The following is a 108,872-nucleotide window of genomic DNA, read 5'->3' as shown; positions in this document are numbered from 1 at the left end:
ACGAAGCGTTGGCCATGTGGAGCGAATCACACATGGCGAATCCTCTCTGCTATACCCCAGCATGGATTTGAATTTACTGAAAGAGGGAGGGGTCTCCCACACCAATGTGCCCCTAGCGTACTATGTAAAGCAAAGCCCAGTTCAATCACGTGTGGAATACGTGTCTTAAAACATTACACAACTGTCTGTAAGATTTTGTAAACCATAGGCAGAGGTCGACAGTTTACGAACGGGTCGCTCCACGGGTCATTTCTGCATGCACAGGACTAATTGGCAGATTAATCCATGCCTGGCGATGTCAATAGGATGATATATTGTCAGGGCACAAAGTTTCAAAACACTAATGATCCCCCAAAGCGTAAATTTATAAGCACATGTACAGTCAAGTACCACAATAAATTCTGCCTTTGTGCAGGGTATAGTTTGCAGTGTTGCTGAACGTTACTGCAATATACGGAGAGCATAATTCAGCCGCAGTGTCTGCCAAAATGACTATAAAATTGAATCCGTGCCCCTTTAAAGCAGTTTGAGAGAAGAGCTAAGTAGAAAACTTTTATGAAGGTAGCATTCATTTTATAGCATTAGTTTCAGATTTATGCACCAAACAAGCTGGCACCCAAATGCATCTCTCTCTGCATTATAATATTAAAGTTCAGCTTTAAACCCAGCACCTTTAAAGCGAGGCTTAAACTTCATCACGTGTTCAGGAGACGCGACACAGTATACTTTAGATATGTGCTGCATGGATCTATTTTCTTTTCAGGATCGTGTGTGGGGATACAGGAGGGCACGCTTTCATTCATAAAATTGTGTTAGATGAATCGGCGTGACGGGTTAGTTAGAAGTAGCCAGAGAGCAACAATGTCAACTACAAAAAAAAGTTACACAATAGCAGTAACTTTCATCTCATTCTCCTTTAAATGCATGGTGTTTTTTTATTATTATTATTATTATTATTATTATTTTATTTTAACTCATTGTAAGCCCGTGTTTGACTTGTGGTCGTCTTATTTTGAAAAGTATTTTAAGAAAGAGTTAGAAACGTGAGTGCAGGTGGGTGTAGTCGTCTCTGCAGCCCTGCAAGTGGCATTACAAAAAAAGAGAAGGGAACAAAAGCTTTTCTCTGGAGCTGAGGTGATGGCACCGCGTCTCTGCAGCGTCTGCTAATGAACAGGCCAAGGTGTGCGTGTCCATGTAAAGCAGGTTACAAAGGGAGTGTTGGCCCTTCAGCAACTGGCTCACAGACCGGGGCCATGGCTGACTCGGTGGGTCTACTTCTCTGCTGCTGCTGAACAAACACACCGAGCTGTCTGATTGGTCGAGAAGGCTGTCCAATCGGAGGGCCGCAAACCTGCTCCGCACTACTCCTGCTGGCTCGGCCTCAACGCGCTCATTCATTGGTTCCCCGGCTCGACTATTCTATATGAATCAGCGCGCCAATCACGCATTTCTCCCCATGTTTGCCCAGTTTGGCTTTTGTCATGGGTTGAAGCATGAAGATGTAACGAAACACGCCAGTGATTCAATCCGAGGCGCTTTGCATAAAAAAAAATACCCTCTTTAAAACTTTCCGAGAACTTTATGTTGTATTTGGATTTATAGGGCAACCCTTAAATAGGTTAAACGATAAAGGCGTGAAATAGGGTTTAAAATTCAACTTTAGGGCAACTTTCTATCGACTTTTAATCGTTTCATAATTTGTTACAAGACCTGCTCCCCGAAAAGTTTCTTATTAACTTATTAGTGAGTGCTTAGATCTCTGTAGTCTTTCTCCTGTATGGATCTATATGAGGGTTATTTAAAACCAGGGAGCTTTCCGTCGGCCTAGTTAAACTCATACAATTTTTTAAAACCCCGTTTATTAGTCGTTAACCATTTCCACTCCTCATGAAATAACGAAACGCACACGGATGGGGGTCGGTGTGAATGCCAGCTCTGCCAGCTGGGCAGTGTCTCAGAGCTGGTAGTCTCACAGGCTGAATGTATAGAGACAGCAGTCATGTTAAGTTGCTCTCCAGTCTCTGTCGGTTTAAATGAGCCAATGCATGGCTGCAGTCCGCGCGCGCGCGTGTGTGCGTGTGTGTGTGTGGCTGCAGGCTCTGCAAGAGGAGTAGTGAATGTATCGCTGAGGAATGTACAGAAAGTCTCCCCGCCCCCAGCTTCAGGGCTCCTCGCTATGGACAAATTCCATAGGGGGCAAAACTGACATAAAGTTTCAGACTAGACTGCATCCTATGTGGGAAGATTTTCTGCGGTTAATGTCGGTGTAGGAAAAGAACTGACAAAATCGATCTGTTTAATCACAGTGTAGGACATTTCTAGAGGGAAAGTCAAGGAGGGAAAGAAGGGAGGGAGATTGTTTAGGTTAAAAAAACAGAGAGAGCTTATAGCCCAACTTTGAGCTGGCCTCGCTCCAAGATATAGTCTACGTCGCCAAGCGCAAGGCTCTTTCACAATCCTATTTAGGCTACAGAGAATCAAGGATTCTGTTTTCCGGTGAGATTGCTTTATTATGTTTTTATTTATTTATTTGTTGCGAGGCGATTCGCATCTTTGACAACATTGTCGTTCCACGTGAGTTTTAACCATTTAATCCAGTTGCTGACCGCTTCGGACAAGAGTCAGGGAAGACTGTGGTGAACGCCATGTTGAGAAGAATCTAGAGCCTTACAGTATCATTAACTAAAAGCAAACAATGTCCTTAACGATGTTAATGCAACTGCGTTTTTCTTTTTTTCCTTTTTCTGCTCCATACATGTGTTTTCTATTGTCATCAAGTGCTTTCATGTAGGCTCCAAAAACCCTTAAAAAGGGCATGTTTATTCCACAGATTCTGCTTTGAGATGACACCCTTCATCTCATTAGAAAATGGCGGTTTGTGCCCCCTAAAGCACATGCCAAGGAATATTTCTTGCAGCAGTTAAATGGGGATAGCCATAGTCTGCTGGCAAATTAGCAAATATTCCAGAAAATATCTCTGTTATGTTCTTTTAAAAAGACGAATAATCCCAGAAAATAATCTGCTCTCTTTTTTTCTCGCTTTCTTGTCTTACACACCCCCCAATACACAACTTAAATCTTGGGAATTTGTGTGGAAAAGTTTCTTCTTCCTATGCCATCAGTAGATGATAGTACTGCTTATATATGCTGTTGTTTTAAATGAAATAATCATTCATTTGTTTTTTGCTGGAAGAGGAGGGGAGGTTTAAAAAGCGGCCAAACGTAGCTGCCGTCACACGATTGTTTTGTTTCAGTTGGCAGCAACTGTTCCTTTATTAATTGATCTATTTTTGTAATTAAAATATTTACCAAGTAGCTGATCATTTGGTTATATTTTGAGCTTAGTGCACACCCTTCAAAGCATGGCGTTTGTAGCAGCTGTAATTAGGAATACTTATCTCTTCTTCTTTTTTCTCTCTTTTTAAAAATTGAACATCAAATGGACAAAAATGCACTTTGACGTCATAAACATTTGTTGATTTTTGTGTGTTTCATGTGAACTGAAGATCACTGCATTTTTTTAGTCTATTGTTGTGGAGCCTTTGTGTAGGTTAGCAGCACATGTTGATGCAGCAGGAAAAGTTTTCACGCAGAGTCACATGAACATTTGCAGACTTTGGTATATATTGCAGCTATACTGAACATGCTTTGGCATGTGGCTTTGTCTCTCTTATAGGAAACCTTCCCCTCTGGCAGCTGTTGTTTACTGGTTTCAGCACCTTGATTGATTAGTTACAGTGTGCTACGTGTTAAGAACAATTCCTTCCTTAACGCCAACCCCCCCTCCAAAAAGCAATGACTTGTTTTCTGAAAGAAGATGGAAACATGATTTGCTGTTATTTGGAGTTTTAACACTTTGCAATTTTGCAATGGGCTTGTGTTTGTTGTGCGAGAAAGTACGTGACTTGATGAATCTTAAGCAGAGTAAGTTGTCCGTTTCCTCTGATTAGAAATGCAGGTGTGACTTGAAAGCTTGAAAGTGATGTGATGAGCATCTGTGACTTTGAATATTTTTGTTCATTAATTTAAGTGTTTAAAAAACAAATCGTTTATGGGCATTTTCTTCAACCATCTAGCTTTTAAATATTATAGATAATAATTAACTTTTTAATTAGTGTGTGGATTCCCATTTGGGTTTAGCAGTCAGGTATAGATGCATGCAAAACATTAAAATGTTTTAAAATGGCTATTTAATTATTTTAACATGTTAATACAAATTAGACTAGTGTTTGTAAAGCAATAAAATACACTCCTAGTGTAATAAAATGTTGTTTATCTGCTGAATTTGTGGAAATCTCTTTAAAGTATGAATAGAAAAATGAATTTAACTTTCAGAAATGTAATTTTTGAAAGCATCTGCTGACTAAGATTAAGAATTTGAGATAATGGTCCAAATGAAAACAATTAAAAGAGGCCGGCGGTATTTATGTAAGACCCCAATTTCCTTAAGAACAGAGCTCACAGAAAAATAGAAATTTTTAGGTAATCAACCACTGTTAATGTATGTTATTCCAAGTAGAAGCCCAAGCTTATTGGTTAAATGCGAAGAATTCAGAAGTACCCCCATCAGTGTTCCTGCTGCCTCTTAACCTTCAGACGGTGTCCTGTACGCTGCAAGCGTCTCCTCCCAGTTTTAATCTAATCACAAAGGCATGTTAAAGCTACAGGTTGCACCTGGTGTAAACCTTGGTCTCGTTTGGTTCAGTTTTATAAAAATGAAACAGTTAAAGTATGCGTGAAGGTTCATGGAAAATTCAGAAAGTTCTACATTTTATGTAGAATCAGTGTGCTGCAATGATTTTGTTATCTTTCTCTCAAAAAAATCTGTGTAGTGTATGTGTTTAATTCTTCGTCTAAACACACACTATGTTACTCTGAAGCTAGGTATATAGGTGTAATTTATGGAATCCCAATAATATCTCGCTAACCCTTAAACATATTTCCTTCTGGTTCTCGACCCCTGCCATGACACCTGGGTCATAGGACAATTTCAGTGACTAAAAAAAAAACCCCACAACTGCACATGTAACTATACAATCTAGAAAATGTCCTGGGTTCTCTCATTTCCCTGCACCTGCTCTCTACGCTGAACGCTAATTTGGCTACCACAGGAGTCCGATCAGGAAACAACTTTGTAATTTGCTTCATCAATCAAATGTTTATAGGAACAAGTGTACGTACAAGTGCAAGTTCACTCATGAAAATGTGAAAGTGAATGCTCAGGCACACTTAGAGATGATATAGACAACGATAAAGTGTTGAGTTTTTGACCCTTGTGTCCTTCGAGCTAGTAGTTACCTTGAAATCATAAGAATTATGTGAATGACTAGGAATGAATGCATAACTCTGAGGGGCCCCATGACATGTCAGCAGTGATTATTAACCCCATTTGAATGAAGTGCCTTGTTATTGGTCCCATGGTCTACAGATAAAGGACCCTTCATTCCTTCAGGTTTACTTTTGTGATTATCCGCTGTGTCAAAATCCCATTTCCTCTCAATCTGTTCAAATTTTAGCTGTCTTTGTGGGGGACAGAGTGAGTGATCATGGTGGTTTCATGCATTCTGCAGGGTTGTTGTACCTGTGGCTGGTAACACCATTGTATGCAAAACAAATCTAATCATGTTGTCTCCTTTTCATTATGTAATATCCACTGTCACAACGGTGAAGAAGTTAGTGCATTTTAATGTATTACCCCTCCATGTGAACTTTGTATTTTATTAACTCAGTCGAATAAAAGTCTTGCTAAAAGCCGTTGTGTTTATTTTCCTTGGTGTCATCTTAATGAAAGTAAACTGAATGTATATTGAGGATACACTGTATTTTCAACACAAGAATACAGCAGGCGACTTTAAGTTTGTGTCGATATCTTATCGTGCACACCACCTTGGAATTCATCTTGTGTGAATCTCTTGCTTTCCCACCTCACCCACTCAACTTACAGCATTCACTCCCACCTGTACAACTAAATCCCAACTTCAATTTCATGAACATTAAGTCAGAAAAACACCTTAAACTTTCCGCGGTTTTCATAAATTTGTATTTTCCATACAAAGAAACAACAATAAAAATAAAACAAATTGCAAAACATGATATTAAAACTCTCTGAAAACTTAAACAATGACTTCTTGACTGGGGGAAAAAAAAAAATTTAACTTCTGATGTTGGTAGCACTTCATTTTAACCACCTGATTTAGTTACCATTAAAGTTATTTAGTGTCAAAATTAACACTCGCATTAATTTGTTATCTTTATACACACAGAGTGCATCATTAACACAGGCTGCAAAATCCAGTGTCATTTTTCTTTCCCCATTTTTTATACAAAGTTAACAGTGATGAGTACAAGAAATCTGATCAACCATAAGTGAGCAAAACACGTGATCCGAGCTCCAGAAAATGGAGGAAGGAAAGATGGAGGTCTAATAATGAGGCAAGAGTAAGCCACAGGTGCTGATTTCTGTGCTCAAACTCAACACGGATGCATCCAAAGGTCTAAAAATTAAGACATTTCATGTAAACAAGAACTACTTTAAAACTCAAGAGTTCTGCAGATATAGACATGCTTAATCAAAATGTTTCCCTCTGAAACACTTTGATGTACCACACGCAAACACACACACACACACATCAGTTATTGGAGGGATGCTGAATGTTGAAAGAAGCAACTCAGTAACGGCCTGCAAAAGACAAGAAACAACAAACATTTGTGTTAATAAATGGCTGAAGTCTGAAGTGCAAAAAGACTGATCATCATTTGACCAGAGAGTTAAGCACAAGAGATGTGTTCGAACAAGTGCAATAACCAGCTTTTTGTGCGCCACTTCTCTTCACACTTACGTGGGCTGTAGGAGCGAGACCGTGAGCGAGACCTGTATCGACTGTAGTACGGTGATGGAGAGCGCCTGCGACTGCAAAAAGACAAAAGGAACTTGAAATGCGTCTTCTGCCATATAATACTACAACACTTTGTACTCAGAAAAATTAGCGCTCACCTATATCTGTAGTCGTACTCATCATATCTGTCGTAGCGATCATAGCCGCGGTCATAATATGACTCTCTTCCCCTTCTGCTGCTGCTGCCGCCACCACCGCCGCCGCCGCCGCCGCCGCCACCACCATTGCTGTAAAAATGTAAAAAAGTTAATTAATTAAAAAAATAAATACATAAAAAAAAAAAAAAAAGTAAAATGACTTCTGAGAAACTTGAGGGGGAAAAAAGCACCATGTTAAGCACAGACAATACTGCATTTAATCAGTATGACTCAGAGGTGCATTTAAGCTTCATGGAGCTTTTAAATGGAGCTCCAGTGTCATGCAGTACGTTAAGGAAACGGGTATCTAAGATTTGACACAAATGCTGATCTTACTGTGTAGGTCGGCCCATGTAGATTCCTGGTGTAGGGGTATGGGGACGTTTAGTAATGGAATAATCCACTCTGATGCGCCTCCCATCCAGCTCCATGCCATTGGCTCGCTCCATTGCCTGGGAACACAAAAGGGAGGAGAATACAAAGATATTGTCAGACCACTGTAAGCTCTTTGGTAAAAATGTATTTAAATAATGAAGGCCCACCAATATTGCACACTGAAACCATCTATATTAGACCCCATGATTGGGTGGTGAGAGAATGTAAAGAAAGGCTGACACCTAGTGGCATATTCAAGTAATCACACCCAATTTTTAAGAGAGAAAAAAAAAACAAAAAAAAAAAACAAAACTCTCTGAAGAAGCAAATCTAAACAACTGGTAACAAAAATGGAGAACTGCCTCTTTTTGGACTTTTTGTTTTATTGGGGTAACTGTGAAATAGTCCAGAAACATTAGGAACTGTAGCCAAAACTATTTTCATTTTATGGGGTAAACATTTTTTCTTCTGGCAATTTTGATAATGTTTGTTGATATAACGAGCCTATTTCTGCCAACAATGTTTTTGTTTTAATCATTTCCATTCTTAACTCAAAATTGAGAGATTTCAAAAATTTTCAGTCAGATATCTAAATAACATTTTTAAAGATTTAAAATAGTAAATAAAATAAAAAAAACGAGATAACCTGAAAATACAATATTACAATAAAAATAAGTTGCTTGCATCAAGTCTGAAGACCACTGGGCATCTGATCCATAAATAACACCCTAAATATTTTTCATACCTCTTTAGAGTCTTCAAGCCTCTCAAAGTAAACAAAGGCAAATCCACGGGAGCGACCTGTGCGCTGGTCATACACCACGTTGACTCCAGCCAAAGGACCGTAGCGTGAAAACACCTCTCTCAGGTCACGCTCAGTCGTGTACAGGCTCAAACCAAACACCCCCAAACACGTGCTCGGATCAGGGTTCGCCTGGAAAGATCAGCGATAGGGGTAAGAGTTGATGACGTAGCTTACCACATCGACCCTTGTAATGGTTTGCATACAGAATATATTTAATGAATTTATGATGCCCCCCCTCACCCTCCACCACATACACACAGGATCACTTTACATACTTTATGCACAGATGCTAGAAAAAGGTCTTTCCCTAAAACCCAGCACAGAAAATAATCACTAATAAAATACACTAAATCAATTAATTTATAACTGATGCAGCTGATGCTTAATAGTTGCTTTGGACCAGTTTTGCAGCTTATGGACAAAATACTGTTTCACCTACACTGGATACATGCTCTCACATTGTGACTTTTGACTTATAACTGAGGCAGTTATTGAGTTGCTTTGAAGGATATAATCCATATAATTTATGTTTGTATAATGGGGTAACAAAAGATGATGAAACAGTAGCACAATAAATTCTCAGTGGGTAAACTATGACAGCTTTAATAACCCCTTAAACTGCTTTCAAAAATATGTCACAGGGAGAGCTATGTATACACACGTGCTATAAAACCTTTTCACTTGCCTCATGCTTGCTCTGTTTTGTATTATTATATGGCCCACATAAAGCAGCTGTGCCCTACAAATATTGAGCTTAAGAAAGCTAGTCAAACTAGTTAAACATGGTGCTGCAAGCACATGTCGGCAGATGAGGAACCACTGAAACACATTACTTTTAGTGCATATGGCATAAATATATACAATATCTTTTTACTTTACCAGGATTTTACATTTGAATCTTTAAAGTCACTTTAAAAAAAAAAAAAAAAAAAAAAGGCAGGGCACTTAGTATATCATTTGATCTGCTCAAAAATTATTGTCAAACACATATAGCACATTGTACTTTATATGCATTAAAACTGCACACACATCAGAAATCATCAATTACTGGAGCAACAAAATAAACATACAGTAAAGAAATAGTGACAGCATTTTTTTAAGTACTTAAATGTTAGTTGAGGCCTCTTTTCCACTGGAGTTTCAAAATATAACTTGATTTATTAGGTGACCTAATACTTATTGTAGATAATAAAGGTGACGCTGGTTGCAAACCAGCCACAATGTCCACATACATCAAGTTATTTGTATTTTTAAAAATTTCCCTATGATTATTTATGCATTTATACCTCATGCAGCACTGCAATGAGAGTGGTAACTTTGACCCACACACAACATTACTTCACCCCCCCAAAATATGTCAGAAGGTCCACATACCCTAACATCAGCACCACCGCCATGACTGTATGCTTCTTTTGTGAAGTCATGGCTCTGTTGATATAATGAAAGGGAGGGAAGGTTTATCAAAGGGATTATTAAATGTCATGTCAAAGCGGATTCCCACCGCATTTACCACAATCAACTGATAACATAAAACATATTTTACACAACAATATATTTTTATAACATAACGCAATGAGAACACTTCTCTGGACTGTAAAGACTTTTAATTAAACACTTCCTGTTAAAACAGTTGTAATTCCTAATAACAATTTAAAACAAACAAACAAACAAACAAACATACATAATATACATACTGAAAAAATAAACCAAAATGACAAAACTGTTTTGTTGAGATTAGCCTGAAGCCTCTGGAAACATGTAGGTGCGCTAAATAAAAATGTGTCATGTGTTGAGTGAAATGTGGTGTGAAATTCACTTACAGGCAAAATAACCCCCCCAAGCATTTTGAGCGTATAAATTTTCACTTTAAGTATATCGTGCAGTATATATTCAATGTCCTCACTACTTACTAGCTATGACACACAATAACCCAGTCTTTACAAGTCTGATTGTGAATGTATACGTTCTTTACCTTTCCTTCCACAACATCTTGAGTTACACTTACCCTACTGCCAGTGTGACGGCGCCGGTTTGACATGGGGGACGTGCTCTGGCTCTTCTTGCGCCGGTATTCAGGGCTGTAGGAACGAGAACGGGACTTCCTCCGGTGGGAATAGGACCGAGAGCGTGAACGGCTGTACCGGCGGTTTGAGTGCCGTCTAGAACGAGATCTAAAAATGAAGAAGTAGTAGTGAATTCAACACAAGAGAAGATGGCAACATTTAGGATAATCAGAGTGTGTGTATGTGTGTGTGTGTGTGTTTTGGGAAGGGTGGGGGCCAAGCTTACCTGGATTTTGACCGAGACCGTGATCTGGACTCGGAGTGTTTGGAGACCCGGGATGGGCTCGGAGAGCGAGACCTGCTCTCCGACTTGACCCGAGCTGGACTCCCACGATCCGATTTAGATGGGGAGCGTGACCCCTATTGCCATAGCAGTATGTTAACAACCTTTACTCATTCAAAATTTATTTATTTATACAAATCACAATAAGCAGTCAAATAAAATGGAAGTATCACACAGAGTACACTTATCTAAAATGTGCAGCCTATATACTGCGGGAAAAAGGGTTAGTAATCATGTAATTTCAATAAATGAACCTCTGTGTGGCATATTATTAAAATATCAATATTTTAAAAAATGTACATGTTCACCTGGACTATTAACACGGGAAAAAAAAAAAAAACATGCATTTTCTTATGTTACAGAAACGGAGCATGATAAAGAAAAGACATTTTGACACAAACAATATATTTACTTAACCTAGGGACACATTCATTCTTCCAGATTCTTTACACGCTACTCCCTTCTCTGAGGATTTCTATCCTTCTTCATTCTTCTTTTTTCAGTTTTCTCATTTTCTGATTCCAGGTCTGTTTCATTTTAGCCATTACACTGCAAGCGCGTCTATCTGACACCATTCTTCCGGTACACTTCCTCCCTTTCCAGCTCTATGTTCTGTTCTGTATATGTTTTCATTAGCCTTCTTTTATCTTGAAAATTTTCTTCATCATTCTTGGATAAAACTCTTCAAATCCTTCAGGTTCAATAACCTTAATGAAAAAAGAACATTCAATGAAATTAAGATCAGAGTGTTTTAGCAAAGGAGAATATCGTGAATGAAATGAAAAGGAAAACTGAATGCATCATTACATTTACAGTGCTGCTTCATTAGGTTTGAATAACCCAGAATTTATGCAAATGAGCAGAACAATGTAACATATGTGGGAATAAAAAGAGCTTAAATGAATTTTCTAGCAATGTTTCAACCTGATAAACCAGAGAATGAACGCTGAGAACGAAGAGTGGCTTAGGACTAACCCTCATACACTGACACAAAGCAGTACTACAGACAAAAAAACCCCAAAAAAACCCGTAAGTGTGCAGAGCTATCCGCACAAAAGGACGCTAGCATAACGTAAGAGATAACTTGTGATTCCTTTCATTAACGAATGAGTCAGGTGCACTCAATTAAACTCACACTGCATGAAGCCAATTTGCACACACCAGTGTTTTAACACTGGTTATTATTTTAAGCCAACTAGCTTGCTAGCTAGCGCCTGTTAGAAGCAGCCTTGCTAGCAGAGCATTAACCTTTCACATTAAAACAGGTATTAGCATAGTTTTCTTCCGTTAACTTGAGGCATTTCTCTGCCTCTGTCTGAAAACTGTAACGCAAGCCGATGAAGCGTTGCAGGTTATTTAGAGTTAGCACACATTACCATTGGCTAGTAGTTAGTGTATCCTAACAATGTTCTTTACTGAAAGCCACACGGAAGAGAAAGGGAAGAAAGGAAGATGTCACCGATATCATTCGACGGGAACTACTTACCCGCCCTTCATAGTTTCCTTCCTCGAGGTCACTCATTGCTCGGTATAGCTAATAAAAGCAGTTATTTGGACAAAAAATAAGCAAGTGGGCTTATATGCTACGTATATTTTCTGGTCAGTAGCTAGAAGATGGCGCGTAACGTAGGTTGCTGATATGCTTATGAGCCGCAGGATCTGACGTCATCTCCCACGCCCCCCCCCCTTTCGACATAAAAAAAAACATGGCGAACACACGGAGAAGTTGTAATGTTCTTTCACGGACCATTAGTGTCGCGGAGAAACATTAAGATGTTGTAGTACAAAGCAACGCTGGCACACAGGATAAAGTAATTTATTGTCAAGGAGAGCAAAATTTCTCATTGTAGAGAGTGAGAGTTAAGATCGTTGGAGGCAGAGTAGAGGCTACAGTCACGTGAAGAAACATGATTTTAAAAAAAACATTTAAATGTTCAAGAAGGACCTGCTTTGTATTTCAGTGCTGTGCTTCTCTTTATGTCAGAGGACAGGACACAAACTTACTGGTGATCTTTTTTTTAAATCATGATGTTAATTTGCAGGTGAATTACACTTCCGCGTCAGATGTACACCATAATCGGAACCCCATTTTAACCTTACGCCGGAACCTTCTGTATAACCTGACGTACTCCTCACGACAAACGTAACTACAGGTCAACGACTTGAATGGCGACAAAGGTTGCGGTGTAGGTATTAGGAGCTCCCGGTTGCAAAGTCAGTTGTGCCAGATTTTCCGCAGAAGTCTAAATCACACTTTACAACCCCATTTCCTAAAAAAGAAAAAAAAAAGCTCCACCAAATACAAGTTACAAAAAAGACAAACGTCCAGCTGCAGTTAAATATTAAGCAACTTTATTCCTGCAGTGTGACACTTTAGCTTGAGGTCATAAAATAAAGTCCACGGGTTAGCAACAAAGTTGTTTTCTACATTATGCTCCTGGAGTTGTCTTCTTTCCTTCTTCATACACATTGGAAGATGGTGAAGTTTTTATTCTACTTCTCAATAAAAACATGAACAAATAGTAGTGCTCTTTTTGTTGTATTTAAATAAAGATTCCCAGACATGCATTATACCTAGTACTGGACTAAACTGCATTTTTCTTTTAGTGTTGGACTAGGCTTTCTGGGAAGCATGCTGCTACTGCTTAAATTTTTTTTTTTTTTTTAAATCAGTTATTTTACAGTTTGGGTTTTTTTTGGTTTTTTTGGAAAATAGGGTTGTGTGAGTAAAGACATCTCCCATCAGGTCACCACCTTATCATTTTTACTTCATTGCATCATGTAGCAAATTAAGGCCGCGCCACTACTCGATTATTTAGTCCTGTGATCGCCACATACTGTTAAGCTGAAACAAAGCTGCTTTAACTGCCTTATTTTTCCTCACTTTTATTCTGCCACTCATGCTGTGTTTTGTATAATCCCCCTCCTGCCAAAAAAAAAGAAGAAATGTTGATAAAAATGTTGCAAATCCAATATACCGACCAACAAGTTTTTCTTTCTTGGTGGACAAACCAGTGTTAACTATGCTAAGAGCACAGGTCCAATGCAGATGATTTAATTTTAAAAGGTTTCTATAATCACAGTGCACCATGAATATGTGTAAGCAGTGAGTCACTTATCCTAACAGCATTAGTGGGCTAAAAACTCACTGCATATACATTCAGTCTCTTTGAGCTACTGGATTTGAAGTGACACAGAGCAAGCACACACACTCGCACGCATTTACAGCGGCAAATAGGCATCATCCCATGATATTCTCCATACGTCTCACAGCAACAGCACATACACATTTATATTGCCTTCACATGGAGTGCAAATAATATTCTTTGGATTTTTTGTTACAAGAAAACTACCTAGTTAATTTTGCCTTAAAACCTCATTAGCTGTAAGCTAAAGGAAGAATCTTCAAGTTCTTTAGTTCTTAGCAATCGTGGCAGCAAAAAACTAAAACTGTATTCTAAGCTATCATACATGTACAGCATTTTGATATGTTGAAGTAGTACTGTAACTTGTTGGCGATGGGAGCATTTTAAGCTGGTTTTATGATTAAGCATTTAGAATTCAGGAACAGTTTCAAGCATCTGCTTTTGGCATATACTTAAATAGTCACCTTACATTTGAAAAAATAGGCATAATAGTTTCAGCAATGGAAATACAAAACAAGAAAAAGATGTGCTGGAAGTATTGGTACAAAAAAATGAAATAAATATCAGCATTGAGAGACTAAAGAGGTCCTCTTTCTTCTGAGTTGGATGAATATTTCTGAGACACATTCCATAACTTAAGCTTCTGGGCATCCATAAGAATCCCTGCAGCTCTTTATTTATCTGATGTTGCTTCATTAGCAATGAAAGATGTAAAACTTGGTGTGCTTATTTAACAAAAAGATATAATATTTGGCCTTCTTAATGTGGTCGGGCCCTATTAGGTATGTGTGGATGAAGGCGATATGTCCCTGGGTGACTTCCAGGTTTCTCCTGCTGCTTCACAGGTTTCTGCAGGGCTACAGGAGCAGATGCAAGCAGGCCCCCTGCTGTGTGGGAGCTGTTTGTAGAGGAGGAATTGACCACCAGTTCAATTTTCCCCTCCAGTTTTACAAGCCGTGTCAGAATGTCATCCAGTAACACAGCTATAGTCCTCTTCAGGTCAGCTATTTGAGTAAAGTACAGAGAAAAAGACAGAAGGGGGAAAAAAATCAGTCCTTGAGGCTGCTTTTCTTGCAACTATGAGACACACTTGTCATGTAGGTATTAGTAAAATATGGTGCAATATCATCATACTTTCCATTTAAAAAGTATGGTAATATTGCACCACTTCTGAATTTTTCTAAATTCTTACCATATCCTGCCATGGAGGTTCCTTGTGGCCCACCTGGTGCATTCTGGTTCTCTTCTGTCAGCACTTTGACATATCGCCGGCTTAGCTCCAGTATCTTCTCACGCAACTCTGCACTGCTCTGATGGCGAGGCTGCTGCACAGTGTACCTCAGCAGCATAAGTCCCCATGCCAGGCCAAATGCCAGGAGTAGCATACTCAGCTTCTGAGACATGTTCCTACGCAGTAGTGCAGCCAGCATGGTACTGTGGTGAAGGGGAAAGGTGGCTATGAATGCCCGGTCTGAGGCTGAAGGTCTTGAGTTCTTTGAATTTTTAAACAATCAGCTTGACAACGTAGCAGTTCCTGCAGGAAACAAATCCTGCTGTCCTTAGTCAAACAGAGGTCAAAGCTGTCAAAGTCTGCTGCACATCCTGCTCATCGTGAGGGGATATGAAGAAGTCTGGAGTAACAGCAGAAGCCAAGAAGTGTAGCCACAGACATCGGCACTCAGGGGTGTTTGGAAAGGTGCTTGGGTTGCAAGATGTGTGAGACCAAATCACCAATGCAGACTGGGTTTTTAGGCAGGGGATCAGCAGACATGGCTGAAAATGCTTTAAAAACAAACAAGAACAAGAAAAAGAAGACAACAGACAGAAATAACAACATTAATATAGAAGGAAAAACATGCTTACATTAGGGATGCAATGAAAAATCTGACAAAACAATTACTTTAAACACTGCAGCAAAACTCCCTCCCACAATCCAAAGACATGCAGTTAGTGAGATAAGGTTAACTTGTGATTCTAAATTATACACAGGTGTTAATGTGAGTGTGACTGATTCTCTCTCTCTCTGTGTGTTAGCCTTGCTTCGGACTGGCGACCTCCCCAGGGTGTACACCATCTCATGCCCTATGGTAGCTGGAATAGCCTCCAGCCCCCCACGACCCTAATAAGGATGAGCAGAAGAAAATGGATGAGATGGATTTTTTTTTTTTTTTGCAGTGCTGCAATGTCATGATTAAAAGAAAAAAAGCTTAAACCCATTGCAGTCTCATTTTTGTTCATCCTCTAAATTTGTAAGGGCTCACAATGTTTTTAAACACAGAATGAGTATTTCTGGGTGAGTTAATGAAAGCACAACCTCATGTGAATTATCACATCTATCTTATCATTAATAGCAAGGTTTCCTGAAATACCTTGTTGTTACTAGTGACATTTTCCCCCTTTTACTGCTTTTGGTTACAAACACTAAGCTACAAATCTCTTTCAGCCCTCTTAGCCCAGAAACCTGATTACTAGTTTAGATTTCACCGTACCTACTTTGCAGCTCCAAATAGGGGAGAGAGAAACAGACAGAGGGCATTCATACCCCAATCCCACAATGGGCACAATAGTGACAAATAATCTGCAAGCGCACTGTGCACAGTCAAAGCACATTAGACAATTTCTCAGCTTTCACAACTTTGTCACCAGGTTCATTTTCTGAAAAATCTCTTGGGTGAGGGAGTGTCACTTCTTTTTGTGAGGCTGGAGAGGAGATGGTGATTGAGCAGATAAATTATGAAAAGATGAGTAACACAATCTGTTAAGTGATGCTTCTCATACACGCAAACATGTCCTTTCTGTGACCTGGGCAAAACCAGTTATCAGCAAATACAAACTCAACTAGGAAGAAATTCTTAAAGTAACGGTATAAGTAAGTCAGGAAGTGAGACTCTTGTCATGACCGGACCATAATTTCATGGAAACACAAACGTTTCAGACAAATAATCTTCCACCTGGTTAGAGGACTGTTTAACACAGCGTGCCTAATCGGGCGCATGGCTTATCGGACTCCTTACCAGCCATTCACATCTATCCCAGAAGTTAAATATTGACCACAACAGCTGTCGCATGTCATCTGCACAGGCAAACAACTGGCAGGGTCAGCGAATGGTTCAATTGGGCGACAGGTGCGCAATACCGAACTGTCAACAGTGCTTGGGTTTTACAAAAAAAACAAAATACAGAACTTACTGAACCTGTTTATCACCTAGCAGAATATAAAATAAACATGTTTAAAGTAGATTATCCAACCCAGCACTGAAAACGAATCCAAACCACACGTGTGCTTCGTTTCTGATAGGCATTTCGGGACATTTGTTTTTAACTACTTAACAGTCACTGAAGCGGTTTCCAACTCTGTCGATATTTCACGTTAGCTCGACATTTCTGCTCGCCAGCACTGAAACCATACAGTCAACAGCGAAAAGGGAAGGTAAACATTTTTCGTGTCCCAAAACCTTTCAAAAAACACACATTTCAACCCACCGTGTTATCTGGGAAACTAACTTGAACTGAAGCGGAAATTTGCAGGCTGCAGATAGGCAGTGACGAGGCGACTGTGAGCTCCAGCGGCTACCGGTGGCTGACACTGAATGATGCTTGTTGTTTGGCAACCCAGGGGTGTTGTTGCTGTGTTGTGAACGGCACCCTCCCTTTGTTTCCGTTAACGAAAAGTTAGCTACCGAACTTCGAGTGAAGGTGTCTTTTCCGGCTCAAAGTCATTCCGCCGCCTTCCGACACAGCCTCGAAAAACCGACGGGGTCTCTGTATGCAAAAGTCGGCAGCTAAATTCCAAGCATGCAACTGCGCTGAATGTCATGGTTCCACTGGACGTCTCGTGCATGCGTCAGTGCTATTGAATTATGGGAAATGTATTCATACCCTACTTATCGTGGTGTATCGCCTCTAACCAAATATTTTATTGAATTACTTTCGTTTATCTACGAGTATTATTTAAGGGGAAACCTTTAAGTAACAATGAGTTTATTCCGTAAAAAAGAAATCATACGGCATATTGTAACGTTCACGACGATAGCAAGCCACAAATCCGTCATTGCTTTGTGTGCGCGTGTGTGTAGTTCACCCTGCGCCCATTAGAGGGAAGTCTAAAACCATCTCCATGGCAATTTTAAAACTGGTTGTAAACACAAAGAGTAGCTACTGTGCAAGGAGCGAGCTACAGCTACAAGTTAAACCCTCTAACAACATGGAGAAAATAGATCTCGATCAATCCGCTTTAAAAGCAGTTGATGACTACTGGGAATACAGAAGGTTTGTTTGGCGAGTGTCTTTTGACTGATGGTTTTGGGTTTTCAGTCACCGTCACGTGACAGCTTTTGCCAAAGTTAACATAGCGACTATGCTATTACACTTAGATAAGCTCGTATTATAGGAAAACAAGGAATATAAATAGATTTAACTGTATGTAATATTATTCCTATTGGTGGTTCGTCTTCTGAAGGATTGTGGGTGATGATGATGGAGAAAAGCTCTTCACTCCAGAGCAATATGAGGAATACAGGAAGAAGATGTTTTCTCAGCGACTTAAAAACCGGTTATATGTGAGCTATGGAGTGCCTGGGGGTATTGACTGTAAGCTGATTGGCCCAGAAACACAGTGCTTCTGTGCACATAGGTAACACATTCCTTTATAACTCACACACTCAGACATCCTTCTCTCTTGCACATGCTCAGTAATGAAATGTAATCCAGGTACAAGCAACATAAAACAGACTGGGAAGTGGTTCCCTCTGAGCGACCCCTGGCCTTACCATGCAGAGTCAAGGGATGCTGCTGCCCTGCCTACGAGTACGTCCCTCGGCTTGGACCAAACCCTGTGCGCTGCAGGTGTAAACACTTACCTCAACATCACAGTGAAGCAGCAGGCCACTTGTGCAAGTCTTGTGAGTCTGAAATCACTACATTTTAAAACTGTATTACAGGTTTACTCCACTCAGTGTGAACTCCAGCACCTATGTGGACTCTTGTTCTGCTGACTTTTTTATCAGGCAGTTCTTGTTCTGGATTCCAGAGTCCCTACACCTGTGGGTGTGGCCAGCCCAGCTCTGAACACCAGACTCTGGTAAGACAACTCAAACATCAAACATGTTTTCTTCTTGTTAAAGAAGCAGATGCTAGATCTAGATTTCTATTACTCTGCATAATTTCAAATAAAACTTTATTGTGTTTGCTCTATCTTCTTGGCAGGTTGAGACAAAACTGGAGAGGCAGGCACGCGGTCAGCCTGTGGGCAGGGATGTCCCTTATGCTGCCATGGGTGGGCTGACAGGGTTCAGCTCCTTGATTGATGGTTACCTAGCTTTGGAAATCAGTGGCTCAGGTAAGACTATAACTGCATATAACCTTTTTGTCTTTCTTCCAAGGGAAGCAAAAGTAGAGATCCGTTTTTACACATGTATGGTTTAACACCAACACCCTATAAGCACTAAGACCATTAAAGCCCTTTTTTTTTAAATCTCAGGCTCTTTGAATTATAGAGTGAGGGATTTGGTGATCCAGCCTTTGCTAGGGTGTTTTTGGATGCATTCAACTGTATGTACTGTTAGTTCCATTAAAGCACATAGGAGGGCAGCAAAGTGCAGTGGAGTGTCAGTGTTGAAACGAAGAAACCTGCAGTGCTGCGATTTGTTCATGAAAAGTGAAAAGTGTAGAGTAAAGACTGTGTGTGGTTATCTCGATTTGGAGTACAGCTGTGTGGACACAAAAATATATGTCTTTCTTTTGATTATAGTACAGTGTGTAAAAAAGATTCAAACTTTATGCAGTGGACTGATTACTCCATAATTTTGCATATATTTTGCAATGACACCTCCTTCCATACATGATTTCCATACTCTCTGCTGTATTTTTTTTTAGATCAAGAAAGCCCTCAGCAGAGCTGCTCGGCATTAAAGACCAACCAAACATCAGCTAAAGCATCAAGGTTTGCTCTCTGTAAGAGAGGGACCAACAAACAATAAAATACAACATCGGTTTGTGTGTATCCATAGGATAATGAATATGAAATACTCAATACATACATATTTGGACAATGCTGAAATTGTTGTCATTTTTGGGAGATTTTAGATAAAAGAAAAAAGCTTTAATTCAAGGGTTTAACAAAAGTCCTGCATTGACTGATTAAGAATTACAGCTGTATAACTAAATGGGGGTGTGGCGAAATGCGGATTGTATGTGGATTGCAGGCAGTGAGTAAGCATTGTAAGAATTACAGCCATTTTTATACACTATCCCCCATTTACAGAGGCGTAATTAGATAAACCTGTTATGAAACGACTGTATGCAGGCAGGAAAAGGACCCAAAGTGCAGACTCCGGAGACAAACGTTCAGCACAGCTTTAATGCTGAACTCAAAAGTGTAACAAAACTGAGACTACAAAATACACCTACGCAGACAGCACACACAGCAAGATACGAGTAGATCATGACACTGACAAACTGAAACACAGGGCTTAAATACATAGAGGGAGCAATCAGGGAATGGGCAACAGGAGGGAAACACAGCTGGGGCAAATCAGGCCTAACGAGACAAGGGGAAGCAAAACCAGACACATTAACATGAGACATGGACTTTCAAAGTAAAACAGGAAACATAACACAGACTCACAGGCAAGCACTATAACAAAGGGAACAGAGACGTGGGACCAGGGCAGACACAGACACTGACTGGACGTGGGGATACTGCAGACAGGGGAGACAGCAACTATGGAACACAGACAGAAAACCAGAACACTAAAACTCTAACCAAACCCCACCCAGAGAACCTAAACTAAGAATAATCCTAAAACCCATAAAGCAAAGCTAGAATATAATGAAATAACAAAATCAAAGAACCAAGAACACAAAACACTGGGTCGACAACCCAGGGACCCTAACAAAACCAGCATAATTTGAAATAGGTTATTTTTAATACTTCTGTGAAAATCCTGCGCAGTCAGTGACTGCCTGAAGTCTAGAACCCATGGAGATCATCAAATGCTCTTTTTCTTGCATGAGATGCTCAGTGACCTTCTGTTGCTGCTTTTGGGTGTATGTGCTTTGAGTTTGGTCTTCAGAAACTATAAAACACACTCTGTTGGGCTCAGATTGGATGACTGGCTTAGTCATTGAAGAATATCCCATTTCTGTGCATTGTGAAACTCTTCGGTTGCTCTTGCAGTATTCTTTGGGTCATTATCCATTTGCACTTTGACATGGTGTTCCAGTTTTGCAGTATTTGGCTGCATCTGTGTACACAGTATAGTCCTGTAGAAAGCTACTTTAAGCTGCAGTCTTATTCACAAGAGGTCGCCACAGGGGTAGCTCGCATGTTTGATTCGGCAGATTTTTTACCGTAGGTTGGCCTTCCTGATGTAACCCCAAAGGGATTTGTGTCTCCCCTTGGGATCGAACCAGAGATTTCCCGCTTATTAGGTGAATGTGTAAACCGCTTACTGCTATATTTAGATTAAGGAATCCACAGGCTATGTTTGCAGCCTGCACTGTGCATACTATCTGCATACAGTCACACCCTCATTTCTCTGCATATGCTATGGCTGTAATTTACAATCAGTTGATGCACTACTTTTGTTAAACCCCCTGAATTAAAAATCTGAAACTTCGAAAATCTGCACATCACATGTTGATTGTTTGATTTAAAATCTACCATGTGTGCAGAAGCAAGACTAAGGTTAAAAAAATGTCATTGGACTGCAAAGGTATGCCTTTTTCAGAGTTGAAGAACAAGCAGCTTGGTTCAAAGTGAAATCATTTCAGCTTTCACTGAAAAGTATGTCTTTGTCAGTGTCGTGACAAAGTGATATAATCAGCTGTCAGCAAAAGCTGTGACTAAATCCCACCATGCAACTGAACAATTACTGACAATACAGTATATCGGTTCAGTCAAAGAGCTGAGTGGGGGAACCACTGGCAACATTATTACGATGATCCAGATTTTGACACACTGTTTTTGTGAACTTTTAAGAAGAGGAAACAATGCTTTATCAAGTAGATGTTGTCTGTTTTATAATGCTGTTTGTGCTGCCATGATGCATAAACCACGGTCCTCTTTATTTGGCGTCTCTGCTGAAACTCACAAGTGTGACTATGATGGTAAAAATTAAGATATGATGTATAATAATGGATTGCATTTATATAGCGCTTTTCGAGACCCTCAAAGCGCTTTACAATTCCACTATTCATTCACTCTCACACTGGTGGAGGCAAGCTACAGTTGTAGCCACAGCTCCCCTGGGGCAGACTGACAGAAGCGAGGCTGCCATATCAGCCCCTCTGGCCATCACCAGTAGACGGTAGGTGAAGTGCCTTGCACACAATGACCGAGACGGTCCGAGCCGGGGCTCGAACCGGCAACCTTCCGATTACAAGACGAACTCTTGAGCCACGATCGCCCTGAATGACTAAATTATTTATTTAGTCATCTTCAGTTGAATTATTATTAAAGTTATTTAAACTCAAATTAATCCAAAGGTCAACCTTTTTAAAGTATATAAGACTACAATTTTCCTAAAGTCTGTGTGTAATTGTATTAAACAACTGTGATCTCAGCAGTGGGCAAAATAAGTGCTATTAAGTTTTGTTTTGTTTTTTCCATAATCAAGCAGCCCTGGCAGCTTTCTCAAGAGCCACTCATCATCTACACGAGTGAGAGACTGAAGACATTTGTAACAGCAAACCAAAGATGAAAAATACAAGACTAAATTAAAACCTGCTCAGCTATCATTTTGAGTTTTACTCAATCACCATCATAACATTTTTCTAAGATTTGGAACCTGTTCACCAGCTATCTTTTTTCCTAAACTTTTCCACCCGTCTATCTTCTTCCAGTTTTCCTATTCAGGGTCATGGGGGCCTAAAACCTATGCCAGCTGTCATAAGAGGAAAGGAAGGATGCACCCTGGACAGGTCGCTGATCTATCACAGGGCCAACAAGTTGAGGGTTACGACCATTCTTGCTCACATTCACATCTATAGCCATTTTATAGTCATGTGAAAAAGAAAGTTTTCTCATGGGTGGTTCTTCTTTGTTTGAAGAATTTAAGGTCATTGTTTTCTGTGTGTCTTGATTGCTCTCTTAAATTGTGCCTTACAATGTTGCTTCAGCTCAAGGAGGTTTATGGACATTTGTATATACATAGCTCTTTCAAGGTCCAATGCATTTCACTCAGGTTCAGACCTGAACTTTTTACTGGACTACTGCAGGATCTTGACTTCCCCCCCCCCCCCCCCCATTCATTCTGTTGTAGATTTGCAGCTGTACTTGGGATCATTGTCCATTTTCTTTAGCTATGGCCTTTTTAGTATACAGAGGAGTTCATGGTCAACTCAGGGATAACAAGCTGCCAAGGTCCCGTGGCTGCAAAACAAGCCAAAGTCATCTTCCCTCCACCACCGTGCTGACAGTAGGTGTGTTTGGTTTTCTCCAAAGTGACACAAAGGCCAAAGATTATTGTCACAAATGTTAGCATCTAATTGAGAGCTGTAGAGTCTGAGCTCGAGCACTTGGATTTTCTTTTACAATTTTTCTGAGCGTTGCATGGTTGGCCCTTGGGGTGAATTTCCTGGGATGTTCAGTTCTGGGAAGATTGGAAGTTATATTGAATGTTTTCCACTTCCAGAAATATATTTTCTATGAACTAGTGGTCCTTAAAGTTTAATTCCTAAAAATCTTATGGCAATGAATAGTCACTCTAACATTTAGTTATAAAACTGGTCAGTTTACGCATGTGAGCCATTTATGACTGACGTTTTCTTGTTGCGAAGAAGCCACCCACTCAACACATCACTAAAATAACAGCAGAATCACGGCGCTACGTGCTCACTGATGAGCGCAGTTTTTAATTTGCAGATAGATGTACTGTCTCCGATTGATTAATCCCATTCCTCACGGTAGATCAGGAATGATGAGAGTTGATTTAATCCATCCAGTGAATGACGATAGAAGCGGGTCATGTATTCTTCACTGACAGCCCACTTTCAAACGTCTTCAACCTAGAAACACAATTAATGAGGCTCCAAATGAGGATTTACTCCCACACAGATGTTCCTACTCTGATGATCGCAAGTCAAACTGGATCAGCATCCACATTGGCGGTGCCCAGTGAATTTCAAGTCACCTGTGTTGTAATGTTGGCATTACCTGAGGGAACTTGGCATGTGTTTGTGCGAGTTAGTGAGCTGAGCAGGTGGTCGTGGGGGAAAGAATGTTGGTCTGTGCTCGAAGGACGACATGGATGCACCTGGGTCTCAGCGGGCGAGTGTTTAAAAAGGAACCAAGAGGAATCTGAAATCTCAAAGCTGAAACTTCAGATTCAGAGTAAACAATGCCCATGGTATCAGGCTAAATAAAGCATGCACAGCTGTTTACACACTTCAAAATATTAATCGTGTTTCTCCTTTGCTACTTAGAAGAGAATCAAGCATTCTTAGAAAAACTTTACCTATTTACAGTGTTTGCTTATCGCAGAGTGGGATGGGGTGAGGCAGAGCAAGAGGTGAAAAACCTATTAATTTAAGAGGTAAAGGCCTGACGAATTAGTCTGGCACGATTACTATTTAGTGTAATTGCCTTTCCATAGCAACCTCGTTAAGGAGGCCACAGGTAATTTAGTTCAGAAACCTGTTGAGGGGAATGACTACTACACTTGACTCATCCCCATGGAAACCACGCCCTGCTTGACTGACAGATTCGACGCAACAAATCAAGAGACAAGAACGGAAGATTAAATTGGCAATTACTGCGCAAGAAGACACTTAATTACCCGTGTGACAGTTATCGTAAACAAAGACTGAATTAACTGGAGGTAAAGAACTCTTCCTGCAATTTCCCCACAGACAGAGGGGTAAAAAATATTCATGCAGAGGCACAGAGAAACACAACAGATAGGTTCTGACACATCATTAAAAAAAAACACTTACATGCTAAGTTAGAATCTAGGGATACAATTTTGAAGAGAATTCCCAAAATGATGCTAAGAACTCAGAGAGAGTCTATTATAACCACTTTACAAAGGGTGTAAAACAGTACCGTGCAAAATATTTGGGAAAATTAATTAATGTGGCATGTTTTCAAATTATTGCAATGGATATTTCTTATTTAACTTGCTGCATAGAAAGTGCATGACCTGCACTTTTAGCAGGAAAGAAATCTCTGGCAGAACCAGGCTTAGGAAGGCCAGCCATCTGCCACAATCAGTTGAGGATGAAAGGAGGAAGACAGCCTATGTGTACTGCTATTTATTAGCTAAAATCATGGCTTTTTGACATAAACAATAAATTGAATGAATGCATGTGTATATCCAAGGTTGCGTCTTGGCTCTTCCTGTGTTGACTTTCAGAAAAACCAGAGGTGACCAGAGGTAATAAAAGAAACAAATACTGTCAAGATCTGGCTGAGAAACTGCAGGATGTAAGGGCACACCTATACATTAGCATCTTGGCAATCATACTAGTAATTAGCATGCTGGCACGAATGACCTGCTTTATTACCTGTTTTACTTTACATTTACTCAATGAATATCACATCATGTTGTGGAAGATTTTAAACTAGTGATTGGAACTATAAACTCATTATGAGATACTTACTGAACACAAATCAAATGAGCAGTAAGGTGATTTTCTCATAGACTTCCACATAACCAGGATTTTTGTAACAGAAGAGTTGCCCCCTGCTGGCCATTAGTAAAAATGCAGGTTTAAAGCTTTTTCAAAGTGGCTTCATGTTACAGACCAGGGGCTACTTCTACCTTTCACACACAGTTTATGGTTTTGTAACTATACTGGCCTTCTGGCTTTGAGGCTAACCACCACACCATTGTGCTGCCCAAAACTGAAGAGAAAAATGCTAAATCATAACATAAGTATTTCAATTTCAGTTTGTTTATTTATTTAAAAGGTACAGTGCAGTTCACTTCCAATACAGAGCATGGAAATGATTTTCACTTGTTCCACTTTTGCATCCACAATGCACAAACAAGATTTACATTGTTCAATTACATATTAAATATATTTATATAATAAATAATATATAATTCATGAGTAAATGATTAACATAATGGTCCTCCTTATCTAGCATGTGACAATTTACTCTCACCAAATCTAATGGTTGGAATGTCCCATAATGTGAGAGTCCAATTTAATGTAGACCTACTACTACACAAACATACAGTATTATTAGTATGATATTATGTTTATGGATATGTAGTGAGATCTATAGTTCCCTAGTTTACCATTTTAGTTATTCATTAATAATCTGATTACTAAATTATTTTCTAACATCTTCAACCCAAGACTTTCAGTGTGGCAGGCCAGTCTTTTTCCATGAATCCTCTCCTGATTACCAAAAGAATCTGAAGAGCTTTTTTCTGTTCTTACTTGAAGAAAACAGAGTAATGTGTAAGAGGAATGAAAAAAAAAAATCAGAATTTCATGAATCTAAGGCATAGATGTGTGTGTTTCCTCTCTTTTTTGGTAGAAACAGTGGGAAATTGACTTCATAGATGCTGTGCTTCGATCTCCTCCTGTGTCGACAGACTCGGGAGGGGGGTGGCAAGTGAGGTGAGAGAAATGGATTTTGCTTTTTCGTAAGACACTGTGATAACAGAGTCAAAGGTATTGTATAACTAATGATTGTTTGGCTAGCACGTGTTTACACACAAGCAGCTACACACACCCACACACTCATTCATAAATATATGAACACTGATGGAGTTCATATGAGTTTAAACAAATACACAAAGTCGCCAGTGATAGAGACGAATTAGTGTTACTAGTGTTGCTGTTATTGATTCAACCTAGCAATGAGGCACTTATAAATGCTAGGATACCATGAAAGCTATAAGTCAATGATAAAGGACAGTAGGGTTTCCACAATTTGTTTTTCAGTAACAATGTAAAGTAACAGGAGGCCCAGAATATAAAATATCTAAAATTATAGCTGTCAAGGCAGGACAGAGCCTAAGGTTCGCTGTAGACTCACTCTTGTCCTTTCTCTTGATTGAGAGTTTCCACAAAACTGTAGCTCTTTTTTCTCTTAAAGTCAGGTAAATTATACACGCACAAAAAGAAAATCCATTGACTTTACACTGTTTGTGTTTATATAGCACTTAATAAAAGTAAATAAAAGTTACAAAGCGCCTAATAATAATAAAAGCAACAAATATGCATTTTTAAAGTTCAGATTTGAAAGAGGTTACAGAGTTTGCCCACCTAAGATCTGCCTCCAGAATATTCCACATCTGTGGGGCCTGAACTTCAAATGCTCCAAGACTTTTAGTTGGGACCAGTGCAGGTTTATGTCAGCATCTCACAGATATAGGCTGGAGTCTGAACCTGTAGCACTTAATAAAAGCAGCAGTAAAATCTTGAAATCAATTCTAAAACTAACAGTTAACTGGCCTGCATGGACTGATGTAATGTAGTTACTCCTTTTGCTGCATGTTAAAAGCCTAGCAGCAGATTTTGACAACTTAACTGATGCCTATATATATGAATTTATTTATTTTAAAGGGACAGCGTAAAGTAAATATGCGAGAAAACCAAAAACCTACTTTTTGTCTGTACTCCCTGGCAGGTCAGACAAAAACAATAATAAATTTAATAAACCATCAGGTAATGTACAACAATTTGGTCCAAAAACCAAATACATATTTACAACAGTACATAAAATTACAGCATGAAATTTCATAGTACAATAAGAAAACACAAAACAACAAAATATCAAAAAATAAAAACATGAAAGACAGCATATATTAGCATGCAATTAACGATCACAAATCTAAAATCTGTGTCAGATGATTGAATCTAGTCTTAATTTTAAAGATAGTACGCAGAGAATACATTTCAATTTTGGGAAATGTCCCATTTATCCTCAGATCTCTCAGTTAAGTATAGGGTTGCCTTGCATCAGCTAATTAGCTTAGCATAAAAACTAGGAAGACTGGAAAACACCTATCTGACACGCTGATGAATTACTAGTGATTGTATTTTCTCTTGTAAAATGTTTCTTGACCTTGTTATTGGTGTGAATCCACCCTTTTTGGCCATTTGTAATCATCTTAAACAACCAATGTAACAACTATGTTAAACATTAGCTGTACACTGGCTAACAACAAGTGCTGTGACCCTCTCTGTGGGCCTGTGCTTGTGTGTTTGTGCTCAGCTCAAACTCTGCATATACAGTAAAACACTCTTTAATTAAATAAATGAGATATAATGGGTTAATTAGTGAGCTTTAGTGGATTTGCTGCCTTTGAACAGAGACTAAGCTAAGCTAACCAGCCTAGCTTTACATGGATTTACATTTAATAGACAGCTGTGGGATCTTCCTATTTAAGAAGCAACAAAGGAAACAAGCATGTTTCCCGCAGCAGTTCATTTTAAAGCACATTACGCATTTGCCATTATAAGAGGTCAAAACATTTAGCCTAGATGAGAATAATATCTCCCTTGTCTTAAGACTTAGCCCAATTTTAAGCCTCTTAAAGTGCAGTACTATTTTGTATCATTAATCCTAAGTAAATAAATTATGCAAGAAACAGCACTTAAACTCAAACATCTTTATAAGCAGTTTTACTTATAATATTGCACTTGTTGAAAAAAAAATTCCCACTGTTTTAGTGTGAACATCTGTATTCACAGTAGCCTAACCATGCATTATGCTACCCTAATAATAACATTAAATCTGCAGATGCTTTTAATGTACAAAATAAGTATCGGGGCATAGTCAGTGGCTGATTCACAGTGAATGTGAACGTCATGAATGCAGCACATTCTCTTGATGCTTTGCCTACTAATGCATTGTTTACACACTATTACCAGGCGTCTTCTATATGGTATCTAATAAGTTGGTAAAATATTTTAACATATATTTACAGCTACAGTATAATAAATGGATGGATAAGTACTGTCAATGTATTCAGTAGACATACTAATATGTTAAATAGTTATGATTTGGAAATTGTGACGTCATTCATTTGATTGTGTGTCTTGTGTTTAAATACATACGTTTTAAAAGAATTAAAAGAATCAATTTTAATTGTTGTTTAAGGTTATTTTTTGTCACTCTGCCACTCAAAAAAAAATTAAAACCTCGCCAAAATGACTCAGATAAATTCAATTCAATGTGACAGCAGACATAACAGTGACGCACACAGACTGCCGTGGTCTTACACAGGTCGTAACATTTATTAAACTAAAGTTTAGGGCCCTTTGACGTGTTACAGGTTTCATCAGGTTTCCTAATATAAAAGCTCAGGACTCCCACCTGCACACCTGAGCCGAACCAACCTGTCACAGCTTGCTAGCGTGACCTTCTGTTCATCTGTCTCTCAAAAGACCTTATATGATGCTTCTCTTGACATGACACTGGTGCTGCTTTCACCCCAGAAGCAGATGAGACACACTTGCAAACACCCATACAGATACAGACGCATACTCACACAGATCAGAGGAGACAGCAAGGAGCGCTGACAGACAAGGTTAAGACAGGTAAATTAAAATGAGTGAAAGCAGTTTGACTCTTAAAGCAGTGGGTGTTTAATAAGGAGAAGAAGAAATGAATAAACAGAAGAAGAAATTAATGTTTCCTCTATGAGGGTTGTCAGTATTGTATTTTCTGTGATCTGAAAGTAGAGGAGAAGCTTAGGTTTCTTTGAGATGTTGCATAATTGCCTACAAAGACTGTCAGTTAATGTCAAAGCCAAGACAAAGAAGAACCATTTGTGGATATGCTTCTATGAAGTTTGTTCAGCAGAAATCTTTCTGTAAAACTATTGTTAACTTAAATGTCACCTAATGTAAGTCAATTGTTATTATGATGAAGCAGAGCTATATAAGCAACAATCAGACTTTGTTAAAGTCGCTAATCCAGTGCCTTGGTTTATTTAATCGATGACAAACCACAATCCTCTGCAATGGCGCTCAAATCACCTTCAGTTTGCAGCTAAACCGGGAGCTGCCGTGCCCTATCTAAGTAATAGTAGTGCTTGCTTACCACAAGTCACCATTGCACAATAGTGTAGTCAAAAGCAGCAATTTAGATGTCAGAGTTGTATGTAAAAATGCCGTTATAGCCAAAGAAAGCACAAAGCTGCAATGGGATTTGGCCTGTTTGCATGCAACTGCCTGACAGAGACGACGCACATAGCCTGCTTGTCTCTGTTTCCTCGTGTGCTCGTACACACTGTAAATTTGAAAAGTGTCATTCAGAGCAGCCGAAAATTGCGAGCCTTTTCATCTCTACAAATCCCGGGAGAGAACTTATTGTACAAACCAGGAGGCTGATGAGAGGAGGAGAAAACAAATTTGCATTTAAACAGCTTGCTCTCTGAAGGAGTCGGTCTCCACAGAGCCGATTTCTGATAATGCCAGCTCTTCATTAAATTATTTTCTGCAGCGGTTACCTTAAAGGTGCTGCATTGATACATCATTGTTAACTTAATTGCAGGTATTTTTTTAATTTGTCTAATTAGCCAGCATAACTGGGACTGTATTAGGCTGATTGGTAGCCATCTTTCTAATAGCACTGATATTATTAGTGCTGATGCTAACATAAAAGAATGATCACATTTCCCCTGAACTCTCTTAGCCCTGTCACTTAACCATTTTTCTCCCCCTGAGTTTGAAGAACGGTGCCCTCGTCCTCTTCCTTTTCCTCTTTTGTGATGTACAGAAATTCACCAGATTTCCTCCAATATCTGACCTGGTTGTCAGAGCTTTTTTAATTATAGATCATGATGTAAATATTTAATGAACAGAACACTGGATGAGACTGTTATAACCCCAAGCACAGACTAATCCTCTGTATGTGCAGTAAGAAAGAAGCCGCAAATAAGCAAAGATGTCACTGGCAAAATGTCTCCTAATTGCATACTTGTTAGCTGATTATTTTTGATCCCCTGTCTCACCTTAGATGTAAAATGATAAGGCTGGTGGTGTTATATATTGTTCTTACTGTTAAAAAAAATAGTCTTTAAATAATGAATTAAAGACATAGCCCTTTTGTTTTTTTAAATGGATATCTAGAAGAAAAGTTCAAGCAGGACTAAGTGCATTTGTTGGGGACTATTTTCACCTGTGTATTAATAAATACTTTTGACAGTGATTTACAATAGCACCCTTTTACACCCATCAAACCTGTCCAGTGTGAATTGCACTGCAGAGTTTTCTCACAATTAATGTCTCTGATTCACTTAAACTGCATTGCATTTCCATCCAGCTTTCAATCAAGCAGCAGAGGGGGACTTCATGTAGTGGTGTGCTATTCGCCACTTGTTATATTTTCCCTGAGTTTATCTACCGAGCTTCTCTTTCTATATGTCTAAAGGCTCTTTGACTCTTGCTGGCAAGGATGCGTGCTGTTTCAAAAGCTCAAAGGTATCCCTAAAGACACCGATTTGTCTGCGCGTGTCTCCTAATCCACTGTCTGACAGGCATATTTAGTTTGGGATTCATCCACTGCCTCAAAGGAAGTTCTTTGGGTTCAAATTTTAGGCCTGCATAGGAATATTTTTGAGTTGCTGTTTAATGCTCTCAAAAATATAAGCCACACTAAAAGTCAATTTCTGTCCCTAGAGGAACAATCCACATGAATATTCCCCCCTGATTGGACCTAAAGGTAACTACATGTACCTTTCTAAGGGCCAAACAAGACTAAGAAATGCTTTACAAAATGCCAATCCTGTTCTGAATTAATCAAAAAGCTAAACTAATGGAAGCCCATGTACCTCATTAAGAAATAAGAGAATAAAATAGAAAAATGTCACCTGAAGACCAAGACTTCTCTTTGTAAAAACTAAACCATACAAATAACTACACCCTGTCCAGGGTACAACAGCAGTACCTCACATGGTATGACCCCAGAGACCTCTAAAAGTACAATATAGTACAGGAGCAAATGCTGAATGCTCCACATCTTTGTATGGAAATGTACTGATTGGCTCTAATTCACTTTGGTGCAAACTGAAAGATCTCAACAACATTGCATCCAGTGAATTCATGATCACACAGTCATGTTTCCCAGTGGATGAGTGATCCCATGACTTCATCTGTAAGCATCGCCAGGAAGCCTGCGTTTTCTCTTCGGAGCTGTACACTTTCTAAACACCTGCTGGATGGATCAGCAAACTTTTTCACAGGCATGCACGGATCCTAGATGACTAATCTCTATCAAGGTGATGCCCTGGCTTTTTCCTTTAGTGCCACCATTAGCGGTGAGATGTTTTAGTTCCTTTAACGTTTTATCTAGTGCCATTATCGGGTCAAAAACTTAAAAGCCCACCCCCCGCCTTTTTAATCAAGCAGACACTATTTGACCTCTCAACTTTGTCGGAGTGCTTTAGACATCTGCTCCACTCACACAAGTCAGACACCTACGTATACGTGCAAGCTGTTTCCTTGAAAACGTTGTTATACCTGATGAAGTGCTCTCTTTGCGCGCACGCATGCCCTGAGGAGGACTGAAAGTTCTCATTCCTGCCTGCGATCATGACGATTTGGTCATGACTCTGTGCTCCACACTCTCTCACTTGTGCCCCATCCCTCATCTCCCCTCTTAGCATCCTGTGTTACACAAAAACCTCTTAACGCATCCTCTGCGCAACTTAAAAAAGCAGCACTGCTGAAGAATACTGATTTTGACAGATTATACGGCTGCGGGCTGGTATACAAAAGGATTATGAATGGGAGGTAAATGAAGCACTCGGTGATACAGATTCATTTGAAGTGCTATTTGGGTTTTCTTATTAAGTGGGTTCCTTGGAGATTGGGCTCTTCTTTGGCTGACGTGTCGTGACATTCACATTTAGGGCTTTTGTTCACGTTGAGAGTCACAGTCTCATTTCATCTGAGGGAATAACGGCAAAATGAAATTAGTGGACTGATTCAGTCAAATGGCGCTCATGCACATGTGAGTCGGTTTGAGGTCTTTTTATTCCAGATCAGCCGAGGGCGCCGTCACAGGAGTTTCTTTCGTGAGGAGGCCTTCTATAGAGGAATCATTTGAAGTTCGCCCACAGTGTTGCATTACTGCCACTCTTTTGTGACTTCAAATGGGATTATTGATCTCATTATGTAGAAGAATCACTACTTGATTGTGAAATTGTTTACCTTCTTCCTCCACAGAGGAGCTGACGTGTGTATCAGCCTGTCTGTGTGACAGTGTGTGTTTAAATGCAGCTGTGTGTGTGTGTGTGTGTGTGTGTGTGCGTGCGTGCGTGCGTGCGTGTGTGTGTGTGCAATAAAAATATTGTTACATTAATAACAAGTCAAGATAATCCAAGCATATTTCCAATAGGAAAATTGTCCATTAGATGCGTAACTGTGCACTTGCTGTGGACCTTTTAGAATTTAATTATCCTGTACCAATAATTATGTTATGCTCCTTCATAGACATGACTTGTCTTAATTGGTTTGGATTATAAAATACCATCGTATCACCAGGGTTGGCTAAAGTCTGGAAAAACCATCCCTAAAACTGCTTGTTATTAACGCACTCTGTTTCTACTTTCCGTTGTTATTTTGCATCTATTAAACTAATGGGAAGAGCTTCAAATACTCAATATAAAAAAACACTCGCGCTAATGACAGCATCAGCGGTGACGTTCACGCGAAGAAAGGCAAAGATAGCGCTGCTCTGACGCGCTTTTCTGCAGCGCGTCTGGCGCACACATATAAACCGCCGCGCGCACCAAGCGCTCAGAAGAGAAAAGGAGACGCCACAGGACAGCGCGCAGATCTCGCTCTAACCCTTGGGGAAAGTAAGTATGTAAATATTAGGTTGACATGATATTATTTCAGCTTTTTAAAGTCTCTCCGTAGCACTTCTAATGCGTATCTACTGGGTATGCCATGAAAGTCCTGGTTTCTGGAATACTAACCTTGTTTGCAGTAAAAAAAAAAAATGCTTTGTTTGTTTTCAGAAAGAAATTTATCCAGAATAAATGACAAATCCAAGAAATTTACAGCACAGAATAACAGGTGTCCACTGATGTTAATTAACTGTTCTGTACTTCACTCTGCCAGATGCATCCTAACTTGGTAAGCTGGCTGGGGACTCTGGGGTTCCTGCTGTGGGCGCTGGTCTGCTTGGGAGCCTTGACGGAGGCATACCCGGTGAAACCAGAGAACCCCGGGGAGGACGCCCCCGCGGAGGAGCTGGCCAAGTACTACTCAGCCCTGAGACATTACATCAACCTCATTACAAGACAGAGGTGGGCGGACTAATTAAACCTCCCAATAGAATAGAATTGAACATAACAGAGTACTTATTGTTTACTCATTATTTCTTTCCTCTTCAAATGCTGCCCCCACTGTTCTTTTATTTTTTATAAAATAATTTTTAATAAATCTATTTTAGTGGGACTATTTCATTTTATCTCAAAACGTTGTTATACCCTGGGCTGAAATGCCATAAGTTACACGGGTAAAGGCAATAACACGTCTTTTTTTTCCTTCTATTTCTCTGGTATCTTCCAACTGGTCAAACTGATCAGTAAGGAAACTGAGTTTTTCTGACAGTGCTTGTCATGTCATTCAAAGCCAGGAGGCTATAAGCTGGCAGTCCGGTGGAATTTTACTTGTTGGAGTTATCTGAACCTTGCAGGTCTTGTAGATTATTCGTTCTCTCTTGTGACAGAGCAGATATCGCCTGCTGCCCATTTACCACTGATTTTTTTTTTAAAGAAAGCAAGGAAGAAAGAAAGAAAAAGAAAAGAAAGTCCAGACTGTCACCGTGCAGTGGCAAGTCACCCGCTGTTCTTGGCTTTCAGCTGTCAGTGGGCTGGATACCTCTGCAGGCGTTAAGCCACCCAGAGGGACAAATGCGCCGTCACGTCTTATCTTTTCAGGCAAATGTGACCACCTGCGATGGAACTCCTATCTGAGCCTGCTGGGTCTGATCCTGCACAGATTTCTCTCAGCTCATGACTGGACATATGACTCAAGGACACAGCGAGATATGACTTAGAGTTGTTCGCTCGTAATTGGACAAAGAAATTTATATTTATTGTTATTCATTTTTAAGCTCGCCCTTTTTAATTCCTTCTTTCCATCTCGCTCTGCTCCAGGTATGGGAAGAGATCCAGTCCTGAGATTCTGGACACACTGGTCTCAGAGCTGCTGCTGAAGGAAAGCACAGACACGCTTCCACAGTCAAGGTATGCGTTTAAAGGCGCAACTTTTCTGTCGTTGTATTTGTATCTCGATCTTTACACCTCTCTGTCTCTCTCTTTCTCCGTGTCTCCAGATATGACCCATCACTGTGGTGATGCTGCCATCCCTCTCGTCTCGCTCACTGCTGTCCCGCCAGCGCTGACATTCTGACCTCTACATGTCCGTCACTTACGTCCTACACCAAACGAACACCACGCCTCTGCCCTCCTTTCGCCTCCATGAGCCGCAACGTATATATCCAACCCCTCTTCCTTACGCATCAGCCACACCCAACACTGCTTGAAGTCTGTGCCATAAAACTGTAAATACTTGATTCTGAGTCGTCATCTGTGCAACATGATCGTAAAGTGGAGGAGGGGGGGTCTGCTGATTGTATTGTATATTTGTGCTATTAAAGATTCACTGTTTGAACAAAGGCATCCCCTGGTATCTGTTTGACGAGTGACACGATGACAGTGTTGTATATTATTTGCAAAAAGTAATCAGAGGGCTTTAATGAGGGCTTTAAGGGAGGTCTTGTTTTCAAAGCTGATCATCAGAAACTGTTTGTCACCCATGAAGAGATCGGGTTCGGACTTGCTGTGCCACACCTTGTCTTCCAGTTACTGTAGCAGCTGGTGAAGCTCTATGAGACAGGGTAATTGGGCAGGGAAGCGAGTTAAACCGAGTTAAGCACGCACAGTCCAGTTGAATTCAAAATTGAATGGCTAATGGCGCTCTCTTGTGGCCGCACATATAAGTACATCATCTCAAACTACATAGTGGAGGTGGTGTTGTGTTGTGTGTGTGTGTGTGTGTGTGTGTGTGTGGGGGGGGGGGGGGGTAATTTCCAGGAGCACTATTGCAATTATCCGAGCGGTTAGGTGCCACAGCCTGACACCCAATCAGATCTGAGAGTACAAATTAAGTCGTGAAGAGGCACTGCAGATACGCAATCTTCTGAAATACACCGAAGGAGGGGAGGGGGAACTGTTCAAACAGGACCAGCGAGTGAGTTCAGTTCAGAGTGGTTGCTCAACATTTCAAAACTAGTTTTTCACCAGTTAGCAGCAGGCCTCAGAGTGAAGACGTTAAATCTACGCCCTGCTTTCTCTCACTCGTACTTTCCGCGCAAAGACAAAATGAAGAATAAATGCGGTGCACACCTGTAGGGCGCAAAGCAGCTGTGCTTTCCTTTAAAAATAGCGAAATGAAGGTCAACAGGACGGCACCGGCCATCTCTAGTTATTTTCTACTACATAACGCACATTACGTTAGAAATGCGATGCCCGCACAGTCTGAGCTGGACTTGCCTCACGTAATATCCATACGTGAATGGATGAGCGCATCACAATGTGACGAAAAGAAAATACTATCTACATTGTTTCCACTTCAGCGAGGGCCGGGCCGCAGCTTTCATTGGTCTGTGTGTCCTGACGTCAGGGAGGAGGCCGGGCGTGTCGGTTTGATTGACGTCGTGTGCTCTGGTAGTCTGCTGCGGGACCGGGACAGACAGCTGAGGGGGGTCTGAATGTCCAACCGGGACGATCGGCGGACTACCGCGAAGTCGCACGCGCCATCCACAGGTAAGTCACTGCTCGTGATCATATCCGAAACGTGGATGTTGGGAATTCATTCATCAACTGGCACTATAAATGGGAGACAAAGACACTTAGCTGTGTGTGTGTGTTTGAGGTACAGCAGTGGAGTTTGACAGAAGAAGGAGAGGTTCGTCCCCTCTGCTTGTCAGAACAAGCTCCACTCCGACACGTAACAGCTCGCTGTGGGCGCTTACTGTGAACCCGGACGCGTCCTTTCCTCCCCCCTTTACTCCTGCCTATCGTGACGAGGAATACATGGGATGGGTTGTAGTCGTAAGTGTGCTTACGCCACAATGGCTCGGATGGGTAACAAAAAAATGGCCGCACGTGTGGCGAGATGGTTGAGCGCACGGTTGTCCGGTCAGCCAAAGCGGCTCAGGCGTTTGGCACGGGATGTGGCACACTTGTTCGAGCGCGCGGATCCGTGCGCCAGATCCGTGCGCCGATTCCAGGAAGATAAGAGGAAAGAGCTGCGGGTTGTTGCGCTGACAGGATGAGAAGGCTGGAACACGCGTACGTCCCAGTGTGACTGACTGCAACATCCACCAGCAAAGGAGGGTGGGCTCAAGGAAAGGACAGAGAGCGAGAAAGATAGATTTTTTACTCTGTCATCAGACCAAATTAAAACTCTTTTATTTCTTTTATTTTGTTGACTAGACAAAAACTTTACCAGCGAGCATCAGCACACTGAGCTAAAGCTGAATGAAAACACAGCAGACCCTTGGCTTGGCACAAACTGGCCAACCAGAGGTACAGCTAGACGACTGCATTGATTTTTATTTTCTGTCCTCCACTGGAAATGAATGAGTGCACCATCCCATAATAATCTCCTTACATGATGTCAGAACCACTTTATACTGCCACTTAATCGAAACATAAAACCAGGGAGACTTCCTTGCTCAGAGGAACACAGCACAGGGTCACTGGGCAAGCTTTATAAGCAGTTTAGCATCGTGCACGTGACGGGGGAAGCCCATGCACATACACAACATCACTGTGGATCTGTCCAGAGGTGCTATACAGGCTATGCAGACCCCTGAGAGGAATAGATGTATCTTGTTGCATCTTATTAACAGGCGCTTATGGGTGTTTCTCTGTTCATGTCAATGATCTAATCAGATTTAGTGACTCTCTTAGTGTAAACAAAAGGAGGAAAGAAAGGAGACTGAGTTAGTTAAGCACATCAGAGCAAGTCTGTAGTGGCTGCTGGGGATGTCCTTTAAGACTTCTGAGTCATGATTCAGGATGACCTTTATTGTTCTGCTGAAGTAAGACTTCTCAGCCCAGCTATGCATTTCCCCCTTGTGTCATCTCGGAGTTAAACATATGCCCCCGGTCAGTGAGCCATGCTGAACCCCAAATCCAACCCTCCGAAGCTTCGTCGTTTCTATTATTAATTATCATGTGTGGGAGATAGGAGGGAGGGTAGAGACATAGAGCAATGGACTGGGGAAAGTGGAATGACTCAGGCCTCCCAGCTATGAACAACACATGTATGAGAAAGCTGTTATCTACATAATAATCCCTCCCTGCCCTCCACCAGGCTGCACCTCCCTGTTGTTAACGTGTAACTGACACCATAGTAACTGTTATCATGAGCAAACGGCATCTCTGCGAACACCAAACTAAGCCTCAAGTGCAAAGGAACATTATTTTGAAAAGAACCTTGTGTCAGAATCGCTGCCAGGCAAATGTCTGGCAGTTTTTGCTGCAGCCTATACTGCTGATTCACCAGATTTTATCCATCACAGAGGCCTTAAAGAAGCATGCCACTACAAACCAGCAATAAAACAAGCTGTTTGCCAAAAAAGACGGCCTGGTTTTACATGTCTTTCTTGCTCAAATTGGTAAATAAAAGGTTGAATCTCCTTTACAAACTCCACAAAAACTGAGTGATGAAAATAGGGAAGATGATAGAATAAATATCTAAGATCAACAGCTTCCTCTTTTTTTCTTTCTGGAAGCTTATTTGCATTGAGATGATGTAAGGCCATCGTTAGCGCATACCAGATCAAAGTCTCGGTCCATTTCCTGGAGGAGGCTCAGCTAGCAGGATACTGCAGGCTGTAGTTTTAGACAGAGGCTAAATCTGATTGCAGTATTTGGCAAAAAATAATTTTAAAAATCCAAATATGAAATAAGACAAAATCCTTCATTTTCCCATCTCTTCTCGCCTTTTTACCACCCCACACCGCTCATCAGGTTTCTCATCTTTAAACTTTTGCTGTCATTTTTAAGCACTGTTGCATCACCTCTTCCCACTCCATCCCCTCCCTCTCTCTTCCTTAACACTAACGATCACTAGCAGGAGGCTGGGAACGCGGAAAGGCTGCAAAGATGCAGGCATGGCCATGTGGCGGGTTAGATTATGTCAGGAGGGTACTCGTTATTAAGATGATGCGCGCTGGGCGCTGAGAGTTTCTGACGAGCTGTGTAATTATATCCTCCCAAGCTGTGAGGCAAAGCGCAGACATCCCACCAGCTGGAACCTCACCAGAGAGGAAATTGAGGTCATTTCTTGGTGATGTGTGGAAATCGCTCCAGTGCAGAAATTTATTGCCTTGAAAATGGTGGTGATTTGAGCATCAGGTGATGAGCAGAGGTAAGCGTGAATCAGCACAAGGATGGAGCGGTTTGCTCATCGTAGAGGTGGATCGGGAGAAACTGAGGTGGCTTAATCAACATCCTGCAGCTGCAGTCATAAAATGATGACTGTTTGGGAAACATGGTTATGGTTAAAAAAATTAAGCATACACTGATCTGCTAAGATAGCCATCTTAGGGGGTCGCAGTGTAATCCTCTTATTGAGCAGCTGGAGTGACCTACATAGGGTTTGTCTGGAGGCAGAAGGTGATGGGTGAGAGGCACGACAGCATGGATGGCTATGTGATTGGAGTTGTTGCATGAATAGCCAGTTATTACACACTCATGTACATTTTCAAATACACACTGTTCTTATGAGTCTGCCACTGCAGCTCAAGGTTAAAGGAAGTTTACAAATTGCCCTGTAAACTTCCCCTGGAACCAGCCAGTGAAGTGACATCTTGACCTGAAGGCAGGACAGAGCTCACTGGCCTCTTTTGTGATTCTCAAGTCACTGAGAGGAACTAAGAGTGACGGCTGCTCTCAGAGCCCAGTTCTCCGCAGAGCCTGGGGCACAGGAGGATACAGAATAGGGGTGGACAGAATATACAAACATCAGCTGAATAGTTCTCATGGGATGGATGCCTTATGGGGCAGGTTCTGAGTGTGCATTTGTGCTTCACAATCCCAAGGGGCGTAGCACTGTTCACCGTAGACTATAAACTTGCAAAATGTGCTCACTCCCACACAGCAGGTCTCGGGTAGAGTTCAGATTTCCTGCTAGTGTGACCAGAACTGGAGGAATTAAAACCACACATCCCGCTGATGTTCGCCTGCGCCTTTAATAGCATGCATATGCACATGCACACGCACGCATGTTTACATGAGTGAAGCGGCAGTGATGTTTTGTACAAGAACAAACCCTCTGATCCTCTCCATAATCCCTCTTCCATGAGCCGTCCATCATCTGAGTGCTTGGCAACGGGGAGGAACTCGGAGGGCTCGTTCTTTCATACGGACCAGCCAATGGCAGCCAGGAATGCAAATCACCATTTTCTGTGATTTTCCGTCCTGAGAGTTGGAAAAGAGGATCAGACTGCAGAGGTGTTGAGACATCAGAGGAGTTCTGAGCACAGGACATGCTGAGTGAAAAGGGGAAATTATGGTTCAGCGGGGTTAGCGTGTTGGCAGTCCTTCTACCTGTAGAGAGCGTCTGTTTTTAGATGGGGGTAGTGTCAAAAATAAGTTGTATAACCAGTCTGTGGGCTACTCTTGCTTGTGCTGTTGTTGACCCTAGCTAGCCAAAGAGAAGAGTAAAGTTATAACATACAAAGAGCTGAAGTGCACCAAAGAAAAGTGTCCACTGGCAGCCACTGTCTGTACTTTTCATGCTGTATTTGTGATTTTTTGAATGTTTTTTGTTTTTGTTTTTTATATTTCTCCCATTTTTATGAACTCTGATGTCACACACTTCCCTGTTGCAGTCCACTATTCAACCAATCAGCATTCACCCGATGCACAGCATCATCCAACTCAAGCAATGTTTAGTTGGGATTTTGAACAACTGCACAGAAACATGTTTACATTGCTCAAAACCCCTCGCCATAGGGCCAGTGCAGGCAAATGAAGTCTGGCAATTCATCTCTACCAATTCTGCCAATGAAAGTGGTCAAATATCCAGCCAGAATGAATTCAGAAGCTTGTTGATGGCTACAAAAGGAGCATTAAACCAAATATTAATAGTAGTGTATGTATATATATTCGAGCCTGACTTTAGGCCCTGTTTGGATTAGAGAAAAACCAAAATAAATCCAAACATGTGCAGCCAATTCTTCTTGTTTTTGCTTAAAAGTCATTAAAGATGTATTCGTACAAACAATACACCTCATTAAAAAAAAACAGTTTAAAGAAATCATCAAAAGCCTGAATTTATCATGATATTCACGCCCATGATGAGTGTGTGTGAACTTCTGACTGCAACATATGCAAACAGACACATTTGTGGAACCATAAATTCAACATAAGACAGATCAACCTGGTCACTGAGGAGCTTTGTGCAGAAAAAATAAGCTAAGCAAATATCCATCAGATTTTTATGGACCTTTAATTACAATTACGTTCCTGTGCTTATAGCTAGACAAGGTTATTTGGTAGGTTCTTGAAAAAGTGAAAGGGCGTTCAGCAACCACTCTTCTCTGTTCTCCCTCTAGACTCTCATGTTTTCTCTCTCCTCCTCTGAACTTCCCAAGACTTGAGAGGCTTTCCCCACAACCTTGTCTAATCTTTAAAGGATTGTTCTTTCTTTTTTTCTTCAAGACTCCTAATGTGCCTTTTATCTGGTCCTTATTGTCATGCTCTAAATCTCTCTCCTGCTCGGCTCGTCTGACATTCTCTCACTCCCTTTTACACACTCCTCGAAGGGCCAGATTGTGACCCTTGCTGTTTTTTTCTTTCTTCCCATCTAATGGTTTAGTTTTTAGGGGGACAGATATAATATTAATACAGATAGTGCATTCACTAAGGCCCTGTATGGATGTGTATATGAAATGGTGAGTGCTAAATAACTACCAGTCCAACTAACCATGAAGACTCTACTGCTTTGTGTTTCTACTCTGTGTTGCAGACAATCCTGGAAGTACTGTGAACAGTAGCGCTCGATCTGCTTTGATCAGCATTATTTCACAACGGCTCCTTTGCATTTTCTTCTGCATAATATTAAACAAATAAAAGGTTTTTATACTGACCAACATATACCAATACTGAAATACCTGGAAAGGTCCGATATCAGCCAAATGATATATCATAGGGCTCTGTCTCTTTGCTCCTCCCTCCTCATTTGGCCCCTTCGATTGGTCCATCTTGGCTCCCTGCCCCTCGATGCGGATGATTAGGCGAGGAACTGCCTAGTGACTTTGCCTCTATTAACATTCTTCCAGGGGATATCTTTCACTTCCAGTGAGCGTGCAGAACCTGATTTTAATCTGTGTTGTATAATGAACTGACCCCTGTACTCTCCCTCTTGTAATAGTAGGTGACCAGTTAGCTCTGGTACGACTGGGTGAAAAAATACTGCCACAGAAATAAGAGATAACTGCTAACAAGTGATGGGTGGAGGTTCCTCTGTGTTGTCATCGCCTTTTTGTTAATTTTCTGTAGAGTGATTTTGCAGGAGGGTACTTGTTACCTAGGGAGCGGCTTAAGACCAAGATGTACCTGCGATGTGTGTGTTAGGGGAGTATATAAAAGAAGATTACTTTCTTGATTTGAGAGGTCTTCCAGATCATTTCTCATAATAAATAAGCAGACATAACTTGCAACTTTTATTAGACTATTGAAAGCCTTGACTGCTTGAGGTGAGAAAAATAAAGGGAACGTGAAAAAGGCTGAATGCAGTGATCATGTAGCTATCAGTTATATGGAATAACAGCATTTCAAAGCAGGTTTTTCTTCTTTATGCTGGCTTGCATTTTGTAACGGTCCATTTCACAATGGCTCTTAAGGGCAGCGTGAATGTGTTTAACTCTGCCAGACTTTGCAGTTTTATTAGACACAATTAAATATCGTACAGCGGGGCAGGGCATGTTGCTGGAAGGAGCAGTGCTTTCTGCCTGCATTCACAGTTTAGACAGAAAAGAAAAAGAAGCGAGGATGTGGTGTTTGAAATGGCTTTTATGTGGCTGATGCAAAAATCCTCTTTGTGTGTGTATAAAGCTAATTCTGACTACTTAGACCTGAAGGTTCATTCTTGACAAGGAAAACAGGATAAAACATTTTCCTTCATATATGAAAGTCATCAGCAGACTTAAAACGCCCATGTTCTGAATACCTCATGTGCTTAGAGAGTCCTTCAAAGTAGGTGGGAATGTAGGATATAAGACAAAAACAGGGTTTGTACAATTCTAACAAGTTAATATGGTATGATCAACTTCATTCTTCAACACAGCCTGAACTCTCTTATCCTTTTTGTATTTTCTTTAAGTAGTCTTCAGGAATAGTTCTTCAAGCTTCTTGAAGGACATTCAAAACTCTTTTTTGGATGTTTGGATCTTCTCTGGCTGCTTTTTCTTTTGTTCTATAACAAGATGATCCCACACTGCTTCAATAATGCTATGGTTCACACCTTGCAGAGCTCGATCCATGACTGACAGTGTACCATTGTGTGTTTTTCTATCCTTGTATGCTTTTACGGTTTAGGAACATTGTCATGCTGAAACGTAAGCTGTTGCCAATGTGACTCTTTCCAGATGGTTTGTATGGTGGTTCAAAATCTGCCAGTACTTTCTGTTTCATAAGTTGATCAATTTTGGTAATATTCCCAATAGTACTGGTTAAAATGCAGCCCAAAACCATGGTAGAGTCTGCACCATGCACCATGTTTTACAGATGGCTGCAGACACTCACTGTTGTGTCTTTCTCTTGACCTGCTTCGTACCTATTGATGAAGGTTTGAACCATAAATTTCCCAATTGGAGTCCCTCCACCATCAGACCTGTTCCCACTGATTTTCAGTCCAGTTCTTGTTTAATTTGGCATACCTCAGCATTTTCTCCACGTTTCCCCTCTTTAAGAATGGCTCCTTGACAGCCATGCTTCCACTGAGACTGTCTTTACTGTATTTTCATCTGTTTCTTAAGGACATGACTTTCAGATACTGTTTATCTTCTTTAAATTGTTTTGTTAGGTCTGCCCCCTTTTTCCCATAGATTCGATTAAAAAAATGTGAGCAAATTATGTGTTTTTGCGACAGGCTACTAGTAACAAAGTCCTCAAAGATACAATTTAAAACTGAGAAATGCACAGCTTTAGTAACACTCCATCTTTTCTGTACAGTTTCTTTCTTAAATATCAACTGTGCTGGATAAACAGTGAAAGAATGACTGTATCTGCATTACAGTGTTCAACAGCACGCTGAGACAGAAAAATCTGTAATACGACACCTCAGATGCTGGCAAACCTCTGCATGAGACTCAGACAGGTTTGCAAGTCAAAATGAGAAGAGAGGTTTACTGGGTGTGAATGCATACCGCTTCGTCATTACTTTCAGAGAATAGTGGCCATTTCCCATACAATGCCAGCTGATGATGCGGGCATCGTTGAATAGCTAAAGACATTAAATTGTCAGGGATTTCTGTCAAAAGGCATCCCACGAGAGGAAGGGATGACATAGACAGATACAAGTAATAATTCACAGGGAGACTAGAGTTATTAGGTGGGACTGGTAAGCACGACTGTGTATCTGAATCCTCAAGTGAGTTTATGTGAGGAATGATGAAAACTGGCGAGCAGCAAAGCAAACAGGACTGAATATTCATGGCTCATATGGATGATCCTCACAAACTTTCACACATCTCCCACCCTTCCCCTGTCTTTTCAGGTCTTCACAGTTGACTGATGAGCAGCCAGTAGGACTGGGCTTGGGCTACACCGACTGGCATAGGTAAACACAACTTTCTCAACCCACCGGAGATGTTGAAATGTGTTTTTTTTCTTGCATGCTGACATGATTTTGTTGGTTCGCTGGGAGACCTGCCAGCCAGAACTGTGTTGGTCCGGAAATCTTTACTTTTAAAGATTTACTTTTGAATAAGTAAGGAAGCAGCTGGTTTTCTTTTAAGTGTGTGTGTTTGTGCTTGTGTACCCGTGTGGATTTCACTTTTGACAGCACTTCCTCTGTACTTGAAAGGGCCATGCTGATGTTAAACTAAAAGCGTGGGATTAAAGCATCAGTTTTATATAACCAAACTCTGTATATATTTATTTAGCGTCCCCAAATCTTACCTGACTGTGACTGGCAGAAAGTACAGCTTTTGCATTACTGGCTATTATTAGATGTCATTGTATTTTCGATAGAATACGCAAAAGCTTCTCTCTCTCTCTTCGCCTTTTAAAGTACCAGCATGCATTCTTTTATATATACACAAATTTTCTCATTTCTGAATAATAGAACAATTGCTTTAATAATTTATAGCACAGTCTTGCTTTGCTCATTACAGATCTGGCGCTTGTGGATCAGTTGTTTGTTTGTTTTTTAAGTCTGTGCAGACTTCCCAGGGTGCTTTCTTATGGCACGGTGCTTTAGTTCTTCTCATGCAGCTGCTCTGCCTAAGTTAAATTCTGTGTGAAGTCGGCAGTCGCTGCCTTACTTTCTAAAGGCGAGCAATTAGATCGACGTTTTAGAGAAAAAACCTTGCGTGTGCGATCAGCTGTGTCTAGTGCCTGTAGTTCAGTTGGAGAAATGTGCTGTGACACTGCACTGATGGCCAAAGAGAAAATCTCTTGCTTCCCTCTGCACTCAGTCGTTGCCAGTGTGTTGCAGTGCGTCGCTAAAGGCCATTTCAGCCCTTGCCAAGCACAGCTATGTAGCATACTTCAGCCCTGTGGACATGTTTGAACACCAGATATGGCGAAAGAGGGAGAGAGAGATTCTGTAATCCAGTGCTTTCGTGGCAGGATTAAAATCCCGCGTCCTGAGTTGGGGGAGGGGTTGACTGGTATTGCTGAGGATGGGGTGGAGGGAGAGGCGGGGTGGATTAAAGCCTACAGATTTGCTTCTTGCACAGCTGTGACGCTCTGGGAGGAGCCTGATGGGGGGCAGTGGGAGGAGCTTGTTCTAGATTATTCTCATTTTTGCTTCCATGACTTTGGTCTTGATACAGAAATGGAGATTTGAATCTCAGGTTAAATCACAGCATATCCTTCGCGTCTTATAGAGCGCCATGGTTGCACTAATTCAGGGGGTCTCAAGCTGACTGTTGTTTCTTGCATAGCTGTAAAAATTGAAATGTCTGTCATTAGTTAGCCAGTCCAGCACCTGCTCACTTAGTGCTCCTTTACATGGTGACCAAAGCACATCGTCACATGTGTTATACAAGCGCAATTGACCTGCTTGTAGCTGCTTTCTGCAATCCAGTTAAGTACTCTTGATGACAGCAGTGCAGAGTTGGCTAGCTGCCATACTTTACAGTAGTGTCACTGCTGACATGATATTATAAGTTGTGTGGTTCTTGTGTGGTTGATGCTAATCTTTTACGTAACGTCATGCTAGAGCTAAACGCACCAGAGCATTCAGCCAATGTTTGCTCCCTGTCATCATAATGGTAAATGGTAAATGGCCTGCATTTGTATAGCGCTTTTCTAGTCCATAGGACCCCAAAGCGCTTTACACTACATTCAGTCATTCACCCATTCACACACGCATTCACACACTGGCGATAGCAAGCTACATTGTAGCCACAGCTGTCCTGGGGCGCACTGACAGAGGCGAGGCTGCCGGACACAGGCGCCACCGGGCCCTCTGACCACCATCATAACATCTAAGTCACATTTGTATACACAATGTATTTATTGTGATTATACTTTTTATGTTATTATTCATAGAGTAATGGCCCATAGGCTGGCCTCCTACAAAAATGGTCTAATTGGACTGTGCTGACATGGTCAGGCAGCTGTTTGTCTCTTTGTTTGTCTCTAAACCAAGTCGTAATCAGATGACAGACTAGGGGAGAACTTCCAAAATATGGAGTCAATAATGTGTTTGGTATCACATCTGCTAATGCTAGCACTGCTTAACCAGCAAGATTCCTTGTGATATTAAATGGAATGCTAATTTTGCCTGATAAAAAAATAGGCTTTATCAAGTACTTACTGAAGAAAAGGAAGAGCCAATACTTTAAAGCAGGGGTAAGCAATGGATTTTTCCAAGGGGCCACATGAGGAACTGGGACTGTTGTTGGGGGCCGCACCACTAAGGTGAACTGAATTCTGGTCAGTTCCTAATTTTATCCCTATATAAGCTTATCAACTGCCCTTTAGTATTCACTTTAAAGCATGTAATTTAAACATGTGAGCTGTACTGAACTTTATGATTATGAGCTTTTATTTAGCTCTTAGCAACTTTATGCCGCATAGCCTCAAAGAGTTCTTAGTAAGTATAGCAACATAACTTGCCTTTTATTTCCAAGAGAGCCTTGCTGTGATGTGTTAAAGCATTCTTTGTGAAATGTTACTTATTATCCTCAATATAAATCAGGACAGACAGGGTCAAACGGTTATTAAGATAATATTTCTGTTAAGAAACAGTCATGCAGCCAGCAGCTTGTGCAGACGTACTTAGGCAAAAGGCAGAAACAAGAAAAACTGCAGTCCAAAAAAATGTGCATAATCCTGTCAGCACCTCGAGTCTACTCATTTAATGAGATGTAAGGTGGTGAGAGGCACATTCATTTTAGGGGGGGAAGCAAAAAATTAAAGAGAAAAAGCTCCCGTTGGGCTGAGGAAGAATCAAAGAGTTGGACGACCACTGAGGGAATTCGTGCGAGCACAGTGTGCACAAACAGAGTTTCTGGCTTTGAGCAGAATAAGTGTGAATGGGAGCAAGAAGGAGGACAAGAATGGGAATGTAGGGTCAGGCCCTCTTTAGTAGCACTTATGTAAGATTACTTACATAATGACACATTCAACTAGTGTGTGTGAGTGTGTGTGCCTTTGTCTAGACAAGAGGGTTAACTTGACTTTGGGTGGGGTCAGGGATACAAGAGGAGGGGTACTCAAGCAGGCCTGGTAAAGGAGGATCGTGGGATTATGTGTGTGTGTGTGTTTATGTGTGTTATCAAAAGAGGCGGGGGTGGTAGTATGAGAAGGTATTAAAGTCAGAGTACAGGGAGGGAACTAGCAGGCACTGAATGCATGTCCACATCTGTGAGTGCTATCCAGCTTTCTGCCTCTCTCCGTCTCATTTCACGCCTGTCTTTGCAAACTCGTCCAACCATCAGCCTCTTTTCCTTTCTCTTTTTAAAAAAATATCTTCCTTCAGCTTTCCTACTTCTCTTCACTCCCCTATCATTCCTCGTCTCTTAAAATCCTCTGATATTAATCCCATTCTACTGTCGCTGTCTTTGTGTCTCTTCTCTCATTATTCGCCCTCAATCCCCTCTGTCTCTCTTGCTCCTATCTCCCCTTTCTGCATTTTTTTTTTTGAAGTGTGGAGGGTCAGCAGTGCCAGAAAAGACAAGACAGAAGACATATTGGCAGAGCTACTGGTGGTTTACTCGTGGTTAGCCTTAGCATACTTGTGGCAACAGAGAGGAAGAGCTTGGCGATGGTCACAGCAATGGAGGATTCCTGTCCCAATGGGGCACAGGAAGAGGAGGAGGTGAGACCCCTGGGACAGCATGCCATGGAGGGGCCCCCGGCTGTACGATCCACCCAGGGAGCAGAAACATCTGGAGGTGAGGACAGTAGGAGGAAGAAGGGAGCTTTCAAATATTAGGATGAATAGTGGGATATTGTTATCTTTCATTTAAGATGGAAGGCTTTAGATGGGTAACTCCAGTGGTTTCTTCAGCTTCATGTGGAAAGTCTTTAGAGCGACAGTTCCCAACATTTATATCCCCACAGTTGTGTCAGATTTGCTTGAGTCCCCTGTGATGGATACCAAGCAATGAATAAATAAAGCCTTGTCCACACAGGACAGCAGTTTGTTAATGTGTGTTTAATGCAGCTAATGATTGGTCGCTACCAGACAGGCTAGGTAACATTAATGTATTTACTATTCTGTCATACGTCAATCAACAGTATCCAGTGCTGTGATTGATTTATCAGTGGGCCAATATCATCATCATTTATAAATGAAGATTTAAAAAAATAAGTAAGTAACAAATACAAAAACTGTGAGCGATGAGGTTGCGCAGTTTGCCCACGAGAGAGCACTCTGCAACTTTCCTGTTGACAGCACATATTTGAAAACCACAACAACCAGTCTATCGGAGCAGATTCAGGCAGAGGGTAAAAAGTAAATAATAACTGCACACAACAAGTGTTTCATATGTCTGAAAGAAGAAAAAATTTTGCCCGATATATACAAAAAAAGTTGAATTTAAAAAAAAAACAGGTTCTATTTTAAACCAGTGCTAGTTTAGATGAAGAATATGTTTTTATAACTAAGGGGACTGAATTTCAGTAGATAAGACAATTTTTAGCATTAGAAATTTTTCCATTTCTAATGCTATTTGAACGTTTATCCAAATCTTTTAGCAGTTATCTGTTACAACCAATAATTTCTCACTCCTTATTAATTCATTTTAGAACTACTTTATTTGACTTTTATTCTGTTCTACTTTGATTAATACATGAATTTGAACCTAAATTAGCCAGTTTTACCTGCAGCTATAAGTTTCAGTGAATTTTTTAAATCCTTTGTCCGTTCTAGCTAACCTTTAGCTAGCTAACCTTTAGCTAGCTAACCTTTAGCTAGCTAACCTTTAGCTAGCTAAAACCTGCTAATAATGTTTAACACACATCAGTTTATTCAGTTCTCTTTTCAACAGTTTATCAAGTAAAAGCCAACTGATTCAGTCATTTATATTATGTATTACTTTAAGTTAGCATTTCAGATATCCTTGATTCTTTCCTAAGCAGTTTAAACATGCTCTCAGTCCTCCCAGTTAGCGCCTTGGTGTTACAGCTAACACAGGATAAGCAAGTGTAATTATGTTTAAAGTAGTTTAGGTAAACAGCAGTATTTCAGCCTACCTTTGGGATCCAGTCGAGCGGTTAAGAAGCGCTGCTTTACAGCAGCTTTAGCTGTGAGAGTCCCAGGAACTGCACTGCACTTCTGAAAAAAGAAAAAAACACCCTCAGATATATTTTGTTATGGATGATGTGTCAGTGGAGTTGCTTCTCTGACAGTCATCTCAGAAGCTAAAAAATAAAAAATAAATAATGATACCATGTTTAATACAAGTTGCGAGGTTTTTTCTTTCTCTTGGGATTTCATTCCTTTAAAAACAGAGCAGTGATCTCTGCATCAGCATTCAGTGCACATCATGCTCGTAGGTGTGCATACCGATGCAGTGGTTAGATGTTGCAGACAAAAGTGCCACGGAGGGAGAAATTACAAGGAGGTAAAAGAGAGTGATTCATTATATGTGAATAAATCATCTGGAAAAAAACAACTGTTTGGTGCTGTAATCTCTTAGCATTAACAACTCCTTCAGGCCACAGCATTTGGATCTCTGTGTCATATTTCAAAAGATTATGTAGACTTTAGTTTGAAGGCTTTAGTTCATTTCCCAACTTTTACCGGACAGAAATTTTAACAGGTAATATGCACAGAAGCGTGGACGAGTAAGGGTTCCTGTTGTCGGGGATGTAGTAAGTAGGTAAAGGTCAATGAAGACGACACCGGGATATACAAAAGGTTTCAGCTGTGTGTTATTCTGTGTATGCTTGAGGTTTTCACTCCGGATATGTTCATGTTTTGCAGTAAACGTAGCTTTATTTATTGCATACAAGTCAAAAGTTAGTTGTGCCATGGTAGTGTTAAGTTTCCATATTCGTCTTGTCTGTGTGTGTCTGTGTTTGTGTGTAGATGCCTTTTCCCGAAATGACCGTTGCCCTGTGGAAGATCTGTGTGTGGTTCCCCAAGAAGAAATAAATTATTGTGTCCATATGTCCGTACTGAGTCTTAGATTGTGCTGTTGTGCCTTAAATACACAAAGCTTCATTGATATACAGGTTTGATTGTCTGCAGTGCTGTTTTTAACCTTCTTCCCCCCTATTTGTCCTTCTTAAAGAGGCTCATAAATATTTAAGGTCTGTTTTGCACCGAGCCTGTTGTTTATGCAGTCTCCCTGCGCTCCTGTGGTTATCAGACGCTGTAGAGCTCGAGTTGAACCGTGACTGTTTCAGTACAGCAAACCAGAGAAAGCAGAATTTAAACAGTGATTAAACTGAGATCTAAATCACAGAGAGGCATTCATTTGGATAGAAATGAGCAACCAGAAGGAAACGTGTGTTACACAAGAGATGCTACTTTTTTCGGTAATATTTTACAACTCTCCCACATGGTGTGATGCTGCAATTTATCTTGGTTAAAATGCATTCCAAACTTTTAATGCTTATGCCTCTTTTACATAAGGAAAAGCTGATTAAACATTTTTAAAGTGCATGTCAGCAGAGCTGCGCTGTGGTCAAGTGGTAAAGGGTCATATCGCATTTGTATAAATGTCCTGAGCGGCTCCTCAGTCCAATACGACTTCGATTCCTTTCTTTCTCTATTTTTCATCTTTTTGTTACTGTTTCTTTTAAATAAAAGCTAAATGTCCAATATTTTTTAATAGGTATACATGCCAGATTGCAAAACCTACCAAAAATATAATATATAGACGTCAGCATTTCATAATCTGTATTTTCAAAGCAGCGATTTGGTATGGGGCACTTTATTCTAAAGAGGGGGCTGAAGTCATAGACTATAGCTTGACTTGATGACATGGAACATGTCTCAGGGTTTAAGAGTAATAATGGGTTAGTGAAGCAAAACGCAGAGTGAAATCATAGAGTGAATCAACTGTATACAAGTGCTGACCGGACATAGTTATTACCCACATAGGTGTAAAATGACACACACATACACATACATTTCCAGGGATTTAAATGGCTAAAATGTGCTTAGATTGGCTTTAAGACACTGGCATTAGGGCGTTCAGCTAGCTGATACCTACAGTCCACACCTCTCCCTGTCTCTGTTTATGTTAACAGCATAGAGGCTGACTGCATCTGAATCCAGGAGCCTTTAGTTGAATGTTTAGGGCCTTGAGGGAATCTGGAAAAAAAAGCACTTTGAAGCTTTAAAGTTAAGCTTTTTTAAAGTGAATATACACAACTGTGCACACTCTGTGCAGACCAGGCTTAATATTCTGGGGTGCTTGTCTGTGTATACAAAGTATGTGTATCCAAAACTCTCCCAGAGAACAATACATGATGTCTGTCGGCCAAATCAGCTCTTGACTGACAGCGCTGACTCAGGGTAAGACTGGCTGCCTTGACTCAAAGACCATTTGCCAGCTGTGTTGTGACATTTGGGTGAAAGCTGGCCCAGACAATACTTACTGTAACATGTTTCAAGCCCAACTCGTGACTTTTGGGCCACATCTGGCACACACTGCACTTACCATATTGGACCATCTTATGCTGTCTAGGCCACACATCATTTTCAGTGCTGTAATTAGTACCAAAAGCATCTCAGATTAGATCCAGATGTTATCCTGGCTGTGGAGTTTAAACTGAGTGAAAGCATGCCCGTTCACTGCATCTGAAACATTTGGGTCTTCTTTTGCACTGGAGTGTGAGCAGATCTCTTTTTGCTGTTGCTTTGCCTTCAACAGTGTCATGGATGTTTACACTCTGAATGACTTTCAGGCCTGGCTAACTTGGCTTTTCTCTTTTTCTCTCTGTCTCTGTTTCTCTGGATCTTTGTGTCTCGTCCCATCCGTCCAGCCATGCAGCAGGTGTTGGATAATGTGGGTGAGCTGCCCACCTCTGCCGGAGCCAAAGACATCGACCTGCTCTTCCTGCGCGGCATCATGGAAAGTCCCATTGTACGCTCCTTGGCTAAGGTAGCACACACACATAGCTCAGGGCAAGCAGCAGGGAGCAGACAAACCACTAGCCAGCTTCAAACTCCCCCACATGTTGCTCTCAGCAATGCTTTGCTTGCTCTGGCTGAGGCGTTGAAGTACAGTAAGGCTTTGATTAACACACAGTGCTATGTGCATCAGACCTAATGCATAATGACGTAAGAAAATTGTGCAGCTTTGCATTTCTGTGCCTTTTTTATTGACAGTGCATGCACCTACGAACACGCCTTCACTGCTGTTTGAAGTCTAGTGTGCAGTGAGTTCAGTTTAACCACAGCTGTAGCTCCTCCATACAGGGTCTTGTCATGTTGTGCTTTTTCAAATGCTCCCTGTAGAGCACCATATCATATCTACAATCACGGCTACTGAGCAAGTCTCACTTTCTGTCATTCACTCTTTGCACATCCAAATAAATACCAACAAAACCAGGAAGGTTATGAAAGGCAACCGCCATCTTTCCACTTTTCCTGAGCTTCTTTGTCTCACCCAGGCTCAAGAGCAGCTGGAGGAAGTGAAGCTGGAAGCGGTGCAGGACAATAACGTCGAGCTGGTGACAGAGATCCTGGGCGACATCAACAACCTCAAGGTTAAAGACGACAGCGCGGCTGAGTTGTCTCGAATCCTCCAGGAGCCGCACTTCCAGGTGAGCCAGAGCAAGAGCGAGCACAGTTAGGTAGGCTAGAACAGACGCCGTTAACACAAGCACTGGTTATTAACTTAGCTTATGAGGTAATATGTGGCAACCCAAAACACTATGATAAACCAGATGCTGTTTTACAGCACTGTACTTATAATGTTATGTCATAATCAATACATAAATTCTGGTGTTGCTGCTCTCTGTTGGCAGCAATAAAACTTTCACTGTCTCTTAAAAGCAAAGCGAATATTGACTCTGAATCTGGGAACAGTGTCTCCCTGTGGGCCTCATGAGGAATAAGACTTGTGTTTTATCTAAAGCGCTCTTGTTTAAATAGGTCTTAAAAATTGTATCCTATCATATTGGTTTTGGCTTTGCTGACTCTTCTGCTTCATTGCTAAATGTCCTCTTATGGCTTCTCTCTATTCTATATTTCTTCATTTAGCTGTTATGTATTGACCCTCCATACGTTTGTTGAGTGGCACATTGTATGTTTTCATCCTCTTTTCTATTTCTACATCAACATTCATTTCTTGATGCTCCCTGAGAAAAAGTGGTTAGCTTGAAAAGAATACAGCTTTTTAAATGCAATCATTTCAAATAATTATTGAATTTATATATTTCCAAGTGATGCACACTTTTTTCCACCTTATTCTACTTTTTATTATTAGCAGTAGTTGTTGTAATGTTACTGCACGTTTGTGAAATGGGGACTGCTTTTCATCTGAACAGTATGTCGTACTCTAAATGTTACAACACTAGCTACAGTGGCACAGATCAGATGTTTTGGAGCCTGCGCTCATGCATCAGTAGAACACTAACCTCTGTGCCTGAACTTAGCAGGGGCTTTATGCAGGCAGGGCCAATAGGAGGTAGATTTCTGAGCCGAGCGAAGCCCCTGCACCAATCAGAGCTCTTTGTGCCTTTAGCTGAAAGATAAGACTCTGTTGACCTACTGAGCAATAGAGATACGGAGGGCGGAGGGGGGAAAGCAGGCTAGGTGGGAAAAGGAAAACAGATATTACATCACAAACTGAGTGTTTGATTTTACAGACTTTTTGTATTTTTCACCAGTGAGCGGTTGGTGGTGATTTGGAACCAGTAATAATATATGGGGAAAAAGCAACTTGAATGAAAGCTGTTGGAGGGATACTCACGAATCAGACATTAAGTGATTAGATTTGGGTGGTTATCCATATTTGGGATTTTATCCATTAGATGATTGCTTTTTAAGCCGCACCTAAATTATTAATATGCTAGTTGGCTGTTTGGAGGTATAACTGTCCCGTTTCACTGTTATAACGTCTGCCAACAGAGCTTTTCTATTCACTTGAAACATCAAGTCACAGTTTTGTTAATATTACTGTGAGGAAGACTAAATTTCCAATGTGGTCACAAGTGACATTTACAATAAAACTACTGAGGGAATGGAACTCAGTAATGTATCGACTTTACTTTTGTGAAAGTGTAATTGTGCTTCTTCCTCTACAATAAGATGTAGTTAAGCCTTAGCACTCGCCTACCCTCTCCTTTTTTTTCCCTTTCTCTCAGTCTCTTTTAGAGGCTCATGACATGGTAGCCTCAAAATGCTACGAAGCCCCGCCTCCGACTGAGACAGCCAATGACGCAGCGGTGAACAGCGCTCTTATGCAGGCCGATGCCGTGCGCATGATTGGCATTCGAAAGAAGGCCGGGGAGCCACTGGTGAGAGGAGACTGCACGCTGACTGAATGTGTTTGCATGAGTGTGCCACATTATTTATCCATGGGGTGGCTGTAGCTCAGGTGGCAGAGCAGGTCAGCCACTAATCAGAATGTCGGTGGTTCGATCCCAGGCTGCACCCTGGCTGCATGCCAAATATCCTTGGGCAAGATACTAACCCCGTGTTTGCCTACTGGTGGTGGTCAGAGGGCCCGGTGGCGCCTGTGTCCGGCAGCCTCGCCTCTGTCAGTGCGCCCCAGGGCAGCTGTGGCTACAATGTAGCTTGCTATCGCCAGTGTGTGAATGGGTGAATGACTGAATGTAGTGTAAAGCGCTTTGGGGTCCTATGGACTAGAAAAGCGCTATACAAATGCAGGCCATTTACCATATTTGTTTTATAATTCCATTTAAAATGCTCCAAAAGCTGCCAACACTACAAACATGGTCGATAGGTTACTAAAATTAACAGGGGTGAGGCTTAGCACAAACCCCAAGAATCAGACGAACCCTCCCTCGAGCCAGCACCTGGTGACAGTGGGAAGAAAAAACTCCCTTTTAAGAGGAAGAAACCTCTGGCAGAGGCTCCAGGCGCAGGGAGGGGGTGAGTGTGAGTGCGCAGGAATCAGAGGTAATAAAACATCCCTCTTCTTCCTCTCAGGGTGTGACATTTCGTGTGGAGAAAGACGACTTGGTGATCGCGAGAATCCTTCACGGAGGCATGATTGACAGACAGGGTCTGCTCCACGTGGGCGACATCATTAAGGAAGTAAACGGGAAAGACGTTGGCAATAATCCCACTGAGCTCCAGGAGATGCTCAAAGACTGCAGCGGAGGGATCACCTTGAAAATACTCCCGAGCTACAGAGACGCTCCTGCTCCTCCACAGGTGAGCACGTACAAGCACAGGCATGCACTCTCCTGCTTATGTAACCGGTGGCAGATGTTGGGTGGTGGCACCATCCTGACGATATGTCCTACGGCCTTCCCACAATCCCTCGCGCAGGAATTTGAACTCTGGGAGTCCTATTAATAACACTCCAGATGCTATCTAGGTCACACTAGCAGTTTCTGTGTCATGCACGCACTCCAAATACACGCACATGTGTTTGGAGTAATTTCATGCTCTCTGACATGCAGAGTACAGTAGTGTGTGACGCTGTTGTACAGTTCCCGTCAGCCACGCTCCAGTAATGTCTTCTGTGTAAAAAAAAACAAAAAAAAACACACACATATATATATATACCTTGAATCTTGGAACACATAAACCTGGAAATGCTTATAAACTGAATGAAGGGCAGTAAAAGTGAATGAGACGTAATGCAAAATCACTTCCTGCTCTGTGGCTCAGAGCGCGCTGCACAGTATATTTCACTGGCTTGTTTTATTGCTTCCTCTGGCTGCTTGTTTAATCTAATGCTCTGGCCAAAGCACTTACCCTTTCTAGCAAAAGCCCATGCAGCGTGTTGACGCAGCATGAAGAGCTGTGTCGGCTGCGGCTGTGGGAAACGGGCCGTAATGGGTGTGAAAGAGCTGCCGTCACCATGCCGACGTGTGAGAAGCCATGCTGAGTTAAAGCTGCTTTGTCTTTCTTGTTGCTTTGTGAACGACCATCTTCCTCTTCAATCCTAATTTAAGCGCTTCAGGAGCTCACACCTGTTCCTCTGTTCCTCACAGGTATATGTCCGGCCATACTTTGACTATGATCCCGCCAATGACAGCTTGATCCCCTGTCGGGAGGCAGGTATGGCCTTCAAGAAAGGTGATATTCTTCAGATTGTAAACAGAGAAGATCCCAACTGGTGGCAGGTGAGCCTTCCTTCACAGACTGTCTTTGACCGAACTTTAAACTTTCAATTTTCTAAATTTAACTTTGAACTGATCCACGCCAGGCATGTCACGTAGTGGGTGGTGCCACGGGTCTGATCCCCAGTCAGTTCTTGGAGGAGAAGAGGAAAGCTTTTGTTCCCAGAGACTTGGATGGATCAGGTGAGTACCCTACCTGTACTTCTTGGCAGTGATGCCAGACCTTTGTGTAAACACTCTGTGAAAGATTCCTGAGCTAAAACTCACCCAAGTTCTTAATGTTTCTCTTAAGCCGAGGCTGTTTTTGAAGGGATGGAGTGGCCTGTGAACTGGTTTACTGCCAGACCTCTATCACTTGTAAAGCTTTTAGCTGATTGATGGCAAAAAAAATAAAAAAAATAATGGGTAGTTAGTATTTTCAGTGCATGCCTGCCCCCGTCTGGCCAAATGCTGTAACAGCAAAGATATAAACGTGCATATTTGTCTTGCAGGAATTCTTTGTGGCACCTTGGCTGGAAAAAAGAAGAAGAAGATGATGTATCTAACAGCCAAGAACGCAGGTCAGAATATTCTTCATGGTCTAGATGTTTGGTTAATGTCTTCATTGTCTTTCTCTACAAGTGGCTAACAGCTTTGAAATGTCTTTGAACAGAGTTCGATAGACATGAACTGCAGATCTATGAGGAAGTGGCAAAGGTTCCTGCTTTCCAGAGGAAGACGCTGGTTCTGATAGGTGCCCAAGGAGTGGGCCGACGCAGCCTCAAGAACCGATTGATGGTCCTCCATCCCACGCGTTTTGGCACCACTATACCATGTATGCCACACTTGGGTTTCTAACCGCTTTTCTCAAATTTTGCTACAACAGTGCAACATTTACCTGATTCATGTCTTCTGTCAGACACCTCACGGAGACCCCGTGATGAGGAGCTAGGCGGCAACTCCTACCACTTTACCTCAAGGACAGAGATGGAGGCTGATGTGAAGGCCGGCCGCTTCCTGGAGCACGGCGAGTACGACGGCAACCTGTACGGCACAAAGATTGATAGCATTCACGAGGTGGTCGCAATGGGACGCACCTGCATCCTGGATGTCAACCCGCAGGTATGAGAGGGGTCCAAAGCGAGCGAATGTCAGTGGCAGGGTTATTTTCATGCAGTGAAGGGTGGCTTTGACATGCAGCATTTACTCACTGTGTTTGACCTTTAGTGAGAACATTGGAGAGTTTTATTAGGTGAAGTTTGGACCAGCGGGACTTTGTTTCAGTTGAGTTTGCATTGTTTCAGAAAGTTTACTTTCAGTTGAGTTTTTATTAGTTCCACTTTTAGGTTTAGTCTTTTTAATTAATCTAATATTGGTGGATGTTTGTCAGGGGAAAAGTTCAGAAATGACATCATATATCAGAGTCATGTAGACTTGCCAAGTCTTAGTGCACCAAAGCCTTATGAGACAGTGTGGTTTTCAATTGCAATTTCAGATCTACTTTTAAACTATAATAACCTTGTGTTAAAGGATTTGAAAAAATATGCTACTCAAAAGCACTTAAAGGAACACATTAATCAGTATAGCAGTATAGCATCAAGTCAATTAAACTTCTATGATATTGATCTGATCAGTTAAGTAGCAGAGGCGGTATTTAATGTTTCTTGATTGTTTTTTCACTAGTTTTCCATTTAGCTAAGGCCAGTCTCACTACTGTTATTATGAGGTGATACTTGGGCCCCATAGAGGTTGGACAAAAGGTCTAACTCCTCCAAGATGGCACATCAACTCATGCCACTACCAGAAGGTTTGCTGTGTCTCCCAGCATTGTCTCAAAAGCAGTCGGGCAGTTACTCTAGGAGAGCTGGTGAGGCCTGAGAAAGGTCCTTAACCCGTCAACCATTAGTCAGTAGGATCGGTATCAGCCCCTTTGTGCAAGAAGGATGAGCACTGCTGAAGCTACAAAATTACCTGCAGTAGGACACTGATGTGACTATGTTTGACCATACAATCAGAAACAGACTTCATGAGGATGGTCTAAGGACGCCTAAGCGTCTTGTGGTCTCTATATTCACTGCCCTGACCATGGAGTCTGATTGGCGTTACCTGTAGAATACCAGAATTGGCAGGTCCACCACTGCCATTAGTTATCAGGATGAAATCCTTGGACCCATTGCCAGACCCTAGGCTGATGCGGTGGGTCCTGGGTTCCTCCTGGTGCACGAGAATGCCCGGCCTAATCTATCCAACTTCCCCAGGGCCAGGTCCCTGTTCCAGATCTAGGAGGAGACCCCCAAGGACACCAGCCAGTCTCTCATAAAAAGCATGTCCCAACATTGTGAGGCATGCATACAAACTATTGCTGCAATGAAAGTTTGCCAAAATGTGTCATTTTTTTCACTTTGATTTGTGGGGTGTCTTTGAATTCAGACCTCTGTAGGTTGACAATTATTATTTCAAATAATGTGGCATCCTTTCATTCCTAACACATTACCTGGTCCGTGTAAGTATAGTATAATGAAAACATCTTTGTCTCTCTTCAGGCTCTGAAGGTACTGAAAACAGCAGAGTTCATGCCTTATGTGGTGTTCATTGGAGCACCAGATTTTGATACTCTTAAGGCCATGCACAAAGCTGTGGTGGATGCAGGCCTCACAACTAAGCAGCTCACGGTAGGTTAACAACACCCATGCGTAACAATGGGATGAAGTAAACACACACAAACAACCATGCTCTCTCTCACACACACACACGCATACATAGTGATATGCTTGCATTATCTGTCACTGTTTTTTGACATTTGAGCCCTCACTTACATATCATGGGGATAACTGTGCAATATTTTATGTCAACTGTAGTCAGTCACAAAAACTATGACTGATTCACTGAGATAAAAGACACACTAAAGACATTTGAAAAAAAGGTGTGGTGGTAACTGGTGGCCAGTTTGCCTCTCATTGTTTAAGATTTTGTTCTCCCTCTGGTTTAATGTTTTTAACACTTTTAAGATTAAATCACCCTCATATGCTTTCTATGTGGGCCTTACTAAAAATAGACTGAGGGATAGGGTGGCTAAATATAAGTATGCCGATTTGAATGACCCTGTGGCCAAAACACTGCCTGGAAGCAGATCATGTTACTTGCTGGTCAAACAAAATCCTTCTAAAAGTACCTTAAATTACATACAGTCGTGGTGAAAATAAAGTACACCGTCTATCATCTCTATCATTGTGCATATCAGAACAAAAAAATCTGAGATGAACAACAGCATACAACATATTATGCTATGTTCTTAAAGCCAAAATGCAGAAGCGTCATGTTAAAAGTGACATAAACCCCTTGATTTAGTAGAAGCACCTTTAGCAGCAATAACTTGAAGTATGACTTCAGTAGTCTCGCACATCGTTGAGGAGGAATTTTGCTCTACTCTTCTTTACGACGTTGTTTGAACTCATTTGTTCTCGGAAGCTCCCACCAAACCATTTGAATCAATCTGAGGTCTAACATTTTGACTGGCCCATTGCAGCAACTTGATTCTTTTCTTTTTCAGTCATTCTGTTGTAGATTTGCTGCTTTGTTTGGGATCATTGTCCTGTTGCATGACCCAAGTTTTAGCTGTTGGACAGATAGCTTTATATGTGGCTCTAGTGGAGTTTGGTATACAGAGGAGTTCATGGTCAACTCCATGACTGCAAGCTGCTCGTTTCCTCTGGCTGCATATCATCACGCCTCAAACACAGTGCTTGGCAGTTGATATGAAAGTGTTTGTACTGATGTGCTGTGTTTGGTTGCTGTGTGTTATGGCCAAACGTCTCCACGTTGTTTTCATCTGTCCAAAGGACATTTTTCCAGATGTTTTGTGGTTTGTTCAGATGCAACTTTTTAAACTTAAGCATTGCTGCCATTTTCTTTCTAGAGAGAAGAGCATTTCTCCTGGAAACCCTTCTAAACGAGTTCGTTTTTTCCCTAATTGAATCATCATGAACTTTCACATTTATCGTGCTGAGGCCTGTAACCGGTCTGACCTTGAGGTGAATGTGTTTGGAAGTTCATTCCTGGGAAGACTGGCAACTGTCATGAATGCTTTCCACTCGAATGCTCCAGACCAGCAAGCTGGCAAAGGTTCTGCCTTTATGGAGGTCCTTACATTTGTTGATCATCAGTTAATCAGGCGATTTTGAATTGATTGACAGCACCTGGCCTCTTTTAGCAGCACCATATCAGCTGCACATTGCTGCTAATACGGAAGAAGTAAGGGTGTAGTTTTTGTCTTTGTCGTACTGTTTCTGCATTTTTGGCTTAGTTTTTGTAAGACACAGTCTGTTGTGTTATATTTTGTTCTTCTGTTCTTGAAAGACCAGGTTATTTTTTACTGTAACCTGAAAGGTAAAACCTTAGAATTGACAGAGGGTCTACTTTCTTTTTACCATGACTATAAATATCCATACACTCATCATTTGTCCACCTGTCCTGGTCTTCACTTTTATGTGCTGGACACTGACACTCATGCATACAACTTGGATTTATCCCCAGAACTGACCCGTCCTTCATGTTTCTGCAGGATGTGGATCTGAGGAAAACGGTGGATGAGAGCGCCCGCATCCAGAGGGCTTACTGCCACTACTTTGACCTGACCATCATTAACGACAACCTGGATAAGGCCTTCGAGACGTTACAGGCAGCCGTGGACAAACTGTGCAGTGAACCCCAGTGGGTCCCAGTGAACTGGGTATACTGAGGACTAGCACCACTCGTTACACTGTCCAGTCTACGTGGGCCTCAGTGACCCACCAACATGTATGCGTGTATGTGTGCGTGTGCTTGTGATCACAAAGGCCAAAGAAGACGAAGGGCAGAGATACTACTGCAAGTAATCAATGAAATCTCATCGCTCTTTCTCCTCTCGGGCCTGCAACTTTTTTCTACTCGAAACTCAAAGGGAAAGAGTGCTTATTTATTTTATAACTTTTTATGAAAGATCTTTCTATTCAGTGTGGGATTACGGTGAGAATGAAACAAACCAACCATGAGAAAAAAGAAAGAAAGTCGTGTCACATGCTCGGGCCATACTTTTTTGCATTAATTTATTGTTGTAGTGTCGCTTTGTAGTCGTTTTCCTTCATTTTTAAATACTTCTATCAGTCTTCCCTCGCTGACACGGAGGATTCACGGTCGCCACCCGAACTCCAAAACAAAGACGAGGACAAGGCGATCGATGACAAGAACTTGAAGCCGTCATTGTCCAAGAAATCTCACGGTGTGGCACATGTTGAACATCATTGCTCTGTTTTCTTTTCACCTTCATTTACTTGAATCCTTAATGTTATTTTTTTTAATGTCGTCGGCCCCAAAATCCTCAATCGGTTTTCTCCATGAGCGAGGGGCTAAAAAGCTCATCCGGTATATAAAAGAAAAACAATGTTATGACGTACTTTTTAAAAGATCAAACACCATGTCTGTTCATTTTCTCTAGTTTTGTTTTGTTTTTGCTATTTTTTTTTAATCAGCGTGATGATTAGTAGAGTGTAGCATTCAATCGTTTGCTTCTATCGTCTGTTTGTCTGCAGTATGAGTGTCACAGTGTCACTGGCCATCATCTTTACCTGCTACAATGTGTTAATGTTTTATTTTTTGTGAACGTGGCTCAAACCCACTCGCTCCTTAATGATCCTCATCTTCAGTGTTGCGGTTATGCCAAAGCCCTTGTGATCATGCTCTGAATCAAATATTAAATTCACAGTTCTTAAATCAGATACAGAATTGAGAAAAACCTGAAATCTGTCCTGGACTTCGTGACTTCAGGATAAAATGAGTATTAAATCACTTTAGGTGGATATTCGTTGCAATGTACAGTGAATACCATTTCAAAATGCTGAGGGTATTCTGTGACAGCCCTGCTGCCTGTTCAAGTGTTTCCACATCAACCTCATGTCTTCTTTTTACATTTTTATCAGCAAACTTGTGATGAATAAAATTTGATAAACCTCATAAACTAGTTTCTTGTTAAATTATGTGTGCAACATTTCCATTTATACCTCGTAAGATTCATTTCCGTCAAATCCAGACACACAAAAACAAAATATCAGACCTCAATACTTTGAAAAAAACTGCATTCAAGCAAAGTCATTGTGTCTAAAAACAACATGTAAACGTATTTGTGTTAGTAACCTCATACAAAGCGGATGCTTTATTACGTACACCTCTTCTTCAAATGTTTATTGCAAATGTCTAATCAGCCAATCAACTCAGTGCGTTTAGGTGCATAGACATGGGCACGTTGATTTGATGAAGAGAATGATCAGACTCCTAGCTGATAGGAATGCAACAGTAACTCAAAAAAACACTTATTCCAATGAAGGTGTGCAGAAGAGCATCTCTGAATGCAGTACGCTGAAACTTGAAGCAGATGGGCTACAGCAGCAGAAGACCACACCAGGTGCCACTCATGTCAGCTCAGAACAGGAAACTGGGGTTACAATTCTCACAGGATCATCAAAATTGGACAACAGACAACTGGAAACATTTCTTCTGCAACATTCAGATAGTAGGACCAGAAAAAACACGAATGCATGAATCCATCCTGCGTCTCAACGGTTCAGACTGTTGGTGTAATGGTGTGGAGGATATGTTGTTGGCACAGTTTGGGCTCAGATATGAGTCTATGTACATTTCTGGCCTTAGCTGCTGTATAGTGGATCTTTTGGAATGAGGAGTTTCATTAATTTACTGTTACTATTAGAAAGTATAAAAAATAGGAAAAAATGCCCTGCAAAGTAATTATGACCTACAAATTTGTACTTAATAAATGACAAGCTATTATAAGTTTAAGAAACGGTTTGTTTTCTGCAATTTGTCGTTTGACGCAAACAAGAAGAAGAGCAGCAGCGCCCCCTGCAGTTTGTGTAAGTGAAAAAGCTTACAGCACCTGGTATTCCCAGGCGGTCTCCCATCCAAGTACTGACCAGGCCCGACCCTGCTTAGCTTCCGAGATCAGACGAGATCGGGCGTGTTCAGGGTGGTATGGCCGTAAGCGAAAGAAGTGCACACAAACTGACCTTTTATACATGCCAAATACCACTTTTTTCGCCAATTAAGATTCTGAACACGTTTTCCATCCAATGATGAAACATTTATTCCTACGGTAAACTTTTCACTTCAGCATAGAAAGCTGTTTAGAGTAACACGTCACTGATCTTAGATCGGAATAGCGTGCAGTTGGCTCTTAAAATCACCGCATTTATTTAAGTAACAAAACAAACTGTTTGGAGACGATCTGCAAGACAAAAGTCTGAGAAGTGCTCCTGAAGCATTAATAAAAGGGGTGTTTGTCGTTTAGGGTGTCGCTTACGGCCATACCACCCTGAACACGCCCGATCTCGTCTGATCTCGGAAGCTAAGCAGGGTCGGGCCTGGTCAGTACTTGGATGGGAGACCTCCTGGGAATACCAGGTGCTGTAAGCTTTTTCACTTACACAAACTGCAGGGGGCGCTGCTCGTCTTCAGTGGACATGTGGAGCATTTTGCTTCCTGGTCAATCGTTGAAGTTCAAGGCCCTTTAAAATGTATATTCTTTACATTCAATCTTTTTAATATAAACCATAAAATATTTATGTGAAAAATTCTGTTATCTTCATTTTTCTTGCCTTGAGTTTTAAGTTGATATTTAGGGTTCATTTCCACTGGTTTTCTTAGGACTCAAATATGACAGGGGCGGGTGTTATGTGGGCCAGATGTGGCCCCAATTGTTACACCATCTGGCCCATAGATATTGGAGGCCGAGTAGAGGCAGCCAGACTCAAAATGAGTCAGTGCCAGAAGAGCAATGCAGATACGGAGCATGATAGGGCCACACATTCATGGCCCCCTACTTATTGTGCACTTAAAAAACAAAAACAACAAAACAAACAAACAAACAAAAACAAGGCAGCCAGTTTAGATTCACACAGTTGACCTCATGCAAGAACCACCTGGAAAGGGATTTATTCTTAGAGTATGAATAAAGATGTTCCATTCATTGGTTTTATTTATTATTTGGAGTGGTCCTTTCTTTTAATGCATATTGTGCTTTGATACTTTAATTAAATTAAGTAAATAAAACAATCCTGACTCAGCTGATGTGATATTTTTTGTTGTGTTGCTTGTTCTACTGGCACATAATCATCTTCACAGACAGTGTTGATAGTGTAGTCATCTTGTTTCAGTCTACAGGTATCTGAATCAGGCCTTCTCCCCTCTGATGTGAACTTCTACTTCCTCTCTGGTAACAGTTCAGCAAAACTGGACAGGATATGAAAATACAGGAATGAAAACATCAAGTGACAACGCAGCAGAAAACCTTTTTCAAACATTTTTATTAATTAATGCAATTTACAGTCAAGCCAAAGAGCGAACTATATTAAGTGATACGTATTCACATTATGTCCTAACAGGGTTTACAGCATATCTTGTGTTCTGTAAGCATAATTGTTACAAAAAGAAAAAAAAAAAAGAAAACGTATAAGAGAAATCAAAGCTTACAATAACAAGAACAAGGAGCTTAGCAGTGGATTTGAAACATATGAAATGAGCAAAAGACCCTCACCAGAACAGGAATGACAGCAAATTCAGTTTTGGCATGTTGTGGTTTAAATAAGGGAGTAAAAGAGATAGAGAAACTAAAATATATGCAAAATATAAGTGAGCTCAAAATGACAGGAGGAAAGGGAGGTTTGAATTCACGCGGCTTTGCAGGGCTACCTCTGCCAAGAGACTTTGGTCACTTTGCTTCTCTGTCATGGCTTATAATTATAAGAAAGAAAAGAAAAAAAAGGAGTGTCCTGGTATTAGTTCTGAGTTAATTTTGTATCAATTTTGATTATCTTCTGTCAGAAAACAACAACAAAAAAGTTTTGTAGTCAACTGCAACTCCAGGACAGACTGTACATTCTCAGGAGGTAGATAACATGAAGTCTTAAAAGAAAGCGTGTCTAAATTGGAATCGAGCTCTTTGTCAAGTCTGTGAAACTGTAGTGCATAATTTGTTTAAGGCCAAATAGGAACCTCACTTGTAGATCTAAGGCTATTTTAAGACAAAGGGTGTCAGGGTGGAGGAGGGAAGTGCACGGGATGGGATGGAGGGGTGGAGGACAGGGTGAGCAGATACAGCCCTTACATGTCAGTGCCTGAGTCAACAGTCGCGCTTTACCACAGCTGCTCGGTGCACGTCAACCCTTGGTTAACTGAACCCAATCTTTTTTTTTCCTTTTTGGCTACGCACATGCAGGGAAGATGCCAAAAAAAAAAGGATAAAATAAAATAGAAAAGGACGCAGAAATGAGACGAGGAATATTCTGATTGACATTATGACTTGCATAAATGACACGTTATTTGGCCACATGGTGTAACATGTTACAAGAAGAGCTATCAGCGTGGGCACAGCCTGAAGTGACATTCAAACCTCCCCTAGAGGGGAAAATTATGTTACTGGACAATATGAAGCACACTAAAAGAACAAAACAAAACAAAAAAAGGTCAATGCAGCATATATCAGGCTTATGAGGTACTTCATGAATATATAGATATATCAATGTTTTTAGAAAAGCTCCTCCGAGTCATATTATTCCTTATAATTCCTATTGATAGCGTAAAATACCTCGTCAGTTTTATTCTTATTATCAGCCCAATCTCAGATGGGCCTCCTTTTTTTTTCTTTTTTTTTTTCTTGAGACCGCTTTGAAAGTGCAAAACACAAATACTGATCGTTCTATGCAGCATCTACACACGAGGTTGCATGGTAGTTAAAACTTTTTTTTCTTTTTTACTTTTTATGCGGCATGACAGATTTTAGTCAAAACTTTATTTTGAAAGGACTCACAAAACCCGAGAGAGAGAGAGAGAGATCCGACAAAAGGCTACGACCTGTACTCAACAACCACACACGACCTCGCGTGTGCCTTCCGTCGGATTTCAATTCTTTTTCTTTGTGTGAAGTGTATTCAGATGTGGATTTTCCCTTTGTTAATGAAAAATAATAATAATAATAATAATAATAATAATAATAAAAAATAATGGCATTGAGTGTGGCGAGTACCAGATGGGGAAATCCACTCTGGATTTTATTGCAGTTTGGGTTGAAAAAAATGTAGGCATGTGGTAACAGCGTGGCTCTGTTCACTAAGAAGCCTTGATATTTCTAAACTTGCTGGCAAAACAAAAACTGAAAAAGAAGCTGGTTCCATAAATTGAGACTAAGTTTGTCTGATCTCACAGGCATTTGTCTTGCCAACTAAAAGCCTGCCCACAGTGGACAGACTGGTTTAAAAAGAAAAAGAAAAAACACCAACAATCTGCAGCCCACGCTCAGGAAATTTATTGCTGTGCATACATCTTTTCCACAAACCTTCGTCGCCACTACAAACGTCTTTTTAAAATCAACAGGTTTTGCTGGATTATCAACATGTCATGAATTAGCAATTACGATGGCACCTTTTAAAAGATCCAGACATCTTTTATAGTTAGCATTACACGTGAACGAGTCCTAGATTGTGCTTGGCTGTCTTCATCGACTCACATTAAAAACAATGAGACTCCCGATAGTAAAAAAATTTGGTCCGGTAAAATGTAACCAACTAAAGCAACCAACCAGTCCATGCAGGATTACTTATTAAGGGTGAAAACCCCCCAAAACAGACAGTGCTTTGATGTGATATTGGCTTTCATTGGTTTGGTCACTACAATTTCTTCATTTTGTTGTCACTCATAAATTAGGGATAATATTAGCTAGCACCCGACACTGCTCTGAGGTAGTTTTATCCAAGTCAGTAAATAAAAAGCCAAGTCGTTCACAAGACTAAAAATGCTTGGAAAAATACAAATAAAAAATACCCACAAGTCTTGCATGATTGGATTCATATAGTTCAGCTTAATGGTGATGGCTTGGTTAAGTTCTGTAACGGCTCTCCTCAGTCTAGATCTGATTTACTACGTCATCCAGCCTAACCCTGAATAGCCACCTGGATGCAGATGTGTCACCTGTCAATGCCACAGCTGCCAGATTACTGTGTGCTTTTCTGCACCCTGCTGGTTGCCAGAGGAGCTTAGAAGTTCACTTGTGAATGCACATAAATAGCTATATTCAATTAGAATTTATAGACAAGAAATTAGGATAAAATGGCATCCAGCAGGCAATGATTTAAAAAAGTGCAGTTCGAGCATACCAAACCATCTACTTGACATTAAAATATTCCGTGGATAAAGAAAATTCAAGTGCTAACAAAATGACTGGGATTGATCCTTTTATGATCAAGACATTTTCCTGGCCATTTTTCCACTAGATGTTTAATTAGAAACAAAGTAGTACGGCCAACACTGTAATCTTGCATTCCCGTTTCTTTGGCTTCAGTCACACAGGTCTAGAGAGTGGTTGGCGATCCCTGGAAACCTCAAGTGGCCAGGCAACAATGTTTATTCCTAACTAGTTGTTAAGTGGTTGCTGGAAGTTCCTGGCTGTCACCAAAACCTTTCTAGTGAATAGTTTGGTTGCCTATATTTTGCATGGAACATTCCAACTTGTCTGCAAACACTTGCCAATTAACCACTGAGTAGTAGTGAAACTGTGAAAAGTGCAATGCAAAACAAAAACTGTCATAGTAAAAGTGAAATTTTAGCTGAAACCAACACGTTTTAAAAGTCACATCTTTTGCTTTGATGGCAAACCAGCACCATTTCCAGTTTGTGTCGCACTTTTCACAGTTTCACTACTGCTTGGTGGTGGTTGCTAAGTGTTTGCAGACAAGTTGGCATCTCCCATGCAAACTAGAAGCGACCATGGAAATGTGCTAGCAACCAAAACAAGGAGAATTTTGGCTTAGGGCTGTATACCCCTTTGCAGCCAACTTGACCTAGTGACCGCAAAAAACAAAACAAAAAACAAAGAAAAAGAAACTTCCAGCAACCACATTGAAAAATGGTTGCCAGGCAGTCCCCAACTGGTCTCTAGGCCTGTGTGACTGATGTCTTAAACACATCCAAGGTAAAGTGAATGAAACAGCTGCATCCAATGGAATTGAACAGGTCTTTCCTTATTGGTACACCACTGGAATTTATACTAATTGTTGACACTTGTAGCTAAAACAAGAATACAGGCAAACTTTATGGATACCAAACTGGCAGCAAATGGTTACAGATAATTGAGTGGACATTGGCATAACTGTCAGAGACAAAAAGTGATGCTTATTTAGAAAAAAAAAAAATCTATGTCACACAGGAACGGGATGTTATGTATTATGCCATGTATATATATAGGTCAGTTATAGATCTAAAAAAAAAAAAAAAAAAACAACAACTAAAAAACTAAACAAAACAAAAAACCCAGCTGTGTAGCAATACAAATGAAAAAAGGAACAGAAGTAACACTTAAAACAAAAAGCTTCTCTGCATTTATGTGGCACTGCACTAATTAATGTAATAATTCAGGGAGGATTTTACAAGACAGCTCTGTAGGGGCTGGACAGGAATACGAGACCCGAGGGCTTAAGCATACGTTTAAAATCGAACAGCAAATGAGATCACACACCTACGCAAACCACCTAATATACACACAAAGCGCTTATGTTTTAGCACCTCACACAAGTATGATGCCAGGACTCAAAAGATGGCTACTCTTTGCACCAGTGTGAAACATATGTCTCCTAAAAGTACAGTAGCCAACATCCAGAGAAAGACAGCACAACTGTGAAATTACTACTTTCATTTCATATCAGAAAGAATAAAAATAAAAAGATTATATGGTCTGTGACATGAGCAATATTTAAATGACTGAGAAGAAGAAAACAATACTTTCTGGAATTAATAAAGCCTATAAATAAAGAGAAGAAAACAGAAAGAAAAGGCTGTACATAAGATGCAAAGATGAGTATAAATGTACTGGATGGATAGCCTATACAACATTACAAACCACGCAGGTTCTAATTACATTCATTTTTAATATATGGAGCTAGGAAAATAGGATCTACTCTACAAGAGATCTCTTTATAACAGCAAGATTTTCTCCACAAGAGACAGATAAGCGACAGAAAGAGGAGACATTACTATACAGAGGGTAATGGTATGGAATTAATTCATGTAAGGGGACTGCTTCATTAGAAAGCCGGCTTTAATTTTGTACTCCATGACCATTAAAAAAAATGAAAATAAATTAAAAAGAATACTATTAATAAAAACAAACAAACAAAAACGCAAAGGCTGATGGTTACCATTTGGAGAAATGTTATCATTACCTCTTAAAAACTAAAGAAAATTATGAGAAAATAATTTGCTGATTAAAATAGCTTATGATATGCCATTTAGTTTACGAAAAAGCTATTTCTAAAACTTGCTTTATCCGCGTTTTGGCCGCTCCGAAAGATAATGGGAAAACAGCCAAAGTGAGGTGAATGTGTGCATTTAATTGCCTTGTTTGAGAATGTTTTTAGGGGCAGCACTACAGCTGTTCTGAAAGCCTCACTGCTCCACTTTACTTGAAAAGCATTGCCACATTCATCCAGGCTACAAGTATTGGTCTGTTAAACATTCTTGACTGAGCTCATACTGTATTTCATTGTTCTTGTAACAGTCACAATAAAGTATTCTGTTCTATTGTGACGAAGATGATTTATGTGAAAAAGGAAAAGCCTCTTCTGAGTTGTGATATGTGTAGTTTGTAGCGATTTTAGAGAAAAAGAGGCCTTACTAAGAACAACTTAATGTGCACATGGCTGTCACAGCCGTGTCAAACCTTAATACTCAAACACTGTGGCATTGATGCGCCGGCTACAAACCCCCCGCAAATCTCCTGCCTATGATTGGCGACACTTGTTGACTGTGCATCTTTTATTTTGAAAAGCCACCAAAATCCAAAAATCCAGGCTGCCAGCCTGCCCCCTGATAAACACTCTCAATACATGACTAGCTCTAAGTCCTTTGTTTAGTGCAAAGAAAAACAAAACAAAACACACTGTCGAATATTGTTTGTTAAGTATAGGGAGAAAAAAGCCATTTTGACCAGGTTTTATAAGGTGCTGGTGTAGGTAATGTAAAATGTAAAGAAGCGGAAACAAGTTCAAAGTCATCTCTTAAAAAACATAGACAGCTTAAAGTTACAAGCCAGTCAGTTTCTGATGTTTGTGCTGTTACAGGAAACAATGATTCAATCTGTCAACAATACATGACGGTTAACTTCTAGAGAATGACTTCCAACTATTACACTATATTCCGACGCGTCCCTTTGAGGAACAGTCTAAGAACTGAACATTCGAGTAAGTGAAGATAGCTGTGGTCGCGTTACAAAGGCCTGCAATCACACAGGAACAAAGACATTCACATTTCCAAGTACAGAGCCAAAGATGGGCTTCTCCTGATTAATTCATCTGTTCTGATCCACCTACTCTGACCGAGATGACTGGATCAAAACAAACCTAAAGCTTAAATAAGGACTTAAATGCATGATTGTACATAGAAATAAATGCTCTGGGGTGAAATTTGACATAAATCTTCGGCTGTGTCATTTTCATACAGATATCAACAAGTACTATGTGATAGTTTTCAGGCTCTATCAATCTATCCGTGGGCAGTCTTTTCTAGATTACTTCCCTAGTCTGACACACAGCACCAACTGGGTACATTTACTTTGTACCTTCTACTTTTGAATAATGAAATAAAATTATCAGACCAAATATGGGTGACATACTTGATGGCATACTGCTCAACTGAAAAGCAAAGGAGTTATTATTCAATATAGAAATAAAATAAAATAAAATGCTGCTTCTTATTGGTGCATAGAATAAAAGGAAAGAAAGCAGGGAAATCTGTGTGTAGGTACAAACACAGTTCAGGAATTTGGTCGTACAGCTCAACACTCAAAACACACATTCTCTCATCAGTCTGAGCAAAACTATGAGGGTGAAAAATTAAAAAAGTTAAAAAATAAATCGCTTAACCACAAACTGAGAAAGCACGTTCACCATCAAGCACAGCAAACGTTTAAAACCTATTCTGTCAAGATGCAAGACTCAAACAGCGCCAATTAGATAGATTGCAGGGGTAATTATACAGAAATGGCCAGCAGTGTGATGTTACCATAACACTTAAAACAGGTAACAAGAGGTAGTACACACGGCCATTTCCACACAATTACGCCGGCGTCACGCAAAACGGCCGAGCCTCTCGCTTCAATTGATTATCTATAAAAGTCACACCATTGCTATCAAAAGTGCATCCAAATTTACATGTTGTGAGACCAGCACCGATAAGAACAATATTGACATCATAACAGTAAATATCAAGTACAGAATTTTCAGAATGCCCCACAAACACAGTCAGTCGGATTTCTAGTTGCTTTTACAGGTCATGAGTACAAAGGGAACCATAGAGAGGTCATCAAAGGGAGAGAAAAGATCCAAAACATTATGATGCTTACTTGTTTTTTAGCATGCAACTACGGAGACTTGTGGACCAGTCCAGTGAGGATTTAAGGTGTTTTACAGTGAAAACATCTAGCACCTAGAATCGAGATGTCCTTTTGTGCTTTCATATAATTATATATATATATTTCTTTTTTTAATATTCATCATGTAAAAGTTCATAATCTTGTTTGGCTAGGAAAGACTGTGTGTTACAAAGGATCCACCCAATTTATAGGCTATAAAATCTACAATGTTACAAATGACCACATAAATACTTCATCCTATTAGAAAGGTATGAAGACGTTGATAAGCACTAAGAAACGCTACTAAATGCAATATGCTAAAAACAACATAAAAAGCCCTGATTATCTACCTCTAGAAATGACTCCAATTCATGTGAGATACCCACTGCTAAATCTCTTGGTTAAAAATGATGCATAGTTAGAAAAGATAAACTACTCGCCTCCACTCAAGACTATGTCAACATTCGCCTGCTTATAGCATTAGTAAAACTTAGGTGGGATATTATTATATAATAATGTTATTAGTAAGACATGACAGTCTTAAAAGGCCATATATTTGCATTTATCTGCATACAAAGACAATATTAATTTAGACAATTTTTTTAACACGTGGGCCAGTTTTTTAAAAAAGAAAAAAAAAAACTATAATCTTTCAGCAGCTTCCACTGAAGGCTTATTCAAAATATACCTTATTACCAACATTACTAAATAGTATAAAGACTCACAAAAAAGTCATTTGCATAAAACCCAAGCTTTTGTGCGATGACAGCCCCTAGTTCTTGGAGCAAACACTACGTTAAAGAGGTTTTAAGGAATTTCAATCAGTTAAACTCTAAAATGTTGCAGCTTTGACTCCACTGTACCGAATGCCTGGTTACCGACAAGCCACACAAATGACACAGCAGAATACACGATCCTGTGTTATATACATTAAAAAAATAGAAGTAGGGTTGATGTGTATAAAGGGAGAAATAAACAATCATCACAAATGCCTAAAATGTCTAAAACATGAGCCAGCTACATGCATATCCATTGGAGAAGTTATTCAAATTTTAAAAAGTCTGTAAGAACAGATGGGAATCACACAGATTTTAACATGTTCCCCACTATGGTGACTTCCTAATCAAGTGTCTTTTGTCAACATGGCTCAGAATACATTAGAAATGTGTCCTTACTGGGAACCAGTCCCAATATATTACATCTCAGGTCACTGGTTTGTCAGTTCAGACTTAACAGTGGGGCAAAGGAGGAAAAAAAAAATGTTTGTCCCCCCCCCCCCAAATTTCTAAATACAAAAAGAGCTTCATTAAAAAAAAATAAATTAAAAAGTGTAGATTCAGGGGTTAAACAAATCTGATGTCAAGATCATTAACTGTCAAAAGAGTTGGCATAATAAGATCATCAGTGTCAAGAGGACAAATACTGGAAGAAAAATTCATTGTTTTACATAGAAGTGGCAAAAAAAAAAGAAAAAAGAAAGAAGATACTCTTAAATGGCACTTTTCATCACATAGTGCCCTATGTGGGGGAAAACGAACACAAACAACCCTCAATATATATATATATATATATATATAAGTACTTTTGTCCTGATTGAAGCGCTCATCCTGGTCAGTGCACTTTGCTTTGATAGGCTGATAAATAATGTCTGTGGGGAGGACTAAATCATTAGGCATATAACAGTTAATGGACCCCCACATCTTTTGATTTTTGCCTTCTCCCTTCAAGCACCAAGAGCCTAATAACAAAACAAAAGGAGAAGGAGGGCGACTGGCTTCTTCGAAATGTGAAACCACCCCACTGTATACTGTTTCCACCTGCTAGTAAAAAAAAAAAGAAAGAAAGAAAATTCTTCTATTAACATACAAACTCTGCCTTGTCTTTTCATAATTTTCACCCTTTTTTTAAACAGATAACAAGTACAAATACAACTAATGCACGACATGTAAATAAAGCCTCTTCCAGCTCAATCCTCAAGAAAGAATGACTCTTTTGCATGTTACAGTCTAATTGCTGGAATGGTTTTGGTGGGTTTAAGTACAATTGTAGACATTTGGGTTACTGACATGTTTGTCTGGTAGGGAGATCACAATGTGAAACCACTGTAATGTTATCTACAGCTGACAGTGAGACAGCGGAGGGTAGTGCGTTCCATCAGTGATGTCTCACCCACGCCTTCCTGGGAGTTGGGTGCTCTCAGGCAAAGTACATGGTGCGCAAGGTGTCCTGGTGGACCTGAACAGCTTTGGCCAAGGCCTGGTGGTCACGCCCATTGCTTTGACCTGATGTGTGACTGCCCTCGGCACTGAAAGAGAAAAAAGTTGCAGAACTGTCAGTTTTTCCAACAAGGAGACAAACATCTGCAAACTAAGAGATTTTAATTTCTTCACCTGTCATGCTCTTTGTCCACCAAGTGATAGCGAGCCCGGAAAGCCACCAAATGGGCATAGTAAGCTGGTGCTGGGATGGACACTGACCGGGTGCAGCGCACATAAGTGTGACAAAGCTGGTAGGTAAGGACCTGCAGTTCATCTGATGAGAAGTGGTTGTCGTCCCAGAGCACGTGATAGTGAGACGGCCTGCTGGTTCCCTGTCCGGAAGTAAAGCGGATGTCAGGTATAATGGGTTGTTTTTAACTCACAATCTGCTTTCATTAGAAAACACAGTGGAAGACGCCTTTATCAATACATCTTATCCAACTTGACTTTTACCTGAATGCCAGCATGACTGCAAAGGTAGAAGTCAAACTCTGATGGGTGAGTTATTTTGGTGTCCACTGTGGTGCCTGCCGGAATGTTGCCGCTCTTCCCAACCTATAAAAAAAATATCCATGGAAATGTCTGTGAAGGTTCTCAGTCATCCAGGTCATTGTAGTCAAAGGAGCTTGCCTTTCTTTGCAAGCTCCTTTGACATCCATGGAAATGCTTGTTAAGCTGGAATTGCTTAAGTGCACTCTGACCCAACAAGCCTACATTACTTTGAAACCTCCCAAGCTGGTGAATATAAAAGAAAAAGCACGCACGCACACACACACGCACGCACGCACACACACATACATACATACAAGAGTTTGCCAAATTTCTCAACTATGAAAATATCCAAACCATGAAACACAACAAGAAAATCCCCACAGTGACTAAAGAAAAGAAAAACAACAAGAATAGAGTTGCAGCACGATAGGAGATAAAGTCAAAGGTGCCACACTCTACTTGCAGCCACCACAAAGGTTTAGATCACCTCTATTTTTATGCCTGGATCATGGAACATACAGGAGCATCTGGTTGGTTGGCTTTAGAGCTCTAACCTGATTATGATAAAGCAAGAGTTCAGCTAATTAATGTACCGCCAGTCCATTTAAAACCTTGAAGGATCATAAACATTTTAATAGACAAGAAGTTAGTGTGTCAAGGTGTTTTATTATCCCAGTTATTGTTTTTAGTTTTTGTTATAAGACAAGTTGTTGCATTTCATAGTGACTGCATATGATGATGGGATACTTAAAAATCTTTGAAACTTCCTCTGAAGCATTATTAGGGACACTGGTGAGAGCATCTTACATCACTCTATTCCTAAACTTATATGCACTCAGTTAATAATTGACCCAGATCATTCATAAATTCCCAGCACTAGCAGTGACAGAGTACTAACCCTCTCATTTCTGTCCATACAGAACAGTCTCGTGTGGTGTCTCTTCTGAACAACCACAAAGGTAATACCAGGCTGGTAGTCCTTCTCTAGTTTGATGCAGGCCTCCCGGATTGCCAGCAGCTCATGCTGAAGAACCTGCACGCAACAAAGTCGTAAGATCTTAAAGGTAACCCATAAAACAATATATGTACAACAAAAGCATGATTAACATTTAACAGCAACTTCTGCCAGCTCAATTAATTTCCTACAACAGCACAAGTGCATAAGGAAAATCAATCACTTTTCCTGTTTGTTATAGTTTATTCTGTGTGGTCCTGGATATATGGATCACCTGGTTGAACTGGCCCTCAGAGATGCCATCCCGATAGTAGATGATTCTGGTGGGCTTGAAGCGGGTGGACTTGTAGAACTGGATCAGCAGCTCCCTCACCATGGTAGCCAGGTCCTGAATGATTTCCTGGCGGTGCTGCTGCACCCGTACTGTCGCACAGTACCGGCTGGGATGGGCATCCATGCTACCAACCACCTAAAATGAAAAGAAAGAATGAACAAAAACAGGTATGACCACATTAAAAAGGATTTACTGAGAATGACAAATGATAGTGATAGATGCTTCATCCTTTTGATGTCCCGTCCCACATAGTTTTTTACAATGAAAACAAACAAGCAAAAAAACAAAAAAAACAAAAACAAAAACATGACAGACAACTGGACTTTCTCAGTCTATCACATTTTGATGACACTTTGATTAGGATGAGCTTGGAGGTCAAACAGTTTTCTTTCTTGTTTTTGAGGCAGTGATGTCACTGTCCTGTTGCATAATATGTGAAGTGTGTGTTTAAGCTAGAACACAGTATCTTGTTACTCTGTGTCAGTCCACACACACACACACAAAAATATAACATATTGTGAAGGGTAGGTCGTAATGTGTTGTTGCTTACTGCAGCGATAGAGGGCTTTTTTCCATCTCCTGCAGGTGGATGTGTCACATCTGCACCAAGGAAGATCACTGGCTGCTGAAACACCACCGGCCTAGAACAGTAGATGTACATAAAAAAGTTTAACACAATGGCATAGCTTTCATGTGTTGAAAAAATATAAAAGCAACTCATTAGTTTCATGATAAGAATTCACCAGAATTTCCACTAACCTGCCCTGTGGGAGGAGGATGTTGTTAACACCGCCCAGCTTGACATTAATCTTCAAACACAGGTTGGAAAGAGTTTGAGGCGTCGTCTTTTGAACGTTCTTCACTTGCACGCACTGTGTGGCCATGCCAAGAACCGTGTCCCCAACACGTTTCACCTCAGCTAAAAACACATCAGGACAAGGGGGAGATATAATTTGATCTGCTATAATAAAAAATAAAAAAATGGAGTGTTGCACAATCTGCCCCAGACGATTTAGTGCACATAAGTAAGCTGACTAAAAGTATTTTCTACGTAAAGGATAAATGTCTGTTTTATTTATTTATGCACAAATGACTTAAAATAACTAACTTGAAGCTCAAAAATGAAGCGGAGTATATAACTTTTTCTGTAATTTCTTGTGGTTTACTTCTAAAGCAGATACAGAAGCAGTAAAACTTGTTGAGTAGGCAATAGCGCAGCAGCATGTTCAGATACACTAGAAGTGGGGAGTCGTCTTTGAAGTTGCAGCAGAATGCGGTTGGAGTGGTAGGGACTAATTAAAGACCCCCTTCAGGTTCAAGGAGAGTTATAAATAACATGAATAAAACTGTTCCCTGATTTCTGTTCTTTATAAAAGGTTAATGCTTCAGTTATTAATAAGAGTTTAATTATCAAAATGAGATACTTTTGTACAAGTACATGATGCCTAACTTTACCCAAACTCAATCACTTTAACCAACTCTCATTCTCTACAAAGCAGGCTTATACTTTTCACATCTGTTTGTGATGTCACAACTTTAACCACTTAACCTAGATTTAAAGGGAACTCAGAGAAACTCTGAAAACAGCCCTTGAGTGTCAAATTGTTTTACAGAGCTAAATGCAAGCATCCAGGCGAAGCAACAATGACCATACTTGTTTCTGAGTGAAGAGCCACACCAGCGGCTTTTAAAATGGTAAATTTAAACTGCACCTGGCTGGAGAAGCCACAGTGTTTGTTTGTTTGGAAACAATCAAACAAAAATAAATTTCTCAGACAAAATAAATACCATAGTAAAAGAAGATCCCTCACCATAAACGGGTGTCTTCCCTGGTAGGATCACTACCACCAGTTGGAGGCCCTGGTAGGTGTATTTGAGGTGCCTGAACATGGGCTCGACGCTGTCAGCTCCCTGGGCATATTTACAAAAGCAAGGTTGACCTTGGATAGGCATTCCTGCATCTCGAGAGATCTTCCTCAGCTGATCTGTGAAAGCTCTGACAGGTGGAGATCTTGTTAATTTAAAGATAAACGGGTTAAGACACAGTCCTAGTTTAGGTTAGATGACATTTGAGAGCTGCCTGCCTGCCTTAGATACATTGTATGAAGTTTTCAAATTATCCCATTGGACTGCTTTTCCTAACATTTATTTTTAAATTACAGTGAAAGTTTGGTTTTCCAGACTTCAATTAAAAAGGAGCTGGTCAGTCTTGGTGAGTGCCATGAAAAGTCAGGACATACTGACTTGCTTAAATACAAAAATAACATGAATGCAGTAAACAAAGCCTGGCTTACACACTGTAAATACACAGCACAGCTGTATGTAGTTGGCACGTGCTTTTACACAGAACTATATTTGCACAGTAAACTTGGTCAACATTTAACAGAAAAAACAAAAAGGACTGTGTGACTGTGTTTACGCACTTCTGTACAGGACCTACGCTCTGCTTTACAACTTTTTAAACACACCCGGCACCATAAGCCTTAAGCTGTCTACTATCAAACAATAACACGCACACACGATGGCATGACATACATCTGCATATGATAGATAACATACGTTCAATGTATCGCGCTTACTTAAGTAGGAGTTCGGTGCACTGTCTCTGTGGCGCAAAGCAGGCAATGGCCCACACTTTGATCTCAATACCAGTGTGGAACTGCTTGTTCCTCATGTCCCACACTCCCTGGATTGGTGTGGCTATTGCTTTGTTCTGCAAATTGCAATGAGAGCAACATCATAAGTGCTAATCACACCATCCACGATGAAGTTACTTGAATAAAAACGAATAAAGTAATTCATGCATTAAAAGCACATTAACACATACCCTGCCTCCATACAGTATGGAAGGAGCTTGTAGGACACGGCCATTCACTTCCGTCATCTCATCCCGAACCATCACTCCGAACTCACGAACGTAAGGGTCAGCGTTGAAGTTGGCACTCCTCATCTGAATAAACACACACACACACTCATTAGCATAATACAGCAAACTTTAAGATTTTAGTCAAGTTATTTATTTTCTTTTATTCATGTTTATTCATTTCATATTAAAGGTAATCTGTATTGTTATTAATGATAATCATAATATTATGTAGGGCTGCTCGATTATGGCAAAAATGATAATCACGATTATTTTCACTGAAATTGAGATCACGATTATTTGACGATATTTATTTAACCCTTTAAGACCTACCATAGAACCAAGTCCACCAGAGCTTATATTATTATTTTTTTTTACATGTTGTAGTGCCATTTGTGGGAGCATTTCAAGTTGCTATACATCAATACAACTGTTATAGCCCATATTTTAATAATATGTATGCATTAAGTCCATAGTAATTACATAAATTGCAAAAAAGTGCAATAAACTACAAAAAAAATTGAAAATCGCTTTTGTTTTGTTTACATATATTTCTACTTGGAGAAATTTAAGAGGCTTATCCCTCAAAACTTTAAATACAATAAAGTTGCAAAAAAATAGTTTCCCACCACAGGAAATTTATTTTGAGTGTCTTCATAGTTTTATTTTGGAGATACACCAATTTTTATATACTGCAGGAAAAACAAAAAACAATCCTATGATGCAAATTTGCAAAGAAAACAGCATGTGCATCATTTCACTGTGGGAAGTGTTACGAACAGCTGATAGGAACGGCAAAGCGTGTTTCTGGAATATTATGTTTTTGTTCCTGCAAGCGCTTTTTATGCAATTTTTGCAAAGCTATATGTGGAACGAAACCGTGACCGAGGACAAGCTGATGGCATCAGATGTAAGTACAACTCCTCCGGTTTCATATGCAAAACAAATTATTGCGCTAGCTTACACGGTTCAGGTTCTACAGGGATTTAAAAATAGTTACGCAAAACGGAGCGTGCTGCTCTGACCGGCTTTAAAGGGTTAACAATGACTTTAAAAAAATAATGTAAAATGGTGTGCAACACCACTGAAGTTTTTTTTTTTTTTTAAACTCTCTTTTCAACCAACGGCAGTCACTCTCCAAATAACTTCTGCTTAGCTTTCCGAGCTTCCCTCGGGCCCTCTTAATCAGCGGTCTCCACCCTTTTTTGCGCCACGGACCGGTTTATGCCCGACAATATTTTCACAGACGGCCTTTAAGGTGTCGCGGATAAATGAGGGAGGGGCTACTAATCGGCTCAGTCATTTTTAATGATCGTTGAAAGCCCAGATCGTAATCGTGATTAAAATTCGATTAATTGAGCAGCCCTAATATTATGGACTATGATTGTAAACATTCTATACCAATGAGCAAATTCATCAGCAGTTCACTACAACCATCAATCTCAAAGACTTTTGTTGTCTTTATTAGCAGTCCTTCCAGCACTGGCCTCACTGAACCCATTAATTTTTAAGTTTATCATGTTGGCAGTGCTTGCTATTGGCCTTAGAACTCTGGGCAAACATCAGTGATGAATCACTTGAGTGTAGCCGTTGGCACAATGTAAACATTCTCTGTTTTCCTTCACTTGTTGTTGCAGGAATGGTGTCAAACTTGTGAAAACTTACGTTTTAAAAACAGTGTCTGTTACAGTTCATATAACTCACCAGTTTACTAATCTCATCCTGACGATCTGGTGCCGATCTGGCTGTGGCACGGATCATAGTGGAGGTCTGATTGTCTGTCAGCTTTTTGATGCAGCGCTGTCCTGCCACTATGTTACACACCTGGGGCGGACACGCGCAAATCATTTAGAAGAACAAAAAAACAAAAATCTCAAGTCACCTAGCTGGTGAACAAGAGGTTGATGATGCTTACCTCTAGAGGCAGGTAGGTGTGTTTCTGCTCCTGCCCCACCTGTAAACATGGCAGGTGGGGGTATCGCAGGATGAGCTTGTACTTGTCTTTGAAGTACTGAGCTACTGTGCACTCTATAGTTTGGCCATTCTCCTGTTGCAGAGGGAACCTAAAGATTTCCCAAAAAAAAAAAAAGAAAAAGCATTCAACATGTGAAACCTTTTAAATCTACAGTCAGCAGGAATATTCTTAGACCAGTGTTTCCAAATTTGTACTACTTATAATCATGACAAGTCATCTAGACAGAAAGTTTGGTTTTAAATAGTATTTTGCAGTTAATCTAACAGGGCTAAATGCAGTTGTAGGTGATTTTTTTGTTGTTGCTGTTGTAAACCTTTAGCAAACCTGATATTTGAATTTTAAGCATGCTATTTATCTTGTTTTTAAAATTTAATTGAAAAATGATATTTTTAAAAAAGCATTCTTACGTTTGGTGGCTGGCTGGTCTTCTTGTCACGTTGCACACTCTGTACTTCCTCTTCATCTGCCCACAGTGAGTAATCTCAACCTTCAGGCCTGAATAAAGCAATCACAATAAAAGGAAACAAAGGTTGAACATAAACATTTTTGTTAAATAAAATTAAGGGAAAATTCATAACAGCAAACCTAACCAGTCATTTAAATCACCTTCAGCCAACTGAACATGGACACTTTAAAGAAGCTAACAATGGACAAGTAGCTAAAGGCAGCAGCCTTGGTTTGAGCAAAGCAGAAGAGAAGAGAATAATTTTCCTGTTATCTGGTGAAGTTATAAACATACTAGAAAATGATTCAAGTACATTTGTTTGAGCCTGCTTTTTTTGTAAGGTAAACTATGGCTACATTCACACCGCACGCAAAAGCGCATCAAATACGACTTTTTTGACCTTATGCGACCCATATCCGATCATGGTATGACAGTGTGAACAGCACAAATGCGATATTTTCAAATCCGACCGGGGTCACTTTCGTACGTGGTACTGAATCCGATACATATCTGATGTTTTAGAAAGTGATCGCATTAAATCCGTCTTTTACGTCACTGACACAAGACAGATGCCAATTATCAGCGCTGGAGAAGCGCCCGAGAAGACATCGCGAACGCCTCCTGGCCATCCAGTGTAGATGTTAGTGAAACTGTTGGGAAGACAACGTTGGAGAAACGTGAACATTTTATTTGTACTGTATAATCTGCAGATTCTGACAGAAATCTGCAACTATCCTTTGAAGCACTGCTCCGCTCTAAAACAGCAATAAGAATAATTATTAGGCCATATGTAAATAACAAAATAACTTTATAACTTAAAGCAAAATTGGGAAACGTAAAGTGCAAAACAAGTCTTTATATTAAGGGCCATCAGTGAAACAATACTGTTTGGTCTGGCTCTAAGCAGAGTGCATTGTGTGTGCCATCTTCTTTGGCACATGCGGGTCACTTTGAGGGTTCACACTAGAGCACGTTTGCTGTCACATTTTATTTGCAGTGCGAACAGGCAGACGAAAAAATTGGATTTGATCAAAAAAAAATTGAATTGAGCATTAAGACCTGCAGTGTAAACGTAGCCTATGTGAGCTAAAAGGTGTTTGGACAGTAACTAATTTCCACTCAAATATTTGCACCTCTTTACTGTAGCAGAATACTTTAATATGTATGCTGTCAGTTATAGTTGCTAAAAAGAAAATCAGCAGCAGGTCACGCTTAGAGAAAAACCAAAATTGGGGAAAAAAAAACTATTTACAACCTGTATCTGAAGAAAATTGATGAGAAAATAATCTAAAAAAGTATCAGATAAGAATCTGAACTCACAAATAAATGTTTTTTTATACATCAAAGCTCCCAAAATCATTAAAAATATGAGCTCCTACGTTTATCTTACCTTTGATTTCTTTTGTAAATTTCACTCGTTGAGAGTCTGTCAAGGGTTTCTGCTGTTCTTCTATGCTTTTGAAATCCAAGACCTCGCACATAAACTCAATTACAGGTTGGGCTTTGTAGAACGCAGTGGCCGAAACTGAAAGTAATTAGACACAGAGTTTCAGCTTATGGAAAAAGCTCAACTTTAGACACATTTTGCATGAGAAATGAATCTTATTGTGAAAATTACCATCGATGTTGAGCATCATTTTCCAAAGGGACGGCCTGACAGACTGGTGGAAACCAAACCACACCTCTCTCCCTCCACCAAGAGGGTTTGAGCATCCCTCTGAAGGAGTGAAGAAAGAGCGTCCCACTGGGGTATACCTGCAGAAGAAAAGCACCAGCAGAAAGCCAACAGTATTATAAAAGGATAAAATAAAGAGTCAAAACTATAACTGACAATGACAGAAATTCTGATGTACCTCATAGAAGGCAAATGTCTCATGACCACATCCAAGGCTTGAATAGTCTCAAAAGGGACGCTGGGTAGCCGTCCTGACAGTGCCTCATGCAGAGCTTGCAGGCTAACGCAGGACACCCACTTGATGGCTACTTTGAAGCTGCGGTCTTTCCCTTCACCAGGAATAGTTACCTCAAGCTCCACCTGTGTGATCAGTTGGGAGGAAATGAAGAGATACAATGCAGTCATATTGCAGAAATACTCATACTTTTTTTGTTTTGTACTCAAAATAGAGCTTTTACTCTTACAGGTTGATGTGTGGAATACATACTTTGTCTCTGCCTATTGGCAAGGGCATGGCAGTGTAAAGGTTCTTCCTTCCATCATACACCGGCTTTCGATCACCAAAGATCTGTGTTTTAAAGTGCTGGACCATGTGCTCCACAATTTCCCTGAAAAGAAAATGAAATGGACAAATTACCAGCAATGCCCCAGGTAATTATCTGCTGAACGATAATGAAATATCAACAAGGATATACCGATTGACCCTCCGGGGGCATTTTTCAGGCTTGATGTCAATGTCATAATGATAGACCTCCAATTTGGGGATTTCCATCTCAAAAAAGTTAGCCTGGAGCTTGATTGTCCTGCCCATGGTGCCAAAGTCTGGCCGTGATGGTGGCTTGAACACATATTCTGGCACTGGGGAAGATGGGGGATCTAAAACATGTGAATCAAATGAAGCAACAAAATAAATGGTAAGAATGGCATCAAAAAGACCTTTAAGACCCAACCAGCAATAAACTGCCTTATAAACAAAGAGTTGTGGTTGCACATGTAAACGAATTGGAGCATGTTTCACTGATCTAAATCAAACGTAAAACAAAAATCTGCTGTTGGTTTGCATTGCAATTAGTGGTGCAACGGATCACAGTTGATCCCTAATCCGAACCGATCCCACTCCACGGTTCGGGACGCACGTGATCTGAAGATTCGAAAAAAGAAGAAAAAAAAGTATGTGTATGGTGCGCGTGGTCGGTCTGTCAAGCGATAGTTATGGCCAGTGCTAGCAGTCCAAGTGGAGGAGCAGAGGAAATTGCGGTATTTAAGCAGTCCTTTCCTGCCCAGTCCGACCGGGCTAAAGCTATTACAAAAGCTATTGGGGTGTTTAGCTGCAGACGGGAGGCCGTATTCCCTTGTGCAAAACAAGGGGTTTAAACTATGATGAACGTGCTTGAGCCACACTATAATATCCTGTTGCGCGTCCACTTTAGTGGCAAGATCGTTCCAAGCATGTATGAGCAGGAAAAGTTTAAAGTTATGGCTGAACTGTCCCAGGCATCTTCTGTTGCCCTACTACTACAAATGAGTGGACCTCCAGGGCAACGGAAAGCTACGTGACCATGACAGCTCATTATATCACAGCGGAGTGCGATATAATGAGCGGTATGTATTATTGTAGGGTCTACCTTACAATATAAAGCGCCTTGAGGCGACTGTTTTTGTGATTTGGTGCTTTATAAATAAAACTGAATTGAATTGGGTGGTAGATACAAAGCCCTATACTGCCCTATATTGAACCATAATTTTTTTGTTTTTTAATAATTGCGTGGAATGAGTCTTGAGTTGAATGTTTTTAACAGGCAAAAAATACTTCAATAAGTGAATAAGTAAATGTTAATTTTTTGTCTTTTTTCTTTTTTTGCTGATCTGAAAATTGATCCGATACGTGACTTAAAACCGTGATCCGATCCGAACCGTGAGATTTTTGATCCGTTGCACCACTAATTGGAATACACATAATAATGCCTAATAGTGGGTTAGGGTTAGGAAAGAAACAATTGAAAAAATTCTCAGAGATTAGGCATACATAAGCAGTAATAACAGTGTGCATAATGCAGTATGATCATTTTAATCAAGTGATCAAGATGTACTGTAGGGGTAAATAGGTTTTTTGTTTTGTTTTTAAAGTCAGGAGCATCACGAATGTGCACTAACAATATGACTTACCCATCAGCTCTAACTGGCATCATTTCAAGGATATTATATATGCGCTATTTGGAAAATATTATACTAATATTATAATAAAACAGAATGACTCAATTTATAATTTAAACAACACCACATGGTTTTGCAGCTCCAGGACACTGACTTAATTATCCAAATACACTGAATAATCCTCCGAATGTTTGTAGCTTTGCTTCCATCAATTACACTAGGAAAACTAAAAGTGTCACCTGTTGATACACAGTATCGTAGTATTTGGACCTCCCCAGCTCCAAATCAGAACCAATCTGTTCTTCCTATGCTAGGGCTGCAGCAAATTCAAGTGTGTGCATCTCAATTGATTCAGCATAAAAGGTTCTGTATAAAACTTCTTCCATCTGGTACAACATGTCAGCTGATTTCAGTACTTTCACAAATGGGTACACACCAAAGCTATGTCCACGTGTGCATGGGATTTTTTTTTAACCCTGGAGAACCCATGGGGTCAAATTTGACCCCATGGGTTCTCCAGGGTTAAACGAGGATTTCCCCCATGAAATATAACAAAGTGACATCAAGCGCTGTGATGAACATGCCTAAGCAACATGTGATGATGTAGCCCTAACTGTACAGGAACGCTGGCCAGTTACATACAATAACACGCTTCACAGTCTGATGTCAAAAAACAAAACCGAGGCATGTTGAGAATGTAAGACAAAATGTCAGTTTTCCTCGTCAACACACAAACACAGAAGCACAGTATCTGTGAATCTTCACCCCTGGAAGCAGCAAAGGCTGCTTTGGGTGATCTGAAACAACGTTTACATGTGGACGAAAGTCCAAAACACACAGAAAAACAAATCTATGTTTACAAAACTGTATGTTTGTGAACAGTGGCTGAGGATGGGGGGCAGTGGAGGGGATCTGGGTGACATCTGATACTTTTGCTACTATTAGCAGCTGCAGGATTCAGTGTTTCAGAGAAGTCAAACAAAATTATAAATAATTTATCTGACATCCGCTAACTCTTCATCACACCATCTCTGACCTAGAACCTGACTCATGTAGGGTTTTGAAGACTGAAGCCAATATTGGGGTATTTTAAACTCAAATATGACTGGTATTTTCATTCTTTCAAACACACAAAAAATTTGTATGTATATTTATTTATTTGCTAGTTTATGCTTTGCCTGACTCTGCTCAGATCAGCTCCTTCTTTCATTTATGGTGACCCAAACACTGTTGCAGGGAAGCTGCAGAGTACCCACTAGCGGACAAGCTATACACCATCAACATTCAGAACGTGTTTGAAAGGGTGTTTCTCTCGCCTGTTCTGTAACTTATCTGATTTTATAATTGCTGATACTGAAAGTTGGCAAATAGCTAAAATTGGCTGAGCAATCGGTTGGACTCTGCTTTAAACATTTAGCCATCACAAAATCAGCCACTGTAAATTTGTGCCTCATCTGCTAACAATCTGTCTAAAACAGTGATAATGGGTGACTTTTCACAAATGTGTTCAGGCTGTCCTAGAAAAATGAAAAAGCACAAGCTGCAGCTGTCATTTTGAACAAGTTTTAGTCAACAGACCGCACAGTTGTGGATGTAGAGCTCATACGGAGTATAAATACACCACTGAATAAATTCTTCAGAGAACTTCAATTAAAATTTTTTTCAATGTAACTGAAATTACAAAGAAAAAAGACAAAAAAAGGCAACTTGTATAATTTCTTTTTCAAACTTGATTAAAATGCTCAGATTATTTTTCTCATTCATAATTTGACTGTTTTAACTTATCTGCAGTAAGCCTTCTGGGGAATTTAATATTTACTTTTTTAAACAAATTGAGAAAAAAATGTTTCTTCATATTTTCTGATTTCTTTGTTGGAACAAAAATAATAAATAATACAGCTACTTTTCACCTGTGCCTTTATTCACAACAAGTCACCACAGCAGGCAGCTTAACATGTTTGATTTGTCACCTTTTCTTTTTAAATTATGTTTTTGTTTTTTACACTGGATACCCCTTCCTGGCCCATCCCCAAAGGGGTTCTTTTTTTCCAAATCAGTAAACCACTACACTATGTAGCCACACTGACAATAATATACAAGTTGATATAAGAAAAACGTTTTTTAATCTCACATTTGTAATTATTTTGATACAGTAGTTGAATTATTCTTATTAATATTAACAACAACAACATTAACACATGTACCAAATCTACATCAAATCACTATATTATACCCTGAAAGATTATTTTAAATGTTAACATTTTTGCAACTTATTGTAGGAGATGCACACAGCTCTCATTATTGCTGGACAAGCTCGGCAATATCTGCAACTTCAGTTATTTCAGTCAGGACACACTCCATTCCCTTCAGTGCATTATCTTTTAGCTCCAGCACTGTTCATTCAAACAGAAAACCTTTAATAAAGCCTAGCAATATATGGTGGATTTTAATAAGTGCCCTTTAGTTAAGTGCTCTGCACATAAGCGCACAAAATGAGGTGTACTAGTGCTGACTAGTTGAAGAGAAAAGCATCTTCTGTAGACTCTCACTTACAGAATCAAAATACCTATATGCTTTTTGCTGGATGGTGTCACTATCAGGTCCTGTTGTTTTTCAGATGAGTACATATTGTGATGCTTGAAGGATGTGCGAGAAAAAAAATGTTGCCACTTACACTGGACCACTACTAGGGTCAATTTAAAGTGTTAAAGCCCGAATATGGGAAAAGCTTACCAGAGCTTACTGACCCAGTAGAACGGGGTCCCTCAAGCATCTCAGCAGCTACAGAGAACAAAAATAACATGTTATAAATGCTCAAAGATCCGCTCAGTCTGATACACACTGTATTTTAAAATAAAGAGTGACAAATGTGTACACCTAATAACATAGTACAGCCCAGAAACCAAAGATTCCTGCTTAACATAACAAAACCATTTGTTTATGTAGTAAGCAGTAAGAGAGCGCTGCTCATTTATTACACTAGATACATCCCAGCAGGCCTTTCTTATCACTTCCACAGGAGTCTTATCAATAGACACGCAGAAAGTATTGAGCAGCTGGCAATCTAACGGATGAAGCCACCCCTTCCCCCTAGAAATAAACTGCTTCAACACACAGAGTCGTGTTTTGGTTGAACAAAACATCCTCGTTAAAATAACTGCAAGTGGGGAAAAAATATCCAACATAGTGTTGATGTCGCCTGTACTCTCTTTCATTCCGCCAAAAAAAGCCAGCTGACAAAAAACCCGAAACGCACACATGAAATACGCATGTATGCAAATCTACACACACAAACACAGCGTCTGTCTGACTAACGACAGGCGGCTCAGTCGCTTAACTATCACTCTACCTAACGTCAAACTTAATCAGACTTCTCCTATATCGTTTAGTGTCTTAAAGCCGGTGTTACACTGAAAATACGATCCGGTGGCGTTAGTGCGTTTATACAGCTGGTGTATTAATGTGACATATGTAAATGTGGCGATTTCAACTGTCAGGCTAATCGTATCCCAGACTGGTGATGAGATTAGGTCGGCCTCGAAATATTGCTTCAACTAGTGTGTTTAGCGCTTCAGTTCGAGAAAATGAATGATATGCGTTTACGTTCGTGTGATTTGTTAAGAAAACATAAGCCAGCCAACCCCCACTTGGTGAAAGTGCAGTGAGTTAACTAAAAACAAGTTCGGGAAACCAGGTGCCGTTGAAGCTAGCGTGGCTAGCGGCAGCTTGTTGTTGGAAGCTAGCTAAGCTTGCCTCTAGTACTAAAACACTTAAAACTGGGACGACACGTTCCTCGTCAAAGCCGTTGTTGAGTTTTATCGTAACGAGTTGGGTGAAGCCGGAACATAGCAAGCACTTCATCGATGCAGCACAGAAAAATGCCGCTCCGTTATCGTCAGTTTTCTTTGGCCGCATCACGTAGCCGATGCTAACGTTAGCCGCAGCACTTACCTCCAGCAGAGGAATACATTTTGTCGACTTTTTTTAAGCGTGTGTCGTGGACGCACAAACACTCCACTTAGTTTTTCGCAGAATTCCACCAAAACTCATCCGTAGTCGAAGTGTATTTATATGTCCAAGTGCAAGGAAGGAAACTCGGTTCTAAAAACAGATATTTAGTTAGCCAAGTGGTAAATATTTGAAGTCTCTCATCCTCGGCTCGGCCCCATCCCCCCAACACGCAAAACGAGAGCCGAGAGAAAAGAGAGCGCAGGGTAAAGAACCACGCGCTTCAAGATGATTCCTTCCCATTCCTTCCGCCTTTGGTCACTTTACTTTAGGTAGTGTATATATTTACATTTGGACTTCTTTTTTTAATCACCTTTTTTTTTACAAGATATATGTATTCATCCCATCAGTGTAGTCATGAATGTGGTCAAAAAGCTAGTATCCGCATCAGTCCACGAAATTTGATTCTTTTTTAAAATAAATAAAACACATACTATATAACACATACATACACACAATATAACACAATTTAGAAAAATCACGTTTCCTATCAGATTTAGTATTTTATTAGCCAAAGTTAACATTTTACACGGTTGCAAACATTTCAAATACGGTTATTTCGACTTGAGGGGAAATATTAACGTTTAGATTTATGCAAAGTGGGGAACTATCTTGCTTTTCGGTGACGTCAGACGCACGCTGCGCGGTCTCAGTAGTGATGCTAATTCAAATCTTTAAAAAAAAACACCACAGAGATCGCTTACCTGGCTTAAAAAACAACATGACTTTTTATAACCTGGCTAAAATACAGGTCTGGTTTAAATACGTACATATATATGTATATAGCCACGAATCTCGGTTTTTAAAAATGTCAACAAGCACAGCAACATACCAAGTAGTTTGTTTCTTCGGCGGAGGAAGCATTTCCGGGGTACCAAAGTTTTTTGTTTTGTTTTTTTATAATACCCATAGCTAGTGCATGGTAATGGATCCACAAAGAAATTCCAACGTTATAGTTCATTATAATATAACGACGGTACATACAGAAGATTTATCAAGCCATGTGATTTTATATTACACGTTGAATTTTACTTATGCTAAAAATTACTTAAACTTTAATTAAGCGGAATGAATGAAATAAAATTAGATGTACACGCTCAAGAAGTGAATTATTGTCTATAGTAACAAAAAAGCTGAAGACGATACACACAGGTAGGTTGTTTCTATTGAATGTTTTTGAATGTGTATGTTTATTTATTATTTGCTCATCCAGATTCCCCATTTTACATCTGACTGGGGTGAAAGAAAAACAATAATAAGAGGGATCCTTCTTCATTGGTCTCTTTAGTGATTGCCACAACCGCCATCCCTTCCTATCCCTTATTTAGCACCCTTTGCCCAGTATATCTACTATCCCTCCACTGCACATGTCCAAACCATCTCAGCCTCGCCTCTTTCTAATTGACTCATTTCTAATCCTGTCCATCCATGGGACATTTAGAGGGTCTATTTAAAATGATATGACTGACATGGAGGGGTGTCACTGTGTAAGCCATTTGTTTATTAATGTGTAGTTATGTATTTATGTCACATTAAATGAATCTGCGTTATTGTTTTCGGGTGCTCTTTCTCTTTCTGTTTTCGGAGAGTAGATAGTGCTGCATGTCTCTTTAACTGTGAGCCTGGTTTCGCGTAGCTGATGCCGTTTAAATTAAATTATTTATTGTATGAGTTGCAGATTTGAGTTATGAAACATGCAGAATGTTTCCGCATGTGTGCATCCAGTTAGCAGCACCTGCTGAAACGCCCATGTAGTCTTCCAAAACTTTGAAACAGTTGCAGGCTCTTTTATCAGATTAAACTGTTACCAGTGTCACGTGATTGCCCTTTCCCCGTTAATTTAATCTAATGGGTATATTTTTAATCTGGGCGTCTGGGTTGTGTCAAATTTGAGTGCATTTATTTTATGTTGTGTTGTGGGTTTGCCAAGGTGAACGACGTGCAGCCCCTCGCTTTGTCCTCTTGTCGGCGCTGTTTACCACTGAATGTGTGGGCTGACGGCCGGAGCTCTGGTTTGTGTGCTCGGCAGCATGCTTCAGGAGGGAATAACATGGATTAATATTTAATGAGACGTTTATTGATGCCGAGCTGTGTAAACAGACCGTGTTTGATTTGCCGATGATGTACAGAATATTTGGCATCATTCATTTGATGCAAGAAAAGCTTTTTTGAAATTTCCATGGGGGTTAGGCTATGTGCCTCTTAAAACGAAAATGAGAATATATATATGTATGTATAAAAAACCCGAGCTCATTGGCTTAAGCTGCTCAGTTTCATGTCTTTGCGATTTTCTTTTATTATTAGATTATTAAATTTGATTCCATGTTTCCATGCCTGACTAGAGCAGCTAGTGAATTCTGTTCTGATAAAAAAGCGTAAATAAAGATTAATAAAGACAAGCGTGATAATCGGTGGCTCTTGCAGCACGGGCCTTTTTGGTAATAGGATTTGTCCTTCTAATTTATCCTTCTGATGAATTGGCGACACTTTAATTGCTGCCATTGATTGATAGTATAAAAACACAACAATGCAGCCAACATGCAGCCCGGGTGGCTTCCCCCCTTATAAGAAAGCTGGCGGAGTGAATTGGGTGTAGCTGTGTCTGTGTGCGCCTTGGCCAATGGAACCAGATCCTCCCTGCAGTGCGTAAGAGCGCGATTTAGGATTTAACCAAGTCTTTGCTGCGGGGCTGGCTGCAGTCTTCACCAGAGCCCGACGGCCTGAGAGCCTTTCAACAATGCCAGTGTAGTTTTTTTTCTACACCGCTCTGGAGACAGACGCTCTCGGTTTTTATTATTGATTTTTTTTTCTTTCGTGTTTTTTTCCCCTGCTGATTAAATAAAAACGAACCCACGCGCTCTCTCTCGAAGTATGACCGGAGTTTTTGACCGGAGGATCCCGAGTGTGAAATCTGCAGACTTTGAGAGCTCCTTTCAACTCTCCAGCATGCACCATCCGTCTCAGGAATCTCCTACTTTACCCGAATCCTCCGCCACGGATTCTGGCTACTACAGTCCCGCTGGAGGAGTCGCTCACGGCTACTGCTCGCCCAGCTCCACCTCTTACGGGAAGCCTCTGAATGCCTATCAGTACCAGTACCCGGGTGTAAACGGATCTGCTGGAAATTACTCGACAAAATCCTACACAGATTACAGCTCCTACACGACCCCCTCCTACCACCAGTATGCTGGGACTTACAGCAGAGTGCAAGCCCAGCCGAGTCCACAAGGTACGGGCCTAACATTTTATATTTTAATAAAAGCAGATTGTTAGAGGGTTATGAAGAAAAAATAAATATATGGTTGGTTTTTTAAATTTTTTATCCAGGTTTACCATTTTGTCGACTGCTGATTTGCACTAAAGGTCTATAAATGCGTAATTAAAAGAAAAAATGCAAATGCATGCTTCAAATTATTTCATTTAAGTCCATTTAAAGGAACCACTTACTTTCCTTTTAGTTGGACTGAAATGCATCTGGTCCATAAAAATGTATGGTTTTTTTTGTTATTACTGTTATTTTAATACATCTGAACGATGACACACACACACGTAATAGATAAATTCCGATAATGCGGTTTTGGGGGAAATGGATACATGGTTATACACGGTTTTGTTTTTTTGTTTTTTAATAGAAAAAGAGATAAGCGAGCCTGAGGTGAGGATGGTGAATGGCAAGCCGAAGAAAGTGAGAAAACCCCGGACAATCTACTCCAGCTTCCAGCTGGCCGCCTTGCAGAGGCGGTTTCAGAACACACAGTACCTGGCGCTGCCGGAGAGAGCCGAACTGGCCGCCTCGCTGGGGCTAACGCAAACACAGGTGGGATTTTCGATGAAAAATACATCTCAGATCTCTCAAATCACTTTTAATTTGGAAGAAATTATCGTGTTTTAAGTGTTTCAAATGTTGAGAATAAAATAATGATTTTGCGATGTTTTCTGGCTTTCTTTGTGCGCTTTTACGCAAGGAGCGTTTTTTAAGCTCCATTTGTTTTTGAGGTGATTTCGGAAGTAATCATAATAATAATGCGATTTTTGGCTCCTTACAGGTGAAAATTTGGTTCCAAAACAGAAGATCAAAGATGAAGAAGATCATGAAAAACGGCGAGCTTCCCCCGGAACACAGCCCCAGCTCCAGCGACCCCATGGCCTGCAACTCTCCACAGTCCCCGGCCGTCTGGGACACACAGGGTCCCTCCAGGCCGCACAGTCTACAGCCACAAAGCATCAACACGACGGCTTCTAACTTTTTGGAAAACACGGGGTCATGGTACACCTCAGCCGGCAGCTCCATGACTTCCCACCTGCAGACCCCTAACTCAATACAGCATTCGTTGGCTCTTGGAGCGGGGACGTTATATTGAAAAAAAAGAAAAGAAAGAAAACTACACTAAACAAAAAACAAACCTATTGTTGATTTCATTTCCCCCTCCTTCTATGGGACTCGTGTTCAAATTTCAGAGGAATATGCAATGTATTTGATGGCAGTCATAGAAGAAACGTGTAAAATGTGTAAATGTGTGCATGTAATTTATTGCATTTTGGAAGACTATTAAACGTTTAAATGGACAATGGAACTTTGAACCCCACCCCCCTGCCTCCCTGCAGTCTCTTGTTATTTTAAACCCTCAGTTATTTTCTCTGAAAATCACGACAAAAGCTCGCAGACAGCCTCAGGTGACATTTTTTTGTTGTTTGCTTCCACAAGGTTGTAAATCACGGCTGCGAGGTACGTCGAGCTGAACGATCAGCATCAAATCTTAATGGTTTTCATGTGCAATTACGGCCTAGGAGTGCGTCGTTTGGGGGGTTTTTATGTTTTATATTTACTAAAAAATGGTATTTGTCTGAAAAGATTTTTGCAGGTAAAATTTAGTCTATTTTTTTCCTAAGAAATGACAATTTAAAAAAAAACATATTTGAATGAAGGCAGTTTATCCATTTGCGATGAATGCAAAATCGGAAAAATTAAAGGGCAAATTTCTGACTGAGCTTACATCAAGCAAACATTTGTCAAGATAAATACCTGTAAAAGGAACGGTACAGGCAATGGTAAGCGTCAGCCGACCACACCAATCACATTTTACTGAATCGAGCTGGGTGTATTTGTTCTGTAATATTGCATCTATTATTGCTACAGTAAGTCGGCAGTAGCTTATCTTCTTAATGTCATTTTTAATTTTATCAGACAAATGGTAACATGATAGGATTTGCTCATGATACAGTAATAATTCATATTTTTCAGTCAGTCCCCGTATTCTTCTTCATATTTTTATTCTTATTATTATTGCACCTGATTGAGTCTTTAAGATAGTCTGTAAGGGAAGTGCCCGCTTCTTCCTGCAGACGGTCTGCAGCCTTTCTCACTTCTTTGTGTCCCCTACAATTAGTCGCTTTGAATGGCAAGAGAGGAGGCGAGGGGGGCGGCACGGAGATCTGAGACAATCCGCATTCCTGTGGGGGTAGACCGGCTCCAGAGCTCTGCCACTCCCGGCCGCCGTACACAGCCCACCTTCCTGCTTAAAAAATGCAAGAACTGAAAAGAAAAAGGAAGAAAATCCTACACAGTTTGAACATGTCATTAGCAGCCGATAATACCAGCTCTGCCAGTGGGGGTTAAAAAAAATCCATTAAACAAACCGTGCCACTGTGACAAACTTAAGAGAATTGATCTAACTGAATCTGCCCGACCATATGCGCCAAGATCACATAAGTGAGTTTTTACAAATGTTGCACACAAAATGCCTCCCCTTCTCTCTCTCTCTCTCTCTCTCTCTCTCTCTCTCTCTCTCTCACTTTATCTCTCTCTCTCTCTCTCTCTCTCTCACACAACATACACTAAACAATGCTGCATCTGACCCACACACTGACCCATGCAAGTTACCATTTCCACCTGACACAGAACCCTCTTCCTGATTGCAGCCCACTGAATAGACTTCACACACACACACACACACACACACACACACACACACACACACACACACACACACACACACACACACACACACACACACACACACACAGCTATAGGAAACGCTGTCCCTAAAGCACTGGCAGCTCTGCTGCTTTAAGCACGATTTCTGCTGTGAACGAAACTGCAGAGCGGTCACTGCGATGCTAGTGTGTCACTCCAGAAATGTAAAAATTTAACAGGGCACGTGCACGTGATCAAGAACACTTTGGCGCGCGAACAGACGGGCACACACGGGTTTATATGTCTCCTACACATACAAACACACACATACACACACAGACACACACACACAAAGACACACACCTTTCTCTCTCTCTCTCTCTCTCTCTCTCTCTCTCTCTCTCTCTCTCACACACACACACACACACACACACACACACACACACACACACACACACACACACACACACACACACTTGTGGTGCCATTATATCGAGAGCCTCCGTTTATTTCCCAACCGAACATTTTCCACTCAGCTAGTTTTCCCCCCGTTTTGCAAATCGAGTCTAAATAATGACAGTTAGCTTTACTGGACAGCTTCAACTGTAACACTCCACAATAATTATTCTCCAGGATTAGGGCCTCCATTATCATAATCTGGACATTGACAATTACCTATAATTTGCAAAGATGCGCTTGGTTCTTGATTGCAGAGGGCTTTTTTTTTTCAAGCTCGCCATCACTAAACAGTGACAGTAATAACAGCTAATTTTGCAGGCAATATATAAGAGCTTACCGGGGTGTGCAAACACTTTTCCACCTGGATTTGCTTATTCAACCACCAGCAGTAAAAACCGTGCAGCGCTTTTTTGGGGGGTTTAGTCTATGTTAGAGAAGCGGAGGAAGGTAAGGATGAGTCTTATATTTTCTGTCACAGCTTCCATTCTTAGATAAGGTGCGACGACACCCTTCACCCTTCACTTTACTTTATTATATAGATTTAGACAAAGAAATCTAAAATCTGATTTACGTTATATATATATATTATATATATAAATATATATATTCTTTTAAAGAGAGGCTGTTTGGATTGTGGAAGCCTTTTCGAGATTTAATGTGGTACAATTTGTATGAAAATTTGTATGAAATGTTGTCCAGTGCTTGCAGCTTTTATGTGAGAAGTGTGAGCATCGCAGAGCAAGTGACACATCTCTCACTCCCCACCCCCATCTACTGTAGCTCTATCTATCTATCTATCTATCTATCTATCTATCTATCTATCTATCTATCTATCTATCTATCTATCTATCTATCTATCTGAAACTCATCAAAGCCATTAAAAATCGTCATTTTCTGGTGCTGAATATGCGCGACTGCGTATTTATGAGCTCTGTTGATGTTTACTCGACTGCTGCTTTCGGCTCCCTGCAGCCCGATCATGGCCCAGGAGCAGATAGGCCCCAGCCTGGGGGCCCAGGTATGCTGAATGTGCGCCAGTGGGACATCCGCGACTTGACAGCTGCATGAAGCTTTTCAGCGTTGTAATTTCAGATAATATCCCGAGCGCTCACTCTTCTCAGCAATTTGTATATGAATAACCGAATAATTTTCCCTTTTGTTCCATCTGTGCTACCTCAAATCCAAATAAAGATGCCTTTTAGTATTAAAAGTGGTAGAAAATTACAGGTAATTATCTTTGACGGTAAAAACGCTGTAATCAGCGGGCTACATCAAAAATTACCCTAATTATGTCTGCATTTATGAGAATGGGGAGAGAGAAAAAAAGCCTCACTTGGATAAAAACCCACAAATTGTCCCAAATATCTCCTTCATATTGAACGCCGCTGCAGCTGGCTGCTTTGTTCAGCATCGATCCCGCGGAGCTTGGCATTTAACGGCCTGCATTAGGACGGAGAGAAGGGAGAAAACATTTTGTCAATACTTCTAATAATTGAGGGTGAAAATGACAAGATAAGCTGGACCTGGAGCAAATGTCTTTCGAGGTGAATGTAGGCAGCGGCGGGTTGAGGGTAAGTTAATTTCCTCTGGTGCTGAGTGCGTTTGATAAATCTATATACTGTGGAGTTTTTCATTCATTGGATTTATTTAAAATGTTTACTCTAGTGAAATGGGCTTTTCAGTGAGCACCGTGTCATTAACTTATGCTCGTGTTGTCTGCTCTGAGCTTGCACACACCAGGGAGACGGGAAATAGGCCCTTTTTTGGACGTGATGTTGGCCCAATATGACGCACAAAAAGGCCTAGATTAAAATGAATATCTTTTTCTTCTTCCCCCCACCCCCACCCATTTCTTCTTCTTCTTTTTTTTTTGAAATCATGGAACAGCAGGAGTCTGTTTTTGAGTCACCGTTTACTCAATCTGACAAAACATAAAAAGTGTATGTACAACTAAAATCGCAGATTATATTTACAGACAGACAATTTGCTTGGTTTTGCATGTTGGAGAAACAATCAGGGAGGGAAAAAAAATTGAAGGAAGAAAATTTTGAAAAAAAAAGCAGTCCACCATGGCAAAAGAAAAAAAAAGGTTTCTGGGCGCCACAGCAGCGCATAGAGAGTGTGAGCAGTCTTTGTCCAAAGTGGCTAAAATGTCACTGATAATATTTGGTATATTGACGGTTCAGATGGTGACAAGAATGAAAGCATAACAAATGCGAGCCCACTGAACAGCCATGTACGCTAAAAATGGTTAGTTCCCTTGTTTGTGTCATCATCATCACACACACCGAGGCTTGGCTGTGTCTCATCCTTCAGCAAAGGAGTGGAAGAGAGAGGGGGCTTTTTTTCGTTGTTGTTGTTGTTGTTGTTGTTGCCTGCTCCTCTCCAGCATCCAGTTTCTGAGCTGACACAAATTGTAGGCTACGTTGGAAACTGCATTGCCGAGATCCGGAGGCCTCTCCAAGACAGGCTCCCTGACCTTGCTTTCGTCGTCAGTCTATCTCTGCATTGAGTCTTGATGTGGGGAGGAATACCAGTGAGAGTAGCCGGGCATGTAGCTGTTGGCCGGCATGTTTACTCCTTTGGATGAGGCCGACACGTCCCAGATTGGGGGGATGCTCGGAGAGCGCGGGGACAGGGACATGGAGCCCGGGATGGGCTCGCTCTCGTGCGGGTTACCGCCTTGCTTCAGCAGCTTCTTGAACTTTGACCTTTTATTCTGAAACCAAATTTTTACCTGCGGGAGAGGACGAGAGGGGCGCGCGCCGTTAGTTAAGGATAAAGATCCCACATGGAGGTCAGTTGTATTTACGCAACATTTCGTCTTTTAATATAATTAATATACAAAATATAGAAGCACACAAGATTAATAAAGTGAGAAATCAAAATACAACGTTTATTAAAATTACCAAACTGATACAGTACATTTTGTTTCTGGAGGCAGTGTTAAAATGTAAAGCAGTGCGCGTTTCTCCTCATACCTGTGTTTGCGTCAGTCCTAGAGAGGCGGCCAGCTCGGCGCGCTCCGGTAAAGCGAGGTACTGTGTTTGCTGGAAACGGTGGTTCAGTGCTTGAAGCTGCAAACTGGAATAAATTGTCCGAGGTTTGCGAATCTTCTTGCCTTTGCCGTTAAAACGAATCTCCCCGTTTTCGATCACTGTCGTCTTCTGCTGCTCTGCAACAAAAACAAGCAAACGTTATTATTATTGTTCAAGCCCACAGGCACGCTGTACGCGTTCATTTGTGTGCAGGAAGCACGCTGAAAAAATATATATAGTTGCGGTAAAGAGTAAATCGAGGGGGGACAAACAATGTGAGAAAAAAACAATGAAAATTCTGGCTGATAAACGCTGACATCTCTCTCTCCCTCGTTGGCTTTAAGCGCCGAGGCAGCCCGCAATCCTCATACGCTGTCATATTTAGGATATTGCTGGTAATGACATGTCAATTAAATGCTAATTACAACATTCAAGGCGTGCGGGCCTAATTTCCACGAGTAGTTGGTGAGGATTGCACGGTCGACATGATCACACCCCGGGCATTTGAAGCAGATTTTGTGGGGGAACCGAAGGGAGTGCTAGGAGGGGACGGCGGAGGAAGAAAAAGAAGGCTGGATCTTGAATTATCCGGTGCCATTTACGCACAATTTTCGCGATCGCCCGCCTACGCTCGAAAGATAATTCCCGAATTTGGAGCGGCCGTGCGGTGATTTGGGCATGACACCACGAGGCTGGCATGGAGAAATGTTCGATCCCCACTGTGGACCACCCGCACTAAAAAAAAGAAAAGAAAAGAAAACGAAGAAGAAGGAGGTATGCTCTAATGGCACTGTCGAGCACGCTGTGGTGCATTTTCCATTTGGCTGGCGAAAAACGCGGGTCTCTTACCTGTGCCGTCTAACCTTGTCTGTCCTCCCATGTTGTTGTGATAGGACGGCAGGTACGGGCTGTGGTGTGGATGGCTCACGTAAGGGTAAGGTAACGACCTGTTGTAGGTGTTGCTCCCGGGGTACGGGGTGTTGTCGTGCTGGTGGTGAGAGTGTGAGCCGGAGTGGAGACAGTGCAGCGGGTAGTGGCCGCTGCCCATCGATGGGGAGCTCTGCTGTGAGTGCGACTGCTGTCCAAACTCCATGAAAGCAGACTTGGACGAGTCCTGAGCCTCCAGACCGTCAGCCATCGTAGTCATGGTCATCATCGAATTTTCTGCCTTGAGAGCACTCACCCCCCTCTCTCTCAAGACCAAATCGGTTTTTTCTCTCTCGCTGTGCTGTTGTCTCTCTCCCCTCTCTCCACCGCGAGCAGATATTGTCCTATTAACACCCGATTTTTCCAGAGGCGTCTTTATTTCCCCCCCTTGTCCTGTGATATTCTCACTCAAAGTGGTGGAAGGTAGGCATAAGTTAAGGGAGAGATTTTAAGGTGGATTCTGTTAAAATTGAGCCCTTGCTTCCAGACTTGATGCAGACACTACAAGTAAAATGGTTTGTCTCCAAAGGGCAGCGCCTCCCGATTGGTCATCCAACCCAACGTCATCACTGCTCTGCGCTTCACGGAGACTTGAGCTGGAGTTAACCCACCTTACCAGCTCCCACCACAACTATGGGGGAAATAATATGTGGTGGGAAAGACGCCTAATTCCTACAGACAAGCCCCACACGTTTAAAAAAAAGGGAGAGAGAAAAAAAAAACCTCCGCTCTTTTGGAAACTGCCGAGTCGATTTTGTTTTTTAACCCAAACTCCAAATTACGCGCGACGCGCAACATATAGCGTGCACTTTGATTTAATCTGAAGCGGGCAGTCTTTACGTTTCCCCTATTTACTTTTCTGGCTTTAGGTCCTCATTTGCTGAGGAAGTAATTGCATATAGGAAAGCATCACACAAACACGTGTTCGGGAATAGCTGAATCGATTTCAAACCGAAACTGAATTATTTTACCCTACATTAAAAAAAAATAATACTATTAACACCAATCTCCTCAAACCAGCAATAATTTTATTTGAAAAAGGATTTTTCAGTCAAATTTATAAAAGAGTAAAGAATAATCCCAGCTGCACTATGTGGCTCTTTTAAGGTTTTTACATTTTGTGACACTTAAAATATTAATGCCTATAGCGGGAGAGTGACGCGTTTAATGCCAAGGAAACACCTGGAACAGGTGGAGTAGATCTGGAAGTGAGCGAAAGTTTATCTTAGACTTGAATTGTTATTCTTAATTTCATTTAACTTTTTCATTTTTATTTTTTATCTTGACAGCCTATTTGATAAGAAAAACACTTTTTTTGTTGTTTTTTGCAGTGTAGTATTTGCTTTGATGTTTGCCTAATGAGCTGTCCCCCTCTTCAAACCCCACCCTCTTCTGCTCTGAAAGTAACATATATTATAACTGTTCATTTTTTCCCGGGGCTACTGACCATATGATTAAGGATCCTCAGACAATTCAAAATACCGTACATGTGACACATCAAATAACAATATGCCTGAGGTACAATAGGTTATTTTGCAGATAGAAGGGTGGATACCCGGATAAACTGACAGTGTCTTTTATCCCTGTTGCAATATGAGGCCTGATAGGGTCCTCAATATATGTAAATTATACAGTTTGTCTCCAAGGGCTGCCATGTTCGAGTAGCAAATAAGAATAAAATGCTATTTCCGCTTATAATAATGCAATAGGTATTCAAATCATGTTTTGCACCACTTTCAGCATTTTTTTCCACGCAATGTGGCATTTAGCGATTTAACAAAAAAAAAAGGCGACGCAAAATAATTATGGTTGCAATCAAGTTACTACGAAAACCTATTTGATTAGCGGCCACACTTTACTCAAATTGCAGCTATAAAATTAAGAACAATTCGCCTGTAATGATTATGGACTGGATTTATTTTGGGAGGGTGGAATAAAAGTGGATATAGCATAAATTATCCCCTAATTATACGCCAGTGTGGCCTCAATTATCCTCTTATCAAAAATGGTTGTCTAAATGCAGCGTTTAGTTTCAATTTTCTCCTTTTCTGTAACAAGAACTTGGTACCTTGCTATTATCGTCAGCTACGGTTGTTATTTACTTTGTGGGATTTAAAAGTGCACAACCCAGCCGGATAATCATTTTACAGCAGCGGAGCAAGGAGGGGAGCACAGAGGCAGGGATGTGTTGCAGCCGAAGGCATCCACATGGATTTGTTTTATTCCTGCAGAGTCCTTTAGATTAAGCGAGTCTGATTCAGATTAATCAGAGTTGCTCTTTTGTCGTCGGGAGGGCTGCAGGTAAGAGCTTCTTTTGCTGACATTGACGAATGATTTTATTGCCTCTTGTAATTCGCTATTTTAAGCAAAGAGTGTGGCCTCGCAGACCTGGAATGAGTCAGCCCACCTTGGTCACCCCTCAGTGATCTAGCATAGTGGCCAATTCCCCTGCCCGTGTTCCACTTGGACACGCAGAGGAGAAACCAGATCCGATAGCTTTTCTAATCGCCTTTGAGTCCTACTACAAACACGAACATGCTTTGCAGTGATGTTAGCCGCTTCCCCGCGGACTTAAAACCCCAGCCTTCGTTATATGAGACATCTTCATTCCCCAGGTTTTGTTGTTGTTGTTTTGTTTTGTTTTTTTGCAGCATCACAAGCGCGCCACCGTCGGAATTATTAAGATTAAGATGACTGTGCGGGTAATGTCAAAGTCTCGACGTCCCTGCAGGCGTGTTTCTGTGCACACCGAGATTAAGTGAAGTGGTGAAAGGACGGATTTGCTTGAATGGAGAGAACATGACATACTCGACCTTGGTGTTTTTGAAATGTTTAAGATCTGGGCTTTTTGCACGCGTGCTGACAGCCGTGTCTGATTGCAAACAGCGACCCATATAACATGTAATCAGTGGACTGTTTAAAAAAACTTTAATTGTACTTTATTACTAAAAAGAACAGAAGCAAAAACAATTATCCTATAAAAATTATATATTTTAAAAATGACACCCTTGAGTCATTCTTCACCTGCTGTATCATGTCTCCGGTTAATCTTGGATTATACAAGTTCATGGCCTTATTCTGGAGAAAAATTATTTTATATTTCAGCTCGACAAAATGTCAATCACAAAATGAGCAGCGTTCAGCTGCAAATCTAGAAATCACTTTGTCCCTAAGTAGATGATTGACCTTCAGCACAATCAATGGCCGTGCTGGTTTAACAGAAGTGGTCTTTATTTCCTGCTGTCTTATAAACGCTGATGAATGACTCTTTAAAATCACTCCAATATCCAAACGCCGGGTCTGTATCAGGCCTGGGATTTCCCCTAACATCCACTGTCTGTGACGGCAGTACATGGAAACTGAGAAGATTTGCACGCCTGCATTTACAGGTGGAACTTAACGGCATGTTGTGGTTAACACAGCCGATAGGACATAACCTAAATTGGTAATATCAGCACGCTTGTGGATAAGGTGATCTATACATGCGTAAATGTGATCTCCCCACCTCTTTCTGAATGCGTGTCACTGCCTGTTTTAGCACCGCGTGTCTTTTTCAGTCTATCTGGCCACACGTGTTAATCGTATCTGAGCGTTAACACAGAGTTCCAACAGAACATAGGTCATAACTGTAAATGAGAGGCTGGGTGTTTGCGGTCGGTCCCACTAACAGCTATTGACTGGCTCCCATGGAAAGCCACTTCTTTGGCTTCCCAGGGACTAGGAGCGGTTGAGGACGCTGAGGCAAGTCACTGCAGAAAGACACCGGGAGGCACTTAAACAACATGTCTCCCTTCTCCACAGCGCAAAGCCACTGGCGCTTCACAGACAGCCAGGCGTCGACTGCTCTCCATCTCTGCCGTGCGAAGGGCGGGAAGTGGCAAAAGAGAAGCGCAGATGCATGCCACACACAGCTGTCAGCATAACGTGGTTCATTGTAACTGGATTCACTGGAGCAAACCGCCCTCTCTCTCTCTCACACACACACACACACACACACACACACACACACACACACACACACACACACACACACACACACACACACACACACACACACACCGCCCGAAAACGATCACCGATCAGTACAGTTCATCCGTGTCCAAATGGCGGCTCGACGCTTTTACGCACGCAAATTGCGCACAGCGCACTAATGCAAACTCGCTTACGCCAGGCTTTGATGTGATTTGTAAAAACGTGCAACTACACCGAGAAAAATGAGTGTGGTTTTGCTATAAAGATAACCAAGCGCTGCCAGGCAGACGACTGTTTACCATAACTTTTGCATCATAAATTAGGATTGCATTATCTCTCGGTTAAATAGCAAAATTGGCACATGCATGGATGGCCCCCAGGTGCAGGCAACGGCCTTCAGATGGACCCATCGTAGTTGAGCTAAATGACCACAAATAAGCACAGGCTTGCATCACTGAGTCTTCACAGCCTCTCGTAGACTAATGGATTTAATTTGGCACGACTGAAGCTGCACTGGACCCACTTAGGGCCCATGTTCTAATTAAGACCGCTTGTTTCTTTTGTCGCCTTCCTATATTGAATGTTTAGGTCCACCTGAGTGATTGCATTGCTTAGTTTCCTGCACCAGTCATATGGTGTTTATATTTGCTCGTTTGCTTCTGAAATGGTGGCAAAATACGAAGGCAAACGAGCTGGTGAAGCGTAACTGGATTAATGAAAACGGCCTCAAAGCCACTGAATTTGATAACGCGATGAAAGTAAAATAATAATAATAATAATAAGGAAGACTGCAGAAGGCTGCTTAGGGCATTTGTTGCGAAGAATTAACAATATAGCAGTTTGTTTTATTTTAGGCTGTTACGCTATAACTCGGCGAGCACACGCCTAACTCACTGTTCCTGTACAAAGGAGTAAATAACAAAGGAGCTACATACAAAAAGTTGATCTGAATTTAATGTTGGTGACAAATAAGACTAGTGAGAACCGGGGGTGCATGTAGTCCCCCCTTTCCCCCCTCTCTCGACTTAATACGCGACATTATTAGGTCTGACAGCACAGTGGTCGGTCTTGAAGGAGAGGATTTGGTCGGTAGATGACAGACAGGAAGGCCAGCAATCATGGGCTTTTTTTCTTTCTTTCCTTTTTTTTTTTTTATCAGAATGTACTGTTCGATGCCGTTTATCCCTGATGATAGAAAATTGCTCTGTTGCCAGGACGCTGCCGCCGAAATAGAGGGCAGGAGCAACATTTCCATTTTCCAGTTTGAAAGCCATTGAAATGAATTAGTAAAAATGAAAAAAAGGGGGGGAAATGAGAAAGAATCCCCTGATAAACAAAGGGGAGCAAACAAAGATACCATTTTCTTTTGCCGAGAAGCCACCCTCCTCATTTTTCCTTTTTTTTTTTTTCTGTAGCAGAGTGAAGGTTTTACTTCAACAGTTGCAAATCACATGCTTGGCTTCTAATGTAGTCCAAGGCCCGGGCCTACTTCAAAGACAATCATTTATTTCCCAACCTTCTGGAATAATCAGAGCGCCTTTTCATCTGTCGTGACAGAGAGGAGAAAGGGGGAAAAAAGAATGAAAGACAGAAATTAGTAAAGAAAACTTGACAACGAGGAGCATTAAGCAAACTCCTGAAATGTTTGGCCATTAGGCACAAATGAAGAGCAAACTTTACAGAAAAAAAGATGCAGATTAAAGAGCGAAATATAATTATATACACGTTCCTTAAATTGGTAGCTATATATTTATATACAGCATGTATGGAAAATATATCTTATCTTATCTTATTATTATTAATAATAACATTTATGCTGCTGCTACTATTATCGTCACGGTCCTCGTCATTATTATCACGTTAATCACTTCTGCAGTTCATATAGTAGGTATTCTACTGCGCCTGATCTAAAAAATAATATGAATCTAAATAACGTGCTACAAACTTAATTAAATCATTTTCGTTGAGGTGATATAATTAAATGTATGCTTTACGTGTCAGTGTTTGAGGGGCCAGCGGTGCAGGAGGAGGGTTTAGTGTCTGTGTCTGAGGAGGCAGGTGGTTTTTGCAACCTCCACAGAGTCTGAGCGCGCCACCGGTGCGCGTCATATGTGGCATGCAGTCTGATGGATGGAGAAATGTCACACGGATTATGGTGAACCTTTAGGAAGGGGTATCATAAATTGTTCGTGGACACTAAACATCCCATCACAACTTGGTCCGTCCTCGCAGGAGTTCTCTAGTACGATAAAATAAAAATTAAAATAAAAAAGGCTGTAGCACACAGCAGTATTGTTGTTTGGGAAATAATCATTAAAATGGTTGGCTTCTTAATAAAGTGTGGCCACTTAGGGAACCTAATCTCATTTACAGATGTGAGGGATGAAAAGGATGTTTTAGCCACAGAATGGAGAAAGAAATTTAAATCTGTGTGTCTAAACTGTGGATCACAACACACATGTGTCCAATAATGCTCAGATTTAGAGCACAGGCAGGCCAAATGAAGGGATTTTAAGCATTTAAAATCCCACTAACATATAAGATAAGCTTCATCTGCTTGGGAAATAAGATGAATCTAACAAAAGGAATATTTAAAAAATGTTTTTGTTATATTAGACTACAAATATGCACATATGCACATATATTTAGTCTTTTACAGGATTCAACTTTGTAAGAAATAAGAAAATGAGCCTCATTTTTTTTTTAATCCTGTTGTTGGGGCTATACATGCAGATAAAACTGCTCCTTAGAAAACACCCACAACACATATCCCCAATGCACACGGTGCAAACTAATAACCAAATAGCGTGCCCTCAAACAGGAAAGTCCTGGCTCACGTATAGAGATGAATGCCCCGCTGAAGGAGGTGCTGCTCACAATAGCCGACACCGACTGCAAAATAAAAGAGCGTGAAATTTAAGAGCACAGTGTGAGCTGAAGTGGAAGGAAAGTGAGGAGAAAGGGAGTCACACCTGGTGAAATCTAGTGCGCTGGCAGAGCCCGTCTCATTCTCTGCTGCTTCTTAGCAGGAGCCTGTCAGGTGATAGGTGGTGCGCACCTTTGCTGAACCTTTGGACACTCCCTGAAACCTGCTGCTCTCGTAGGCCTTGGGGTTTTTTTTAAGGTTTTGTGCTCACAGAGAGTTTGTGTAACTCAGTGGATTAAGTGTAGCTTTATTGTTATTATTATTAAGAAATATGGTCGTGTTCCTGCAAGAAACACACAGGCTTCCTCGGATGAGGTGAATGTGGATAAAAGTGTAAAATCTTTTAAAAAATCTGTAAAAAATCTGCTTTTTTTTCATTTGCAGAAATTATTCCTGAAATATAGTTTTAAAGCTAAAACCTTTATAAAGATTTTGCTTTTATTTAGATAAAATGTTACATATTTTATATACATATATATATAAATCAAACATCCCTATAATCATTATCAGACCCTTTGTGTATATCTTGGCCCTCCTGGGTTTGTTATTATTGCTACACTCAGCGATACAGCCATTGCATTAATCTCAAGCTTCTCTAAATTACTCTGAAGCCAATTATTTAATATGTAATTATATCTAACACACACAAAAAAAACAAACAAAAATAATGAAACACACAAACTCCTTAAAATATGGAGCAGGCACATGGATGCAAAGCCCACCCCAACAACGCCATGCATTTACACTGCTGTGAAATACTAGTGAGCAGTGTCCAGTGTCCTCTGAGTTAACAAAAACCACAGACCACAGATCAACTTAATAATCTGGCCAGGAGATCATGGTTATAGCCAGCCTCATAATATCACAGCTATTAATTCATCGCCTGGTAAACCTTCGCAGGCTTTATTTTCATTTGCAATGAACTGTCAGATTTGAGTGGAGACATTTTTAGGACTTTGTCCATTTTGGTGAAGTGAAGGTAGCCAATTATTGTCATCATTGCCCTTGAAAATGCATTACGCCTCACCTGAGGGCTCACTCAATCAAAGAGACTGAAGGGGCGATTAACAGATGACTTCTGACCTCAACCCATCGCAAACAAAAAAAAAAGATTACCCAAAAAAACGGGCAGACAGCAATCAACATTTCTCATTCAGCTTTGTGTTTCGTGCAAACTTTCTTATTGTTGACATCTAACCTTGGGGCATCCGGATGGCAGCTCTGGCATTGGGACCTTGAACATTGACTTTTATCTTCACTGCTTGCAAACATATCTGACACTGTCAGGGGGGTTATTAAAAAATGTATCACATTTTATGATTTAAGTGTCAGCTCTAAGGTTACCATATGAGCCACTGATTTGCAGTATGTTTGTAAAAGACTGTAATACAATTTTAAGTAGATATAAATACGATTAAGTGTTGCTAATGAACAACAAAAGCTCAAACTTATGGGTTTTCTGGTTATAGAAGATTTATTGAAATGCTTAAAATCAAAAATAATATATAAAGAGTGACAAATAATGAAGTGTTATTGCTTAAGGATAATACAGATCTCAGTGCTTTCCTTAAGCACTGAGACTTTACAATCAACGCTAAAACGACCTGATTGGCTGGAGTTTTCATTCAATTTAAAACAGACAATCGTTCTTTGTGCTTAACCTTTTCAGTGCGTAAGTGCAGCTTCCTCACCTGGAAGTTGAAAGATGATTATGGGTCAGACTGAAAAATTAAAACGGGCATAAATATACGGTGGCATGTTTTTCATTTCAACTTTTGGCAAAAGTGAGATTGATTGATTTTTTTTTTAAGGAAGATAAATACCTGTGAATAACTTTGTCTCTCTTTGTGTCCCCCACCCCCTCTCAGTTCCTCTTATGTTCTCCAACCCCCACACCACCATCACCACCCCCCAATCCATGTCCAGCCACTGTCTCCATCTCTTCTCCATTCTGCCCCCTTCTCTCCTCTCCATTTCTCTCTTCATGCCCACTCTACCCCTCTCTCCCTTTCCCCTTCAACCTCTCCCCCCGCACCCCCCACCCCTTTTTTCTTTCACTCACCTCCCTCCCTCCCACACCCTTCATCCAATAGGTACGCCTCCATCCCCTCTTGGCAGCTCCATCTCCTCCTCGCCTCCCCCTGTCTCTCCACCCTCTCCCTGGTTGGTTTCCACAGCTGTGGTGAGTGAGGGGCAGATGACCGGAGAATTGGCCCCTGGGAGAGCGCTGAGCCATCCTGGTGCTATTAGGCTCGTGGCTAATAATAGGTGTTTCAGACCGGGGGAAGATCAATCAGGGGGAATCATGGGGAATGTTCAGAGCAGCGCTTTTTACACATCGGCCCAGATGGATGAAATTACACTTGTCAGTTTTTAGTTGCATTACTCACAAATTGGTTGTCTACTCTCCCCCCCCACCCCCCACCCTCCCTCTCTCTCCCTCCCT

General features: G+C 40.7%; 8 protein-coding genes, 3 long non-coding RNA genes and 2 other non-coding genes across 23 annotated transcripts; 7 read left to right on the top strand and 6 right to left on the bottom strand.

Annotated features, from left to right (window-relative positions):
- The first annotated feature begins 2,194 nt into the window (after positions 1 to 2,194).
- On the top strand, positions 2,195 to 3,994 carry LOC145423489 (uncharacterized). The gene is made up of 2 exons (XR_013904549.1): positions 2,195 to 2,496; positions 3,677 to 3,994. It is a non-coding gene; the product is annotated as an uncharacterized LOC145423489 (long non-coding RNA).
- Positions 3,995 to 6,023: 2,029 nt separating this feature from the next.
- On the bottom strand, positions 6,024 to 12,234 carry tra2a (transformer 2 alpha homolog). 2 transcript variants are annotated; one of them, XM_026156524.2, is made up of 9 exons: positions 12,046 to 12,234; positions 10,503 to 10,636; positions 10,219 to 10,384; positions 9,588 to 9,641; positions 8,154 to 8,342; positions 7,370 to 7,485; positions 6,995 to 7,123; positions 6,840 to 6,910; positions 6,024 to 6,679 (listed from the first exon to the last, which is right to left on the bottom strand). In XM_026156524.2, exons 1-9 carry the CDS (start codon positions 12,079 to 12,081, stop codon positions 6,669 to 6,671), a joined length of 906 nt encoding a protein of 301 aa, XP_026012309.2. In that variant the 5' UTR covers positions 12,082 to 12,234; the 3' UTR covers positions 6,024 to 6,668. The 2 variants fall into 2 exon arrangements, with proteins under 2 accessions (XP_026012309.2, XP_080152199.1); XM_080296073.1 differs by lacking the exon at positions 12,046 to 12,234 and adding an exon at positions 11,936 to 11,989.
- A 125-nt stretch (positions 12,235 to 12,359) lies between these two features.
- On the bottom strand, positions 12,360 to 17,350 carry ccdc126 (coiled-coil domain containing 126). 2 transcript variants are annotated; one of them, XM_026156644.2, is made up of 3 exons: positions 17,210 to 17,350; positions 14,898 to 15,487; positions 12,360 to 14,709 (listed from the first exon to the last, which is right to left on the bottom strand). In XM_026156644.2, the coding sequence occupies exons 2-3, from the start codon at positions 15,133 to 15,135 to the stop codon at positions 14,465 to 14,467; spliced, it is 483 nt and encodes a 160-aa protein (XP_026012429.1). In that variant the 5' UTR covers positions 15,136 to 15,487; positions 17,210 to 17,350; the 3' UTR covers positions 12,360 to 14,464. The 2 variants fall into 2 exon arrangements, with proteins under 2 accessions (XP_026012429.1, XP_026012428.1); XM_026156643.2 differs by having other exon boundaries at positions 17,189 to 17,330.
- A 74-nt stretch (positions 17,351 to 17,424) lies between these two features.
- On the top strand, positions 17,425 to 19,763 carry fam221a (family with sequence similarity 221 member A). 2 transcript variants are annotated; one of them, XM_026156642.2, is made up of 6 exons: positions 17,425 to 17,548; positions 18,165 to 18,338; positions 18,416 to 18,606; positions 18,712 to 18,785; positions 18,911 to 19,043; positions 19,580 to 19,763. In XM_026156642.2, exons 1-6 carry the CDS (start codon positions 17,472 to 17,474, stop codon positions 19,681 to 19,683), a joined length of 753 nt encoding a protein of 250 aa, XP_026012427.1. In that variant the 5' UTR covers positions 17,425 to 17,471; the 3' UTR covers positions 19,684 to 19,763. The 2 variants fall into 2 exon arrangements, with proteins under 2 accessions (XP_026012427.1, XP_026012426.1); XM_026156641.2 differs by lacking the exon at positions 17,425 to 17,548 and adding an exon at positions 17,568 to 17,974.
- Positions 19,764 to 33,277: 13,514 nt separating this feature from the next.
- On the top strand, positions 33,278 to 35,306 carry npy (neuropeptide Y). The gene is made up of 4 exons (XM_026156149.2): positions 33,278 to 33,477; positions 33,743 to 33,930; positions 34,786 to 34,875; positions 34,965 to 35,306. Exons 2-4 carry the CDS (start codon positions 33,743 to 33,745, stop codon positions 34,984 to 34,986), a joined length of 300 nt encoding a protein of 99 aa, XP_026011934.1. The 5' UTR covers positions 33,278 to 33,477; the 3' UTR covers positions 34,987 to 35,306.
- Positions 35,307 to 36,298: 992 nt separating this feature from the next.
- On the top strand, positions 36,299 to 62,581 carry pals2b (protein associated with LIN7 2, MAGUK p55 family member b). 6 transcript variants are annotated; one of them, XM_026156055.2, is made up of 14 exons: positions 36,299 to 36,456; positions 44,429 to 44,491; positions 48,034 to 48,281; positions 52,330 to 52,430; positions 52,960 to 53,112; positions 54,658 to 54,810; positions 55,466 to 55,693; positions 56,482 to 56,613; positions 56,697 to 56,793; positions 57,102 to 57,170; positions 57,263 to 57,424; positions 57,509 to 57,711; positions 59,133 to 59,261; positions 61,151 to 62,581. In XM_026156055.2, exons 3-14 carry the CDS (start codon positions 48,152 to 48,154, stop codon positions 61,325 to 61,327), a joined length of 1,734 nt encoding a protein of 577 aa, XP_026011840.1. In that variant the 5' UTR covers positions 36,299 to 36,456; positions 44,429 to 44,491; positions 48,034 to 48,151; the 3' UTR covers positions 61,328 to 62,581. The 6 variants fall into 6 exon arrangements, with proteins under 6 accessions (XP_026011840.1, XP_080152195.1, XP_080152194.1 ...); XM_080296067.1 differs by having other exon boundaries at positions 36,320 to 36,456; positions 52,330 to 52,448; XM_080296069.1 differs by lacking the exon at positions 48,034 to 48,281 and having other exon boundaries at positions 36,314 to 36,456.
- On the bottom strand, positions 48,078 to 49,915 carry LOC145423487 (uncharacterized). The gene is made up of 3 exons (XR_013904548.1): positions 49,781 to 49,915; positions 49,585 to 49,666; positions 48,078 to 48,275 (listed from the first exon to the last, which is right to left on the bottom strand). It is a non-coding gene; the product is annotated as an uncharacterized LOC145423487 (long non-coding RNA).
- Positions 62,582 to 63,502: 921 nt separating the features above from the next.
- Positions 63,503 to 63,621, bottom strand: LOC113015457 (5S ribosomal RNA). Its single transcript, XR_003271127.1, has one exon. It is a non-coding gene; the product is annotated as a 5S ribosomal RNA (ribosomal RNA).
- A 310-nt stretch (positions 63,622 to 63,931) lies between these two features.
- Positions 63,932 to 64,050, top strand: LOC113015439 (5S ribosomal RNA). Its single transcript, XR_003271110.1, has one exon. It is a non-coding gene; the product is annotated as a 5S ribosomal RNA (ribosomal RNA).
- Positions 64,051 to 73,057: 9,007 nt separating this feature from the next.
- On the bottom strand, positions 73,058 to 89,391 carry ago2 (argonaute RISC catalytic component 2). 3 transcript variants are annotated; one of them, XM_026156018.2, is made up of 20 exons: positions 89,134 to 89,391; positions 87,916 to 87,963; positions 83,724 to 83,904; positions 83,516 to 83,636; positions 83,207 to 83,388; positions 82,972 to 83,108; positions 82,744 to 82,878; positions 81,316 to 81,403; positions 80,849 to 80,996; positions 80,638 to 80,757; positions 78,898 to 79,020; positions 78,650 to 78,783; positions 77,882 to 78,066; positions 76,830 to 76,989; positions 76,621 to 76,711; positions 76,011 to 76,205; positions 75,680 to 75,814; positions 74,743 to 74,844; positions 74,422 to 74,621; positions 73,058 to 74,336 (listed from the first exon to the last, which is right to left on the bottom strand). In XM_026156018.2, exons 1-20 carry the CDS (start codon positions 89,150 to 89,152, stop codon positions 74,228 to 74,230), a joined length of 2,613 nt encoding a protein of 870 aa, XP_026011803.1. In that variant the 5' UTR covers positions 89,153 to 89,391; the 3' UTR covers positions 73,058 to 74,227. The 3 variants fall into 3 exon arrangements, 2 of the variants coding, with proteins under 2 accessions (XP_026011803.1, XP_080152192.1); XM_080296066.1 differs by lacking the exon at positions 89,134 to 89,391 and having other exon boundaries at positions 87,916 to 88,087; XR_013904547.1 differs by lacking the exons at positions 73,058 to 74,336; positions 89,134 to 89,391 and adding an exon at positions 75,269 to 75,335 and having other exon boundaries at positions 74,591 to 74,621; positions 87,916 to 88,092.
- A 2,341-nt stretch (positions 89,392 to 91,732) lies between these two features.
- On the top strand, positions 91,733 to 93,776 carry dlx5a (distal-less homeobox 5a). Its single transcript, XM_026156301.2, has 3 exons — positions 91,733 to 92,419; positions 92,823 to 93,007; positions 93,237 to 93,776. The coding sequence occupies exons 1-3, from the start codon at positions 92,062 to 92,064 to the stop codon at positions 93,549 to 93,551; spliced, it is 858 nt and encodes a 285-aa protein (XP_026012086.1). The 5' UTR covers positions 91,733 to 92,061; the 3' UTR covers positions 93,552 to 93,776.
- Positions 93,777 to 96,929: 3,153 nt separating this feature from the next.
- On the top strand, positions 96,930 to 108,471 carry LOC145423486 (uncharacterized). Its single transcript, XR_013904546.1, has 2 exons — positions 96,930 to 97,134; positions 108,295 to 108,471. It is a non-coding gene; the product is annotated as an uncharacterized LOC145423486 (long non-coding RNA).
- Positions 97,461 to 99,757, bottom strand: dlx6a (distal-less homeobox 6a). Its single transcript, XM_026156168.2, has 3 exons — positions 99,451 to 99,757; positions 98,545 to 98,738; positions 97,461 to 98,300 (listed from the first exon to the last, which is right to left on the bottom strand). The coding sequence occupies exons 1-3, from the start codon at positions 99,755 to 99,757 to the stop codon at positions 98,061 to 98,063; spliced, it is 741 nt and encodes a 246-aa protein (XP_026011953.1). The 3' UTR covers positions 97,461 to 98,060.
- Positions 108,472 to 108,872: the final 401 nt, after the last annotated feature.

The sequence above is a fragment of the Astatotilapia calliptera genome, chromosome 22 (genome assembly GCF_964374335.1).
Source record: "Astatotilapia calliptera chromosome 22, fAstCal68.1, whole genome shotgun sequence".
Lineage (NCBI taxonomy): Eukaryota > Metazoa > Chordata > Actinopteri > Cichliformes > Cichlidae > Astatotilapia > Astatotilapia calliptera.
The sequence above is the reverse complement of the archived record's forward strand: the minus strand, read 5'-3'. Positions and strand labels throughout refer to the sequence as shown.

What these genes read in the sequence shown, in the direction of transcription:
- tra2a (XM_026156524.2), bottom strand. Translation starts at nt 12,081, where the DNA reads ATGAGTGACCTCGAGGAAGGAAACTATGAAGGGCGG. An exon ending in CGGTCTCGGTCAAAATCCAG is followed by an intron (nt 10,385 to 10,502) that starts GTAAGCTTGGCC and finishes CTTCATTTTTAG; the next exon opens with ATCTCGTTCTAGACGGCACT. An exon ending in TACATGGGCCGACCTACACA is followed by an intron (nt 7,124 to 7,369) that starts GTAAGATCAGCA and finishes ACATTTTTACAG; the next exon opens with CAATGGTGGTGGCGGCGGCG.
- ccdc126 (XM_026156644.2), bottom strand. Translation starts at nt 15,135, where the DNA reads ATGCTGGCTGCACTACTGCGTAGGAACATGTCTCAGAAGCTGAGTATG. An exon ending in AACCTCCATGGCAGGATATG is followed by an intron (nt 14,710 to 14,897) that starts GTAAGAATTTAG and finishes TTACTCAAATAG; the next exon opens with CTGACCTGAAGAGGACTATA.
- fam221a (XM_026156641.2), top strand. Translation starts at nt 17,823, where the DNA reads ATGGCAATTTTAAAACTGGTTGTAAACACAAAGAGTAGCTACTGTGCA. An exon ending in GCTCTGAACACCAGACTCTG is followed by an intron (nt 18,786 to 18,910) that starts GTAAGACAACTC and finishes TCTTCTTGGCAG; the next exon opens with GTTGAGACAAAACTGGAGAG. An exon ending in TTTGGAAATCAGTGGCTCAG is followed by an intron (nt 19,044 to 19,579) that starts GTAAGACTATAA and finishes ATTTTTTTTTAG; the next exon opens with ATCAAGAAAGCCCTCAGCAG.
- npy (XM_026156149.2), top strand. Translation starts at nt 33,743, where the DNA reads ATGCATCCTAACTTGGTAAGCTGGCTGGGGACTCTGGGGTTCCTGCTG. An exon ending in AACCTCATTACAAGACAGAG is followed by an intron (nt 33,931 to 34,785) that starts GTGGGCGGACTA and finishes GCTCTGCTCCAG; the next exon opens with GTATGGGAAGAGATCCAGTC. An exon ending in GACACGCTTCCACAGTCAAG is followed by an intron (nt 34,876 to 34,964) that starts GTATGCGTTTAA and finishes CCGTGTCTCCAG; the next exon opens with ATATGACCCATCACTGTGGT.
- pals2b (XM_080296067.1), top strand. Translation starts at nt 48,152, where the DNA reads ATGGTCACAGCAATGGAGGATTCCTGTCCCAATGGGGCACAGGAAGAG. An exon ending in TCCTGGATGTCAACCCGCAG is followed by an intron (nt 57,712 to 59,132) that starts GTATGAGAGGGG and finishes GTCTCTCTTCAG; the next exon opens with GCTCTGAAGGTACTGAAAAC. An exon ending in TCACAACTAAGCAGCTCACG is followed by an intron (nt 59,262 to 61,150) that starts GTAGGTTAACAA and finishes ATGTTTCTGCAG; the next exon opens with GATGTGGATCTGAGGAAAAC.
- ago2 (XM_080296066.1), bottom strand. Translation starts at nt 87,985, where the DNA reads ATGTTATTTTTGTTCTCTGTAGCTGCTGAGATGCTTGAGGGACCCCGT. An exon ending in AAAAGCCCTCTATCGCTGCA is followed by an intron (nt 76,206 to 76,620) that starts GTAAGCAACAAC and finishes TTTTCATTTTAG; the next exon opens with GTGGTTGGTAGCATGGATGC. An exon ending in GTGGACAAAGAGCATGACAG is followed by an intron (nt 74,337 to 74,421) that starts GTGAAGAAATTA and finishes TTTCTCTTTCAG; the next exon opens with TGCCGAGGGCAGTCACACAT.
- dlx5a (XM_026156301.2), top strand. Translation starts at nt 92,062, where the DNA reads ATGACCGGAGTTTTTGACCGGAGGATCCCGAGTGTGAAATCTGCAGAC. An exon ending in AGCCCAGCCGAGTCCACAAG is followed by an intron (nt 92,420 to 92,822) that starts GTACGGGCCTAA and finishes GTTTTTTAATAG; the next exon opens with AAAAAGAGATAAGCGAGCCT. An exon ending in TGGGGCTAACGCAAACACAG is followed by an intron (nt 93,008 to 93,236) that starts GTGGGATTTTCG and finishes GGCTCCTTACAG; the next exon opens with GTGAAAATTTGGTTCCAAAA.
- dlx6a (XM_026156168.2), bottom strand. Translation starts at nt 99,757, where the DNA reads ATGATGACCATGACTACGATGGCTGACGGTCTGGAGGCTCAGGACTCG. An exon ending in GACAAGGTTAGACGGCACAG is followed by an intron (nt 98,739 to 99,450) that starts GTAAGAGACCCG and finishes TTTTTGTTGCAG; the next exon opens with AGCAGCAGAAGACGACAGTG. An exon ending in TAGGACTGACGCAAACACAG is followed by an intron (nt 98,301 to 98,544) that starts GTATGAGGAGAA and finishes CCTCTCCCGCAG; the next exon opens with GTAAAAATTTGGTTTCAGAA.